The sequence below is a fragment of the Catharus ustulatus genome, chromosome 8 (genome assembly GCF_009819885.2).
Source record: "Catharus ustulatus isolate bCatUst1 chromosome 8, bCatUst1.pri.v2, whole genome shotgun sequence".
In the NCBI taxonomy this organism is placed as follows: Eukaryota; Metazoa; Chordata; class Aves; order Passeriformes; family Turdidae; genus Catharus; species Catharus ustulatus.
In genome coordinates this window covers 16,598,476-16,742,654 of record NC_046228.1, presented here as the reverse complement: position 1 = coordinate 16,742,654, position 144,179 = coordinate 16,598,476, and the positions used below count along the sequence as shown (strand labels likewise).

The following is a 144,179-nucleotide window of genomic DNA, read 5'->3' as shown; positions in this document are numbered from 1 at the left end:
AACTTCTTGCTTCTTGCTCTAAGCATGGATTAGTTTCCACAATCATCTCTTCCCATCTTGCAAGGACAGTTGTCTGTGAGATTTCTGCTGGGCTGAACTAGTGCAGAGTTCTCTTTGATCTTAGCGTACTTCCTCCCTCATTAAGATGGCTTGAGCACAAGTGATGAAAGGGAATAGCTCCTTACAGTATCTTTTAAGAATGACAGGATGTATTTATTAGTCATAATAGTGGTGAGAAAGAGGAGCCAGGTAACTGTCAGGAGCATCAGTCAGAAGTGGACAAACTCGGCTGCTGTGAGGAGCTGAACTTGGAGCTACAAACACACTTCTTGATCAGAGCAAGTGCAACACCACCTCCACAGCCTCTGGAGCTGCAGCTTCATGGAGCTCTCAGTCCAGGGAAAACATGAAGGGTCAGAAGTCTGCAGGGTTTTGGCTGAGGACTAAACCTCAGCAGCTGCTGACTCCCCCTTCTACTGTGTCTGCACAGGGAATGTAAGACCTTCACCCTAGAAATTATTCCCAGTTGCAGCTGCTAGATATTCATAACAAATGTCTAATGGCTAAAATTGTGTGCTGTGGACAGTGTCAGCTTTCATGTCATATGGGGACAATTGTGTATTCTCCACTGTGGCTGGGATGTGTCACCCTAACATCATCTGAAGCTGTGCTCCTCGACCAGGAGCTGCTGCCGCTGAGCAGTGAGTTCAGACCCCTGCTGATGCTTTCTTTGTATCGAGTTACTGTTTTCTAACACTGCAGATATAGCAGAACTGAGTAGCTGCCACTGTGTCTCACTGCAAGAGAGAAAGTGTAACTGTAGTTGCTCTATGAATTACATTTGAATCAGGTTCAATTCCAGGTTACAGCAGGACAAGGGACATGAGCATCCCTTCCAGAGGGCTTGGGAGTTTGTGTTTCCAAAGGCAATGTGGCTTTTGTGCTGATAGTGGGAGTCACCGGGAGAAAACGCAAGGAGGATTTATTCTGTTGGTGCATGGGGGCAGATGAACTGCTGCCGACCAACAGGAGGTTTCTGCTGGGTTGCTCTGAAGTGCCTTTCTTCAGAATCACAGAATCTCGGAATATTCTGAGGTGAAAGGGACCCACAAGGATCACTGAGTCCAGCTCTTACATGAATGGCACATGCAGGGACTGAACCATGACTTTGGCATTATTAGCACCCTGCTCCTACCAGCTGAGCTCCAAGTAATCCAGAGTCAGTCTTCTGGGATGAACATGCCTTTCTACTGGCTTACATTGTAGAACTAACCTGAAATAGTTTCCATGAATCAGCCAATTTTCCAACCCCCAGAATCTTGCAATCTCTTACAAAAATCTTCTTTTTATTAAGATGCAATGAGGTGCCACAAACAGCCTGAGGAGGTGGAAAGCACAGAGACATCACTGTGATGTGTAGGGGTGCAGCGCTGCCCAACAGCTCAGTGCTCCTCACCCATCAGAGCTGCAAGGACACACTGCACCAGCCCTGTGCAGGCTCCAGTGCCTTCAGGGCACCTTGCTCCTGACACAGCTGGTTATATGTCCTGTTCAGATACATCCTGGATATGCTGGACTTAGGGAAAATACCTGGAACAATTCTGTTGTGAGTACAACAACAGCTTGTCTGTGTTCAACAGCCAAATAACCAGAGGTTTCCTCTTGAGGTGGTAAGTTGAATATTGCCATCCTGAATCAGTAGAATGGGTGCATCTGATAATCACATGTGATTATCTGTCTTTTTCCAGCTCTAAATCTAGATTAGACAGAGATTTGAACTCAGGTCCAAAGGCTCAAACAGAAGAGAAGGAAACATCACTTGTTTTCTTTGCTTTGTAAGAGGAAAAAACCATTAGAGCCCAGTGCCTTTCCTGTAGAAGGACAGGACACATTTCATCAGATTCTATCATCCTTTAACAGGTCCTGGGATTATTTTTGAAATGACTAAAACAACCACATGAGTTCTTTCTTGTTTACAGGACAACAGCAACAAAGGGGAGTGGCAGGGAAAGATGTATTTGGTTTTTGGTTTCACTAATAGTCTAGTCAGATGAAAATATCCCCCCTATATCTGACCCTCAGGGTGTGTTGCTGGTCAAGTGAAGCCAGCTTGCATGATATTCAGCCAAGAGAGCACAAATCTCAGCCTGATGAGGTGCTGGGAATGAGATTTATTACACCCTATTTATTGTATAGAATCCATTTAAAGAAGCACTGCAGTATTTGCTATCACGTAGGTAGGTGGCCTCACCCTGAAATGCACTCAGATCTCTTGCCTGGTGCTGAGTCACTTCACTGCTGCAGGAGTTAATCACAGCTGGGAGCTTTGGATATCTTAGGGTTTGCCTCATACAGAGTGTGAGGTACAGGACCCTGCTGGCAAGCCCTCCTTCTCCCCTGCAGTTTAATTTTAGGATTTTGCACTGATGGGTATTTTGTGTCTTCTTTTGTCATCACACACATAAATTAGGGTGGAATTCTTACAGAGACATGAGGGGTAAAGTCCTTTTTTGAGTAGTTTTGTGTAGCTAAGAGAACTTTTTCTCCTGCAAAGCAGAAAAATAGTTTCTGTCCCAGGAAAACCAAAAGTTAGCAGAACTTTAAGTCAGTAACTCCTCTTCCCCTTTCTCTGTTGTGCATCCTCCCTCTTGACATGTACTAATTTAATCTTCCACTTCATAATGAAGCAATCCCTGAAAAAATTATAGTTTTTTAACATTTGCAAGAATCTTGTCTCTGAGTTTGACTTGGGTTTTGTTGAAGAAAATTATCTTAGAAAACTATTGGATTCAATCTATCACTTCATGGATCTGGATTTCTAAACTCACTTACATCTGTTACAGAGGAGGATCAAATATTTTAAGGAGCATTTTACTCAAATTCACACTCCAAGAAATAAACAGTTTACATGAAATGATGCAGCTGAGAAGGGAGAAATAACCCCAACGATTAGACAATTCAGGAACTTGTTCAGAATTTAAGTAGATAGGTTTTGGCTTTCATGTACATGAGAAGAATCCTTCCCAGTCCCTCTAACAGCATTGTGTCTGCACCTAGGAATGTCATAAACAGATCATATCAAAAAATCATTCAAAATCACATTTCTTAAAATTACAGTCACAATATGATTCACCATGAATGTCATTATACTAAAAATAAGAGACTGGTGATGAATTGTATTAAATGTATACTTTGCTGTTTCCTATATCTCTACTATTCCTTCAGTGTTTATTTTATACCCTTTCTAACAAGACAGTGAATCTCTAATTTATAACCTCTAATCTTGATACTATATTCTATCATATTGAGCTGTTCCTGAAATAAACCCCTCTAGTGTTTTTATGTCATTTGTATTCTCCAAATCCCACCCACGTAATTGGAAGCTTTTGAGGCATAGTATGTGTGTTCATATCACAACACAAAAGAGAGCTCTCTACAGGCTGCAGAATTGGGGGGGCATTAATCTACATAAGGTAGGAACTTATAAATCACAAGAGGCTTCTCTATGATAGTATGATTTAACATAATTTATTCACATTCGTACCATATCCTCTTAAAGCAGTTGGAAACACTTCTGTTTGCTTGTCATTGTATTTTTAGTAAATGGTTAAGAGTTTATTAGAATATTAGGAGGCATTGATCAAATAAGCTGTTTCTAACAGAAAAATGCCCATTACAGCTCACAGATAGTTAAAACTACAACAATATTTACAAAGAATCACTAACTGTGTTGTTTTAAATCCCAGCCACCCCTGTGCTCTGCTAGCAAGCTGTGCTGAACCAGGTGTTTCTGCTAAGGACCAGGGACCAGCTGACCTTCTGGCAGGTAGCTCATAAGAGAGGGGAGGAGAGCAGACCATCTCTCTTGAGAAGGCAAGTAGGAGCAGAGCAGCTCTAGGTGACAGCAGACTCCTTTTTAGCCCTGAAATGAGGTAAGTGCTACCTTTTTTTTGGGCTGCTGTTGAGGGAGATATGCTTGCTTTGTTTACACTGATTTGCTGCAGTCTGTTTACTGTGTTTAATTGTAATTTATAATGTGCCTCACAGGAATTGTGCTTTGAGATTATTGCCTTTGTGATCTGAGATGTTTTGTGGAAGTTCAGACTTCGGTCTGGGTGTTTGGACTCTGTTCTTTAACTAGCTGCCTTTCCCCAGGGTGACTGACAAAAGGAAAAGAATGGTGGTGTAAAAACTTTACCAACTTCTGTCATTCTGTAACTTAAGCTGTTTGCTTGGCTTCTAAGAGTTCCCTAGTGTTTAGGACAGAAGATAATTCAGAGGAGAGGTTGGGTATAGTACCTGTTTCCTGTAGAGCAGTGAGAAAGGAGGTAAGATGTGAATAGAAACCTGAAGTTTGTGTGATGGACCACTTGTTGTTCTTCTGCAGGAGCAATTTGTTCAGGTGGATGAAGGAAAAAAAATCCCATGTTTGCTTTTTTTGGATGGATCTGCTTTTGTCTGCTGTGTTCCTCAGTTGAAAGAAAAAAGCCTTGAATATTCAGATGGCCAATCTAACATTTGCCAAAAAGACCCTACCCTCTCCCCACTTAAAAACCTCCCATAAATGTGAGATCATTATACCCCTTGTTCCCTCTTTGTTCCCAGTTCCTCCCCTCAGGCTGCAGAAGAGATGAACTTAAAAACCACTGAGGCATAGGGGCTGCCCTGGGACCTCCTACTAGTTGCTATGTATCTATGAAAATTACTGCCAAGTATTCCGGGGAAAGAAAGGGGTGTGGGATGCTTTCTTGAAATGTTCCTAGCCTGCCACGTGCAGAGAGGTGTTTGCAGTGCTGGTGTTTGGCTGGAATGGGGCACAGAGGAGCTCTGCAGCTGCCCCCATGTGCCCTCTGCTCCAGGGCTGCATCTGCACTCGTGGTCAGGGGCTGAGTCCTGGAGGCTGCAGGTTCTTTGGGAGAGGCCAGCAGTTGTTTCTGAGAAGTGCCTGCTGGCATCAAGCTGTGTTTTGACTGGGAGCACTCCAATATCTGCCTTAATGCTTATTCATAGGTAGTCAGGAGCAGAAAACCATGTTTAGTCAAGTTGCTAAACACAGCATATGTGAGGAAGTTTAATTTTTGTGGATGTTTTTTCCTTTTGGTCTTGCTGCTTCACCAGAGTCAGAGGGCTCTGTGGCACTCCTCAGTCTGTGCCTCTCTGTAACCACCAGCAGATCTTTGCCAAAAACCTGATTTTATCATTGACTTTTCTGAGGGACCACAGGCCTACAGACAGGGCAAGGGACAGTGTGCCTTGTGGCTGTGATGGTGCATTGTGACTTACCTTCCCCCTGAAATGTTTATAAACAGCATGGATTGTTTTGTACCTCCTGTACCTGCATCCTGTGGCACCCAGAGCAGAGCAGCTGGATGGCTAAATCGTGTTTGGCTGCAGGCAACAGCCAGAGCCTTCCTGTGACTGTCCAGCAGTGCTAACTCCACAGCTACTGGCTAGAGGCACCCTCTGTGCAGACACTAATTGTTCCTTTGCTGTCCCCTGGCAGCAGCCAGGCTGCAGAGGAATAATGCACAGCAAATAGTTTGACTCATGCACACCTTTAGCCTCTGCTCAGCAATGAGACCTGCATTCGCACATCAGCTTACGGAGCAATGATTTCCATAGCAACAGCCAGGATATGTGGGATAGTATGAATGCTGCCTTGAGAGCATATAAAGCACCTTCTTAAGAAATAACTGACTATGCAGGCTCTGGAAAAAAAAAGCAAACCACTCACAGTTGGCTGTGTGGAAGGAGTGTTCTGTAATTTTTTTTGTCTTGCTTTTTATTGTTGTAAAAAAATTATATTCATGGGGTTTTTTAGATATCACTTTTAAAAGAAGACATTCTTGGGTAAAGAGAGTGGGTTAGTGGATGCAGAGAGTATGGAAAGATCTATGGTGGCTCTTCAGCAACAGAGAGCATTTAATACTCTGAGTGAAGAGCTGCTAGGCAAGCACCAAGGGGAAGGGAAGAATGACTGCTCTGTTGATTGAGGGGCAGGGAAGTAGGACCAGCTGCTTAAAGGTGTTCCCTTTAAGTAACAGGTTTTGTGGTTATTACTGTGGGACTGACTTTCTGCTACCACAAGACAGGGAGGCAGTGCTCTGGTACTTGGACATGCAGAGAAACAAGATGGGAAATATGCATGAAGGAATGAAAACCATTTAACTCTTGGTTGCTGCTGTTCTCCTGCTTCTTCTCCTCTTTGTTTTTAGGTTTTGTTTGTTTTGGGGGTGTTGTTGCACAGCTCTGTGTACCCACAAAGCAGCCCAGTGCCTGAGCACCCCCACCAGGCTCCTCTGTATTTTCTGTGTGGTCAGGTGTTGCTGCTGCAGGGGGTTTTGCCCCTTCCTTGGCCCTTTCACATCGGGGAGATGTGTCCCTGGGCATACATCTGCAGCCAGCTCTGTGGTGCCAGCTCTGGTTACCTGGATACAAACAGCTCTGTCTTTCCAAATGGCATGAGACTGGAAGGAATTGCTTCAGCTCATTATAGGTGGAATGAATAAAAGCAACAAGGCTGATTTCATCACTTCCTTAGTGAGGTGATATGTAATCAACGGTGTGTGCTGCGCTGCAGCACAAGTATCTTAAAAATAAATAGTTTTGGAAGGGGAAAGCTGCTTCACTTTTCAGAAGTTTAACAGATTAAACCAAATGTTGGAAACACCTGAAACCATTGGAAATCTTGAATCTTGCACTTTAGCTGGATGCTGCAGATAAGCTCCATGTGCTATTGAATTCCTGCCCCTTCCATGCATTAAGAGATCTGGATGAGTCTGCACAGCCCATCTACCTCTATTTTTAAATTTTTTTTAACCTCTTGCTAAATAATTGCTATTCCTAAAAGATTCTCTTGTTGATTTGTATAACCAGCTAATATTTTGTCTGCCTGGTACTTTTTAAGTGAGAAGGGCAGTGTGGGGAGAGTGACAACTGACTGTGGTTCTCTATTGGCCCTGTGTGCTGTAAAGCAGCACCCAAAGGATTAGCTGGACCCTCATATTTGCAATTTCCCTTTGCAGATATGTATGTTCTAGCTCTGGCACTTGTTTTGAGTAGGGATCCTAAATCTGTGTTTTCATATGGGAGCAAAGAGCAGGGCTATGGGATTTCTCCTAACAGTGGAGTGGGGAATGGCAAGCCTGCCTGCAGAGGTCAATTATGGGGGGTTATCCCACAGTGTCTGCTGCTGTGGGGTTTGGATCTCAGGAACAAAGCGAGCTATTTTCTTTTAATGAGTATCGTGTACTTCCAGCTTAGGCTTTAATAGGATTAAACAGTCTCGGCATGGCCTTGGCAAGGCTGCACTACCCTGGGGCAGGGGAGTCTAGACTCGCCCCTTTGATGCTGGCATGTGAGGAGTGTGGCTCTGTGGGCACCTTGGCAGGTGTGGTGTGGCTGAATCCAGCCCTAAAACACTCTGCCTCTGTCTGGCATAGCTTAATGCCCTGCATGGATTCTAAAAAAGCAAAAGATGAGCTGGAGTACTGCTGTACTGATGTAAACATTGTAGTGAGGGATGCACTTCTCTCTAAAGAGAGTTGGGCTGGAGCCTTTAGTAGATCAATGCCACCTCCTTCTGTAGGAGTCTTTGCCTCCTTCTGTCTTTTGTTCTCTCTTCTGTATATGACTTGGCCATATGGAGGCATTTAATGTCTAATCCAGTGTGACCATCTGTGAGTGTCCTTGTTTATAGGGCTCTTTATTTCAGGCTGGTTTCCAAAGGAGGATGAGAGTCTGGACCAGAGTGGGACGACAACCACAGTTGTTTCCCTCTAGGAGTAGGGATCTCATGGAACAAGAGCTGAGTGCCTTCTCCTCACTCCTTCTCAGCAAATAAAATAGAGCCTATTTTCATATACTTTCTTCTCCCATCACCAGCTACATCTCCTCTGCCCTCATGCCACCTCTCCTGGCATGTCTCACATATGAGAGTTGTGGACCCACATTTCGGTGCCTGGCCAGCCAATACAGTGGAGGAAGAGCATGTGCACTTGCAGGGTGGAGATCTCCTCTTGCTGGTTTCTCTGAAGGCAGCTCTGTGGAAGTGAGTTCCAAGTAAAATCAATAACTGCAGAAAACCCGTGCTGGAAGCTGCTTTTGTTTGATCCCATGCATCTGTTTTCTTCGTGGCAATGCAATGTGTCTGGGTCAAAGCTATAACATAAGACACCTCTTTTCCAGAAATTAATTGTGAATGTATCAGATGACATTGCTATTATGTTGAATGGAGAACAAAAAGGAAAGAGCAGCGTGTAATAAAATTCCTTTTATTGAAGCAGGAGAGGTCCCCATGATCTCCCACCTACCCTTTAAGAAAGTGTCTCAGCTTGCCAGCACTGGTAACAAGGATTGGATGGCTTTGGAGTTTTTTTAGAAGAAAAATACATTAAATATAACCTTGGATTTATCAGGTGTTAGCTCCTGAAATAAGTACAAGGACGAGAGTCTCCCTTTAATGCTCCAGGGCTCATGCTAATCATGTGCCTTGAAAAGAAATCCTTCTCTGCTGCTAAGTCTGCTCCTCTGCCATCTTTCTGTGGAGGGACAGGTAGGGTGGAGCTGAACAAGGAAATGCAGAGCCTTGCCAGAGGCTGCAGGGTGAGGCTGTGGCAGAAATGGGGAGATGGGGCTACACACAAATTGCATCCTGCATGGTGTTTTTGGTAGCTCCCTTGGCAGGAGCTCAGCTGCAGATCTGGGATCCTCGTGAGACTTCATTGAAACATGACACACATTCTGGACTTGCAGGTGAAGAAACTTCAGAGAAGCTTTTGTGCTCCATGTGAAATGTTATAGCCAGGAGCAGAGGAAGAGATGAAAGGGGATATGTTTTGCTTTTACTTCCTAAATAAACTTGCCCAGAGGCTCTAGAGAAGGGAACATCTATTGGTGCAACTGGTTGTACCCTTTGGAGGCTTGTAGGGTATTGGTGATTTCCTTCTGAAAAGGGTTTAGCTAAGGTGTTATGGGACTGAGTCTTACTGGGCTGTGTCTCATAAAAGTACCCAAATATTGACTGTGCCTATGAGATGTTCTCATTTCATGGCAACCAAGTGGTGGTATTCCTCCTCTTATTTCCCTACCAGAAACTAATTCTTTACTTTTTAAACAGTCTCCGAATCTATCTTCAGCTTTGACCACCGAGGGCATAAAACTGTTTTCATCCTTGACAGGGCCTACTGAGCTCTGGCTTTAAGCCAGGAAATTCTGCAGGTCCGTACTCAAACCCTTACAGTGCTGCTTGTACTTTAATTATCTGCTGCTGCAGGTTGTGCCTGCAGACATCTGGAGTTCAGATTCAATCATCTGTGAGAAGATGCCTTAAAGAGTATCTTAGAAATGCAGAGTTGGTGCCCTTTGGGGCTTCTGTGTAAAGCAGAAAAGCATCATGGATGGCTTTGGGAGGGAGAAACTAGATCACTTTAACTTGGAAACATTTCAAAATGAAAACTTCACTGCTCGGTGCAAGAGAAATGTGCTGAAAGTATTTTGTTGAGGAGCAAAATAGATTTTAGCTATTGTGCTGAAAGTCCTTGTGTCTCAACATGGTGGGGGGCAAAGTGTGATGGTATTAGCTTCCCAAGACAGAAAAACTGAAGTCCTACCCCTGCTAGGCTCTGCAGAACTTTTTGGGAGTAAAAAGCATGAGCAGGAAGGTCCAGCATCCCAGCCAGCTGTGAAACAGGGAGAGAAACTTCTGTTTAATAGTGTGCTAGAGAAAACGCCTCAGGTTTTCCCAGAGCAGCATTGAACTTTAACAGAGCTTGGTTAGCAGCCTCTGAGGGGAAGAAGTTATTCAACCTTGTCATCTGGTACAACAATGGGTGTTCTGTTGTGAACCAAATGCCTCGATGCACTGCAGAGAAGAGATCTCTCCTACATCAGCTCTTGGAGGGTAGGAGTGGTCCTCATGCCCCACCCACATTTTAAGTGCTGATGCTTCTGTAAGGTTCTGCAGATCCTCGTTTTTAACATGCAAAATCCTAGTAGCTCCTCCTCTGAGTGTCTGGGAATTTTGGGCGTCATGCCTTGTGTTGGGAACAGATGCAGATACCCGTATTTTCCTCTCAAAGGGTATATTTGTTTCATGCAGCAGTGCACAGCAAACTCCTCCACACACACTTGCTGACTGCTGTCTGCACTCATGTGGGGCAGTCTGGTGCAGCGTGAGCATTGCCCTGGGCTCCAGCAGCAGTGGAGCTGTGAGCAGGGCTGCAAGCAGCCCACTGGCTGCCCTGAGCACTGCCCCAGGTGGGTGTTTGTGTTGTGAAGCTCACCTGACTGTGTCTCAGCACTGGGGGCACCCAGAGCTGGCACAGAGTGACTTCCTGAGACACTGCCAAGAGCAGCTGTGCCAGCAGCACCTAGAGCAAAAGTAGCACTGGGCAGGGGTTTGTACTCTGTCTACAAAGTCCATCACTCTCAATTAATCTATTGCCCACTGCTCTACATTGTTATCCGGGTGAGCTGTCAGCCAAACCTGACATCTGTAAGTGCGCTTTCACATGCGAGCCTGGGAAGGAGATGAATCTTTCCTGGGACAGTCTTCAAGACAGTGAAACTTTCTCCTGCAAGCTAGAGATTGCTATAGCTTTCAACAAAAAAATATCCTAAGAGCAAGTCACACATGCTCCAACTTAAATCATACTATACATTTGTGCTATATGTTCTCAGGGTAAAAACTACCAAAGCAAGGGGAAAATGAGAGTGGAGGTGAGAGGGAGGAGCAGAGATTGGAACAAAGAGCAGGAGACAGACCTTGGCTGTGTTTTCTAATGCTGGCTGGAAGGTGCTCAGCTGATAACCTGGGTGTAGGAACCTAGCCAGAGCAATGCTGAAGAGGTTTCCATGGATCACTCTGCTGTGGTTACCAGGGCATTAAGCAGTCTACTACAGTCCTTTTAGAAATTTAATTTTCAGAGGGATGTAACAGTTGATCCAACTCTGAAAGCTAAATGAGATTTCTCAAGGTTGCCTTGATGTTTTTGGATGGACATGGAGAGGCTCTGGGTCAAGGGCATTAACTGTCCAAGGCACACCTCTAAGCGTTGCTTCAGGATAAGCAACGTGGTTTGCTATGTGGCACTGATTCCTGAAAGAATGCACTCATCCATGCTCTTCTTAAATGAGGCTTGAATGTGGTAAAAGAGAAAAAGGTAGAAGGAAAACTTGCCTGTGAAAACTATGGTGAGCAGATGTCTCAAATGGAAAGGAAGGGAAGAAGAGAGGAGGCAGAGTAGACATCAGTAAGGAAGCTGCTTCTTATGGTGCAAAAAATGTTTTTAGGCTCCCCTCAACCTGTAAGACTTACTGATCCATCTACATAAGAATGGGTTGTTTGAAGCAGTGCAAACTACTATGGAAATACTTACTTCAGAGTCTTCATCACAGATTTGGGCTGCCCATATTTCTTTAGTCACAACAATTTATCTTGTTCTTTTTTCATCTCATGGCATCACAGGAGTTTTGATAATCTCACATAGATGTGGTAGGAGAAATGGGAATGTCATTGAGGTACTCTCTGTAGGTGGTAGAGATACAGTAAGAAAGTGTTGAACTTGTTCCAACTGGCCCGTGAAGAATTGGGCATGTAAAAGGTATCCATTAAAATTTATTATAAGAAAACTTTAAGCAACTCTTAGGGATAAAACTTCCCATGCTGATATGTCTCTTGGGACAAACTTTCCTGGGCATTTCTCTCATTTTCAAGAGACAGGTTTCAGAGCTCAGAACCAAGGATTTCCACCATGGGAAACATTGTGGCAATGTTCTTAAGGAGAAGATATTTTGACATTATTTATCTTGCATCAGCATCGTTCTATAATAAACCATATCTGTGTTTTTATACTTGCTATACAATGAACAGATCAAAAGCAGATGTATTTTCCGTCATAAATCTGAACAAGTGTGATGCACACCTGCTAGTGCTCTGAGCGCTCACTCTTTCAGAGTGCAATCCTTCCTGTGGCATTGCTCCAGTCACTCTGGATGCCTTCAGTGTGATTCCAGGTTATGTTTTCTCAGCTTAGTAGTAAATATCCATTGGACAAACATCATTGCTTTGGCTTCAGCTCATGGTTTTGCAGAAGGCTGCACTGACATGGCAGCCTGCCTCCTTCAGTTCAGTGGAGGTTAATTGCAGCAGCCAACACCAGGCTTCAAGTGGACACTCCTGTGTGGATTATGGAGCCTCTGCTTTGACTCCAATAGTAATTGGTGATTTTGTATTAAAACTCCCTTGATACTGTTGTGTGAAAAGCTGTGGTAGTAAAATTGTGGTACTCATCACAGTGGTCATAAAAACTTTAATATTCTTGTCCCAAGTTGTCCTCTGAGTAAGACGGAATAAAATTTTTCCCTATCCATGTCTGAATCACTGCAGGACCAACCCCAGTATATCCTAATGCAGTAAAAGCCAGTCTTGTTTGTTTTCAGGTCAAGTTGAAAGTAATTTTCATGGTAATGACATGAGGTGATCAAACCCCAATTCAATGCAGCCAGGAGCTCAGGGACAGCCTTTAGTCTAAAGCAGAGTGAGAGGTCATGTGAGGGTTTAGGAAATCCACAGAATATGATCTGCAGGGCACTCTTATCAGGTTTTGATGATCTTTTTTCTTTAAGATAACTATCATGAATGTAAATATATAAGTGTTACTCCTTATAGAAGGGTATCCCTTCTCCATGGTTTTCTTGTTTAGTTCTTAAATATATCAGAAATGTTGCTGCAATTTCTCATTTTCTTTTGCTCTCATTTTAAAATCCTGATGATAAGACTCTAGTTTTCCAATTTTCCATAATTCCAAGTTCTCCCAACTTAAACTCATTTTCACCCTTGTACCTCTATTGCACTATTTTGGGTTCTGCTGCTGCACATGTGGCAGTTTCAGTTGGATTGCTTTCCATTTTCTCCTCTGCCTAGAGCAAATTTCATATAGCAGCCACCCAGTTATTCACCACTTTTTGATCCTTGCTCTGTTACAATAGTCTTAACATTACCTTCTCTCCACCCCTGCTTCTCAAACCTAAATTCAAACCACATAGTATCAAGTAACCTGGGTCTGTAAATAAAGAATGATGTGCTTTTGTGCTTCCAGTCCCTCAGATCTTAAAAATCCACTAAGACAAGTTCTTATTAGATATCTTGATTTCACACTGTTTTGTCATGGAGATCTTCCAAAGAAGTTTCCCTCTGGCTTGCTCCCACCACCATTTCTAAGTTGGACCCCAAAAGTCCCTGGGCCAACCTCAGGGGTTTTCTGCAAAGCAGGGACCTCCATCTGCAGGGAGGTGCAGGGTCCCTTGGGAAGTAGAGCCTCCCTCTGAACACCCTGGCCCCAAAGTCCTTTAGCATCTTTGGAAGCAGAAATTATAAAAGATTGGGGAGTTTGGGGTTTTTTTAATGTATCATCTTTCCAAGCAAAAACATTGATTCATTAAAACAGGCTCATCTTTTAATGAAGACTACTTCTTCCTTAAATTCTTGTGGCTATGAGAATGCAAAAGCAGAGCAGCAAATAGATAATGGTTAGGAGGTTTCCCCTGGGCAAAGAGAAAAACGTTCAAAACTCTTGTCAGAATAGGACATGGTAAAGTTGTGAACTCAGGTATGTGGTGTGTCAGATAAGTTCCTGAATCACTGAATTATTCCAAGATAGCACTTGGTAAAGAGGTATAAAAATTCTTTCTTCTGTTTCTTCACTCTTCAGGGATTTATGTAACAAAACAGTGGAATAATGTTTCCATAAAACTCTAACCTTATGCTTAGTTTCTGTTTTTGAATTGTATTGATTTGTCATGTGTGGAAGTTTGCTTAGGGAACTCTTGGTTGGTACTTGTTAAATCTGTTTGCAGATTACTAAATCCTATTGCATAAGAGCACATTCATATAGCCAGGGGCTACACAAATACCTAGATAAGTGTTCATGGGGCTAAATTGCTTCTAATAGCTTTCTTTTTATGTGCACATAACAGTTGTTTTCCTGCCAAGGAAAAGTATTGCAATAAACAAAAAATAAAAAACATGAATAATTGGAAATACTTCTATCAATTAAAAATACTTCTAAAGAGATAAGAAATGTAGAGCATTTAATAATATTTACATGTGATGTTTGGCATTCATTCTGTAGGTGTTGATACAAGATCCCAGCAAGAACAGATAAGTGTGAGGAAGGTAGTTTATTCTACTGATACATGCTTGGCTGTCTGATGAGGTGGTGTATTCCAAAGTGGTCCATTCTTAGGAAAGCAAGATGTTCCCAGCTGGGTGTATTCCTTCCATAAACTAAAACTAAATCTTTTTTTTTTTTTTTGTTGGTTTTACCCCATCCACCACGCTGAATGAACCCTGCATAAATGAGCAGAAAAATGAGTGATAAGCAGATGTTCCACTACTCATACTGTATGGACTTGTGGAGATGATCAAGCACAAATGAAAATGATCACAGTGGAAAATAAAAAGAAAATGGACAACTAAAAATTAGGTTTGACATAGTCTTGAAAATGAAATATTTTTCTATATCTTCTCCTGCTGTGACAGCACCATACATCTACTTCTTACTATTTTATATGCATTATGGAGATGACTGTAAACTAAAACAATCTAAAATGCCAGCTTTGCCAAGGTAATTAAACCTCATTTCAGTGCTGTGATGACTCCTGGACTCTGCCTTTTTCTCCCTGTAAATACCTTTTTCCTGTGTGATCTCTCAATCATCTGCTGTACCAGACCTTTAGTGCATCTGCACCCACACAGTCCAGGCTTTGAGCTCACTCTCACCTGAGCCTGAACACATAAAAACCAGACCTCTTTCACTGAGAAAAGCACTCAGCTGGCAGCTGGGTATGTCCCTCACATGAAGCCTTGGGCACTGCAACATGAATTCTTGGCTGAAACTTTCAGGTACCAAAGTAATGTAAATAAGTAACCACACATTATCATAGTGATCTGTGCATTATTTTAGAAGTCAGCCTTTTCAGTTAGTCAACAAGTGGAGAATAAACTATAGATGTAAACTTGTTCTAATGTGTTTGTGCTGATGGTCTGTTGCTTACTGTTCTTAGGCAGTTGTTTGGCCATTGCAAAAGATGAGAGGAAAGGGGAGTGATTGACTTCCAGGGCACAAAGGACAGTTATTGCAACAGTCTCAAAATAATGATGATGCAGCTACCTGCAGGTAACACAGCTCTTAAAGCAAGCAACAGGATTGTGTTATCATTACACACCCTGAATTCTAGTCACTCAGCTTATTCTGCCTTCTACCTGTGATGGTTGAATTGTAAAGGATGCCAGAAGTAAAGTGCTGATTTGTGCCAGGCTCTCCATGGTGGCATGGAGAAGTGTAGCAGTGCTAGTTTGTCATGGAGGGTCAGGAACTTTGCCTGGCTCCATCTGCACTGGCTGCTCTGGCAGTGTGAGCACTCAGTGTTTGCAGGGGCATGGCCCATGCTGACAGTACAGATGCAGAGTTTCTCTTCCAGTTCTGTGTAAGATAAAACTTCACACATGGCATCTGTAGCTATGTGAAGGAAAACAGTGCTGGAAAAAACAGCTGTTGCTTCTCCAGTGCTGTCTTTACAGAAAAAACTTGGTGTCCTTCAATGGCATTTTTACGCTTCATTCTGCTTTTTCATTCCAAAACTCTTCTGACTGCATCTGTTGTGACAGGTATGCAAACTCCTTATTGAATACTTCAGAACAGTTAGGTAGACCTCAAATTAATAAACAAGTTACAGGGTATAAAACAGAACACCAGATGGGACAGCAGAGAATTGGAACTGAAGCTCATAGCAGCCCCTTCTCTTAAATAAAGCAATCAAGACTGGCTGGAGTGGGGAATTAATTTAATACCCGACTGCAATTCCCTAAAAATATCGTGGCTGTAAAATCATTCTCAAGTTCATCACAGCATTGCAGGCTTGTGCTGACACCCTGTGAAAATGAAGCAAGGGGGAAGGTGCATTACAGACTATGTAACTGCTCATTTAATTTCTAAAACTTCCTATTGCAAAAACTCAGGTTTACATTCTATACTGTTCCTGGTTTTGTGTGGCTGTCCTTGCATCTAAGCTTAATGCTAGGAATGGTTACCAGCAGAGTGACTACTAAATAAATATTTAATAATCTGGTTAGAAAACAAATATTAAGGCTGTAATCATGAGGTCTTTGGGAAAGATGATGGCAAGTGTTAGTTGCTTGTGATAGTTCATCCGTTGGTAACACCTAATACAGAATATAGCTTGTGTTGTTATGTCTTCTATTTTTTAACATCATGTTTGAACCTGAGGCAAAAATAGTGAAAGGAGGCAATACTTCAGGTAACTTCTTAAATTAATTTACAGCAGCCAAAAATGTATCCACTTCCTCCTCCTCATTCCCCAAAGACAAAGGCTGCAGAGGAAAGGGGAGTGTCTTTTGCCAAGTCCTGCTAATTTCAGAACTTATCAGGAATAATGGCACCTCAAAATAACAGGTTTGCTCTCCCAAGCACCAGCTGATATAGCCAAAAGAGCTACAGGGCATAAGCCTGTGTGCAGTGAATTTCTGTGATAGGAGGGGGAAGATTTAAATAGCAAACTTCAGTCTTGGTCACTCAAGCTTTCTTTTAGATTTGCCAGCATTTATTCTTTTCTTTCAACCCCAAATTTCTTTCACTCTTTCACACAACCACACAATAAATGCACAAGTAAAAGTATTTTCTAAGAGGTAGAAATAGAAGCGTTGGTTTATCCAGTTCAAGGATGGGTTTTTATTTAAGAATTATCATATGGTTACTGCATTTAGTTTCTATTGAACCATGTACAAATATCATTGGCAGTAGAGGAATACCCAGTCTCCTGAAGTAGGTTCTGCAACTAGAATAATTTAAAGGTATTTCAAATTTACATATGTAAGCTGCACTTGGATGTATGGTTTTTCTCTAATTGATGCAGTTTCTCCTGTGATTGAGTCTCTGAAGCAATCCCATTGGCAATCAACACAAAACTCCTCCAAGCTGTGCTTCCAGACAGAAGCTGAGGAGTGGCTTGCAGTCAGAGCTGCCTGAATTAGGAGGGGCTTTTTGGTCAGTGGTTAAGCTGGAATATTCAAGAAAAACATTGGGCTGACACCAAATGAAATTGTCTTGGATTTGTTTTCTCAGTAAAATTCAAGATCTCCTTACCTGAGACTGTTTCACTTGTCCCCAAAGCAGTGCTTGTGCTGAGGCACAGCAGTGTTTGGTGTTTATGGAAGAGCACAGCCTTAGTCCCCAGCCTGCACATCTGTGCAACCCTTAAAGCAGTGCCAGCTCACTTGCTCTGTGCTTCTTGCACTGCTTCAGGACAACAGAGATGTGTGTGCAAGAGTTCAGCTCTTAGTCCTGAAAGGGTTGTTTGCCTTAATTAATGCTAACTTTTATTTAGCAGTAAGGCTTTAGCAATTCATTGGTGTGGCTGCCAACCTTGTAAACTGAGTGATTCAATATTTTTGTATTCTGATGATTACTGTGAGACAAGCTGATATGAAAAAACTACAGACTTCTTTAGACTTTGGACCATAAATGTGGAATACTTGATTTAATACATTTAATTCAAATACTCAGTTTTTAGCCTTGCCCATTCATGAGGAAGGTTAAAACCACACCTTGGGCTGGCACAGTATTTTAGTCAAGAATAAGACAAATTATACTGTCACATCAGAATGTTTCAGTACTTCTTAAAAAAAATTGCTAAAGCAGAAAGAGGAAGGTTTTGAACAGCTTTTCTTTTCTACAAAACCCAAAAGGAAAAGCTTTGCATGCAGGTGTCCTGTTTGCTTAAATTTATCCTTTAAAGTTCTAGATGCACTTAATATTATATGAAAGGCCACTCAGCAGTGTCTTGCATTGGTGTTAGAGGGAGGGTGAATGCTAAGCTGCCATATGGAACTGTTGCAAAGCAGTGTGGATAGAATCAAAGGAAATAATTTCACTCTCTTGGGTAATTTAAACTGACTTTATCAGCTGGGGTGATGATCCCTGTTCCCACAGTCTTCCTGATGCACCAAACCCAAAACACAGGAGCTTCCTTCAGTTTTGACCCCCCTTCTCCTTGGTTTATTTAGGTGGAAAGCACCTGAAATGCAAGTTTGGCCAAGCACTTTGGACCCTGCCAAACTGTGTAAGATCTTTAAAAATTGAGGACTCTGAGCAAGAAGCTTTAAAGCCCATGGTTTATCTTTCTAAACCCCTAGTAAAAATTTTATCCCTTGCTAGACCAGCCCTTAAATTACATGAAATAATAGTACCTGGGTTCCTCTTATTCACTAGCTGTGATGTAAATGATTGCCAACCAATCTATTTTCTTTTCTAATTGGCAATAGGAAAGAGACTTGAAGTTGCTTTGCCCTTTGAATGACAAGCTTGAGGATGACACAAGATGCATTCTCTGCTGTAGGCAACAGGAAAAAACTGTCTTTTTAGATTATTAAGGAGTTTTATGACCTCAAAGGAAAATAGTATGTGCCCTGAAACTATTAAATGTGAGGACAAGGGGAGGGTGGTTTTTTCAACTTTGTATTTAATAGTAGTGAGTAACCAGGTTTTCTTCTATCATGAACTACTTATTTCAGCAAAAGATGTGAGAATTGTAGTCCAAGTTCAGTGAAATGTTAGCCACTTCTTTGTCACCACAGAGGTATCTGGTGGTATTCAGTTCTTCCCAGGCAGGAGAAACAGATGACTAGTATCATAAAGATCAGACTGATAGCATCAGCTCCACTTTCCCTCTAGGAAGCTACAGAAGAAAGGTATGTTGGAGACAAGTTTATAACATCATCCTATAAAAATGTCTCCTGGACACTTGCTGCCCTGCTCAATAGGCATTTTATTTCATTGCTCTGACTGTGAAAGAGGAGGCAGAAATTGTGAAGAAACATGAAAAATGTGTTCCCCAAACTTAACCATTAACAAACCTATGTTAAATGGAAATACCATCTTGTGATTGCCAACCGACTGCATCAGGTTTTACTTAATTTGTGGCCTGACCTAGTAACACAACAGTAATTAAGACCCATTATCCTCATTAGAAGAAATGGAAGGTTTGTTGCACAAAAGACTAATTAGATAACTTAGAGCCTCAAGATTAAGAGCTTTTGAAATCAAACCAAATGCTATGTATAATTCCTGAGACTAGTTTGTAACACAGAAAACCACCACTGAATGAATTGTGTTGTACCTTTGAGGAGCATGCATCTTCTTTGTTATGGATTAAAGGAATAATTAGGTCTTGACAGTTAAAACCCGAAAAACTACTGAGATAGAAAGGATCACAGGGAATCTAGGCCATTTGTCCTCCACAAAGTGGGGAGACTCTGTGTTTTTAAGCCCTACTGATATGTTTGCAACTGCTCACACTCTCTCCCTCTCTCTTCCTTTCCTCTTGGAAACCCCCAGTGATGGATGTCCTGTGTGGTGTCTGCAAAGCCCTCTGCAGAGATTAACTAGAAGGAAGCTTTCTGCCCCCTTGGGCTGTAAGCTGCCTGTTTCTCTGGAGTGTTCTGACACTGATAAATCCTTTTCCATCTAGTATGCTCCCAGCATGGTGATCAGGCATAGCCTTGATGATGTTACCAGCACTCTGTAAGCAGCCCATACAGTATGGGTCTAGCTGGAAAAAAAAGTCATACCCAAACAGCAGAACCATGTAGTCAAGGTGTATATTAAGAAAAACACCCAAACCATTACCTTAGACTGTGTTCTGTTGAGACTGTGAAAAGTTTGCTTCGTGATTTTAATTGTGTGATTATAAAACTTGACTCAGCTTTTGAATTGTGCAGCAGCTCAGTCTGACAAAGCTAGAAGTATAGAGCTCATACCTTGAGTTTTCAGTGATGCAGAAGTTAATCACATGGAGGATATTTTCAGTCATGTAACTCTGTATCCGTTTTTGCCTCCAGGGAGTGAAATGAAGGAGTCGTAGTGATGCCAAAAGTAACTAATAATGTATTTTCTGATGACCTGAAGAAGCTCCGGGCCATATCTAACGCAACTACAGTATTTAAAGGCAATTGATTTGTGTCAGTCTATGTCAGTAGAGGACTTAATCCTCTGTTGGAAAAGCACTTGTAAGGAAGTGTTTTTGTTCTCTCTCCTCCTTACCCACTGTAAACAGCCATAAGAATGAAATGGCAGTGTTAGCTGGCTTACCTTACACCACAGCCCTGCCTCACAATTCAAGGTGCATAATGCTGCCTCAACTAATCCTGTGATGCACAGCTCTCATACTTGCCCACTCCATAGCCTGGCTAGTGAATATGTTCCTATTGAAATGCTCCTGCCCTTCTGGAGAGTGTGGTAACAAATGGTAGTGGGGATTGGGCTGAGAGCATTGCTGCAGGGAGCTGAGAGTTTGGGGACTCTTTAATATTTCACAGTCTAATTTTTGTCCACAAGGTAATCTTTGTGGATCGGTGTGATATGTTTAACAGCTTCCCAACTCTTTGTGAACACCCAGGCAGAGCCATGCAGGCTTCTGGGTCTGTTGTACAGGGAGATCAACACCATACAGCCTGGAGGGAGCTACTAGAGTCTGCCCAGGGACAGAGACAGAAACACTCCAGGGCACTGAGATACATCAGTGTTTTTGCCATTGCAGTGGAGAAAAGATGTGTCTGAGAGCTGTATGTGAATTGGAATTGGCTCTATTGTTACCCCAAACTCTTCAGGAGGAAAAAAAGTCTCGCTCCTGATTTCCTCAGTGCATGTCCTAGTTATGTAGGCTGTGTGCTAGGGGGTCGGGATTTGAGCCAGTGTTTGGCGACTCCAGAAATCAAAGACTTAGCACTTCAACTCATTTGCAAGTACCGTATAATGAGCTTTGAGAATTCCTCTTCAGTCTGAGTTTGCTTTCAGAAGAAGTTCTGTAGCCTATGTATATTAGGGCAGCATAAATGACAGATGACTCAAAGCCTTTTTCAGTCTCTTTTGAACCTGGAGAAGAATTATCAGACTTGACTGTCTGTGCTCTCCTGAAATTAATTAGAGCTTTACTTCCACTACTTTTAGTCTCAGTGAAAGATTTGTTTCCAACAGATATGACGACAGTGAAAAGCTACTTAATATTTATCAGCAAGTTCAGCACTTTCAAGTTCCCAAAAAAATTAAAAGGTGAGAGTGTAAATTTTTCCCCCCATTTTCAGATTCTAGGAAGGTAACTAAAATCTTGATGCTAGGAGAAAATTCTGTACAGAACTTGGACTCAGCCTCATTGCATGAAAAGGAGACCTATCCTAGCCTTTAGCTTAAGGTCCCAAAACCAAGCCAGATCATAACTGAAGTGTGCTTCAAGGTTCCCTGTGAGCCTTTCAGTTCCATCAAATGGAGACACTGCTATGGTTTTCCTTCATTTGCTTTAGTTTGAGAACTTTACTTTTAACTTTGAGGTGCATTTCAGACATTAGTTCTGAAAAGCATCTGTATTGGCCCAACTCCTGTTGAAGTCAGCAGAAGCTTCCAGTCATGAAGTCTCCATAAACCAAGCTCAGAGTCACTAGTTGTGATGAAAAAGAAAGAAGAATGGTCCTACTAGGGAATAAGGTGACTCCCTGGGACTTTTTTAAGCTTTGATAGCAGGCTACTAGTGTGATCTCAACCCATCACTTTTCCAGTGCTACAGTTACCCTTGCCCCATAGAGAGGATATTTCCTTACCCAGCAGGAAATTATCTGAAATACCTGGCAAATGAATGATTTCATGCATGGCAATTCTTACAACTGATTAAAGGCCATTCTTCTCTCTTGTGGAACTGTGACTGCAAGTCTCTGGAGTGGTAACATTTTCTGTCATTACCTTGAAATCCAGGCCAAAACTGCCACACTTCATATTTCAGGATGAAGCTTACAGAGAGGTTCTGGCACTGTAGCTGAGTCACATTTTGATACTCCTGCAGAGGGCAGTGGAACATATTCTGGATATGGGACGTGCCCAAAAATTATGCTGTTCTCTTTCTAAAAAAATTTTGAATTCCCAGGTCTTGCTGCCTTTCTTGCATTTCGGCTCTAGATCTTGCATGGATCATATGCCTGCCTGCCCAACATCAGCCAAAATAGTCCCTTCCTTAAGTCTCATTCAAAACAAAAAGCAGGAACGCTGATACGGACAGGGCAGTCTGAAAGGTAAAGGAGGAGTGAGAACCAAATCTGAGCAAGAGGGTTAGGGCAGTAAAATCCATTCTGCTTGTTCCTCTGCTGTTCTTCAGGGTTATCTAGCTCTTAGTAGTGAAGGAAGCCACGCAAATAAGAGCCTCTTCATGTCCAATTTCTTAAACAATTGACAAAGTAAAGACAAATGCAGGCTGCCTAAAGTTGGGCTGTTCATAAAGCTAAATGCCAGCTGTTCTCTTGTAGTATTTTTGATCAGGACAACCAAACAAGAGCAGAGGGGTGTTTTAATCACCTTTTTATATGTATATGTTTATATATGTGTTTATTTAATTTTTATATAGATAATTGTGTATGTACTGCTTTTGGGGCTATGTTTGGGCTTTAAATTGGACATGCCTTTTTTTAGATTTGAGTTTGGTCCCTGGGTGGATCTTTCCAAAGTGAGCCAACCACTTGTTGGCTCAGTTAGTGTGGTTAAAAAGCTCATCAATCCTGCCTGATGATGTCAGCATTTGGCACAGGCTGCAAGAAGTACCATTGACATCTTACCTGCTCTGTCTCTGGTTTAAAATACAATAAATAACTGACTGAAACATTGTCTTATTACAACTATAAGTTAGGCTCTGCTGTCCAAAAATAGTTGCATACCAGACTACTTTTGGTGATATACCCCTGCTAGTAATCACTTTAGCATGAAATAGAGGATTCAAAGCTAAAATGCTTATTAGAAGATCTATTCATTCAGAAATCTTCCTTTGCCCTTTAATTCTGTCTCTTGCATCTCAAGCATCCTCTTAGGTCCTTTCCAGGAAGCAGTAAAAGCTATACCTTCTTCCATGTTTCTTAAGATGTCTCTCATTGAAGACAGAATCAAGAAGTGTACTTGATGCAGGTAATACTGTGAGCTCTGCTGCTGTATAGTGATGAAAAAGAAATTGGTAAAGGATGGATTTGAATCCTGCCTCCTTACAGCTGAATGGAAACAGAAAACTGGGGGAAAACTTTCCAGAGTAGGATTTGAGCTAGAAATAAGTCCTCTGTATAGGAAGTATTTGAATGATAAATTATAAAGGAAGAAGCCTTTTTTATTATTTTTGGAAGGTGCGTGGATATGCATCCTGCCATATCAAAGGGGACCCAAGTGCCAAATCTGAATGTTTTATTATAGAATAATGGTAGGCAATTATTTGCATGTGTGATAAAGCCACAAGGGATGAGGTAGAGAGGTGGAAAATGCAGCATATCTCTCAAGTGTATTGTTTTCTAGCAAGAAAACAAGATGAGTTCTGAGCAGTTATATTAAATATCTAAAAAAAAAAAGCCGGGGCTGACTTCTAATTAGTGCACATCTGATTCCCCAAAGCTACACATGGCAAATAACTTTGCTTCATTTAGATCTTAAAAAAATCTCACCAGCAAAAATATCATTTTGATACATCTCTATCAAATTGAGTTTGTGCTACCATATTTGTCATTTTACAAACTTGGTGTGAAAATAGAAATATTAACATGTACTGATGCTTGTACTATCTAGCACACACAGAAGTTCAGGAGGTAGAGGCCACTGGCAAACTGCCATTTAGAGATGAGAAAACAATTCAAAAGTGATAAGATATTTACAAATGTTATGTGTATGAGAACATTAGAGTTCTTGTCTGCATTAATTCCTTGTTATTTCTGGGTTATTCAAAGTCCAGAGTGTGTGTGTTTGAAAAACATAGATGCTCAGTCGAATGAAAAACATTTGAGTTTTAAACCATGGTGTAATTGCCAGAGGTGGATTGAGCTCCTTGGTGGTGGGGAGGGATTGAAACAATTTCAGCTGCTCGGGTTTCAGAATTGTTTAGTTACTTCTGTAACTGATGCAAAACACAGATAATGGGCTGGGGCAAGGAAAGTAAAGGCTCTTAATAGATCAGACCTGAATGTGCATTTATTTCTGCTCTCAGAAATTGTAGCAGTCACTGCTGCTTGCTGGGGATTTTGTTGCCCTGGGAGAGGAGGCCATCAGAAAAACAACCACGTGGCAACGGGTACAGCTTGTCTGTAAAAAGACAAAGCATGATTGTCGTGAGAAAGGCTACCTCCATAACGAGCACTTAGGCTGCTCCTGGAACTTGGCACTTTGCTAACTTGTCTCTGTACACGAACTTCCCAACCAGCTATTTAGAGTACCTGAATAATTAGTAAGAAAAATTCTGCTGTTACCACACACCAGGAAAAAACGAGATTCCAAGTATGTTTGTTAGATGATGCCTGTATTTAAGCACAAGAAACACTAAGGTCTTGAATTTAACCAGCATATATTGCCAGGAGCAAATTTTGAGAATGAAAAAATAGTACTGAGACTGCAGCTACTTCTGAAGCAATTTTCTCCTTTGAGTGATGATAGATATCAGAAAATCTTTGGGTATATAGCCCCTTCTCATGGTATCAAATCTAATCTACCTACCAATCTAAGTATTCACAAAGACCTCCTCTAAGTACTAGAAATTAGCATTGCATCGGCACTCCTGAGCTGGGCTCCTGGAGCAGTGCTGCACAGGAGTGATGCTCCTGCAGTGATGTCACAGCTGCAGTGACAAAGTTGTAGAAGTTGTCATGGATGGGTTCCCCAGCTGAAGATTTGTTTATCTTGATCACCCCCCAAGCGCATTTCAGTGGAAACTCCAGCGAGCACTTTCTCTATCACCTGTGCAAATGTTTCTAGGACAACATAAGTTTGTCTTCTCTCATGGAGGAGAGGTCCATTTGGACTATTTGTCAGAAATAATTTCTTCTAAAATACAATCAAATTGTCAGTTCAAAGTAAGTTGTATCAGTATGCCCAGGGTGCTATAATTTCTGTGTCATTCATATGATAAAGCTGTTAGGAGAGAACCTCATCCATGACTTGTTTCTACTTCATTGCAAAGCTGGCACCCTCCAGGTTTGGTAACTTGCTATGACTAACACCTTGGTGGAAACACTGAAAATAGCTCATGGGGAGGGAAAACGAAACAAAGGAGACAATTTTCCAGAGCAGAACCAAGGAGGTGTTTTCTGAAAGTTTGCTTTGATCCTGTTTATAGTGAAAAGTACTGTGTAAAGCAAAACTGTATAGCTTACAGGATTTAAAAAAAAAATAAAATCTTTAAAGTGATTAAATCCTCATTCTCCTACTTATTTGAACAGAGGCTTGTACCTGACTTCTTGTCTATGGGAAAAAAAAAACCTAAGAAATTAATTATATTAATGTTTTTTGCTTTTACAGTAAGAAATGTCATTCACTAGGAAATATTTCTTTGATGTACTCTATTGCTTTATTGATATTAGGATGATGAAGCATGCATATTTTGGTAGTAGCTCAGTGAAGTTCAGTTGTGTTTACTGTAAGGAAAAGTAAAACTAATGTGGTAGATGAGTAAAACTAATGTGCCATTAAGATGTTTTTAATCTGTGAACAGTGTTTGCCTCAATAATTTTCTTTTAAGTGTGTGGACTTGCTGTGGACAGGAATAGGAAGTGCTTTTTAGGTATTGTCAATATATTGCTTAAATTGCTCTTTTCCTCCTTTGTGATTTCCTTTCTGTGGGTCTCAGAATTTCTCTTCTGATTTTCTAAGGAAACAGGCTTATGCAATCATGTGATTTGGATGTGGTCTTGCATCTCTGTACTGCTGTGGCAGCTTTTTAACTCACTAGTAAATTTTAACCAAATTGGAAAGCAGTAGCAGTCTCCAAACAATTTACCTTCTTATATATTTATGAAAATCAGGCCCTCGTTACCAAGGGGAGAAAGGTGCTTTAAGAGTGCCCCTAACAAGGGAGAGTGCCCCCACTAAGGATTCAGCTCGTAGAAGACACAAAAGGTTCCACATGAAGAACTGTCATGAGTATCCTAAATCCAGATAAAACTTCACTTAAAATGCACACCCAGTTTGCTCCCCATGAACGGAGCTCACAGATAAAATCTATAACAAATCAGGCTCCGTGAGCTCTCTGCACAGAACCGTTTGTTTCGTGTATGTGACCTTGGCCGAGGGTAAGCTAGATCCAAATTCTGCCTGTACATTACTATCCTTGTTTATTTAGACAGATCTGGATTAGGCATGAAGAAATAATCATAAAAATGCTGCATTTTATGATTCATTAAGCTTTTAGTTTGCACTTCATGACATAATAAATAGAAGTGCACGGAAAGCATTTCTAGGGCCCTTTATTAATTGCTGTATTTCTGGGAAATCTGCTTGGAAAGTGGTCTGTTAGTGCTGCCTCCTCCCCTCTCCTGTAACACCATGCAGTTCTTTCACCTCTAATGAAGTTTAATCAACACAGAGAAAGTGGTAGGCGTTCCAGGTCACAGGCATTGTGGTGATTCAAACATTGAGTGCTTTTGACAGACCAGAATGCACTTTGCAAACCTTCCATTATCCTTTTTGTAAGAACAAAGGTAAAAATACAGACTTCTTGCTGGATTCTCTGCAGTTTTGTCTTGGAGGTGATTTGTTATTCCATTTTTGCATCTATGAAATAGTGAACGAAATCATCCTTTTGCCACTTTACTGCTGTTTGAATTCTCATTCTGCTGTTTAGTATTTCAATAGTCCTCAGGAAAATTAACCCTGGTGATCCACCAGTTATTTTATGTAGAGCAACTGGGTTTTATTATCCTGAGATATTAAATGTATTTTCATTATATAAATCAAGGTGACAATTCTTATAAAAAGATGGTATTTATTATCAAAATTTTAAAATGTCATAGAGTATTACAGAGCTGATAATTGTGAAGTTTTCCTATTATTTTCTATACTCAAAAGTTAGTGTTTCTGCTATTATTTCCTTGTTGATGAAAAAAAGGGAAAACTGAGAACAGGCTCAGTTTTATAGTTACAGTATTTTATACCTGAAAGAAAAGTGCTGTACTCACCTACTGCTGTAAGAAAGGTCATACACAGAAAATGCTTCCCTTTCATGTTGCTCACTTCCCAGTTCCAGTACTGATGGAAGGCAAAAACCTCTAGCTAGGAGCTACTTGAATTTTTCTTGCTTTCTTTAGCAGGTGATGACTCTTTAAAGGTGTATCACCTTTTTCTTGCCTCACTAAAACCCAGGCAGGGATGGAAGTTGAGTTGAGACTGCTTTTTGTTCTGTGTAGTTACTTCATGTTCACAAAGGACTAGTGATGGTGCAGCTTGCATCCCTCTGACAATATTGCTGGTGTGCCAGAGGTGAATGGAGGCAAACCACTGAAGCTTTTCAGAGGTGCACTATTAGCTTTGTTACCAGCTGCAGACAACAATCAGGATTTGTGGCAAGTGACAGTCTGGAGGCTCCTTGCCTATGTAGCAATAATATTATTTCATCAGTGTTGTACTATTTCCAACCCCCTCCATGAGGACAGCTTTCTATTTTTTGCTGTTAGGGAAACCATACTGCCTGGAAAGATATCTATATTAAGATGACATATTATATAGTGTTGGGAAATAGATTTGTATTTGATTGGCTTATTCTTAGAAGATTAGTCTTGGAGACTAACCACACACAAAATTATTTCTTCAAATGTCATTTATGTTCAATGTACAACTTGAAAAGGAAGGTTCTGCTAAGAGCAAAAATACATAAAAACAGAGATTGAATGCAGGCAGGAAATGATTCCTGACCACCAAATACATTTATAAGGCCTAGTATCATGGGTAAAAGGATGCTCTTGGCTTCAATAGCTACTTCCCTTCTCTCCTTTTGCAATAACGTCTCCTGGCTGGGCTCAGAAGTGCTGGCTGCCAATGGGAAGCCTGTGCAACAGGAGGGGGAACAACTGGAAAGACCCACCAAGTTATCCTGCAACCCCAGAGATGTTCTTTAAGCAGTGAACGGAACCTCTGTTGTTTTGCCTTTCAAGTTTGCTGGGAAAACAGTTATCCTGTGACAGACAAAATAAGTGCAACCTCCTAAGAGGAAAGGATACGAATAGGTTTGCACTGCCATCTTCAGCCCTAGGAAAAAATGGAGTCTTTCATGTAGTAGGCAGAACATGTGGCTGAATAGGGACTCCCACAGCCTGCCTACAACAGATAGGGCAGAAACCTGGGCACAGGGATGCCAGAGATCCTCATAGGAAAGGTGCTTCTGCTCCTCTTCATCCATTTGCCAATGACATAGGAAGAGATGGAGAGATCTCCTCCATGCAGCCACATGCAGGAGGTGCAACAAAATGTGTATAACCCCTCCAAGGTATGGCAAGGGGATAGAAATACAAGGAGAAAGGAATTGACAGTGTTGGGGAGAGAGAAATCTGAAAAAAAAAAAAATGGGGCTGCTTAGAGTTCAAAAGGGGAAAATGAAGAGAGGGAGCAGAGGGAGAAGCTGGGAAGAAAAAAGGAAATTTGGGACAATGTATCTCCAAGTCTGTATTTTGAGTTTGAAAAATTGGTTGCAGTTTTCCTGTTTAATACAAACTCCTCTCCCTTTAAACAAAACAGCTTCACTAGTGGTCAGAAGATATATGGTCTAGTAAGGAAATGCTTAAACAAGCACTTAAGACTTTTCCATTAGGTAGAAATGTATATTCAAGAGAGAAACATGTAATGATTGATTGAATTTGCTCTGATGCTTTTGGTATCTTCAAAAATTTTTTACTGGTTTCTTGGAGAACATGGAACATGAAGTACTCTGCTGAGGTTAGTGGGATATTTCCATTGACTCCTCTCACAATGTCTGAAACATATGTCACAGTAGTTAACAAAGGATTCTACTCAAAATCCAAAAGTGTCTTAAAAATACATTAATACTACTTTACATAAAACCACACATCTCTGGGAATGTAGCTGCAGAGTGAACCATCACATTACTACAAAGCTGAATAGCTTTAAATGCAAAATGCTGAATTTCCAAAAGCTGCTCGCAGTAGCCTCTCTGTTTTATGCACTATTAAACTGGTGTGCAACAGGCTGTCACTGAACATTTGTTCCACATTTTGCTGAATGAAGAATGAATGCAAGGCAGCTGAGGTACCTTCCCTGCAGAGAGCAAAGATGAACAAATCGGAAGCTGCTGCAGGGGTGGAAAAGGAGAGGTGTGTGCTACCAGCAGTGATACTTATTCAGAGATTGAGAGAAGGAAGATGCTGTGTCTTACTGAAATTGCTGGAGCTATTATATAAACCATTAAAACAAAAAGGGGAAAAAACTCAACCCAAAAAAAAAACCCTAAAAAAAACCAAACAAAAAAACCCCAATACCCCAGCCCTCAAAAAACCAATTCTAAGCTGTTATCTGTATGACATTTTACAGCTAAATGTAAAAAAGCCCTTATTTGGTGCCTCACAATTGGAAAATGTTTGGCAGTGGATGGATGTTTTCATAACAACTACTAGGAGTTACTACTGGCTTTGAGTCTGGCTAGGCACTAAGAACACACGCACTGCATTACCTAATCCCACTAGTTGGGAATCTGAATAATTTAACTTTAATAATTTAATCTTTAATCTAGGACTTGCATCCAATCTGTTGGGTAAAGGAATGTGATCTCTTGCTTCCTCACCCTCCACACCCCTAGGAGCCCTGTGGTAAAAGCTGTTGAGAAAAGATGGGTGAAATTTTCTGAAAAAAAAAATGGCATTAAAGTAGGCATGCTATGCTGTCAGCAGGATTAAACTTGGGCTGATAAAATGTGCCTAAAATCTGTTCTGAAGACAGAAGTTTTCTATCTATCAGGCAGGCTTAGCATAGCTAATGCCAGTATAAGTGGATCCTGTCACCCCAGCATGCTGCTTCCTTCAGCTCAGAGAGGGAGGCACATCTGGTAATGCGCAAGGACACCCTAGCTCCAGTTGTCCCTCTTCAGTGGCTTTGCTGTCCAGCCAACTTCCTGAGTCAAAGTGATAATAAACAGAAAATCAGCACTTGTTCTTACAAGGGAGAAGGAAAGGGAGATTTTGCATTCAAAATCTCCCAGGTTCTCCCTGTCTCTCGATGTGTTGTGGCTGGGGCCACACTGGAGGCATCTGTACATCACTGAGGGGCTCCATCTAAGGGTTTAAGAACTCTTGTTCCAAATGAAATAAGTATCAGGGGTCTCAGGCTAGCCTTACTCAGGTTTCTGAGGCTTAGTAAAGACTATCATCGCCTAGGATGTGCTCTCATTTAGACAGATTACCTTTCATTTTTCATTTCAGCAAATGCTTGTTTTTGAGCCTGGTACCTGACAACTGAAAGAATAAATCTCAAACAGAAGCTAAAATTTACCTGCATCATACAAGATTTTAATTTTGAATGCCCAGCAAGTTATATCTTGTCTTTTAAGACCCAAAGCTCAAAGTCCTGCAGACACAGCAAAATTAAACAGACTCAGCTCTGTCAAAACAAATCTTAAAATATTTGTAAAACTATTTGAAACTGAAAATAATTCACTATTTATTAGAAACACTCAAATATCTGTGTTTTGACATTTATCTTTTTGAAAATCAATTTTATTGTTTTTATTTGTGCATAATACACAGATGGAGTTGATAAAGTTTTACCTGTGTGTCAGTTACCAAACCAGGTCTGACCAGCTTATTTTGTGTGGTGGAACAGGATTATAAAAATTTAGTTCTGAGTAAGAAATAAATTCTGTCAGGAAGCAGACATTTCCTAACTTAAATCTACTGTGCGAAGAATTAAGTTTCAAAGGGTTTTTACTAAGTTCTCTTTGATTTTAGGAAAATACCTAGATGTAACACAGTCTTTTAAACAAAGAATGCCCTTTGTGAATTATGATTTATACTTGACTGGTGCCACTGATGCTTTTTCTTCTTGCCATTCCTAAATGCATCCTTGAATCACAGCCTCACAACAGAGTTATGAGATTGTAAATGAGGACATCATCCCAGGTAGACAAAATCTATCCATATCTGTGTGATTCACCAGCTGGATTGTGCATCCATGTTTTTATTTGCTCTTCTGCTATAAGATCTACACTAAGCAATTGTGGAATCTTCTGTTCCCCTTTGGCCTACACAAGTCTCTAATGCATTTACTTAGTGTATTTAAAATTAGTGACTTCTATCAGTAACGAAGTATACGTGGGCTGGGTGGGTTGTAGTGGAGAAAATATAAGCTGAGAGAGGAAGAACAAATTGCAGTGATCCAGCCTGGCATGTCATTTAACATAATTGACATATTTCATTCACGTGGTCTTGTGGGCAATAAGAGACAGGGGAAAAGTGGCGTTGCTTCTTTACTTCCCCCTGCAGATTTTGTGGATGAAAACCTCTATGAAGGTGCAAAAGCCCGACACTGCTATGGTACCTGCAATTATCCTCTGGGCAGAGCAGCTGGCAACTTATACAGACACCTGAGTGAAACCTCTTTCTATGGCTTTTATTTTTCCAGTCTGTTTCCTCATGTTCTCCTGTACTTTCCCATTTCATCTCGTCAACTATAAATGAGTCTTTATCAAATATGCTATATGCCAGTGAAGAAGTAACACCTTAAATTCAAAATTCAAATTAACTCTGTAGCAGTGCATATGGATCCTGAATTTGGCAGGAATTTAGATGAGATATTGAAAGTTTTATTACATAAAATTTGGGGGCGTAAATTTTTTTTTTTAGTTCCACCAATTCATCTTGTAGATTCTTTCTATTTACAGCTTTGGCTGTGTGAAAACAGATTAAATGTTAAGCTTAAATGTTCACCTGCTTCCATTGATTTGTCACTAAGGTTGTCTGTAAATTTGGTTGCTTAAAGCTCTTTCCCAAAACCTTGACTTTCAGCTATATCCACCAGCTATGTTTATCAGCCTAAAGGAAACATAGTTTGAACTTCTAACCAGCGTTAAGTGAAATTTTTTGGTTAGTATTAAGTTTCTGAAGTCTAAAGCTAACTGGATTTCAGCTGGGTTTTTGAAGGAAGTAAGATCCATAGTCCTACAGTTTGTCCATTTTCTGGCTTCTCTTCCCTAATGATGTTTCAGCTTACTGACAAGTTGCAGTTGTATTTTGAGAGAGAGACTTGGAGGACATGATGCTCCTGGAAAAGTACAGTGTCATTTACAGTGAGGGATTAAACCTGCCTGCTCTATCTAAACATACCCCTGGTACTGAGGTATTTTTAATCAGGATCATGGGTGGTAGATGTTTCAAACCAAATCCTGACATGTGTAGATTTGGGTAAAACACAAATTTTACCCAAAAAGATGAAACCCCTTTCATATGGGGGTTTTTAGGGGCCGTATTAAGACCCTCTACACATTTCTGTCTACACATACAGTACCAAGCTGTATGTCACAAGCTTCCGTTTGTAGCCTAGAATGTGAGTTGTGTTTTGGTTGTTGTTTGCTACCAGCCTTGCTGGGACAGAAGCAAATGGATTTATCCTTTCTGTTTCATCCTATTTTGTCTTCAGCACAAGGGTTTGTCCCACTAAAGTTCTACTGCCTGAGGAATCGGAGCATCATGCAGAATCATTATATTATCATCTATTATTCTCCCTGGCCTTAGTCATGGCTGCACATACCCAAAATAAAATCCAGAGTGATTATGTTTTCCTCTGGGATTAAGACACCATAAAAATTGAGAAGAGAGGGGATCTTCAGTGATTTGTTCATTTAAAAACAGCAAATCAGAAGAGAGGGCTGAGCAGAGGGAGGAGCCAGAAAGGAATAATCAGGCTGTATGACCAGGAAGGGAGAGAGCACAGTTAGCACATGGTCAGACATAGGAAGGGGTCATGGGCCATATTTACATATCTATGCACAAAATTAGCACTATGACAAATCAGATTATGAAAGAACTATATTTCTTTTGTATGGATTTGCAGCTCTTGACTCTACATGTTTTATTTTAAAATTCTCACATAATAGTAGAATTTTCATGCATTCGATAAACAAAAATATCTCAGTAACTGTTCTGATTAGAAGTATAAAGAACAGCCTGTCAAATTCTCCTTCCTTATCTCTTGGTTCGAAATCTTCTCAATGTTTGCCAAGAAAATATACTACTACACTAATACCTGATAAGTAAATCATTCACTGACTCGCTTTCAAAAAAAAAAATATTGCCTGATGATAATTTAAGGTCTCAATAGCTGTTCAGACTGCTAACGTGTGCTTTTACAGTAGTTTTACAAATCATTCAGGATTTAAAACTGCTGGATCACTGCTGTCTGCAAGGAAGTTTATGAGGAAGATTACTGTCTTGTCAGTGATGGTGGCATCAGGTACATGCAGAGGGGATAAAAAAAATGTATAAAATATGTTAATGCCATGGGGCAGAAAAAAGCCCCAGATTTATACTGTGCATTTTATTATGTGCTAGAAAGAGAAATTTTTTTTAATGTGTGCATGCTGTGTTATCAAGTATTTGGTAGTGGACAGGTTGATCCTTGAAGATTAGAAAAGCTCCCTCTTACATAGGAACTCTTCAATCCATCGGTGCTCTATTGTGTCTTGTCTGCTTCCTTTTAAAGAAATTCAAGGAAGATCTCTGAACTGTGGGATGGATTTCTCACACAAATCTTTCTCTTCCCTCTTCTCTGTATAAAGTTGCATCCCATCATAAAGAGAAAACTCTGGTATCTACAGCTCTAGTTATCTACATCCAGACCTAGCCACATTGCCCTAAATATATAAACCCCTTAAAAACTGTTTGTTTTCAACAACCAGGGACTAGACTGAAAATAAATGCTGTGTAAGAGGAACTTTTTCCCCCCTCTACCTTTTAAAAATCTTTAGTCATACATTCTAGTTGATACACAAATACAAACTTAGAAATACATTTGCCCTTTAAGTACTAAGGTGTTCAGATGCCCCAGCAAGGACTGTGACAAAGTATAACAGATGAAACACTTGTCACCTTAAGGACTCTGAATTCTAATTTAGAAATTGGTATAATACAAGAACTCGACTGGTTATACTTTATTCTAATTGTTTGAGTTGCCAGCAAGAACTACTGCAGGTATTTTAGTTGGCATGGTAGAAATTTAGAAAAATCCTGATTTCTAGGGGTCTTAAAAAAATAAAGTGTCATTCTACCTTCTTTCACTTCAACAGTGGCTCAAATCAACACCAGCAAAAGGAAATAGATTCAATTCAGGAAATATTTTCCTTTAGAATTATCTAAAAATGTTTACATGGTAGGGTATACATGGTATCTAAATTTGGTATCTAGGTTCACCTCCTCCTGAGCTGCTTCTTCTCTCAATTGCCTTGTGAGCTGTTTTGCACACCACAGGCTACAAAAAGGTAGTGCAGAAGACTAGTCATGTCCTCATCTGTAAACAAAGAGGAGAAGTGTCTCTGGAGACTTTGCTATTCCATCCTGCTTTCCTGCATTCATTCCATTTGGCAGTGTGAAAGTGATTGTCTAGTGTGGTCTCTGGGCTGTGAAAAGATACCATTCAGTAATTATGCTCTGAATTCCCTGGTAAGGGATTGTTTCCTCACTGGCACGAGGGAGACTTGCTCAGAAACAGCTGCTGTAATTACTGAGCACAGGTATCAGTTTTGCCCTGCCATCCCACTCAAAGTGTTAGTGGTGAGTCTTAAAATCTACTCTGGTAACTCTCTTTGAGCAGAACTCCCCAATGTGAAATAGAGCTCATTCCTATGAGACCACCTCTCTGTGCCCTCCTCCATGTCGGAGGGAGATTGCCCATAGTCATTGGCAGGTATTTTACCCTGCCTATGAAATGAATTTTGTAATATATTACAAGATATTAGTCTTAGCAATATATTACTCTTATATAGAGTTATTATACCCTAGTTCATATTTCATAAAGTGATGAAAGTCAAATGGGGAAACACCTTTCTCTGATATCATAACCAAAATACTTCATAATCTACTATGAGGGTCTAACCCAGATGCTTCTGTAGCTCTGCTCCAAAGCAGAAAATATTGTCTTTTATGTACTTATTTATAATGCACCAGTAAATGATTAAATGTGCTCTTTACCCAAGGATCTCAACAGCTTGTGTCACGAGGAGAAAGTAAACTTAGATTTTCATGTGTTAGGCTCTATACTGACTTTGTAAATAGGCAGCTATTCTAGCTGGTTATCTGGCAATTCTTACTCCTGCTGGAGCTGAATCCAGGCTGAGCAGGTGTTTCACAGCTCTTCCCCTCTGCAACTGAATGAAAACCCCCAGTCTAGTCCAAAGGCAAGAGAGCACCTCTTTTCTGCTGCATAATTCATATGTTAAGGTGCTTCAGTATTTATAGAATAGAAATAAAACAATGCTCAAGTTGAAAATATCCACCAAAAAGCAGAATTCACAATTTGGTCTCCCTGTTGGTATGAGACACTCTGTAATTATAGCAACATTAAGCTGTGCTCAGTAAAATCCAAGGGTGCCTTTTGCTGACCAGTAAGCAGTTGATAACCTTGCTTGGAGAGCAAGTTAATTAGCAGCATAAATGGAATGAAAAATCATAGTGTAAAATAGTATTTCAAATAGCATCATGGTTCTAAATAGGGAGTTAGGAGTGATGATACCCTCTTTTCAAATTGAAGTAGCTTTAGAGTACCCTAGTGCTCTGCTAAAGTAGTCAAATTCTGGATGAAAGGGAGAGAGGGATTTATCACTCACTGGCAAGAAGTCATAAGAAAGCTGCATAATTAATGCTAGACATTTTAAAGCCATAATTTTCAATTTCTATGTAGTCTTTGGAAAAGGACAAATGTACCTTGGCGGTATTTCTGAGGAGGTAGGGAGGGCACCCACTGAGACTTACGTATATTAGGTCAGAAATCGAGAACCAGGGATCCTAAAGATCCCTGATATACCAAAAGGTTGTGGATTGCCCTTCACTGGAAATTTTTTGAGCTTATTTGACAGGCAAAATCTACTAATGAATTGCAAGTTAACTCAAAACCCTACATGTAGCAACTAATGAAAACCAATTAAACAATTTAACTTTGCTTATTTCTTAGTCTTAGAAAAGATTTCTCAACCACGTATTTTACACTTGAGTACAACTTTCATGCCAGATCTCTAAAGATGCATTAGCAGAAGAGGACTTTCGGATGTGGCCATTTCTCTAATCACAATTATGAAAGCCATCATCTTAAGGAAGCATCTACATTATACAAAGCTTGGGATGAAGAGGAAAGCCTCAGGGAGTAGTTTATGGCTTCTCACTCTACTAGAAATAAAATCATCAGAGGAAGTGAAAGAAAGACAATCAGAGAAGTGAGTGTTGAACCAGGCAAACAATTTTTTCCTATATGGAAAATCTACCGTGAAACTGCAAAAACTGTTTACACTATAAATTCAGTATCATGTAATATATAAAAACAGAGTCTATAGTTCAGGTTTTCACAGCCACTTCAGGGATTTAGCTCTTTAGACCTTTACATTGCTACACACAAAATGAGTAGTGCCAACTCTTGTGCTTCTATTATTAGTCTCTCACTATTTGCGGTCTCCTAGGAGCCAAGAAAACACGTGAGCAGATAAATTTTCATCCAAATTTACAGTTACTTATGTATGTACTTATATTTAAATATATGGCCCTCTTGGCTGTGAAGAAACCCCTGGACAGGGAAATCTCTATCCATCATTTAGGTAGACTCAGAACATTTGGTGAGAGACTGGTCAGTACTGAAGTATGTTTTGCACTGGGGGCTTTATGTGCCATCCTTGCTCTCTTAGTGAAGAAAGTTAATCTGCTCTGAGCTCTGTCCTGCCATGCCTAGACCATCACTGGTAGCTACATTCCCACCTTGTAACAATACCTTGAATAATTTTATCTTCTAGTATGGGTTTTTTTCTGTGAATTTAGTGTTGGCATCAGTTATTCCAGTAACATCAATGACTGCTCAAGTACAGGAATTTGTTCTCTTTCTGACCTTTCTTTGCAGATAAAGAACTACTGTCTCTCTCCCTGGAACTGTTCTTTCATGATTCAGAATCTCTTTTTTAACAAATAAGAACTTATGGTCACAAGTTTTACTTACCAACAGCCCCTCCCACCACCAAAACCAAAATCCTACAAGAGGCAACAAGACTTGTAATGATAGGACCCAGGTCTCAGTTTTCTGTGAGCCTGATATGATAGTTTGAAGTGTACAGGCAGTCTAGTTTCTTTTCAGTGAAGGTTTATTTTAATCTCTAAAAATACTCTGCATTGTGTGAGACCTATTGACTATAAACTCTATAGAGTTAAATGCATTGCTCTGATAAAACCAAATCTGGCTCATTATCAAAAACACAATTATAACCAACAGCTGACCTGACAGTCAAGATCAACACTAGGCTGACCAGCAAAGCCTCAGAATATCTGCTTACTGACAGGGTTCACTGCTGTCTAAATAAATGTGATGCTGTGACCTGATTCAGATGATGTTAAAGCATCTTTAATTCAGATATCCTGGTAATTTGTCCCATGAAGTGACTAAAGGGGAAAAGTTCTAAGTAAGCAGACACAAGATAACTCTTCTCTAGTTTTATTTTTTTTTTTTACTTGAAAAGAATCATGGATATGTTACAATTGATCTTTCAAAACTACATTCCTACTTTCCGTCTAAGAATGAAAGTTGCAGGTGAATGCTTGGCTCTAAGTTAGTATCAGCAGTCCTGACTCTGTGTGACTGGCCCGCCACGCTGCTGGCTTGCAAGAGAATGGCTCTAGCCAGGGCCTTCATCCCAAACTTTGTGCAAGAAGCAACACGGAACAGGTTACGGGGACTATTGATTCTATCGTCAGTATGAGGAAGTTGAGTGCTTTACCATCAAATGCCAGGAAAACTTGATTGAGAAGCTTACTCATCTGAAATGAGTCAGGGAAGTTCCAGTGGTGTGTACTGAGAGCGCATAGTGGGGATTCCTATTGCAAAGGGCTCTCATGGCTTATATTTCGGTATTACATTTATTGTCACTGCTGGCTGTGGGGTGGGAGTAAAATGAACACATTAAGGAGCTGCTTAATTAAAATTAATAAGTACATGAGTAATGTCATACAATTGTTATGCTCTGATTATTTCCTTGTTTAAAACTGTTTCTTTCAATGGAAATTACCAAGGATAAGATATGAGTCACACCCACCCCAGCAGAAATAAACTGAGGCGAAAATCCCCAGTGCGGGGCTGCCCTTGTGCCTGCAGCGAGGAGCAGCGCGGTGTTTCTGTGCGGCCGCTGCTCAGGCGCAGCGACCCGCCACGCGCGGGGCCCGCGCACTGCCCAAACTTTTGAAGTTTTCGGGATGCGATACGCTAAGAGCGGGGGCTGAAGGGTTTGACTGGCGGTGTGCTCTTGATGGGGCCGCACCTGTCCCGGGAAGGGGCGGGAAAGTGCAGCGGCCGCCGCCGCTACTCGGCGGGGCCCGTTCCTGGGGCAAAGGCAGCGCATCCCCCTCCGTGCTCGGCAAACGCAGCCCCAGGAGCGCCGAGGGGCAGCCCCTTCTCCCCGGGCGCTACCGCTGACAGGGGCGGTGGCGCGGGGCCGCCACAGACAGCCGCGGTTACATAACCAGCGCCTGTGGGGGCGGCTCCGCCGGTCCCGCCCCGCCAGAGGCCGGCGGACAGCGCGGAGCGCCCCGGCCGCGCTGGCACCGAGCGGGCAGCGGCTCCGCGCCGGCCCCGCCGCCTCAGCGGGCACGCGCAGGGCGCATGCGCGCCCCGGGCCCGCCGGCGCGCCGGGCATGCGCGGGGGCGGCGGCCGGGCAGCGTCTGAGGGCGGGCGGGCGGCGGTGCCGGTGGAGCCCGCGGGGCACCGGTGGTCCCGAGCCCCGCAGCCCGGCGGGGGCTTCACCGGCGGCCGACCGACGCCGGGGCCCCCCGGGGCGGCAGCGCCCGAGCCGGGCTGTGCCCCAGTTTGTGTCCAATCAGAGAGTGCAGCGCCTGCACCGGGCGCGCGGCAATGCGTAAACAAGCCCCGGGAACTCCTCCGCCCCCCGCGCTCCCCTCCGCGCCGCTCCCCGCGCCGCCCCGCAGCCGCCCCCGCCCGCCGACAAGTCCGGCGAGGCGCGTTCCCGCCGCTCCGCCGCCCTCCCCTCCCCCGCCCGCCCGCCCAGCCGGCGCCGCCCGCGCTGCCACACGCACCCACTCCCGCACACGCCCGCGGGTGCCCGTGGCCTCTGCAGGGGAAGGTAAGGGGCCCGCCGGGGGCCGCCGAGCTGCGGATGCGTGCAGGGGGGATCATGTGTCATAACAAGTTGTTGAACGTGACATTGCTCTTGAACTGCGGCGGCGGCGGACGCCGGGCCGCCGCCGAGTAACTTTCTCCTCCAATTCTGCGCTGAGGAGGGAGCCGGCGGCGGCCGGGCAGGGCGGCGGGGCTGGAGCCGGCGGGGCTGGGAGCGCTCGGGAGAGGCTGGTGCCGTTCGCGGCGCTTGCGGCTTCCTGGGGAGACGGCGCGCAGCGCGGCGGGGGACGAGCGAGGGCTCCGCGTCTGGCGGCTGCTGCGGGAGCCGCTGCCGCCCCGGCGAGGATTTTTCTAGCAAGGCGCCAGGGCGGGCAGCGAGCGAGGAGCGGGTCCGAGCATCTCCTGCCGCGGGTAGTTATCCCCGCTGATGCTCCGCGGCGGTTTGGCTCGCTTCCGGCGTGATTAGCTCCGCTTATTATGTAAGATGTCACCGGAGGAGGAGAGGCACAAGCCCTCGGTGTGGCGGAGGGGGACGCACCGTCCGCCGCGCCTTGCCCGCTCCAGGTACCGGGGCAGAGGGAGCAGCCCCGGCCCGGAGCGGCCGGGAGGGAACCGGAGCTCTCCTCCCCTCGCCGTCCGCCGCTGGAACACGGCTGCTCGTTTTACACGTGGGTTGGGTGTGTTCCCCAAACCTTGCCGTTGAGCAGAAACCTAACCTGTCCTGCTTCGTCTCCCATGTTTGATTGCTTCTATTCTCTCTCAAAGAAAAAAAAAATAAACATTTGAGCATAAAAAAGTTTAAAAACTTGATTTCTGCTTCCTTTATGTGCATATTTAGTCCATTAACATGATGTGGAGACGATTGAATGAATCATCAGTTCTCTGAAATAAAAGCACGTGAATCATCTCACATACATGCAGCACTGTGAGGGAGCATGGTTGGTACCGTGGCTAGTGAAAGGTTGGTGTCAGTGTCTGACACGCAGTGGGATGTCAGACCTACAGACAATGCTCACAAACCCAGCGGGTTTCCTGCGGCTGGTTTGTGAACTGTGAAAGTTTTGCACCATTCAATTGCAGTTTTTCTGGCTCAGTGGTTAAATGGTAACCTCTTTCAGTTAGCAACTTGTTACCCATTATTTTAGCCAAAGTCAGAAGAGAGATGCAAATGGTAAGAATTAAGTAACTTTGTTCAAAGTGTGTTAATTTGAAGTAATAAAATTGAAACAGTTATACCTAAAAAGTAGCATCACACTATGTCCATACCCTGAAACCAGAGACAGATCCTCGATGCTTTTAATCTGGGTTTTGTTAAGCAGAAATAGTCTCTGTTGAAGTAAAAAACCCCATGAATATGTGTTTTTGAAAGTTAAGCCAGCTGATTTCATAAATGTGTTGGAGTTGTACCTAGATGGACTTCTGTTCCTGGTTGTTTTGCCTGTTGGTGTTTTAAATGAGATGGAGTCTGGATCCTAAATACAGTTGTCCTTTCAATTCCAACTTGCTTCCAAAGTGGAGTTTTCACCATCCATGGTTTTGGGACACATTCTTCTTTTCCTGTACAGAGGCAGAACTATGAATTTTACAAGATTACTTTTTCTTCCTTGGCTTACCTGCCGCTGTGAAGAATCAAAGTCAGTGTTTCTAGCAGGTAGTGCTTCACACATACAACCACGTGGTTTTGCAGTATAAAGTAAGTGAAGGTCTTTGAATATCTTGCTAGTAAACTATTCTGTTTTATGTGGCATCAGGTATCCCTTATCACACTGCCTGTGTTTTGTACCTCTTGTCGTTCTCCACATGGGAACAGAAAGGATTGATTTGGGTGTTTGTCACTGTTTTTGTTTGTCTGGAACTGTGCACTGGCCCCTCATAGTATTAATTAGAGGGTTGGAGCAGCTAAGTGTGGGAAAACTGTCTGACTTCAGGGTTCATTGCCTGGCTTTTAACATCTCCCTATCAGAAATTCTGAAGTTAACCAAATAAAGACTGCGCATGACAGTGAAAGCACTGTAATAGAGAATCTCTTAGGTTGTCAAATTAACAAAAAAGGGAAATACTGATTTATTTGTGAATTTCATTCAACAATCAAATAGCATTCATCCTTATTTATTGAATTTCCTTAAAAAGAAGATAAAAAAATTACAGTGTGTGGCTCAGACCTCAGCTGAAAGCAGTAAAGGAAGTAATACTGAAAGTGGACTTACCTCTCTGCTCTAGCTTGCTTTCCTTGCTCCGTGAACACTCTAGGATTTAGAGTGGAAATGAAAAATTCTAAGTTTCACTTCTAAGCCTGCAGAATATGCAAAATAAAGTGAGATAAAATGTATTGGTTTAGAGTTGCTCCTGTGCAGCTCCGTTTTTAGGACTGATAAGCAAATTACTGTGGGATGCACAGAAGAACTTAGAAAAGTTAATGCGGTGAAATTTATCTGCATTGCCTAGAGAAAAGCAATGCAGATAAAAGTGAAGTGTCTGAACTTTGTATCTTGATTTTTGCCATGTAGGGGACGCATAGGAATTGTTCTTTGCATGAACTACTGATGTATATATATATATCAACATTTACACTGCCTTTTATTAAAAAAAAAAGTCAAGTTATAATCTTTATGTGCTTTGGAAGACTGGTGCCAACAGCATCTTCATATGTTCTCTAGCTATCTAAATTAGAACATCCCAGTGAGGAAAAAAAATTAATCAAACAAAAGATTAGTTTCTTTTTGCAGTTCTGGCTGTAAAGACCCTTTTTAGATATGTGCTAGAGTCCCAAGCAAAGTTCGGACCTTTTCCTGTAGAAAGACATACTGCTGGTGGTGAAAAGAGGAGTCCTTTCTTCAACTGTTGAAAACTTTGTACTACGTACACCTTAGCTTGGGGTTGTTTGTTCCCCAAATCCTCAGTTAAAACACATTTGCTGTAGTTGTCTGGGAAAAAAGTTTTATCTCTATTATTAGACTCAATATTTGAACGATTAAGAAACAAAGTTGATTCTATATCAGTGTTGTGGCTGTTTTGAGTGGTGGTGGGTAGTGCCTTAGGTATTTCTTACAATGAAGCTTATTTTCCTGATTATTGTGTTTTTGCCTTTAAATTTTTCCAGTAGGTGTAGGTGCTGTGAAAAGTAACAGCTTGACAGGCTTTGAGACTGAAGCTCATCATGAGCAGAGCAGGTGTAGCAGTGGCAGCCAGTTCCACTGGGCTGTGACAAGGCAGTGTCTGTCTCAATGTGTGTCCATGGGAAATACAAGTGTTGCTGTCCTTGATTACTGCTTATAAAACAAAAATTGTTCACTGTCAAGTGTGGGCCACTTCTGGAATGAAAGATATGTGGTGTTACTTGAGCGCTATGGTCTCAATAGCTGTCACTATTTGTTCTTACCTGTGAAACAAATAATTTTGACGGGTTACCTAAAGCTGAAATAATTTGTTCAATTATTAATAGTGAAATTCATGCATATGTCAGTAGCTTTCCTAACAACTGACCAAATTTACTTACTACTGTGCACTAGTTATTTCTTTCCTGTAATGGAATAATTTTGTTTGCCATTGGCTTATGTATGTTTTGAGATTTGAAAGGAATTAAGAAAGTAGTCCGCTAATTTGCTATAATACTCCTATTTTCATAAAAGATCTGACCAGGAAAAGAGAAGAAAACTTATTTTCTTAGAAGAGGTTAAAGATGAGAATAGCAGTTATTGGGAGGATCTTCACTTCTTTGAGATACTCCTGTTACTGACTGGTGCATCACAGAGAGCTTCAAGCTGCAGTCTGTAATGGTTCAAGAAGTGCCTTCCCACACTGAGTCTTCACTGGCAGTTGAGTTGGTCCTCATTGTTTCAGAGGGCACACATGGAGATGGAGCAATGAGGAACAGGTATCCACACTGCAAACAGGTGACCCTTTTGCTCAGCTTTGGTACCAGTTCTTCCATAAGGAGGAAAACCACTTTGTGTTCACAGTAATTCTTATAAAGGACCCTTCCCACAGACAACATACCAGTGGAGATGTAGTAAAGAATAGCAGTGAGACCTAAATGGTGAACAGTGATATTTTCCTGATTCATGGCTATGATCCTCATTACATGAGTGATATTGATGGCAGTGTTACAGAATTGTATTCTGTCAGCTGAATCTGTGAGTACAATCTGATACCAGCAGGGAGAGTCCTAGTTCGTAATTGCTGTAAAATTGCTCACATCCAATTTGTCATTCCCATCTTTCAAACTCCACCCTACACACTTGTTTTGCTCACCTGTTGTTGCAGCTTAGTGTTTGAAATGCAAGCTCTTTGGACCCCCTTGTATTTCAGTCTGACTTTTTGCATTGTGTTACATCTATTAAAGTCTTTGTGTATAAACAAAGCACCTTAAAGTAAGGGAGTTCAAAATTTAAATATTCTGGTGGTAGATTTTAGTGCTGGTTACTACTTTTCAGATCAGACAGAGAGAGAAATTCTCTCTGCCACATAGAAGTAGTTGCTCTTGAGATAAAAGTCTTGAATGATTCTTAGAGAAGTGTCACCACTGATTAAAGTAAATGTAATTACATTTATTTCATTCCTTAAGAAGAAGAATGGAATATGTAAGAAACCAGACTCTTGATTATTTCATAATGAAAAGACAGTTCTTCTTTCAGATGAAAGATCATCTCTTAAATAGCCAATATGTGTATTGAATGAAGTTAAAGATGTTTCTTTCTTTCATGGTTTTATAAAATTGTTGTTTACTTTTTTGAAGAATCATCAGTACTAGTTGCAGAGACAAAAGATCCTTTATGTTATATAAATGATATTTTGAGTAAGTATTCTTGGTTGATTCTGGCTGTAGAATTTTCCTGCATACAAAGTGATTTTGAAGAGCTGCTTAATCAAACCAATATTTTTCAGCTTTCCATCTTAACTCTTTTGATATATCATAAATAAAGTAAATTTTTATGCTTTCATCCCAAATGCATATTTACCAAAAGTGCAAGTGGGTGTTTTTGTTTTTGTTTTTTTTTTTTAGTGGATTGTGATCAGAGAATGCAAATATGTTTACAGTAATTTCACAAATACAAGCCGCACCATTTTGACCAAAATTTTGGTGGAAACCCGGAAGTGCGGCTAGTACTCCAGGCCGGCTAATATATTAACAAAAATGTGATATCTGCCCTTACCTGGTACCGTGCTGGTCCTGTCCCTAGCAAAAATGGTTTGAAATCCGTGGTTTCCCGGTGTTCCGATGATGAGCCAATCAGAGAACATCTTATTGCCTGTTTGTGGATGGCAGCATTACTGAGAGGCAGGGGGTGTTATCGGGGTGAGTTCCCTTGGCGCGTTCTCTCGGCAGTTTGATAAAAGTGTGTGATATTTCTCTGTACTTTTTTAAGTGTTTTCAGTCTTGTGCGGCTGTGCGGCTGGCCATGCTTGCGTGGATCAGGGGAGGGGCCGGGCCGGGCCATGCCCGCGCGACTGAGCTGCTGTTTAAAGGCAACGCGGATCCATTGGGAATGCTCACAAAATGACCACATTATTGTTCCTGTCTTTTTCGGCTTGTAAATAAAGGGTATACTGCCACAGCTATGGTCTGTGTCTTTTTTCACTTGGAAATAATGTTTCCGAGGTCGGCAGTAAGCCAGTAAGCCCCGGTGAGCCGCGATTCTGTTACTAAATGACGACTTTGTGAAAGTTCACCGTGAATGAAAGTGCGGCTAATATTTGGGTGCGGCTTTTTTATTGACAAAGACATCAATGTTGCTGACACACCATGCGGCTTATACTCCGTGCGGCTTGTATTCGTGAAATTACTGTACTTGAAATAATGTACTCAGTGACAGTTAGTGCCTCACACAGGCTAGTGTTTAAAATCTACTATCAATGTGTAACTTTTGTGTATTCATTGCTGAAAATTTAAAATGTAAATTTACATGGGATTAGCCTGCGGTTCAAAATTGCCACTAATTGCAGAGAAGCTCTTTGAGCTTATTCATTGTGAAACCAGTGAGACTTAGAGGAGCTTTACTTTCACATCTGGCTTCTCAAGGTGTAATAGCTCTTAGTACATCCACTGGTGCAATAGGGAGAACCACACAAACAGTTGGGCATACAAACCCTCCTTCAAGTTTTGAACAATAGCAGCAAACAATGAACTCTAGGTAGGGCTGCAGTTCCAGAAGACATCTACAGCCACTGCTTAGAACAAAGGAAGTGCTGCTACTATGGCCAGTGCTCTCTGGTCCCTGGCAGTCATTAAACTCCCAAATAAATTAGGTTTAATTAAGCCAGCAAGAAACTAGGAAGAAGTTTTCTGCTACTCTAGAGTATTAAATGGACTTACAGATGGATAAACAAGCTCCAGAATGGTGCTTTCCTTCTTTTTGGTACAACAGGTCTGTTAGATCAAATCTGTTCATCTAACTGTAGGTTTAGGCCAAATTTGGAAGAACTAATGTAAGTTTATTTCAGTTATGGCAATTAAATAGCTAATTTGATGAAAGGTGTGGTTGTCACCTATAAAACAATGATGGTATTAGTATGGGTAGAAATTCCAAGGTAGTACTCTGTCCTGGGCAGAAGGAAAGCACATCATTCCCACTGGAACACTGGGGGCTTTAGCTGGAGACATGCTAGAGACAGTATCTCCAGTTAAGTCTATTATTCTTGATATCCAGAAGATCTGTGAACCCTCATTTCTACATTTGACTTGGTGATCAGGATTGAGAAGTGGGGGATGCATTCTGGCAGTGGAAGTCTTGCTTATATGTGTGTAACATTGACAGAATACCATAAATAGAATGCATACATGTAGAAAACAGTTCTCTAATATTTACTGAAGGTAATCTCCTCTCTTCTTTTCTTGGATGCATGCTAGGCTATTAACTCTCTGTTTAGGTCACATGGGCTAGAGTTGCCGCAGCAAGTTTGGTTTTCTGTGGTTCTGGACTGTGAGATACAAACTCTGCATCTGACTTCTTTCTTGACAGAAAAGAACCCTCCCCACTCCTCTCATCTAACTGGCTAGATTTCTCAAGGATATATCATATGTAAAGAATATTTGCAAACATCTGCTAAACATTGGAGTTTTGTATTTACAGTTTCCATCTTTTGGAGTGGGTGGGTAATACAAGATAACACTGCTGACTGAAATTTGTTACAAGGGATGATAGCTACTTACCCTGTAATTTTTACTGTATGTTTTCAAAGAAAGTGTCTTGACTCTCATGAATCAAAAGAGGAACCCATAAAAATACAAATAGTTTGAAACATTAGCTTTAGCTGGTGAAATCTGCTGTAACTTAAGCTGCAGTTTATCCACTTGACTTAATGCCAGTATTGAATATGCCTGTAGAATGAGTAACCACAAATACTCCTTGTACTTACTTTAGCTAAGTTACCATAGACTTGAATTGCTTATAAAATTGTCAGTTATTAAATAATTCCAAGAACAAGATTAAGGAGAAGTTGTAATCTTGCCTGGTGTAAAAATGTTTTTGATAACCTTTTCATTGAGCCAGGACCTCAAATTTGATTTAATTATTGCCCTTGTATTATATATGCATTTTTTTCCTGTTCTTGTGAAAATAGAAGTGTTTGATCTAAGTATAGGCTTTTGAAAAAAGTAATCTAAGTTTATACATGTTCTTAGGTGAGGCTGGTTAGAGTTTGCCTGTGACATTTTCCAAAGACAGTATCTGCAGCCAAGTCATTGAGTAGAACTTTCCCTTTCGTTGTTCCTCCTTGAACAGCAGAGAGAACAAGCAAAGAACCTCTCTTCACTTCAGTGCTTTCTGGCTTGATATCGACTCTGTTTATTCACAAAGGTGAAGTCTGTTTGACAGGTGCAGAAGTCGAACTGCTGACAACTTAGACTGCATGGAGCCATAGTAACTCAGCAGTAGAATTCCTGTATTTTGGGAATGGTTAAGTATAAAAATTAAACTGTTCTGATATAGCTAAAGGGCCAAAATGTTAGGAAATTTCTCTTTTTAGGTTGTTGGTGTGACCATAATTTATCCATTGTAGTGGTCCTCACTTCTGTTCTTAAAAGGTTTTCTCCCCAACACCCCCTTATCACCTGCAGTGTAGAATGGGCACAGAGGAATGCTACAGGAAGACAAAGGATAGTCAGCACTGGGAAGTTGAATACTGCCTTGGAGGGCTAGTATCTGCCTATCTTGGATACTGAATCAGTGTTTTTTGCTGGCTAGGTAATGTAGGTCAGGGCTTCACAGATGGCCTTTCATTTTTTCATTTGTAAAACACATGTAGCCAAATTTGCTCTTGTTTTGACATCACCAGTACAATCAAAATCATGTGAAACAGAGCTGTTTGCTGAGTTCTGAGTGTCCTGAAAAGTTGAACCTTTGAACATCAGGGGTGTGGAAATAAAGAGTACTTGAAACAGTTGGGACTTAGACTTCTATATTTCCCTTTTCTGTATCTGTAAATTATGGCTTACAGTGTTATCTTGTTGAATAGGCTGTGGAGAAGATTCTTTTATTACTGTCTTGGGAGCGCTGAAATACTGGAGAATGAGTGGGTATAACTGTGTGTGTTATCAAACACCTGGGAGTAAAATACTAAAAAATGGCATAACTGTCTATACTAATTTGTTTGGTAGTGAACATAATATTAAAACCAGTGCTGCAGTTCACATATGTGCAAAGGGACAGATTTTTTCTCTGCAATTGTTTTGAAGTCTGTAATTTTTACTGAAGTTATAATGATCTCAGCGGGCCCCGTTTAGGTATGGAATTCTGTTGAGTTCGACTTCATGGAGATGTATAGGAGATTGGTTTGTCTAAAGGTTGAGTATTTAAACAAAGGAATATAATGGACAAATTGAGTTCAGGGAGAGACATTAGTCATACAGGTATATTTTTCTCTAACGTGCTTGGGTGTCCTGCTTGGAAGTACAAAGGTGCTATTTTATTTCTTAAAGGAATTATGCATTGAGGTGCATCTGTGTAATTTTTAATCAGATGTAAACTCTTGCTACCCAAGCTTGGAGAAACTAGGAAGATACCTGGTAATGTTTAGTGTAATATAAAGACAGAGCGTATTAGCTGTGGCTCAGTGCCATGGTAACACCATTAGGTGTTACCCTGAACAGAGCTCTGACTAGAGTATGGCTTAGAGTCAGCTTCCAACAGACACATCTTGATGCTAGTACAACCATCTTGCAACTCTCCTTGTCATTAAAACAAGATTCATTAAAAATTCTTTATTAAAACAAAGAAAGTGTTCATTAGGGAGTTGTGATAGTGATCCTATGGATGAGTTCTGAATATGGAATTTGCATGAAGAAAGGCAGAGTTTAGGGAAGAACTAGTGCAAGTTTAGGACAATAGAAAGAAGCTCACAATGCTTGAACCTGGACAGTGCAGAGCCTTCTCTTATACAGCAGTGATTGGGATGTTATTGCTTGTGCTTAGGTGAAATTTATATTGTTCACAGCAATAAACCCTCACATTCCTTCAAAGTGGCAATTGACAGTTAAATGTTGATTCCTGTACTTTCCTATCAGCATAAACATTACTCAGCATCCTGTATTGAGCGAAGCCCCAGAAGTTTATTTTGCAGGAGCACTTTTTAGGTTGGAGTAGATCAGATAACTCAGTGTAGTGTGTAAGAGTGGTAGAACACTGGCATTAATGATTGTGGCCATTCATTCAGCTACTGGACAGCGGTGTTAGATGAAGTGTTATGTTGGTGTTACAAGTGTTACATCTCACAGGCTAATTGAACTCCTAATCTATAGTCACTTCTTTCTGACCACATTTTTCCTAAGTGTTTTGTGAGCTGCACAGGTTTTAAATAGTGATTAAAAAACCGATGCTCCATTATTACTCATTTTATTATGTTCCTGTGAGCATCATTCTTTTGGAAGTCACCAGCTCTGTAGGTCTCAGTCTCTAGACCTATACCAAATACAAGGAAAGCAGTGATTCCATTTAAGTTAAACAGGGCATGGAAATCTGACTGCTGACTGTGCAGTTGCTGCTCTTGGCTCACTATCTTGTCTCTTGTACCAAAATTAATCAGTGTAATATGACCAGGAACTCCAGAACTTTTTTGAGTGGTCCTAGCATAGGAAAAAAAACCTTTGAAAAAGCCTCTTTGACAACTTGTGCTTTTATTTGTTCAGAACATGCACAGGTGCAGGAGGAGATGTTCAGGCTGTATTCCTTCTCTGGAGGAAAGGCAGTAGATCAGATCTTTGCAGGACTTAATCACTGAGAGTCTTCTTCAGAATTGTATTCCTGTAAGCAGATAGGTGCTAAATATTTTCATTTGTGGGGAGGAGCAGGGGCTGGAGTTGTATCTGTGTAAACATATGCTTACTGTCATTACATTGTTTTTTAGGTCTCATGCTTGTGCTTTTCTCTGCAATGCTTCTGAGTTAGCAAGACTTCATATTCAGAGGTCTATTTTTTTCATTGTCTCTTTTTTTTTTCCTTTGCATGTTCCTTCTTCTTTCACAAACACAAGGAGTTGATTGAAATCCAAGTAGAAGATAAATTTTGGAATAAGAAGAAGCCTGTGTATGCTGAAAAAAATTACAGAAGGATTGTTGGAAGAATCTAGAGTTCAAGTTCTGGTATGAAATTCTAAATATTTTCCTTGGAATTCAGGTCACTGTCTACTCTGGAAGACAAACCTCACTTAGCATAGATGATAACATGTAAAATAGTTCCATTGAGTCTGTGCAGGCTGGGCAAAGATTACTTTTTACTAGAAAAACTATGTTTAAATGGGTTCTGACTAGCATAGCTCCTACTCTGTTGTACATAGTACCTGCTAAGATATGTTTAATCCTTTAATCAAATGAAGTGTCTTATATATATGAGAAAACTTATGTAAGAAAACTTTTTTTTAATATGGAAACTAGCCCAAAAGTCAGGTCAACTTTCTAGTGCTAGGTTTTTTACCACTGTTAAAAATGTTTTGAGTATGATATTTTTTTCTTCCTTGGTATGTAGGACAGAAAACCATTTTAAATACTTCTTGAGATAAATTCTTCAATCACTACAATATAAAAACAAAAGAAAATTCATTTTTTTAAACTCTAAAAGGTTGAAATATTGCACACATTTAAACAATGCTTTATCATTATTCACCTAGAAAATACCTTGGCTATTTCTGACTCTATTTTCACTGAAGGCACTAGCAAGCATTCCTGCTAATTTAAGGGCCCACAATTTGAATCCTTTATATTTATTGCAGAAGTTCTAAGTTTAAACCTGAAAATTTGCACAAAGCAAGAAAAAGGGTCTTTCGTTTAAAATCAGATTGGTTAAAACCCAGTAAATTTTATTTAAATTTAGAAAACCTTAATTGCTCTTTTTCACTTCCATAGTACTAAAATGACATATATTTTTTTTTACTCTTTATTATCTCCAGGATTGTGCTATGTAATGACTTGTCATGCCAAAAGTTTACTGACTATAATCAATCACCTAATCCTAAAGAAATGGCTTGATTATTTTTGATCTTATGTAGGTGAACTTTCTGGTACAATTTCACAACCTTTGTCTTTGAAATTGCAAGACAGAAGACTGGAAGATCTCTATGCGTGTTTTCCAGGCCCATATCCCAGGTGCTCTTTCATAAAAACACCTGTTCAGTATCCACTGCACTGCAATTCAAGACATGATCTCACTGTTTCTAAGTGCCAAAGTCAGCTGATGTGAAGTGCTGCTACCAGGAGTGGTTAGTTCTGTGTTCAGGGCAGCCAGAAGAAAGAGCAGGGAGAGGAGAAACTCATTAGTTTAACAAGATGACACAAACTAAAATTAGTTTAAACTAAAAAATTAGCTTAACAAGATGGCACAAACCCTTGAGTAACGACAAACGCTTTGGTAAAAATGAAATGGAGACATAATCTGGCAATTTTATTACAGTAAAATAATCATGATTTCTCTACAATAGACATTTGATTCAAATGTTAGAGTCAGCTTAATTATGAATCAAAAAGCAGGTAGAAGCAAAACAATGTAAATGGGGAAGACTAAACATCATGTCCTACCAACTCCTTCCACACTTAAAACTTCAGAAATAAGTCTGCAGTGTTCAGTAGTTCATGAGGGAAACAGCAGGAAATATCACATAGAAGTAATTCTAACATTGATACATTGAATATAAACTTAATTAAGCTCCTTGACATTAGAAGAGTTCAGATAGAAGTGTCAGACTCTTCCATGTGCATATTCCAGAGCTAAGACCTAAGATAATAAAATAGAAGAATAGGCTAGATAGCAAAAGAGAAATCACTCACTACGTAGAAACTATTTGTAGGTTCTATTTACAGAGTGCCTCATTCTTCCCTCACAAAGCCCAGACTTCTAAAGGAGTTTTGAGGGGTCATGGTATAATCAGCTGCCAGTGTCAAGGGGAGACAAAAGAACGAAGGTAGTCTTAGATGAATGGGCAAGGGGAATATCAAGCAGTTGATGAATTACATTGATTGAGTGGTTGTTAATGCTGTGATCACCACTCAGTCTGAACTTGATTCTGGCAATTGCATGTCAAGAAGGATGCATAAAACTTGGAATTTGTACAGAGAAAATCTAAAAGAATGATAGAGTTCTTGGCACACATGCTTTATCATGAATGGCTGGGGGCACAGCTTAGTAAAAATAAAGCTAAGGTGGCACTTCCAGATAGCAATCAAGCCATCTCTTGATACTGTCTTTCATGAACTAAATGGAAACATTTGAGACATAAAGTATTCAAAACCAGATTATTCTGTCTAGCCAATTAAAAGAAAATCAAATTACTCTATCTTAGAAAATGAGTTAATAAAAACAGACTAATTCAGACTAATATTAAGTATTTTTAATTTTTTTAACATTTGAAACTAGTAATGGTTTTTGTAGACCACTCTTTACAATAGAAAATGAAGAAAGATGCTTTAGTCAAAATAATCTGTGGAACTTCAGAGAAAAATTAATATTTTTAGTGCAATTCAGATTAGATGATTGGCCTTTTTTTACTTGGTATGCATTGCAGTAAATGTCCTGCAGTCAATCTTTGCTGTAACTTTCTGAAATTTAATTGCACACAGTCCTGGCAGAGAGTTCTTTGTGCAATTACCTGAAATTCTCCAGAATTCAGATTGCTAATTCAGAAAATGCAGAACAGAGGGACATCTATAACAAAAAGACAGCAGGATGGCATTAATCAGGTGAGACATTTTCAAGTACAGCACATTTAGTGTGGTTTGTCAGCACTTTATAAAGGCATGATAGGATCCCTTGTAAAATACCTGACTATTTAAAATTTAAAAGTTCTTTTTACTCCTTGAAAAAGAAGATGTATTCAAAAAGTATGTGGAAAGTAAAGCAACAGCTAGTCCTGCAAAAGATAGCCCTGGGGTACAAGGGGAGCTGTGTACTGTATTTGCATAACACGTTGGTCTCAAAGTAGGTTAGACATCTGCTTAGCCATTAAGTTTTCTGTAAAAATACTGTTCCCTGCTTGTTCTGTATTAAACCCTTCTCCATTTATATTTTTATGTTCTTTAAAAATAAACCTAGAAAAGATGTGTTGTTTTAACCATTAATGAAAACAAACTAGCTAAGGTGCAGAATGGTCCAAGATCAGCGTTTCAGAATTCTTTCAGAAGGAAGAAAGTCAGACTCGATTGAATGGCTCATATTTATTTTTAAAATAAGGTTAGAGAAAATAAATATTGCGTGCAATTGTATGCCCAGCTTCCCTAAAGTATCACAGGGGTGTATGTAGTGTAAATAAAACTAATATATGCTTAGGAACCATAAGAAGTCAGGATTCCTATCTTTCAGTCTCCTTCTCTTCGTTGTGGCAATTTTTTTCATACCACTGACAGAAAATAAATATTTTGTCATGCTCAATAAATATCCCTGTTAATAACCACATTCTTTAAGCCATCTTTGTACAATATTTCAGTGGTAGGAAAGATAGAGCTTTGCTTCAGATGTGCAGTAATCTTTAAACCACTTTAGAAGATTCTCAGTTTGCTCTAAGAAGTAGATTAAACTAGTTCTTCACTATTCATAATATTTTTCATATGTGACAGTGATGCAGTGTTTATTTTAAGAGACAAAAAACACAGTTCAAATCCCCTTAAAGTCAATAGGGAAAATTTCTTGCAATGGCTTCTAACTTAGACTCTGTATATTTGATTTCTATTTTACCCATAAAATTTATGTATGAAAATTTAATGCTAAGTGTTTGTTTTTGATGTAATACAGCTTTTTAATGCTCAGTGAGAGGACATTAAGAATATTCAGTAATGCAACTGGTACCTTCCTATGAATGCAGTAAAAGTGACAAGTATTTAGTGGGACAACTAAAATACTATCATTTGTATCTAGTATATTCCCTGTCTTAAAAATATTTAATAACCTGTTATAAATATCTGTCTGACATTATGCCATAAATCTGTATGATTTCTTGTAATGAATATTCATATACCATACAAATGAAACATCTTCCAAAAGCGTAGAAAACAATATCCCTAACATCTGTCACAATCTTCTCACATATCCTCTCTCCCAGGTGAGAAGCATGTGTAGTACATGGCTGTGTTTTGGTAGAATTTTTGTGTTTAGTTTGGGGCAAGTGTGTTGAAAGCATTTATGCTGACAGTTTATAATCTATGTATAGTGTTACACAAAATTATTCTAATTATGCTAACTGACCTATAGGCAAACTAGAAACTGAGCTGTATGCTGCCTGGGTAAGTACTTCATCTGGCACCCAGCCCACTCCTGCATTCTTTCCATCCCTCAGAGATGTTGGTCATGTTGTACCATGCACATCTGCATCTGGCCATGGAGAAATGGGGCAGCCTATATCTGCTTGTAACACAAATACAGGCTTAGTCACAAGTGTGAATAAACCCCCAGTACCTACTCATACATCACTGGGCAGCACAACAGGAAGGTGGAAAATCACTAATTTTGTTTATCATGGTTTTTTTGTGGGTTAAACCCAGTGGGCAGCTAAGCACCACAAATTGCTCACTTCCCTCTTCATGAGGGAAGAGAAAAAGTAAGAAAATTTGGGAGTTGAGAGTAAAAAAAATTCCAAGTTTTTAAAGTGAAGGATAGGTGAAAGATGAGAGAAAGGAAAGAAAACAAGTGGGGCAAAGGCAATCACTGTCCACAGTTGTCCCACAGGAAGACTGATGAACAGCCAGTTCCAAGGAAATGGCAGCTAACATCCCTAAGCCTCCCTGTTATTCCTTGTCATGACTGAATGTGGTGTTACATGGCATGGTGTATCTCCTTGGTTAGTTCAGATGATGTGCCTGGTTGCATCCTCTCCCAGTTTATTGCACGCCCGCAATCTTCACTGTGGTGGGAGTGAGAAAGAGAGAAAGCCTTGCTGCTGGCCAAGCACTACTCAGCAATAGGTAGAGCCTTAGTGTGCTGTCAGCACTGTTTGGGGCAGGTAACTAAAAGGCTATGTGAGCTGCTGAGAAGAAAGTCAATTCTGTCCTAGCCAGGCCCAGTACAGCTATTTAGCAGGAGGATTTAAGCATTTGAGACTTAAGCTATAAAAAGCCATAGAGAGCATCTGAGTAACAAAACATTTTTCAGGAAAGAGGAGCACAGTATTTTACAGATAACCTTGGTGCTTTTGAACACATTTTGTAGGTCACGTGGTGCAGGAGATGAATATTTCTAACTCGGACTGAGAAGGAAATCCACACATAAAAGATATTCAAGGTATGTATTTGTGTGTCCCATTGAAGTTGCTCAAGAATTGAAAAATAAGAATGTGTGTTTTTCTTGGACAGAAGTTTGTATTTAGGTCAGTAAGTACTCTGTTTCATTCCTTTCACTGCAGAAAACAGACTACTTATACAGTTGTGTGCATTACATAATCCTCAACTTTCTCTAACTAGAGTATCAGTTTTCTTGTGCAGGAGCCTTTTGGATGTTTTGACTAAATGTCTTTTCTGCCTACTCCCATCTAACATAATGCATTCCTTTTTTAGAGAAATGAGATCTGAAAGATCATATTTGGCATTAGTCTCTGGTGGAACAGAATTTTTTGCTGGAATTTACTGAGTTTTGCAGGTTTACTCTCAGTGCTGTTGTGGGAATAGAGAGAAAAAAGGCTACTGTTATTTTTGTTGACACAGAGTCCGTAGGGATGTAAGCAGTCTAGTGTTCCTCATGTGAGTAGTTTTCTTTACCTAACATTGTTTGAATATTGTGTGAAAACTTTATTCTTTCCTCATCTCTTCTCACATGCTAGTGGAGTCACTGACTCCACTGTGAAGTAGAGAGTTTGCTTGAGTGCTTATGAAGTATTGGAAATACTTTATGCAGAGTAGAAGGTACTTACAGTGTCTAACCATCCTGGGAGGTGTGAGGAAGGGACTAGAAAAAGAACAGAAATTTGACAGTCTCAAATGAGCAGTTTCTGCCTGTGCAGTGATCACAACCTAAGCAAACATAACAAAACTCCCTTGGGACTATAATGCCATCTTTGTGGCTTTAGGACTGAGAGGTGCAACACAGCAGTAGACCAGAGGATCACTTCAGTTCTGAATAGTCCACAGGCTTCCAGCACACTTGTATTAGATAATGCACTGGAATTTTCTCACATAAGAATTACAGGAGTTAAAAGGAGTGACACTTTGTTCTCCCAGTTATCATGCACTGTGGACTATATCCTTTATTTGATGTCTTCACCCCTGGTTATTGGGAGATTGTGGTACTTGTGCATGTGTGGAATGGGAGTAGTTTAGAAGCACATTTCTAACCACGATGCAAACAGTGCAATGATGGAGATATATTTAAACCTCACTGCAGAGTGAATCTGTAGCAGCATTCTTCTATTTCCAACCAAAAATACTTTCAGTTAATTGCAAACATAAGATGAGACAGTATTTCTGTCTTAGTGATTGTTAATATTAACTGCTGCTTTGTAAATGAGCGTAACTTGGCATTTTTATTTCCTTTTTAATAAGTCATGTAGAGCTGTAAGACACTGTATCAGCTCTAGATGTGTATTAACAATCTCTCCATCGCAGCAGAGGTAAAAGTACATTTAAATACATCACAGAGACATAAAAATAACTTGTTTCAGGAAGTCATGATGGTATTGTGTGGGATTAGACTGTGTAAACAGCAATATTCATGTTCATGAGATGTTTGTTAACATGAAAAAGAAAGATGAGTTGATGGGTCTGAATCTTTGCCATCTTAAGTGATCATTTGCTCTTGCTTAAAACCAAATTCAAAAATGCAATTAAAACACAAAGCTCTGTTTCAGTCACAAGCGTATAAAATTTTGTATCTATAAATACATGGACACATACTATATAAGGCATGAAGTTCTGAAGAATCCAGCTTTTTATCTTCAAATATTTTATCTTGCAAAATGTTTTACTTGCCTCCATATGCTGAAAATTTGAGAGTTAACTGTTAATTTTTTTACCAATCCTGTTCTAAAACTATCTGCCAATATCTTGACTATTTTCAGGAGCTGGTATCAATAGCAGTATGAGGCAAAATGTAGGCTATGTGTTCAATATGGCTATTTTTTAAAAATAAAATCTCTCACCTCAGAGATTAGCTGTCTGGTTTAAAGCATGTCAAATTAACATTCAGATGAAGACTAATGTTGTGATTAACACATTGTATTGGAATTTGAGAGTTGGAGGTTTAATTCCTAGGCAGTCATGTCTTCCTGTGTTGCTGATACCAAAAATTTATTAGGAAACAGCTAGAAATATTTTAGTCTTTATGTAAAACAGGCTCAGTAATGCATCCTTTTCTTAACACAGTTTATGTTGGAGACATTTTAGAGCAGATGGACTCTCAAAAGGATATGTTTCCACTGCAGCTGAAGGTATTAGCTAAATGGATATATTTGGCTATATTTGCCCTAAATGTAATCTAGCCAGTTTTGTTAAATACCAATAAAAATACTGTCAGGTGTTTCAGTAAATGGGACCCAGCTTGCCCTGGACCTTGTGTGGCTATATGATGCTGATATATCTGTTCACTTACATTATTAATGGGGTTAGCTAGTTCAAAGGATGGATCTGCTTTTCCCTTTCAAAAGACAAATTGTTTTCTTTTTAACAGCTTTTGTCTTATTCCTTTACTAAATACTGTAGTCAACCTTTAGATTTTCTTCTGATTTATTTTCTTCTAGAGGCAACAATTTTCCATCCTCTGTCTTCCCTTGGCCCTCTCTGTCCCAAAATACACAGACCCTTCCTTTATGCACTGAAAACTAAAAGGCACACCTTTGAGGCTGTTTTGCTCAACAGAACTTTTACTGGGGAATGCTAGTTGACAGTTGCCCCAGAATTCCCAAGGTGTATGGTTTCCTTGGTGCTTTCAGAAGAGCAAAAAATAAACATAATTAAAGCTTGAGTCCATAGAGTTTTGCCAAGATTTCCCTAGAGTTATGATAATACATAGCTTGGACCATAGATTTGACTACCCTTGTTCTCATCCTGAAGCACACCTAACAGGGAGCCTGTTTCCAGCCTGAATTGCTAACTTCTGAAATGGCATTCTCCTTTAGGACAATTGGGTTGTAAAGTCAAGTAGTGAACTGAATATAAAACTTAGTTGATTGAGTAGAGTTCTGTACTGTGAAAGGACATCTTCTTCAATCTGAGATTGTTGAGTTTTCCTCTTTGAGAAGGATTTAGATTCCTATTACATAAATAACATGGAATAACATCTCTACCCCAAAGCTATACTGTTTTGAAAACACAATTATTTCTTTGAAAGCTAAATTTGTTCATCAAATTTTGAGTTAAAATCTAGTGCCTCTAAGAAATGTAGCAACCCACAGAAGCAAGGGAATGCAGAAGAGAGATAGGAAATATAAAAACTAGAATGAAGGGAATAATGAAGGAAATTGGGCCGTGCAAAGCAACCATTAACCCAGTTTAACAGGACTGTGTATTTTGCTGTTATGCACTGTTCCAGGAAGCTTACTGTCCTTAAATCTATAAATAGTATCTTTTTCATAATTTAAATTTTTAGACATGTCATGGAGCAAATGAGAATGGACACAAAGCTGCTGTGCAATCTAGTACCAATCTGTACTGATTTTTAGGAGAACTCAGTGGCTTCTGTTCGACTGGTATTATGATGCTCAGCATAATGAATCACAGAGGGTAATGTGGACAAGGAGGTGACAGAGCCAGTGCAGGCTTGGTTGTATCCCTAGTAACCATTGCTCTCAGGAGAGACCAATGTCATGGTGTGAGACCAGACCCCAGCACCCACCATGGAATTCACCTCTGATACAGGTCAGACTCAGCTGGGGTGGTTAACACTTTATACACTTTCTGTAGGTAGCCTGAACTGCATGAAGTGAACATATTCCTGACCTGTTGAGTATTTCTAGCTAGTATTTCACAGAATTCCTGAATCACTGAAGTTGAAAAAACCTCTGGAGCTCATCTATTCCACCTCCTCTGCTTGAAGTGGGATCAATAGAGGAGATTGCTCATGACCTTATCCAGTTTGGTTTTTAAAGTCTTCAGTGATGGAGGCTCCACTGGGCAATTCCAGTGCTCCAACAACCTCATAGTAAAAATCACCTATTTCTGATGTGTGAGTGGAATTTCCCATGTTTCAATATGTGTCCATTGCCTCTTGTCCTTTCACTGGCCACTAAGATTCTCTCACAGTCTTTTTTATTCCTTTCTCCATCAAGAATTTACAGATGCTAAGGTCTCTCCTGACCCTTCTTTCCTGCAGGCTGAACACTCCCAACTCTCTCTCTGTCCTTATACAGGTGGATTCTAAATTGGTTCACTCTCTCAGTAGATTTTTTTCCCTAATGTTTAGATGGAGTTTCCTATGTTTCAGTTTGTGTCCATTGCCTCTTGTCCTGTCACTGGAAAATACTAAGAAGTCTCTTGCTCCCTCTTATTTAATTCCCCCATCAAGTGTTTATACACATTGCTAAGAACCTGCTCTGAGCAAGGCTAAACAACCTCAGTTCTCTCAGCCTCTTCTCAAATGACAGAAGCTCCAATCCTTTAATCACCTTAGTGACTGTTCAAGCACTTTGTATGATAAAAACATAAACAGACGGGAGAAAATTATGTGCTAAGAGTACCATGTACCTTTCACTTTTTAATAGCAAATATTTGCATCTTCTCTGACTAATGTTTCTGTGTTCTGCTGTTTTGTAAAAAGACACTTATCAAAGAAGCAGGGCTCTCTATCACATTTTGTCTATGCTAAATAAATTACATTATTCCTGTAAGTGGTTGCAAGTTTATTGTTCTTTGACCACGAAGTGTCATTTAAATTGACTCCTGTTTACATCAGGGACAGTGGTTTGAACAATAACACCATTGAGAGGTCATGTTCATAGCAAGGATGTTTGCTCTAACAAACATAGTAAAATTGACATTTTTACTGACTAAAAATTGTATGTAAAGATTTGGACAGGTGTTGCTAAAATCCAGACAAACTATGGAGTTACTTTTTCCTTCTTCAAAAAAGTGACTGGATGCAATCTATCTACCACAAACCAGTATGCTTTCCATTTCTCTTCTTTATGGCTATCTTTGTTATGTGGTTTTGTTAGCACCACATTAAGTGTACCAAAAACATTAGTTTTCAGGAGTGTTATTGAGTCTACTGAAATTCATTAGCTTGTCTTTATTGACTGAAGGACATTAACATTAAATAGGAATTATAATAAAGCAGTTTCAGTACCTCATCTTGACAGTTTTCAACAGTTCTTGAAGTTTTTTTACTATTCACTGATATATAAAGAAAAGGGCAGGGGAAAGGTTTTGCTTCACTGGTACAAATGTTAAGAAAAACAGATGCAATGAAGAAAATTGTACAATAGATTTTAAATATATCAAGTAAAACTGTGAATTGCTGGTCTGTGTTTGAAATTACTTGTTTTAGATATATTTTGTAGCAATGGTTTCTGTCATGGATTTGCTAAGTCGATGCATAATGGTAGACACAGCCCCCAAATACATGCTTTAGTTCCCGACTGAGAGAGTTATGATGGCACCAGTGTTTCTGACAAGTTTAAAAGACACAGGATAAAACACTAGACAGAATTCCAGATTTCTCAGCAGGAAAAATGTAAATCGCCTTAATTTTATTCCTACTGAGCTGTGGCAACTGAGGCCTTGTATTTAAATATGAATTATTAAATAGACAGCATGATGATGATAGGAGCAGACTATGTGTTACATGTATCAACAAGTTCTCATAAGCCAAATTCCTTGTCAAAATTTCATATTCCCATCTATGCATTTGTCATAAAGGGAAATAATTTTAAGAGTATTATGCCTTTTATTCTTAGAAGCTTCCCAAGGATATAAGATTAGGGAATGGAGTGAGATTTGCCATGTGAATTGATAGGTAAAACCTTCTAGCTTTATGCCTCTAGAACCTGAAGTTTTTACAGCACTGAAGATAATTATATCTAAAAAAACTTAGTAAAATGCATACAGATTGTAGTAATGTAGAAAGGTCAGAAATTGGATATCTTTAGCATATTTTATAATTTGCTTTAGAAAACCACTCTTGAAATGTATTTAGCATCTATGGGAGCTCAGTTCATTACAAAATATGAAGATTTTGCAAGTAAAAATGTTTAGAGTATGTTTGTGCTTTTTCAAGTGTGTTGATACAGTGAAAAGGCAGCTGGCAATCTGAAGCTGAGCTATTATATCTGTGATAAATCTCATCTCATAGAATCTCTTAGTGTTTGACTGTCACTAAAGAATTTGGGACTCTTGCAATGCAGATCAGAAATAGCAGTGAGATATGAAACAATAGTAAAGAATGATGCATGCTCTCTGCTGATTCTACACGCCTTTGTAAGATGTATGTAGCACTCACCTCCTGATGTCTTTACATTCCTGCATGGACTTCCAGACTAAAGCTTGATGAAAGCTGATAGTCACAATTTTAATGAGGACTGTAGGCTTGCATGGACTATGAGCATGCATAGTGAAGTAAGATAGTAATGTTTATACAAACCAGGCCTAAAGATGTAACATAAATATGGTTATCCTGCCATTTAAGTGTAGATATCCCTGCAGGGGAATGTAGTAGTTTTAGCAAGATTGTGATTCTTTGTAAGGAGGAAATGAAGATCTCTTTTTCTATATACAAAACAAGATTCTTGATACAATGATCCAGTTTGTACATTTGTTAGATGCTTTCATTAAGTGTCATTATATATTTAAGTATCAGAACAGGTATTTTGTTGTATTCGAGTATCTTGATCTCTAGAAGGGCTTGGCCTGTATTGGGGGTATTATTAATTTTAGACTCACAAGCGTGTAATCTCCTGAAGTATTAGCTACATCAACACTTACTTCCTAAAGTATTTTGTAGCAAAGCAGTCCACAATGATGTCTAGTTGATAAGACTGGACAAATTTGAAATGTGAAAATGAGCTTCAGCAGGCAGTACAATTTTGTAAAAGCAGGATTGTGTATGTTCTTTGTATTCTGAAAAACACTCAGCCCTGCTCTGTCAAGAACCCTAAAAACAGAGAGTCCAAACTGCCACAGCCTACTCAGCTAAAAGGCACATGATCTCATTCACACTGTGCTGAATCCAGACTTCCAAGTACTACAAGAGGAAGTTCAAGATGAAGGGATGGTAGACGAGGTCTCAGTTTTTGGTTGATTTTGTGTCCATTCTGATTAAATGCATGTAAACCAAGTATATGCTGTTTATATGCAGGCAGTCTGAAAGCCAGAATTTTGTAATTGCAAAAACACTATCAAGCTTATTTTACTTACTTGAGAATTATTTTATACATCTTTTCTTTAGAAAACTCAGTGATGATAATGTCAGGCACTGACACCAACTTTTTTTTTGTTTCATGCAGTCATGTAACTAGGGTTGGGCAAACCAGCAACTTCCTAAACTAATGTCACTGCAGAACTGGCAGATGTTGCCAAGTTAAGGACTGATTGCTCACTTGAGAATAGGTTCTGGCTAGAATCCTGAGTGTGTCTCTCCTCAAAACTAGCACATTATTCACATGAAGAATCAACTAAATATATCGGTTTTGCTTAATTATTGCCATTAGTATGATGGATAAAAATTATCAGAATTTTAAGATAATGCTTTCAGTGAAATATTATATGCAGTGACACTCATTTTTTAATGCAAACAGTTAAACATCTGAAGTACCTGAAGAGCTTTCATTTTTGCTTTTTCTTATGGAAAGTTTTTTATCTAACTCAGTAGGCCAAATTCCATGGTGACTGTAGTCATATGGTTGGATGGACAGGATCACATGGAACATGATTCTGCACAGACCTTGACTCTCTATGTACATATATACGTTAAATTGCTGTCAAAAAAGATCATAGGAGGATGTGATGCTTGGTGTCTTGGTCTGTCCCCTATTTTCTCTTAGTTTATCCAGAAGAAACATTCTCTGTTTTCACAGATATCTTTGTTAGGTTTTCTCAGATGAAGCTGACTCTTGTAATGGGCTGACAAAGTGACAGTTCTCATGAATGAGTCCCATGCAGTTCAAATGAAATGGAGTCCACCCAACATTGTGTTATGGAGTTAAAGGTTTTATTCTTGAGAGAGAGGGAAACAGAACTCCTGTTGAAAATCGGTTGCAGTAGAGTTGTTAACTCCCAAAGACATTGTGAATGTCATTAATTTGTCTTGTAAAAGATGAGGCAGTGTGGTTGCTACTTTTCTTTTGCCTTTCAAGCCTCTGTTTTCTGGTTCTGCCATCATAACAGACATGAGTAGATTTGCTGAGGATTGGTTTTGCTGAGCTTATTGATGTTTTAAATTTGTTTTGACTTAAGATCTAGTAGCAAGTCTTGTTTTTAATTGCAGTGCAAGTTGATTGCATAATTGTGAAGCTGTTTGACATGTGTGATACAATTTGATTTGCATTCCTGCCAGTTTTCAACTGTAAGAAACAAAATCTGTTAGTAACAATTTTAGTAGGAGTCACTGGAGGTTTCTTACAGTTTGTTTCCATTGTTTTCATTTATCTTTTGATTTCATGGAAATTGAGAGATGAAACTATATATACAGTAATTTCACGAATACAAGCCGCACCAATTTGACTAAGATTTTGCTCCTAAACCGGAAATGCGGCTAATTATCAGGAGCGGCTAATACAACCTCAGAAGTGCCTGCCAGAGTGCTGAGCCGAGCAGCTGCAAAGTCGGCATTTTGCGATTGTTACAAATCGCTACTCTGTTGCACCGCGGGTGGAGCCTGGCTCCGTCTCCGCCCGCCGCCGCTGCCGTAGGAGCGGGGGAAGCTCCGTCCCTGCCTGCCACCGCGGGGCAGCGCCGACCCGGGGTGACCGAGCCCAGTGGCAGCGCCGGCCGGCCCCGAGCAGCAGCACCGTGCTGGGCCACCTGGCCCCGTCAGCGGCCCCTAGCGGGCTGAGCCTGCACAGCCTTAGCTCAGCCAGTAAACCCCGCCCTCCCGCGGTTCTGTTACTAATTGCACGCGGGTCCTCGCTGCGAACGACAAAGCGGCTTATATTCGGGTGCGGCTTATCTATGGACAAAAACCGAAATGTTTGCCAACACCCAGTGATGCGGCTTATATTCAGTGCGGCTTGTATTCGTGAATTTACTGTAACTATTTGAAGACTTCAGGTTATTGTTTAGCTGAGCCATATATGTTGATGTAAGTGGCTTTGATAATTTAGGGAGAAAAGAGAGTGGAAAAAATATTATCTATAATGGGTATTTTTACATAATATATGTGTACAATGCAGTATAGAATGGAAGAGGATATATATTACTGACAGAAACAAGGATTTTTTAAAAAGTAATAGAATTATAGTAAGTAGCCATTAAGATGTCTTCTGAAAAAGCATAGACTACATTGTGACTTGATGAGCAAGCTTGAAACCCATGTTCATACTGTTATAGAAATACTTTTCCCCTGGAAAGATACATGCATCAAATTGGCCAGGTGTTTGCTCTCTGACCTACAGATCCTGGAAATCTATGGAGGAGACATAGTCTTGCCCATGCAGACAACAACTGTATCAGGTGCTCTGTGCATGAGTACACCACTGGAATTTTTCTGATAATGTAGCTCTGAGTATCACTGATTGATTTATTTTTTTCCATTGTGGAGTAGCAGGGAGACTTGAAGCAGTTATTAATTGCAGAGCAGATTTTCTTTGGAGAAGCCTCAGAATAAGCAGGTGATACTATTGTAGAGAGCAGTGTAAAAGGAAACTGAGCTGGCAGAAGCATATAATCAGATAGCAATAGGTAAAATAGTGAAGAGGTATTGGAGATTATATAATAGAAACACAAGTGGGATTTCCATTAATTCAGAGACAGCAGAAGTGAAGTAAATGGCTGAGATCAAAAATGTAATTCTGATGATGCAAGATGCTCGTGGTGCAGGGAGAACACCTGATTAAGAACCGAGGTAATTTTTCAAATTATTCATCTTCTTTAAGATCTTACCAAAGCATGCCACTATTACTTGCTCTACTTACACAGACTTGCTAGATTTTGCACTTACACAGTATTGCTAGAAATTTATATAAAGTATAGGACTGTAAAAGACTACTTTGGTCATGCCCTGTGGTTCTCCACGATCAGGCAACTCTGAAATAATGCCTGCTCCATTGCAGCCTACAGAACATACTAAGAACCACAAAACATTTTTTTCCAAAACCTATAAAAAGATGAAGGAGATGTAGCACAGCAGACCAAAGTGCATGGAAGTTATTGTGCCAGGAGATAAAAACCATGAGGCTGAGGATACCACCAGGATTTTAGTTGCCCAGCGATCCTAACTCCCCCACAGAGCACTGGTTTTTAACGAAGCACACAGGTAAATGGAGGCACAGAAGCCTTGGTTTTATTTCTTGTAAACCTCCTGCAATTGTGTCACTCCCTGCGAGCAATCTCTGGTGCTTCAAAGGCTAACCTCACTTCATCAAAAACCAGTTACCTATGGAAACAAAAAAACAGTACAAGATTTTATACTATAACAAAAAAATCTTTGCCTTTAAAGCCAAAATAATGTCAGTTAGGTTATTTGCACATGAAGAATCAGCTACATGGCTGTCTATACCTGTACTGTGCTTTAAAAACCCAAACAAACCAGAAAGCAACAGCTGATCACAATTCACACATTGGTCACTGGGGTAACCGAACAGACAATTTGGTTTGTAAAATTTTCTAAGTTTGTCTCACTTCCTCTGGGAAGTTTCTGAATATATTTGTGTCTGATACATGTAATCGTGCCTATTCAAACTATTCTTCAAAATAAAAATTCAGTATAGTAGCAAAATAATCAAGGAAACAGAAGGAAAATACCTTTTTAAAATATACCCATCACACTTAATTCTTAAATCTACAGCTGCTTTTAGCTGAAAAGTTTGGATTTTTCTGAGATTGTTGTTTTTAAACTTGCAATACTTCTGAAGACTATAATCACAGTTCTTAAATTTGCTGTTTTCAGGGAGGTATGTCAAACTGGTCAGAAGATCTTCACTCAGGATGTTTAATGGTCAGCTAATAATATGTTCTAAAACAGTTTTTTTTCCTTTTAACCTCTGCATACAAGTGACTAAAGTTAAATTGTCTCCTTCGTGCTTGTGACAATTTCTAGTCAATTTTGTTTCAGAGTTATGATTTTTTTCTTCCTTGCAGTGGCAATCTCCCTCTCCCACTGCTATGACCTTGTTTCTTGTTTTGTTTCCCAAGCTGGGAAGAGACAGTGTGTGCTATGGCTGACCAGTATTTTAGAGTATTTTAGTGTTTTAGTGTTTAGCTAAGGAAATGTTTAACAATACAGATCTGCTCATCTTTCCCTTGCTGGAGTCACTTACATGATTCTCTTTTCCTTACTAACAGCCAATTATTATAAAGTCTGTAGGAACTTACTTTACAATTTCTCTTACTTTTTAAAAGTTCCTGGAATTTAGTTCAACACAGTTGGAACACTCTGAGACACAATTTTACCTTTCTCTTTATGTGCTCCTTGAATGCATTTTTCTTGTTTACGTATTTGTCAATGGCCTAATAATACAGATGTTGGCATTTTGCAACCTGCTTTGCCACTTTACTTTAGGCTATAAAAGAAGAGTAAGCATTAAGAAATGCTATATATATCCCAGAAGTGCTATTATGTGCTAATATATGGCTTCTTATAGTGAGCTCAGTAAGGATGAAGAAAAACCCTCGTGGTAGAAATGCAAACCCTCTTTGCTGATCATTTTCATGAGTAATTGATGGGGATAAGAATAGCCTCCTATCAAATCAAAGGCAGTTTTCACTCTGAGGACACTTATGATTTTTCATACAATACACAATGTTACTACTCTTTGCCTAAAAAGCAAAGAAATATGTCACATGATCCCAAGATTATGACAAAGATTTGCTGCTAGTAAATTATTTCTATGTATGAGAAAGTATACAAGATGGAGCAAGGAAAATTCCAATTGGACCTAAATAAATTAATTGACAATGAGGATAGTCAGGGGTTGAGACAAGTTGCCTAGAGAGGTTGTATAATTGCCATCTTTACATATACTCAGACTTTGTTTGGATGAAGACCTGAGCAACCTGAATTAACTTTAACATTAGACCTGCTTTGAGCAATGGCATTAGACCAGATGGTGTCCAAAGGTCCTGACAACCCAATTAATGTTCTATTCTAGATGATGTTCTACTTGATTGGGAATTTAACACATGGGGAAATAATTGACCCCATGTGATCTTTCTACCTGAGTAAATATGCAGTAATTTTAGGTAAGTTGTCTGCAGTTTGAGGGAGGCTGATCTTCCTCTCTATGGTGCAGAACTGATGAGGTGACATGTGGAGTGCTGTGTCCATTCTCAGAAGAAAAAGGACATGAAACAAATCTCAAGGCTCCAAAGATGTTTAAGGTATTGGAGCATTGTTCAAATAAGGAGAGGTTGAGAGTTTGGGGACTGCCCAACTGGCGGGGAAAAAAAAGTCTCAAGGGGAACTTTTCAGCACATATAATTCCTTGATGGGAGGGAATGAAGATGAAGAAGTCAAACTGTTCTCAGTAGCACCCACTGACAGAAAAAGAGGTAATGGGTACAAATTGAAACACATTAAATTCTATCTGATGACAAGAAAACTTTTTTTTTTCACTATGAAGTTGATCAAAACTAGAACCAATTCAGATGTGCCCCAGTAATTCTTCCATCTACAAAATACAAGTAACTCTTAGGATAACTGGAGGGTAGTTGGAGAATTGCCTAGAAACGACTGCAGAGTGGCTTGATAAGGATGTAACATTGTACCAGTGTGGATCTTCTTGCGAAGTTAGAATTATTCACTCATATAAAAGTTTGCTGAAAATTTGGTTTTATTGACCAATATTTATTTTGCCTCTGAAATTTATTTGGGAGCTGACATCAAACATTTCAAAAAGTATTAGAACTGCTTTAATGAAATCCTTGGAGTTCACAAGTTCTTGTGTGTCCTAGCTGTTCCTGTAAAAAGATACATTTTATTCTTATTTAATGTTAGTAATTACTCTGTTTCACATCAGGATGATACAGTAGTTCTTTAGAGATTTCAAGAAACTACTCCTCGAGGATGATAATGCTTAGAAAGCAGCGTTTATTTTCTGTGTGTTAGGAAAACTCATATAAAAGGTGAAAAAGGACATGGCCTTTTTAAAAAGGACTTGGCCTTTTTAAAAAGTAAGCACTGTGTTAGAGGATACTGAGGGCTACTGAGTACAAGTTAGCTGATGAGAAAGTCAAAAGTTTAAGAAACACAGAAAAATGAGAGCAGCTGTATTTTTGTCACTCATTTGAGGGCTATAATCACCATCTCTGTCATACCATGTGTCCTAGGGTGACTTGTGGTACTGTATTGTGCCCCCACCATCTGCTTGTGCTGGATATTGAGTTCTGTGCCTTTTAGACTAGATCCAAGAGCGAAGGGAGGCAGAAGCAATGGTGCTCAGTTTTATCTGCAGAATCTTCACTTCTCCCCAGGATTCCTTTCACTTGGTGAGTTGTCTGCAGCATGGATAGAGAGAGGACGACTTTCCTTTGCATTATAAGCTAGTTTCTAGTCCGTAAGCTGAGTCAAGAAAGTTTTTCCTGGGAAGTGGCTTTTTTCTGGAGCTGCTCAGCTTTTCTCCAGTCTGGAAGTCCAGGACAATGGCAGCTGCACTGCAGCCTGAACACTGGGCCTGAGCCCTGGGGAGACTGAGCGAGACCTGAGCCCCACTCACACAGCACTCTCTGAATTTGCCATCTCTTCAGAACAGCCAGAGGCTTTATTGTTTAGCATCATTCATTTTTCCATGCTTGTTAAATAAACAAGTTTTTTCCATTTTCTCCAAGGAGATTTCTTTCCAAACCAGTTGGAATCTGCCTTTTCAAAGGAGACACCTTTCAGACGTTTCCTCCCAATTTTGTCTCAAACCAGGACCAATATTTTGGCACCCAATGTGGGGCTCAAGAAAATGGAAAAAAACCTGTATTGCATTTTGGTTTTACTTACTCTGTGTTGGGATAAAGCAGTCAGTAGCCATGCTACTTGAATTCATGATATCTCTCTGGCTTGAGGCACTGATATCTCCCCGGTGCATAGGCCTGTTTGAAGTAAAAATAGTTTTCTGGTCCCTAGACTTGTTTTCTTACCCACAGATAGCTCCAATTTTGTCCCTAATATGTACCTTTTACAGAAGAAGGGCACGGATTAGGATTGCTATTTTGCTGGACATGGTGATTATGATTTATTATTTATTAACAAAGGTACTGGGGTTTGTTCAAAATGTGAATGGTCCGTTGTTTATCCATCCTAATCTCCATCCTAGCTTCTGTAGCCTGTTTTGGGGGTTTATTAGTGACTGCAACCAGTTTGTTAGAGGAGGAACAGGGGATGAGGCTTCCCAGCCTTTCCTCTCCTTCTTTAAATGTTATGTCATCTTTTGAGAATGTTCAGTTATCCCTGAATGTTAAAGAGAGCACTTGCCTGGTATTTTATCTGGTAAGCTTCCTCTATATGGTCTGCAGCTGTCTAGAGTGAGGGCTGAGCTGTCCAGAGAGGTTGAGGAGATATCTGACCTGGACATGGACCCAGGCATTGAAAATCCTGAGTGGTGTGGGAAATGGGAGAAAGTGGGCCAGACCCTAAAGGAATTTTCTGGCCCAATAGCCTTGGACTTTCCCAGTGAACAAATTCAGAACCCAGAAAAAGTAGGGAAATATTTGCAAGACAACCAGAACACTGTGTTTCCTGTAACATATTATACATACTTACTCTGATGAGCTCAGTTCATTTCTTAATTCTGTTTCTTTCATAATATGAAATGACTGCCTTGTTTGATTCAAAAACACTATTCTTGTTACCTTTGAATGGCTATAAGTAGATCAAAATGCTCACATCAATTGTATGGGCCTGTATTTTTAAATAAACCTGTTGCATGCAATGCTAGGAGTTAACTATCTTTGAATTTTTAATTAATTCATGAGCATTTATTAACATAATTTGCTTCCTGATGATATGAAGCATAAGTATTTTAGGATCTACTTTCCTCTGATAATGAAATGAGAGCTTCTTCTGTGCTGCTTCTCGTTTGCTCTTTATGTTGTGGTCTGGAAAGGTGCTGAAAGGCTCAGCTTTCATCGCCTTCAGTCAGCATCTCATAAATACAACTTGGTACCAGCAGGACTGAGTTCCTGCATTGTGGAGAGATGGGGCAAGAATTTGTCATGTACACTATCACTTACCTGGCAAGGGACTGCTTGTCCTTAAAAGAGGGACTTCAGTATGACTTATGGGAATCAATACCAGTTGTGTATGTTTGCAAGTATCCCAACTGCTGTGTGTGCATTACTGCATGGCCTGCACAGTATAAGCGACACAACTGAGTTTTTAATGTGCTTGAATAGAATACTGTGCATCCATTACTGTGTAAGCATGAGCCTAGCTGATTAATTCATTTAGAAAATGTTGGGGAGAGGGGGTTTTGAATGGGACACTTGATAAACTATGTCATGAAATCTCACTTAGAATACAGTTTAGTTTTTTAAAAAGTCTTACCAGATGCAGAGGTTTATAAACAGCCAGGAGAGGCATCAGCTCTCCTTGTTTTAAATGCAAGTTTATAAGTTAAAATAAGTGTATCAAACTACATTTGAGCAGAGCCACTCCTATACACATTCTGAAATAAGTCAACTTCTACTAAGTTGACTGAATGTGACTAATGAAAATATTCCCATGAGATGTATACAGTTTTTGTTGTCTATTTAGTGTTCTTTAGCCTGTGACTTAGTGTGTGCTTTGTGGTATAAAACTGCAAACAATGGTTAACAGTAGAAGATTTAAACCATCAAAACAGAACTCTCTTAAGCTGTACTGAATCCTGGGGTGCATCAGGCACAGCATCACCTGCCAGTCAGGGCAGGTGGCTGCTGTCCTGCTCTGCTCTGCACTGGTGCAGCCTCGCCTTGAGTGCTGGGGCACTTCTGGCCACCTCAGTGTAAGAAAGATCTCAAGCTGTTAGTGAGTGTCCAGAGGAGGGCTGTGGAGATGGTGGGGGCCTAGAGGGGAAGCATTATGAGGACCGGGTGGGTCAGGTCACTTGGGAGACTGAGGGGAGACTTCATAAAGTCTGCAGCTTCCTCATGAGGGGAAGCAGGGAGGCAGACACTGATCTCTTCTCTGTGGTCACCTAAGGAAATGGCCTAAAGCTGAGTCAGGGGAAGTTTAGGATGGATTATAGGAAAATGTTCTTCACCAAGAGAGTGGTTGGGCACTACAACAGGGCCCCCAGGGAAGTGGTCACAGCACCAAGCTTGGCAGAGTTGAAGAAGCTGTTAGTGTGACTCAGGGATGTTTCTGTGCAGGGACAGGAGTTGGACTTCGATGATCCTTCTGGGTTCTTTCCAGCTCAGGATACTCTATGATTCTATGCTGCTTCAAAAGATTTTTAGCTATATAAACTTTTGTTCATGTTGTGGAGAAATAACCTCATACAAGATGAACATTTTATCAGGAAAAATCATTCAAAAAAATCAATTCTGTTGAATTGCTTTGGGTCTGATTTATCATGCATTCATCACTGTACCGTAACTTTAATTGTAACAGTTTTTTGATGCACCTGACTCAGACTAGCCATTGAATTGATGTAAATGGAGATCTATTGCCTGGTAAATATTACAGCAGTAGGACTAGATGGCAGAAACAGGCCAAAGTTATTAAAGCCTTCTGCTGTTGCAGCACTTACACGAGGATGAAAGGGAAGAGTGCACTGGAGGGCCACTGCAAAATAAGCATTTATTTCAAAATGCAGAACAGAAAAGCAAAGACCAAAACCAGTCGCAGGTAATGTGGTGGCATTGCAGCTAATACAGGAAATGTCTCCTTATGTTTCTGTCATTATTGTGAAAAGCAATATAAAAGAAATTTTCTAGAAATTGTACAATTGGAAAATTAAGGCTGCGTTAGCTTTATGGATAATTACCTGGTAATATGATGGATTTCTGTGACTGGGGGAGAGGGGGCAAAAAGCAGATGCACTGAGCCACGGAGACAGCTTTTACTCGTGCTGAAGCCCTTGCCTAGTTTGGTCCCGGTTCTAGGAAAGCACACGTATTTTCATGGGATTTGGGCTAACTTAGTGCAGTGTTTAGTGTTTGCGCTTGCGGGCTGGAGAAATGGGTTTAACTTCCAGCTTTCCACGGGCAGAAGCTGAAGTTATTTTTAAGAAGGGCGCCGGTGCCCCAGCGGGTGTGCGCCGTGCCGAGCCGAGCCGGGCGCCGCCGCTGCTGCTCTTACCTGGGGCGGGCAGCGCCGCCGCCCCGCTCCGGCCGGGCCGCGGAGCGCGGGCAGCCCGCGGTGCGGGGCCGCGCAGGGCTCCGGCCGCTGCCGCCCCGAGCGGCGCTGCGGGCTGTGGCGCAGCGGGGCTCGGCCGGGAGCAGCGCCTGCGCGCCCGTCCCGCCCGCCCCGGGACCGGCCGCGGCAGCCCGGCGGGGAGGAGGGAGCGCTCCGAGCGGGGGAGGCGCACGGCGTTTCCCTTTCTCTTTCGCCGGGCGCCCGCCCGAGGCCGCGGGGCTGCGCCAGGTACGGCCGGGGCCGCGGCGGGGGCGGGAGGCGCCGCAGGTGCGGGAGGGGAGGGACGGGAGTCGGGCGAGCGGGGGCAGAGCCGGGCGGCCGCCGCCCTCTCCGGCCGCGGTCCCGCGGGGCCGGGGCGGCGCGGGGGCTGCTCCCCGCGGGGCCCGGCGCGGCCTGCGGGCCCGGCCCGGCGGGGCGGGCTGTGCCGGGCGGGCCGTGGCTCCTGCACCTGTCACCGCGACCCCGAGCCCGTCCCGCCGGCGGCCGCAGCCCGGCGGGGCGGGGGCGCGGCCTCGGAGCTCGGCTGCCGGCGCACGGCGGCTGCTGTTATGTAAATTACAGCCCCGTGCCGCTGCCAAGTTCATGGCGACGCTGGTCCTGCGGGGCATCGCCGCTGTCCGGCCGGGCTCACACAGCTCTCTTTTCCCACGTGTGTTACAGGTAGGAAAATGACTCGCCCGGCACAGGAGCAGGAGTTATGAGCCATGTCTCAGTGAGACCTGCGGAATTAAGATCAAATGCCTGGAGAAGTCCAGTTGCACAGAGCAGTGCTGCGGCTCTTGTGAACTCTGGACATCGACGCCTCTCAGACTTGCTTCTCTGGCCCCAAGCACTCTGCCAGCGTTTCCTGCTCCACGAATGGCTACTCAGAGGAAGCACTTGGTGAAAGATTTCAATCCTCATATCACCTGCTATATCTGTAAAGGCTATCTCATCAAGCCAACTACAGTAACGGAGTGCCTCCATACCTGTAAGTAGTACTTTGCAAAATAGTCCCTCCTTTGTAACTTATATTTTTTGAAGTCTTAATATGCTTAATATGACCACTATGCTTGTTCTTGTTTACTGAATTTTTTACGTATTCTGAATTAATCCACTCTCTTCTGGAGTTTCCTAAACACTGGTCTGTGGTCTCAGGCATCTTGCTCTCTAGACAGTTCTGTGCTCCACAGTACAAGAGAGATACAGAGCTCCTGGAGCAGATTCACCAGAGTACTAAGCTGGTAAAGGATCTGGAGGACCTCTCTTGCAAGGAAAGGTTGAGGGAGCTGGGCCTGTTTGGGCTCAAAAAGGGGTGCTGAGAGAGGTCCTCATTAAGGTGTGTGAATATCTAAAGTGGGTGTCAAGAGGATGGAGCCAGGCTCTGCTTGGTGGTGCCAGCCAATAGAACAAGAGGCAGTGGGAAGAAACTAATGCATAGGAAGTTCCATCTGAACATGATGAAGAACTTCTTTACTTTATGGGTGACTGGAGCAGATTGCCCAGAGAGGGGTGTGGAGGTTCCCTCATTGGAGATACTCAAGAGCAGTCTGGATGTAATTCTGTGCCATGTGCTCTGGAATTACCCTGCTTGAGCAAAGAGGTTGGACCAGATGACCCATTGGGATCCCTTCCAACCTGATCCAGTGAGGGTATGTCAGCTCTGCTGGACGCCTGGCAGAGCAGAGACCCTTTTGTTTGCCCTAGGCTAGTGGTGATTGTGCTGGCTCTAACACCAAACTTATATCACTGTTGCCTGTCTGATCACAGGTGAGATCATTAGGTCAGGTGTGCTGTTTTGATAATATAGCCATGCTTGAAACTTAAACGAATGTATCTGTCGGCATTATGTATGATGGATACACTAGTTTGGTCAGTACTGGCTCATGTGTCTCTAGTGTGTTCCATGGTACAATGCAGAGAAATACTTGAAAGGTGGTAAAATATTTACTTAGGGAGTAGATCTCTTTCAATGGAATTGTCTCAGAAAAAGACAGTTTTTTAAGTTGTCTTCTGCTCCTACTACATCTAAACCATTGTCATGTATGAATCATAAATGTGTATGAATGGTCCTGTGAAACTCTGTCATCTTACTTTCACAAGCTTATTTATATGCTTGCTTTTTTTTACATTTATTTCTGAATAGGCAGTAGTTTCACTGTACCTCGTTAGAATTTGACATCTTTGCAAATAACATTTGAAGTCTTCTAAAGGAAGAGTAAGGGGAATTGTATGTTTCTAGTAGATTTCCCATTTTTAAACCTTTAATATGTATCAGTTAGAAGTCTTGTCTTGGCATTTCCTGTCATTTCTGTGCAGTGTTATTCTTAGAGTTGTTGCTGTCTTCATTGTTAATTTTTACAATTTCGAGTTACATCCCTACTACATGAAGCACACAGAGAATTAAAACAATGGAAGCCACTGTGCAGCAGGAAAACTATGACACAGAGTCCATCACAGAAACATGGTGGGATAACTCACAAGTGGAGAGATGCAGTGGATGGCTGTAAAACTCTTCAGAAGGGGTAGGAGAACTGGTGGGGTAGCAGGTGTGTTAGGGAGTGTTTTGAGTGTCTAGAATTCAGTGATGGTGATGATAGAGTGTTCATGGGTAAGAACTGGGGGCATGGCCAACAGGGCAGGTACCATGGTGGGAGTCTGTCACAGATCACCTAACCACAGTGAAGAGGCAGATGAAACATTCAAGAAGCAGCTGAGGGAAGTCTCACAGTCATTAGCACTTGTTCTAGAGGAATACTTCAATTTACCAGATGCCTGCTGGAAATAGGAGAGAGAAGACAGTCTAGGAGGTTCCTGGAGTGGGTGAAGGGTGACTTCTTGACATAGTGGGTGAATGAGGCCCTGCTGGACCTGCTGTTTGTGAACAGAGAAGGACTGGGTGATGTGACAGTCAGAGCAGGTCTTTGGGCACAGCAGTCACAAAAAGATAGTTTTCAGTTCTTGAACAAGTAAGGAGGGCATTTAGCAGAACCACTTCCTTGAGCTTCTGGAGGGCAGATTTTGGAGCCTGGCTGACTGAGTCCCTTGGCAGGCAGTCCTGAAGGGCAGAAGAGCCCAGGAAGGCTGTATGTGCTTTAAGAAGGAAATCCTAAAGGCACGGGAGCAGGTTGTCCCCATGTGCAGAAAGATGAGCTGGCAGGGAAGGGGACTAGCCTGCCTGTACAGAAAGCCTTGTCTGGAACTAGTAAGAAAAGTAGGGTTTATAAATTTTGGAAGAAGGGGCAGTCAACCTGGAGGGACTGCAATGATACCATGAAGTTATAAAGAGAAAGAATTAGAAGGACCAAAGCCCAACCAGAACTTACTCTGGCTACTGCCATAAGAGACAATTAAAAATGTTTCTGTAAGAGCATGATTAAGAAAAGCAGTGCTAAGGAGGATCTTCATTCTTTATTGCATGCAAAGGGAAGGTAGTGACAAAGAATCAGGAAAAGACTGAAGTATTTAACAGGCCTAAATTTATTAGAGAGAGGTAAATATATTATTATATTCTCTTTGCCTTTAAAGAAACTGGAAGATTTCCAGTATTATCTAATTTTTTATGGTTGAAGTTTAATGAACATTAGTTATTTTTAAAAGGTTGGGGTTAGGGGAAAATAGTTACAACAGAAATCAGATTTAAGAAAAAATGTTTTTATTGTGGAATCTTTTTGTTTATACAATTTATTTGTTTATTTACTTTTGCTCCCATTACAAAACAATAATGGCAGAAGGAGCATTCTCTTCTCAGCAGCATCTGCTGCTTTTGTTCTTTTGTAGTTTGTGAGCTCTCCACTGAGCCAGCTCTGTTACTGCCTAGTTCCCGGGTTAGAGCACGGGAATTTTACTGGCCTGCCATGTAGTTGCTCAGGTGTCCTCGCTGAAAAACTGCCACGTTTGGGTTATTAAGCAGAAATGCAGGAAAGAAGGTGGTGTTTCTTTAAAGCAAAGTCTTGTTACAGTTGCCAAAATACAAAAATACAAAATGTGCAAATCTTATGTCTGCAAAGGAAAAGGTAATGGCAGAATTCAAGAAGGTACTCTGCTAAGTTATCTTGTAGAAGGTATTTAATCTTTTTTAATTCTTTGGTTTGTTTTTTTTTTTCAAATGCAGGTATGGTACCATACAGGTATGATTCTTCAGTATTGTCCAAAAAGATACCACAGAATACAATGATTTTAACTGTCCTTTGGTATTTGTCTTGTACTTACTAATTGCCATAACTGAAAACAGTGTTGTACAAATGATCAAAATCTGAAGATATTAATGGTTGAAGAAGCAGCTTAAATTCATTAGATACTGGGAGTACAGTGTATTACTCTGGACAAGATGAAAAGCATGTATTGACATAGATGTTCTCCAGTGATCATAGGGGAACTAATGTGATCAGTAGTAACTAAAGCAGGGAATTAGCAGTTAATTCACATGTTGTGTATCACTGGAAAATAAGTGAAGTTCTACTCTGAGAAATGAGTGCCTTTTCAATAACAGATGTTCCTGATGGTGCTTTTGAAAATGTTGGACAGATAACTCCTCTATTCCCTGGGAAACCTAAACGCAACTTGGGTACCAGAAGTGAAATTTTTCCTGTCTGTTGAAAGGAAATGGTTGTGTTACTGCGAAATTACTTATTCTGTAAATTCAGTACTTAATTTTTTTTTGCTACTTCAAACAGAATGGTTTTGTCTTATGGAATGAGACCTTTTTTTCTAGTCTATTACACAGTTGTCAAGGATGTTTAAGAATTACTGATGGAAGCAGACTGGATGTGAGCTAAAGGGCATATCCCATCATCTGTCTCCTGAGTCACTCTGTTGTTTAGTACAGTGTGCACTTAGAAAATTTGCAAAATAAACTTTCCTCAAGAACATTCTTCAGTATCTTAAAAAATAACAGGCTGTTTACACAATCATAGAAATGTTGGTTGAAAACATCTGGAGGTTGTCTAGGCCAACTTCATGCAGGAGGCAGGTTAGTTGCCAACACTATAACAGGGCAAACCATGTCTCTGTGTAGTTGGCATTTGAATTTCTAAGCATGGAGTCTCCACGACCTCTCTTAATAACCATATCCAGTGCTACAGTCTTTATCTAGTTTTTCTGAATGTCCTGCCAAATGTTAATATGTGACACTATTTGCCACTCCCAAGAAGATGGGCTCCATCATGCCTGTAACTGCTGTTCAAATTGTAAAAGCTATTATTACATCACCTGCCAGCCTATGGCATGATTTGCTTTTGGCAAATTGCTATTGCCACTTCCTGATTACATTTTTGTCCCTCACATAGCTGGAAATTGACTCCAAGGGACATGATGTAATCTCCATCTTCCCAGTGAGCTAGAGGAGGCTGGTTAGCTGTACTTCCCTGGGTCATCCTTCCCCTCTTTATTAAAGGTGGGCATAACACACTACCCTTTTCTAGTCATCAGGTAGCTCTCATAATCACCCTGGTTATGATGATAAGCTTTCATCTTAGTGAATCCTATCTGGCATGTAGATTTAAATACATCCTGTCTTTCTCAGTAGACTTTAACCTGCTGCTCCTTGACTGTTGATCATCCCTCTCCTTCCCAAGTCCAGCTGGGTATGCAGGGAGATCTGGGATCAAGTGCTGCCTGTGAAGATCAAGGCAAAAAGATACTGAGGAATTCAAACCACTCTGTATAAACTATTCCTGAGATTTTTCCCTCATTCATTAACAGGCATATTTTGTCTGTTTCCTTCAGCTACTAGCATACTTAAACAATTCCCTTATGTCTCTCTTCAGTTCTTGCTATGGCTGGGCCTTGGCTTTCCTGCTTTTGTCTCTAATGCCAGAGTAGTGATTTTATGTCTGTTTGTTTCCCATTCTTGTTTCCACTTTTAATATGCTCTACTTTTGCATATTAATTAGGAACCATGTGCACTAAGCAATTACTGAGCACTAAGCAGTTCTTCTGACAAAGTTCCCTGTACAGTGGACTGTATAGCTCAGCCGGCTCTCCTAAGTCTCTTTTCCAGTGATAGTCTCCTTGGGAAATCTGGTGAGTGGTTGCTAAAGTCCCATCTGCTGAAGTTCAGAGTCCTGACTGTACTGTTTAAGTGTGTATTCTTCCTCAAGATCCTCAACTCAAGGAAAGCTGCTGTCTGTGGCTGTATTCATCACCAACTTTTCCCTGTTATGAACAGGAGATCAAAAGGTGCATTTCTCCTAGTTGGTCTCTCTAATATTTGTGTTAAGAAATTGCCAACCAAGGCAGTCTAGAAACTTTCAGAAATGTCCTTCTCTGCAAGAACTTTACCAGAGATGTAATTTTCAATATCAAATAATCTTTCAACTAGAGTGGTTTTCAGATTTTGCTAAAAAACCTGTGCTGTCAACAGAAGATCCCAAAAAAACTTCACTGCAGCAAAATTTCTCACCCTCAGAGAGAAGCTGCCTTCAGAAGCTGAGCTGCCTTCAGACTCCTTCTCCTGCAGAAACTTCAGTCAATGGCGTGTAGCAGGGCCTAAATGTTATTTTTAAATTGTTTTCAACACAAAAAGTCTTTCTTGGTTGTCATATACTGAAATTCTCTCTCAGCAGAAGAGAATCCAGTGTGACTATGTCTGGTAATTGTAATTAAGAGTGGAGTAGTCCCACTTGTATAGTTTCTGAAAAGGGTGGTTAAGTGAATTGAAGTTTTCTGTCCTGTTTTCAAGCAAACACTTTCCCTAAAAGTAAGTGCTTCTAAAGCCAGACTTGAGGTAGATAATTAAATACTTCAGTAAACATACCAAATGACTTGTTACACCTCTGTGCCATCAGTGAGGTGGGTTTGATGTTCCACTAGCTTTACGTATCCTGTGCCCTTTCTTTGTCCTTGGCTCACTGAATCAGAGTGATTAACTTTGAGAGAGGAGATCTTTGGAAGAATTCAAAGGATGAGTTCTGACAAAAAATTTGTACCGCAATTAACTAATTAAACTTTATCTTGTAGAATACTTTATTTTAAAAGTTCAATGTGAAGTTTTATTTAGGTACCTCATTAATCAGCATTTAAACAGTAACCTAGAGGGATATATATGTATGTAGATATTCATAAGATATGTACCTTTTTTATTTGTTTGTGACATACAGCACAGAGTTGCCACTTGTTTCTGTTGTTTTTGTTTGATTACAAAGATCTGAAGGAATGTGTGAACCAGATATCTCTGTATTGGAAAATAGCATTGTTAGGATTGCCAGTCAATTAGCATATGTCACACAAGTACTTTTATCAACCATAGAAAGTCATCTTATGTGAGTTTAACTTTTATTGTGTCTCATCTGAAATGTCATCATACAAGTATGAAATTCAGGTTCTCATTTCACTGGCACATGTAGCATATACTTCAAAATTCTGCAAACTGTACATAGCTCTACATGAGAAAAAGCAAAAGTTCTTTTGGATTGCTTCAGTATTGATTTACAGTTTCAAGGGGGTTTTTATTGTATTGAGCTGGTTGTGCAAACACATGATCCAGATCTGTGTGTTTATTGGCATAAGAGAAACATCCATACAGGGCTGGAATAAGGTTCTTGGTTCCTTATGATGTCTTCTCTGTGTATGTTCTACTCAAAGACCTTTCCTACACTGGGAATGAAGCTCTTCATTAATCATTAGGTTCTTTCTTGGACCATGCATGGCTTCCAAGGGTGTCATCTCCTTTCAAAAACAAAAGGTATAAATAGAGCATGAAAATATATTCAGACTAAGGAATTCAATTCCTTTCCATGGAATGGTTTATATTATGAATATTTCTTCAAGTTAAATTATTGTGGATATTAGCATGCTTTTTGTTTAGCGGCGTTTAGTGTTTGGAGGTTTCATGGAGTCAGTTATCTGACTTAAATAAGTGTATTAGTTATTGATCCCATGGCATGGAGTTCTTCTGAATAGCAATAATTTCAGATTTCTTCTAGATGTAAATGAAAGCTATAGGTCACATAGGCCCTATTTGTCTTTAGTTTGGCAAGCAAACAAAAAACCTAGGAAGCACAAATGTGAAATATCTTTACAAGACAAATCAGTGCAGTAAGAACAATGTCATCTCATCACAGACTTCAAAAACTTCTGTGGTGTGTGTGGAGCAAAAATCCTGAGAACGAGTGAAGGGAATTAAATTCTCTTAAGAATTTCAGAAAGTTTTCCTAAAATGAAAGGAAACTCTTTGAGAAGGAGGCTAATTCTATTGCTAACAAAAAAGAAACCAAATTACTTTGGTATTGATACTAAGCCTCTTCTCCTTTTGAAGAATTTTTCTAATTCTCTGAGTGTGTTGCAAAAAAAAAATCATAGAATGCTTTGGGCTGGAAAAGACCCTTGGTTCTGACACTCCTCCCATGGGAAGGGACACCTTCCACTAGTTCAGGTTGCTCATTTTAACTTGGTGTTAGGCTAGGAAGATTCCACCGAGATGTTGCTGTTTATACTAGACAGAAGACTTACCAAAAAACAAAGACTAACTCCTTTTTTTTATAGGAGTTAGCAGACAAAAATCCATTGAAAAAGGGTTCTCTTTAGCTCAGTTTCTATGAAGTCAAGTTAGAAGAGGTCTAGAGTAAGCCAAAACTTTCTGTTACTTACCTCAGTGACTTTCAGCTGAATTTCCAAATGACAGTAATTTACATCTGTGTCAGACTTCACCGTTTCATTATCGTACTTGCTCCTCAGACTTTTTCCCCTCACACTCTTTGAACTGAGGTTTCCAGCTAATGGCATTTCTGAGACAGTCAGTGACTCTTAACCTGGTGCTTCCTCAGTATTGTCATTACCCACCACTAACCCACACACTTTCTCCTTCCTGACAGAAGCAGTGTATTCAGCACCATATAGATACCAGGATTATGAGCTAGGACTAGCTCTAGCTAGCACTATCAGGTGCTGCACCTGAAAAGCTCAACTGACAAGAGTTATTTTACAATTTCTTGAGAAACTTGGTCCGTGAAGTTAATGTCTTGAACTTAGTAATTGAAAGCAGTTGGAAGAAACACCTATGTGGAGGTTTAATATGTGTGCGTTATCAGCATCAGCTGATATGATATAACCCTTCTAAGGCAAAGACAAATACAGGCTTTGTTTGTCAAAGGAAGTTCAAGATTCCTGGAGTTGTATTATAATTAGGATTTACCAACTTGCTTAGAGATGTTCATACTTCTTTAAGTAATTGATGAAAAGAAATACAATGTTTCAGCAGAAAGCATATTGCAATCACAGCGGTCCATTTATTTTTTCAGCCCATTTACTGATGAATTTGCAGTTCTTATTTCAGTGTAGGTGAATTAATAATAAGAAGAGGATAGAGTTTTTCTCCATCCAGAACATTGTTGTGCAGTAATAATAGCAAGCATATTTGTTCTCATCAGCTTGGCTTCCATTATTAATGACATTAAAATCTACAGTCTGTAATGAATCATTTGGAAGCAACAGTTGTGTAGCACCTTATTTAGTTTACTTTCAGTTGATTGGTTTTTAAATTCATGTTGTTGTTGCTTTATGTTTATTGGTTTAATATGGTCCTGATCCTGATTTTTCAAGTTCAAATATTAAATGTTGAGTGTACATTCTGTCATTGCTTTGGAAAGCACTGTGTCAAAAGGGAAACATTTTCAACCTGTGTTCAATTTCTGTGACTTTTTCTCTTACAATAAGTGTTTAAACCACTATTTTCAGCTGCAGGCAGCACCATTGGAACAGAAGTTATGTGTGTAAGTCGTTTGCAGCTGAGGTGATGGTGGGCTCTGCTGGCTGAAGTTCTCCAGCACACACCTGAGAATCTGTCCTTTAAGGTGCTGCAGGCTTTGTGTGTTATGATTCTGGGAGAATTCTAAGTAGCAAAAATACGTGATAATTTAAAACAGTGTTTGTCCAACCTGTGCTGCTGACCTTGGTGCCTCAGCAGAGCGAAACTAACTGGTTTTGAGGAACAAGAAGGGGATAAGATACAGTGTAATTATTTACTTTAAGACAATACTCTTTTATTTCTGATGCATGAAGTAGCTACCAGCTATCATTAGGTCTTACTTGACCAATATTTTTTAGATTTTGTCTAAGTGGGTTTTTTCTTTTTTTTCTTGCCTTCTTTGTCTTAGTTTGTAAGACTTGCATTGTTCAACACTTTGAAGACAGCAATGACTGTCCCAGGTGTGGCAACCAAGTGCATGAGACCAATCCACTAGAAATGTTAAGGTAAGAATCCATTTCACAACATTTTCTGAAATGGAACAACAACGACAAAAATATCTTAACAGCTTTATCCTAAAAGGGAAATAATTGTTTTGCTTATTTGTATAATGCATATACTAACTGTTCTACGCCTTATAGGTTGTCATTTTCTCAGCTTCCACTACATCCTAAATTGGTTTTTTTCAGATATAGCAAAAGGAGGAAATATAAGGGAAAGACACAGAAATAGTGCTTATATTGTACAAGTTTTTTTTTAAAAAAATCTTATTAAACAAATAAATGAACCAGATATCTTTTTTTCTTTACATGAAATCAAATTCTAGAGGATTGTTTTTGCAAATTATTTAGGGCATTCCAAACCTCACAGCAATTTTTTGTTTTTAGAACAACATATAGAAAATGAATCATGTGAAAAACAATATTTTTCAGGACATAGGTCTACCAATCTGAATTGAAATCTGCTGTAAGATTAATGAAAAGATACTCATGAAAAAGGTTTTACATTAAAAATACCCTTTTTTGAGATTTTTTAATATTATATTAACACACCTTTTTAAAAACAATTATTTTTCATTAAATTCTGGATTCACTTTAAGTGATGTTAGGTTGAAACAAAGATGATAGACATCCAATAAGATAGAAAAAAATCAAGAAGTGTCATCATAAGGAAGAACCTAATATTTTCCTAGAATTATGAAGGCACTCCCTGCCCTCACTCTCAACACACTACCTCCACCCCACCCTCCAGTATTATTATTTTTAATATTGTTCTGAACTTAGGAAGACTTATTCTTACATCAATGTAAAAATATAAATTTACATCTGGAATTTACTAGACTTGGTATAATTTCCTGATGTCATTGGTTTTGTTACAATTTGTCATACGTTGTTTTGATTTTGACTGATCTATGTGTGCACAACCATTCCCATACTTCAGTTATGTACCAAGAGGATAAGTGAGAGAGATTGAATTCAGCAATTTAAAGGGTGTTATTGGCCTAAGTCTTTCTCATCTGAACATTTTTTGGAAGGGTGGGGCTGAGCATGTTTATGTAGATGGTTTTTCTGATTTCCTGTCACTTTCTGAGGTGCTGAGTCATAATAGAATATGCTATAGGCTACTAGTAAACTGAAAATAAAAACATTTAGAAATATTTCTTTCATTCTGATAGGACCAGTTCATATGAGATGAAAAATGCATTTTTTGAAACATGTAGTAGGTGTTTAGTAAACAAGTACTGTCCTTTGAGCAGAAAATTATAGATGTGTGAGAAAAGTTGAGAGCACAGGTCAGAAATGTGGGAAGAGCTATTTTCTATCCAACTATTTCCTGAAATTTCTTTTAGAGTAATTTGGTCTCTTTGCCAAGAAACTGCATATAGTTAGTAGTTTCCTGGCTGTATTTTATGAACCAACTTTAAACATTTGCTAAACTAATAATCAGAAGAGCACGTGAGCTATGCCGTGGAATGATTTTTCCTGGATGTTGCCTGCATAACTTAATACAAGTCTTGCACTCTGACCATGGAGATCAGCCTATCATTGCTGAGGAATGCAGTCATTTTCTGAGAAATGGTGTTGAACACCACTTGGTACTTTTAACTAAGGTCTCTCAGATAAGCGTTATAAAATACTTCTAAACTCAGTTCTGAGTAACTTCATAACTATGTGAGCTTTCTACATGTATCTTAGTTGGCAGCACTTAGGGTCTGTTGTAACTACGAGACTAAATCTGAAATTCAATATTGGGCTCTGAAATGAAAATGTAGGAAGAGTGTTAAATTTTAAGAATTCCCTTTCCCTGATTCAGCAGAATTCTGCATCACCAATAGGGTCTGTGTTAGTGATGCCATGAAGGCAGACTTCTTTTTCTCTTGCTAGCATCCTCCTGTGCATGCAAGTTTTCCTGAGCAATAGTTTGGTTCATATTTGCTGATAATTATCAGAGAGTATTGATCTTGTAACTCATTCAGTATTATAGAAATGGTGAAATAAGGAACTATACTAAGCTGACAGAAATGCTTGGTTCTTCTTTCTGTATGTTCTGGTTTGGACGTTTGGAAGATGTGAGAATAGAAGGAGTTGTCTCAATCAATGTTCTTGTTTCAGCATTATCGGGAAGTATCATAGTAAATGACTGAGACCAGCTTTTTCAAGCAGTTTCATTTTGGAATGGGTTTGATGTGAGTGTCAGAGAGCTTCCTTGTGTGCCTTATGGGAACACTGAAAGATGCATCTGAAATTGAGAATCTTGTAATGATTTCGTTTTTCCCTAATTTTTTAGTTTCCCTGCATTTAAAGATCAGATAGGACTTTTTTTTTCTTCCCCTTGTCAAAGTATTGATTAGTATTTATCCTCTGTAAAGAAAAAGGTTTATTTGTTTAGTTTTTGGAAGAAAATTAAGTCATTGATTAGAATGGGAAGCCACTTCTTGCTTCCAGCATTGTGAATTTGCAAAATATATAGGATTTTTTTGCTATTTTAGCAGTACCGGTGACTTTTGTTTTGGGACATTGAAAGTAAATTAGTAAGTGCGAAATGGGAATTTTCAAAAATAAATGAAAGAAAACCAGCGTCTATTATACCATCCTGAAGAACAGAGGGATTTTTAATTAAGGTAGTGATGTTCTCTTTTGAAGTCCTTATTGCATTTCTTTTAATGAGTGAATTATGAAGGTTGGAGCTTTCTTACAGTGTGAAATGAATTCCATTTCTAAGTCATGCTCCCAAGTTGCCAGTGCTCTGCTGCAGGGACTTCCCAGAAAGCAGTACCATGTAGTTACCTTACTGGCAGAGGAGGTACACGATTCACAAAGGTAGATCCTACATTGTCATCTATCAGAAGTCAAGCACTCAGACATCCTACAATTTTAATTTCCTTCCTGTCTGTGAGAATGTGCTCTCTGTGCTGCTTTGTTTCATGGGAGATATGTTTCACTTGCTGAATTGCTGTTGTTGTTGTTGATATCCCCTTAAGAAGAAGCAATTAAAAATGGATTGTGGTTGTAGCTGAAATGTGAATATTCCTGTGGTAGGACTGTATCTACTGATGGATACCACAGGGATCTTGTCTCAGGACTTGATGGTTGGGTAATGGGTCTAATTGTAAACTTTGAAGTACAAGTACAGATTCTGTAAGGAGAACCTTGAATACTCATCTGTTTATTTTAATACAATTGTTATCAATTTATATGGATTGTAGGCATTTCTCAACAATAAAAACATTCAGTCTTACTCCTACTTTGCAATTGTCAGTGAATAAATGACAGAACATCTGTAGTTTTTTTAACAGGCCTATAGTGTATTATTAATACCATGTACACACATGTATTTGCAAATATATATGCAAAGAAATATATCATTATTGGGATGAAAAAATAAGGCAATTTAAAATATGCCAGATTCTGAATGTCAAGGTACTTAGTTTCTCGATATTACCTAGTATTTTATTTTGTCATGAGTTTTTGTTTAGCCTGTGGGCAATGGGAGTTTCTGTTGACTAGAGAGAGCCTTAACGGCAAAGGAGAGGAAGGAAAAGGAAATGGAATGAAAGCCAGAGGAAACTGAAGGGTAAGAGACCAGGAGAGGAAGTAGAACTAGAAAGCAGATGATAAACTAAATGGATAGAAGAGTTAGTTAAATTCAGAGAATAGGAAAGAAGAATATTTTGGCTTCAGCAACAAGGATAACTGTGGTGTGTACACTGGAAAGGACCATAATAACTAGTTTTGGACTAATATCAGGGTATCAGAGGACATGCCTGTGCTGTGTACTCTCTTCTGGTGTGCAACACATGGCACATTTAAATAGTTCAAATTAATTATGCTGGGTACTGAGAACTGTCAAGTCAGAGCAGCATGGATGCACTGTGGTCTTCTTTATCCTGCCAAGACTGGTTTGTCTGTGATGTGGTAAGTAGGGAATAGTCTCTTCAGTTTTTCATAACAGGCTTATTGCTAAAGCACTTCAAGACTTAATATGATAATGGAGTTTATAATTTTCATGCTTACTGTAATAGAGTTTATCATTTTCATGCTTACTACTCATGTGCTGGACCTTAAAATTGGATACTACTTTTCCAGTAGTTCCTTCTAATAACACTATTACTTGCATGTAATACAAATTTTAAAAATAATTGTTTTTCTCTTTTGTTTGATTCTAATCTTTATACATTAAAAATAAATTCCTTAGTTTTTTCTATGATAAATCTATTTAGGAGGTGGTTGAGATAAACTTTGATGCATGTTGTCTCCTAAGCTAAAATCAGTTGGCTTTGATAGGATGTATTATTTACCAGAAAAATACAGCTCATTACTCAGAAGTTATTTAAACACAAAAAATACTAAAAATGCTAGTTTCCATTTAATGTGAAATTTATTTTTTCCCTCTGAAAGGCTGGATAACACCTTAGAGGAAATTATATTTAAGTTGGTGCCTGGACTTCGAGAACGTAAGTTTCTCATTTGGTTTTGGGAACTGTTTGGGTTGGTGGAAGGAATATGGCTATTTCTAATTATATCCCTGGTGTTGATTTAAAAATTCACATTACTGTTCTTTGATGTTAACCAGAGGAACTGCAGCGAGAGATTGAATTTTGGAAGAAAAACAAACCTCAAGAAAATGGACAAGGTGATGATTTTTTCCCCTCTCTCATCTGTATGTTAAATGACATGACTTGTTAAGACCAGTTTCTTCACTCACACAAGTACATTTTGTTTCCACTGAATTCAAAGATACTACAGAAACTTGTAGGGAATCTGTGAATGTATGGGCCTTCACACACTATTCCTTATCTATCAATCAGCTGGTTAACAAACTCTAGCTGTTTTACCATTATTTTTATTTGCGTTACCCCAGGCTCTCACAATTGTCCAGCTGAATTCTTGATTTTCTTAATAGAGCAAGACACAGAATTTTTTTACAGAGTTTTTACAAATTACTTTCTGTTACCAAATTTGACCATCTGTTAAGTAGGAGGTTGTCAAGAATTAGTTATGACAAGTAGTAAAACAGTTTTCCACACATGATAAATAATTGTTTTATATAGATTCCACAATGCTCTTTTGTTTCTTTCTTTCTTTTTGTTGCGTTTTTTGTTTGTATTTTTTGCTTTGTTTTGTTTCATTTTTATAGTAGATCCATTTGAAACTCAGTATTGAGGTACTAAGTGAGGACTACATACAGCTGGTTTTATGCCCCTTTAATTTGACTTCAAGTTTTTAATACCATAGCTTATTTGATTTGATTTTAAAGAACTTTTGAAAGACTCTGCTAAGTTAAAAAATAGCTATTTTCAGTAAAGGGTATCTGTCAAGTAAACATCTTACAATATTCTTATGCATTCATTTCTTTATAATGACTTCTTTTCAACTTCGTAACATTTCATTTTCTTTCTCAAGTTTTGTTGATTTGCATTTGGCATCCATTATTAGGGAAAATGTTATAGTCTCTTAATTAAGAACTGCAGAACAGTTTAGATGAAATTATATTTGTTTACTACAGTGTGCTATGTACAGATTTAAAAATACTTAGGAAATATTTTTGTGAGATATAGACACTTCTTGACTGTTTAGAAAATGGTCTTCTGCTATGTACATAGAAAGAATCAAAAGATAATTTGTAAATGTAGAATGTGACTTACTTTTGACCAACTTACTCTTCTGGTTCTTACCTTCCTCTCCTAATTGCATGATAAACTTAGTGGAGATGAGTTAATAACTGTGGTGAGAGCTTGGATTGTTTTGTGAATGAGAAGAAGCCTCTAACTCACAAATTATTCTTTGAAGTAGCTACAGATGTATGCAACTCCATTAGTGACCGTATCCTGGGGCTATGGAACTTTGTCTCTACAAACCATTTGAAAGTCATGACAACTCATTGAGACAAATTATAGCACTTCAGCTATTTTCTGTCATAAACAAGCTTTTAGAATCTTGCCAGGGAAGAAATTGTTTGCTGAGAATAATTTCATTTAGAGGAGACTGTTTCAGTTGTCAATACCATGCCCTGCAATCAGATTGTCACTGTAGTTTAAGAGCCTGTCAGTTGTGTCCTCTGCCACAGGTCGCAGCACAGTTCCTAACCTAAGCATCTAAGAGCTGTAAAAAAATCCCAGGACTTAAAATTTTCACGTACCAGAAGGAAAAAGCCCCAAGCAATAAAGCATATCTCAGGCATTGGTGACTCCTGTAGGAGAGTGATTACCAGAAAGAATTGATGAATGATGAAATACCATAGTACAGAGAGAAAATATTTATTGGTACTTTCCTGCCTGAAGTGAACAGATGCTTGTGACAAATGGACTGCACCTGCTCAATTCATAGAGTTTGCTTCCTAGACCTTCAGAGAAAAAAAAAAAAAATCTGTAGTTTGATACTGTAAATTCTGCTCATAGGAAGATGATAGGGGCAAAATGTATGTATGATACACATTCAGCTGAATGTGTCAATAGCTAATAGGGACTTGGGGATAAATCTTTCATAATTACTGAAAACTTAAAAATTGTAAGAGAGAAAAGTAATGACTATAGCTTAAAACTCATCTTGAATATGTAAACTGAACAAAGGCAACTAATTACTGTGCCAAGAAACTTAGTCATGGCTTGGTGTTTATTAAAGTTTAAATTCTATTTTCTCATCTGAACTCTTCTAAATTCCTTTAGAAGTCTGGTAAGTGTATGTTTTTTAAAAGGTTTTTAAAAACATGATTTGAAAGTTTTTTAAAAAAACATGAAAGCAGCTTATTTAAGTTAATTGTGACAATGTTTTATTCCAACAGAGAGCAACCTTTGTTTTAAATCAAAATAAGTAAGTTGGGCATACAGAAAAAAACCAAACAAATGTATACAATAAGATTATTGTATACTATACTCTAAATCTGTAAAACTTACTCCATTTTATGGTTATTTACATACATTGCAGCCTTATTTAGATGTACTGCTAGTCTTAGCATTTGAGTGCTAAACCTTACTACACTGTACAAGATGTATATGTACCTCTTCCAAAGAGTTAGAATTTTAAACCAGGAACCAATAGAACATGTTAACAGCAGAGTGAAAGGGCATAACTTGTTGCATGTGATTATGTAGTTTGTATAATCTCTGCTAAAAATACACAAACTTTTCCTCTTTTTTATATTTTTTGTTTTTAAAGGGTAATAAGTAAATATATGGCTATTTATTGTAAAATCCTTCTGGAGAGAAACATCTGGAATTCTTACAGTGACTTACTTAGATCTGGGCAAAAGTGGATGAAATCTAAGGTTTAGTTTACCTTGTGATTACATTACAGGAACTTGTCTTCACTGGATTATTGTGACAGTTAATATATATTGATTTAGCCATGTTACCTTGATATATAAGTGTTGGCATAAGTTATTCCACTGTTGATTTTAAAACATTATTTTTGTTATGGAACTGCCACACTATACTATGTTTACATGTCTGAGTGATTGTGATACATGTGCAGTTTTAATTTTTGGACCTATCAGAAGTAGACAGCCATACTCAATATAGTCCATCAACTAATTATTTTCTGTTTCATAAAAATCTGGGGCTTGCATATTGCATTGAAATTTCAGTAGCAAAAATTTGTTTCCAGAGATTTTTAAATTGGTCAGTTTAAGAAGGCACTGAATTAAAATTGTGTAAAGTTCATGTGAAGAAAAATTATGGCTCATAAAAAAGCCTAATTTCCTTAAATATGTGATTTTTAATTACTTTATGCTTCAATAATATGATCTTCATATTTTACAGATGAAAGTCCAAAAGCTGATAAACCCAAAGTAGATGAGGAGTGTGATGAAAATGAAGAAGATAAAGACTATCACAGGAGTGACCCACAGATTGCAATCTGCCTCGACTGCTTACGCAACAATGGGCAGTCAGGAGATAATGTTGTCAAAGTGAGTAGCGAACATGCTGTGCTGTTGTTATTGATGACAGAATAGCATCTTACAGGAACCAAATCATTTCATAATCATTAAAAATAAACCTTAATGCAGTGACCTGTTCCAACTTCCACGCTTATTTACTCCTTCCCTTTGAGGCATTTCGGTGCATCTCTGGAATTCTGTGGAAAAACACAGTTCTATACAGAAAGCCATCTGTGACAGTGGAATTTTTGTTTGTGTGTGGATTATAGTTTTGTAGTCTACAGCCTTTATGGTATATAACTGCATTACACAACAGATTACAGCACACCACAGAGGTATTTATAAAGCTAACTGTAGGTGAGCTGCCTCATACCTTCAGGATTACTGTTTTAACGTGCTGGAATGAACCTGATAATCAAATATGTGGCACCCTGAATGATTGGGATCCAGATCTTCTGAGCTGTAAACCTGATTCTGACTCTGATGTTTTGTGTGTGGACTTGGGGAGATCACTTTGGTCTGCAAAATTTGTGGAGTAATACCTGCCAGTTGCTGCTTTAAGAATTAGGGATATTTGGTTTCTATTCCTGAAGGGGATTACCTAACATAATGAGTCTTGAAGAAAGTCTTTAGAAATCACCTTAGATTTTAACAATGTTTTATTAAATTACAAATAGAAGAATAAAGAGAAAAATATAATTAAGAACTTCCCTAATAAAACTACTTACATTTTCTGTATGTTATGTTACATGTATAACTTTGTTGGTTCTTAACACTTCCTAAAAATGTAACATTTGTTTGACCCCTAGCGCTACTAACCCAAACACATAGATTACAGTAGTTTCACGAATACAAGCCGCACGGACTATAAGCCGCACCCCCGGTGCCTCGACAATGTTGCTGTCTTTGTCAATAGATAAGCCGCACCCCGAATATTAGCCGCACTTTCGTTCGTAGCGAGAATCCGTGCGCAGCTTTCACAAATTGGCCAATTAGTAACAGGATCGCGGCATAGCGGGCTTTACTGGCTCGGGGCGGGGCCAGGCAGGCTCGGCCCGCTCATGGTTGCCGACGGGGCCGGCCGGGTGGTGCTGCAGCTGCCGCAGGGCTCACTGGCCCCCCTCTCCCGTCAGCACCGCCTCGCTGCCGCGTTTGCTCGTCCTGCCGGCGGGCCAGCCGCTGCCGCCGCTGCGAGGCACGCCGGCCGCCCCGCTGCTGCGTTTACTCGCCCTGCTGGCGGGCCAGCCGCCGCCGCCAGGCTCGCCGGCCGCCCCCTCCCGTCTGCACCACCGCCGCGTTTGCTCGCCCTGGCCGGCACTGCAGGCCCCCGCACCGCCGGGCTCCCCCACGCTGCTGGCCCCGATTATGCTGGGCTTCCCCCGCTGCCAGGCAGCCCCACCCGCCGGCCTTACTGCTTCTGCCATGCTCCCCTGCACTGCTAGCCCCAGTTCTCCCGGGCTCCCCCGCCCTGCTGGCCCGGGCTCTGCCGCCCTCCCTGCCCCGCCCTGCTGGCTCAGGCTCAGCCGCCCGCCCCCCGCACTGCTGGCCCCGCCTCTGCCAGGCTTTCCCACCTCTGCCGGCGCCGGCTGGGCTCCAGCTTGGCTTGGGGCTGCCGCGGGCTCTCACTTCCGTGTTGGCAGATTTTAGAATTTTGTCCATGCATTAGCCGCCCTCGAATATTAGCCGCACTTCCGGGTTTCCACCAAAATTTTGGTCAAATTGGTGCGGCTTGTATTCGTGAAATTACTGTACTTAAGTTCTTCTGGGGGTTTTAATAGTTTTGGTGGTAGCTGGGTTTTGGTTTTTTTCTTTCCTCCCTTCTGTATCTTTTAGAAGTATCTTGAGGACCAGAGATGGGTCAAATGAAGTTGTTTGTCATCTTTTACATTTTGAAAACAAGTGAACAAAAATGAACCAATGATGTCATTTTGAATTAGAAGAGGGTGCAGTAATATTGGTTACTGATTGAAAAAATTATCAGTTCCAGCTGTTCTTGCACTAAAGATTGCTCACATTTTCCAGAATTTCTAACATGTTTTTCTCTGATTTGTTGCTGTTGCTTTAGGGCTTAATGAAGAAATTTATCCGCTGTTCTACTCGAGTGACCGTGGGAACTATCAAAAAGTTTCTCAGCTTAAAATTAAAACTTCCAAGTTCCTATGAGGTACATTTGAAAGAAAGATGTTTGTATTTTTATTTCCCTACAATATAATGCATTTCTATGAAATTTAATCATGTTTGAACCTGCTTTCCCTCTTTCCAAGGATACCAGAGTTTAGACTGAAGCACAGACTGTTTCTTCAGCCTGTTCTCTTGCAGGAGCCAAAGGCTCTATGAAGGGCAGGCTGCCTTTAGCACCAGCAGCAACCTCCCAGCTGTGGTCAGGGGTAGGGCTGAGTTAGGTTTGGTGCACAGGCTGTAACTGTACACAGGAGTTTTTCATGGTGTCATGACATGCTGACCAGCCTTTTTGGTACCTTAATGGCTTGTGTTATAAAGAATCTGCTTACTTCAAAATGTTGACTATTTTTTAGTCTAAAACCCAGAAATCATTATAGCTCTAGTAATGAAAACACTGTCTAACATTTGCGGTGGCAGGCAGCAGTAAGATGCTATAATACAGTTTAAACTAGACATTTTTCACATGGAGATCATTGTTTTTCTTGTCTTTTGCTTTCAGTTAAGTGATGTCTGTATACTTTGAAGTGCATTTTTCTTGTAATTTATGGTTATTTTTGAACTAATTTTTACAATTTTCTTTACAATGTATTTTAATAATTAAAATTACTGTACTTCTGGTTTATATCTTTGGGTTTGAAATAGCACCGGCATAGCAAGGTAGCCTTCAAAATACAGCACAAGGCTTCCTCTTCAAACACGTACTGTGTATTGCAGCTAAATATAGGAAATGTTTGTCTACTGGTGACTTCATATCTCAGTAGCAGACTTCTTTCTGTCTACTACTTCAAATGAAAACACAAAAGTGAAAAAATACCATTTGAATACCAGTGTAACAAATAGCATATTGTCAGCATGCAGTATTCATCCAGGTTTGATATACATGTCTGATGGAATTGTTGTATAATGATAGGAGTGAAGGGATTAACTCTGGGATTCACTTAGCAGTTCATTTAGACATTAAAATTCAGCATCCCTTTGTCTTACTTTTTGTTCTGTTATATTTTAAGCTGGATGTACTATGCAACGGAGAAATCATGGGGAAGGATCATACTATGGAATTCATCTATATGACAAGATGGAGACTAAGAGGCGAAAACGTAAATGCTGTTACATTATTGATAAATGATGTTTTGGTACATTTATTATAGAGCCTATACATGCTTTCACATCTTGGCCCCAAATGTAATCTATAACCCTTCCAAAAACCCCTATTTAAGAATGCCTTCTGCATGTTTTCTCAGTTCCTTATGTAGAACCCTATGGGTGAAAACCTGCAGTACATACTTTGTGTAGATTCTGAAACTTCAAAATAGCAGATGTATGATGTGTACATGCAAGTTCTGCTCAGAGTTTTAAGTAACTAAAAACTCAAGCCCTTGTCCTTTTACAGCAAATTTGCGTTTGGTGACCTTTTGAGTTACAGTAGTTGGGGAATCTGCATCCAGCAGTTCTTCAGTAAGAGCCTATTTTATTCAGTCAATAAACTGAAAGTGACACTGAAAAATTACTGGTGAAATCCAATTATTTTATTACTGTTTCTGTTAATACTACATCTATTCTTTTTGGATATGCTCTGTAACAATAACATTCAGATAACAGCCGGATGGGTTTTCCTTGTTGCATATGTAGATTTTAGAATTGCAGTATTTAACTTTTAAAAATACTTTTTTTCAGGGCTGATATTCACGTTGGTTTAATACTGACTTGTATATATAATTTTTTTGGTTAGAAGTCATATCCCTTTTTCTTCTCTTTCTTTTATGCATTTATTTTTGTGTGCCTGTTGATTGGTCGTCACACTTTGTAGTATATGCAAGTTTGTCTTTCATGACTAGTGGAGGCTAAATTGGAATGCAACTGAGGTTAAGCATTTAACATACTTAAATGTACTGATCTGAAGAAAATTCCAAACTTCTTCTCTTCTTTTTTTTTGTTTTAAGCTTCCTAGTGCTTAGAATAAAAAGCACTGGGGCATGGACAGAGAAGCCAGAGGATCAATTATTCTGTAGAGTTAACAATTCACAAGCTTCCTAAAGTTTTACCTTAATCTGAAGCTGGAGGGGAAAGGATAGATTTTGATAGGAATTAGGGAGGTCAATGTATATAGGCAAGTATTCAAAGTATTAGAGAAATTTGAAAGTAATATTGCACTGAAATTTGGTGATTGTTGAAACCCCAATATTGCACAAGGAAGGGAGCTTTAACTAGAATTTTTTCCAATACTGCCTTGAAACCAGTGGACATTTGTTTGGTTTGCCATCTTGTATTTTTGTTAGCATTGGCTGTCCTTCTAGGAAATGTTGAGGCAACAAGTGCAGTGATTTTCATGGCATTTCATCCTGCAGCCCTTGCCTACAAATGGACTTTTGGCAGCTACATGAAATTGGAGGCGACAGTAACTATGATCTTGATAAAAATTTCCAAAAATCTCAGAACTATAGTTTTTAACAGTTAGTGAATGCAAGAGTTGACAACTCCTGGTTAAGTTTGTAAGTGTATTTGTATACACGCAGCATAGCCAGGCATGTGTTCATCTTCTCTTTCATGTAGTTTTAAATCACTCCCCCGAAGTCAAAGAATATTAAAATCTCTAAAACTTTCATTGTGCTGGTAATGAATCAAGTAATATCTAGGCTTGTATGATTTTGTTTTCCTCAATGAAGTTGCAATGGTAACTAATTAACAATCTTTTCTTTGAATGAAGATCAAGTGACTCGATTGTCTTCATCTCTGGTACTATGGACCATGAGCTTTTACTGGCATAGCTGTGGACCTTACATGAGGTAGACAAGAAAAGGGAAAAATGTCCATTTATTCATTAAACAAGTCATTCTTGTTTTCAATAAGTAAATTGATTGTAACCTTTACATTTAAAAATTAAAAAAACCAAAAAAATCAATAGATGGTAAATGTGTATGTCCAGCTGTGGATGCCTCTTATCTGATCAGAAAATCATCTCCTTCGCAGTTTCGGTGTCAGAACTGCTCATCTTCGCAAGTCTGCTCACAGGATGGCACTTTCTATCAGGTAAGAGGCACTCACGACTGTACATACTACAGTCATTTAGGTCCTGTCAGCACCTCCATTGTAATTCCACTTGTGGAGTTTTTATAATTCCTCACGACAAAGCCCTAAAACTCTGTGAGCGAGGCCTGAGCATTTTCATTCCTTTAGCACAAACTTTATTCAAAGGATTTAGGAATTTGTCTAACTTTGCCTTAGGTCAGTTTTTGTTTGTGATTTTTTTGAGATATCATTTTGTAGGTAGATATCCATATCAACCTCAAAGGATTATCTACCTCTTCCTATCTCATTCCTCTAAGCAGCATTGGGCAGTCACTGGCAAGGGATCAAAAATGAAGAGTGTGAATTAAAAGACTACACTGGTTTCATCTCTTATGGGAATTCATATGTCCTTTTTGATGGAGTAAAAAAATGTTAGATTTTTCTAAACTCTGTTCCTTTCATAGTTTTAAAATTAGAAATGGAATAATCTCTAGAAGCAAAACCTCCAGAACCTGCAAACTGAAGCTGATTTCTAAGTTTCAGTGACCAGTCTGGTTTCCAATACTGTTTGAAAGAGCATTTCAGTTTCCTTATTGAGAATTTTGATTTGAACTGATTTCTAAAAGTTACTTTGCAACTTTGGAATACTATTTTGTCTTGAGTGAAAAACTAGAGCTAGTGGTAGAGGGTCACTCCCCAGTAGTGATGGAAGTGAACTACTGCACTCATGCCTCCTTCAATAATTAGAATTGTCCCAGCATAGTGCCTTTGATATGTACAGTTTTGTGATTTTGTTTGCTAAAACACTGAGCCTCACTGGTTTATCTGGCAATTTCAGTGTGGTGACTGCTCTGTCTCTGCCTGTGTGCACTTCCGATGGGATCTGCACACTTTTAGAGAAAATTTATATACTCAAAGTCAAAACAGTGTGAAACAGCATTTAAATAATATGGTAGTCATGTCCTGTGCAAAGAAAGAATTAATCAGAGACCAAGTAATTTATGATACCACAGATAAATGTTTGTTAATTGCACATGCAGAATACACATGGTACTCCCTGTCTTCTCTCCTAAATACTCCTGGTACTGTTAATACCTCTGGGTTTACCTTGTGATTTTTTTGAACTTTTCTGTAAATCCCCTGCAAGTGTGACCAATTTAGTTCTGGAGATATTTCACTACCATGGCGTGGAAGTTTATTAATCTTGTAGTTCTTTGAAGCTGTATCTTTGTTTCTTTGTCTCTGTTGCATTTGAAGAGTGAAGCAAAATGTTTAATGATAGCTCCTGTAATAATTCTTTATATTTGCAAATTTGGGATTTAAAAACTTAAATTAGCTTTGTTTCTCTGTTGTATGGCAGAGAGGTATTTAAGGCCATACAGCTGCTGAGACAATGAGGTTTGCCAGGGTTTTATGCTATAGAAAATATCCAGGATGCTGATGAAGAGGAAAACTTGAGACAAATGAATGCTGACAGACTGAAAAATAAGAGGTTGAATGAAACAACAGTTTGAGCAGCTAGTGCCCAGATATTCTACAGCCCTTCTGGGAAATCCATCCACTCTTGCCTTCCATTCCATGAGTTCTATTCAATTTAGGGATCCAAGAAGCTGATTTGCTTATTTTTTTGTTTCCCTCGGTAGGAATTAATGAAAATTTATCACTAGATCTGAGATTAAGGAGTTTGGATTTGGGGGAGAAGGTCATCTCAGAAAACCAGCTGACAGCAAATTGACCTTTTTTTATGGTTTAGCTAGGGAACCTCTGTATATATATATAGATAAATTTCAAAGTATATTACCTATATAAAATATACTTTGGTTTAGCAAGTATAAAATGTTGAGATTTGCTTTTTATCAAACACAGCAACACAGAAATAAGACTTGTTTGAGCACTCACATGTATAAATGTAATAAAACATAAATATTGAAATATATAAAAGTAGATACAGAAACTGTATATAAGTGACAAATAACTAATAGATTTGAAGTACAGGATGGATTTAACTGTTGAAATGTGTAGAATTATTTCATATAAATTGTCATATACATGTGTCTTAGAGATAAGGTCTGGCAATTCTTAAGGTAGTCTTTAATTGCATTTTCTTTGTATTGTTTATGAATCATGTCTTCATGCTTTCTTGTCTGTTTTTGTTGTTGTTTTTCCCTTGCTTGTTTTCAGTCTTACCCTATGGTACTTCAGTATCGACCTAGAATTGACTTCGGTTAGACCAAAGGGCCAGATCCCACTGAGATGAATCCTGCACTATTTGTTTACCCATCGACAGATTGCACAATGAATGGATGTGCCTGGATTGGGGGGACACAGCCAGAATTTCAGCATGCAAATAAGGACATTGTCTTTCTTAAAATTGTCGGTTGCATCTCTGTTGTTTCTATTAGAGCAAGCCAAGTGCCATTCTGCTACTGAAATGTGCATAAGATATTTGTGTATCTTAAGAGTGTGCTGCAAATCATAGCCAAAATCATGAAGTGTACAGTCAAGACTCCAAACCTATGGAATATTTTTGCTTGCGTGTTAGAAAATTTTTCTGGTCCTAATATTGATTACACTAGCAAAATGGCAAAGTGCTCATTCATGTGGTGTTGCAGTGTCACACACTTACTATTTTACTGAATATTGTTGTTTAAATCATAGAGTACTGTAAAAATAACTAAGGATTATACCTTGACAATATTTTGTATAGAAAATATATTTAGAAGAGAAGTGGTGATTGGGCCACTACCTTTTCCTTGATAAGGTTCTCATGGGTCCAGGTATAGCTCACTCATGAGTGTGCAACAGTCCTTTTGCAGTGAATGAAGATTAATTACACTGAACAAGAGATGTAGAACATGATAATTCAAAATAGTCATTTCAAATCTTCTAAATTGCTAATATTGCTTAAAAGCATTGCAGCCTTTGTGATTGCACTTTCCAATGGTTTCCCTGAGGTCTGGATTTTGGAATACTAGCTATTTTTAGAAAAATGGCTTCTGGTCAGATTACATTTCTTCTAATAAAGCCTCCACAAAAATGAAGGTAAAATAATATAAATGTCTATGGAACAACTAAATTCCACTACAAAATTATGACCAAGGCAAAATTTTTCATAGTTACTACTTTTCACAATAAACATTTCCTTTTAAGATTGAATAGAGGTCTATAATATGCTAAGACAAAAATAATAGATAGCTTTAATTACATACTGTATCTCTTGTGACTATCTGGAGTTTAGAATTCATTACAGAAATTTTCATTAGTTAAAATCACATCATAAAACTATTTCCATAAATTAGAAGTAATGCAATACTGAAGATTAGCAGTCTGACCAAAATAATTGTTCAGGTCATCTTTTTTTTTCCTAAGACCTGTAGTGCTGGATAAAAAGTGATTGTTGCCTTAGGTATTGCAAGCATAATGGTTCTAGTATGGGATGTTTCTTGGGTTTTTTGGTAGTGTTGCAGGGAGCATAGTAATGTGTATGTTTTCTGTCTTCCATTGTTTTTGCTTAAAAGTCAGTTGAGTTTTCCTGATCAGCGTCTCTGGAGATACTTATAATTCAGTCACGTTATATAATTTCTACTTAGTACATGCCTGCTAGTGTTGTAGATAGCTGTTTACTTTCTTTATACCTTTTGCATACAGCAAAAAGGAACCAAATCAATTTTTCACAAGCTACTGTAGAGTGAACTGATCAGTTTTAGATAGACAAAGTGAAAATTTTTTCTTGGGATCAAATACAAACGATAGGTCTAATACTGTAATTCCTTGGTAAGTTTATGTTCATGTATAGTTGTATGTTCTGTAGGAGAAACAAGCATGTTGTGGATTAAATCTGGCCCCTTTAATGTTCTTAGGAGTTCTAACATTGATGACTTGAGGAATCACATGTAGTTGGGTTGAATCCTACCTACCATTGCACTCCAAAGCCCATATGTCATGCAGAAATCATGATGCTCTTGGTAGCAGTCTGTTAAAGAACCCTGCCATTACAGGTCAAGGTTGCACATATTGTGCAGATGCCAGTAGAACTGGGGAAGGAAAATGTCTAGGAAAAAGCTTCTGCCCCTTTCTTCAGTGTGCTGGCAAATACAGGCGCTGCTTTGCCCAAAACCAAGCAGGGGTGCATGTGCTGGCTGCAGGGAGCAGACATCCCTTTGCCCACCCAGTCTGTGATGTGCTACTTGAGAGAAAGAAGATACTCCTTGTAGGGAAGGCCCTTCTCTGCAGAGTCTCTAGGGAAAAAGATTCTTTTTATATATAGAAGTCCACCTCATGGAGCAGCTTGGAAGAGCAGAGCATGCTTTCTGATTGAAAATCATTCTTCTCTTTAGTATATACAGTTGTTTTGTACAGTAGAAATAGGATATTGTTTGTAAATATTTACATGCACATACAAATTACACCTTATAGTTTTGATATATTTCATGTGGTTTTGTACCAGAATTTTCACTGTAGATTTGCTTGACATGAAACAGCTATTTCAGTTTATCACAAAACTAATGCTACGATGCTTAAGCATAATTTCTGCTTGGTTCAGGGTACAATTTTTTTCTCAACAATTGTGTGTGCTGTTTTGAAAAAATTTGAAGAGACTTGTTTTTAAAAGACAGGAACATGTAAGTTTTAATCCATCCACCTAACAGGACCCTTGGAATAGCACTCTTTTGCCTTGGCTTTGGAGTGGCAACTAATAGAAGCTTTCTTTGACTTTTTGGTAACTTCCTGTATTCATAATTCAGAGAACCATGAATTTTCTCAATCAGAGTTGGACATTGGTTTTGATTTCTGGTATTTTCTTGATGTAAGTTAAAGCTAGATTAGAGAAGGCAAATCTTCATTTTAAACATGAAAAATACTGACAGATCTGAATCGACGTTCCCAGCTGCGAATGGTGGCATTAAATGCATATGAACTAACTACCTACGCTTTTTGCATTTCTGATTTGATGGCATGGTGCCTGAGTGCTGCTGTAGTTTAATAGTTTTTGTAAAAGTAAAGTGCCAGTGAAGTACATATCTTAACTGGGCAGCTTGTGCAACACAGGCATTGCCTTCTTTACAGGAAATTTTCACTCGTATAGTACCTATGTGCCATGTCTCTACAGATATGCAGATTTAATTCATTTGTGCCAATTAAGAGTGTCTGAGCACCATAGGAATATAAGAATGCAGATTCCTGTGTGCCAAAGATGGGGTAAAGTGAAATGAGTACCTAGGCATTCCCTTCAGACTGCACCATATGTCATGCTAAAGTAGATGCCTGGATAAAGTCACACTTTCTGAGCATTTCCATGACAAAGTGTCACCACTGCATCCTTGTAAAGCATAGGAATGTAAAATAAGTGTTGCTGCCACTATGTATCTATGATATTAGCAGTATCTAACTGCAGAGGGACCTAAAAAATTCCACACTACTACCTAACCTTGCTGTCCCTTATTTAGAGCATTTGGTGCTGCTTGGGTTTTTTCCCCTAGAAGTGAAAAACTCATTAATGGAAATCATAAACAACTTTGTTGTGCATGGCTGGTTGCTGCATTTATCTCAGAACAAGCCGTAAGCTAGAATTTAGAAACAAGATCCTGTAATATCTCAAACAATATGGAATTAGATGATTGATCAAGACGTGTATCTTCCATGATGCATTACTACGCTCCTGGTAGCTAAGGGCCTAGTCCTATGAGGGAATTTTTTAAAATGAAATACCAAATAAGACTGCTACAATAACTGAAGTGACTCATCACTATAGTAGGTATTGTTCACATCAAAGCTTTGGGGATTTGGGTCCTAGGAGTATGCAGGGTAAGGAGTATATTGTGCATACTCAGCTAGCTTGCAGTTATGCAAAAAGAAATTATAAAAGTATTATCTTTACTGAAAATGTTACACAAAGTGAAGTGCCTGATTACTAATACAGAATACCTTTTAAGCCCATTATTTTCATTTGACAGGGTAGTATTTGCTTCTGAATTTTATCTATAGTCTTAATACTTTCAGCAAGAATATATCATAAACACAGTGTATAGAGAAGCTTTCATGGGAAAAAAAGGATAAAAAGAAATGTGTTCTTTCAGATAATTTAAATTAAAACTGCCCTATCTCAGTAGACATTATATTAAAATAAGTACTTTCATGTTGAAAATATTCCAATTTCTGCATGAGGAGCACTTTATTCTGGATCTTGGTCTTTTTTTTTCCATAGGTTTCAGCAATTTGACTTGACTTCTCTGCTCTTATCACAAACAGTTCTAGTGTATCTTGCAGGAGAAAAGAGATTGATCCCATTCTGTTTAGATATCAGCTGGGCTCTTACTGCAGACAAAATAAATAATGATCCAGAGTTTCATCTCATCTCTCCCATGAATAACTGTTATATGTGACTTCGTGAGAGAAGTAACAATTTTTCCTTCTCTGCTGTTTAAAAAACATAGGCTGTGGCTTAGTCCTTTAATTGAACCAATCACTGAGTTGTCTTGTTACATTAATCTTCATATAACTGAACACAAGAGGTATTTATTCACTCCCCAGAAAAAATAATTCTTGACAGAACTTGCAACAAAAGGCATAGCGTCCAGCTCAGCCAGATACTATGTCTGGTAGAAATACTAGAGAACAGGTAGCTGTTCAAAACCAGTCTTCAGTCTCAAAATAAATAGATTGAGCTTTGTTTATAGAGGGGGCTACATAAAGTACTGGTTAATTCACTGATGAGACTTATTTTTGTCCTGAAAAAGTGCAAAGACAATTAAGACTTACATTCTTATCCAGGAGTTTGGTCCAGTTTCTTCACTTAATCTGGCAGATTTAAGACATCTCTTTGCTTCCTACAAAAACGGAAATATTGTGCTGCATATTCCCCTCTCATTTTACTTTATGCTTTGTTGATTTAATATTTTTCTCAGTTGAAATGTTTAAACAGGCACCCTCTCTCTTGTAATTAATTCTAGGTTCTTAGACATCTTTTGGCCATTCCCATACCCCACCCAATTTCTTACCCAAAAGTCAAAACATGAAGGACTTAAAAAGGTGAAGCTATGTGAGGTGTCAGCTCACAGGTTTCATTGATCAGGCAGCTCTCATGGATTTCAGCAAAGTTTTCACAGTTCTGCATTTTCAATCCTTTAGAGCCAGTTTGAGCAAGGTCATGCTTCCACAAGGGTTTCAGCTAAAAAACTTGTTTGAGGAGGGATTGTAGTCTACTGGAGTGGGCTCTAGGATGAGTTCCAACACACAGGGGGATTGATTAACCTGAAGGAAATGTGTAAACTTCCAACTGCACGTTTACCTCTAATTTTGTTATGTAGGGGTTGTCTGACCTTCAGACCTCAGCTGAAGCATGTCCTTCAAAAGATGATCTTGCAATTTTTAAGTATTTTTCTTCATAAACAGATCTACCTAGTGATTTCCTTTTCTACCTTCTGTTTACATTGTCTGTAGGTCAGATTAAAACCTTAGGTTCCAGAATAGCAAATTATTAATTAATTAATTCCCAACAGATTTTTCCATCCAAGGTATGGGCCATAAAATCTTTTGCATTAAGGTTTCCCTACAGCTGAGTAAGGGTATTGTTTCATTCTCTAATGAGAGATTTGTTCATAATTCTCTAAAGCAATTTAGTTCTCTGTGGTCCTGGAGTGTGGCAGTGGAGGAGCTCTGTACATGGGTAGAAATGTCCAGGCTATCTTTTGTATTTGCAGAAGGAGACAAAGTTCTGTAAGCCCAGGATGGAGGAAAAATTCTGGAATGAAAGAAGTCTGTAAACAGTAGCTTTTGCTGTTACATTAATTTTAACCAAAGATAGGGATTGATTTGACTTTGCTTGTTTTTCTGAATCATTAGGTACTTTTCTTTGAAGTAACTTTTACGTGTATTTTTAGGAAATGCTTCTAACATGGTTGATAGGATGAGGTGAACAGTAGTAGCTGCTGTGCATTTTCCTTTTTCCTCATGACAGTGTAAAGCAAAGAGTTGAGAGAAGGTTACTATACAATTGCAAAATGGCTGCACAGTAAAATGGTTTTGCTGCTAGTTAACATACTGAGGGTTTTATTACAAATGAAGTTGTAATGAAGATGTTTATTGTCAAAGTGCAAGGCACATATTTTATAATGGTATTCTACTCTTAAAATTCAGTTTTGTATTATATTGAGTATGATAGATATTGTTCCTGTTGTCTCCTGAATTTTGATGTGGTAAAATGAAACATGCTCCATTTTTACTGAAAGAATATCACATACTTATTGATTTAAAATTAGTCTTTGTTGACAGATACTTAGTTTGTTCTTAAAGCTAGGGTTTTTTAAAAATAAACTATTTTTATGGATAATCTGATTGCCTGATAGTTTTAAGGGACCTATTTAATACCAAAGGTAACGCCACCCAGAAATGGACTTGGAATATGACATTGACACTTTGCTGGAGTGCCTGAATGGTCAAGAGGTACCTGGAGCCAAGCAAGCAGAACTGAACCAGTGGTAGGTGTCTGTGTCACCAAGCTGAAGGGTTAGGCACACCTAGCAGTTTTCAAAACAAGTTAGAAAAGGAAAGAAACAACAGGAATAGCATTGAGGTTGAGTCAACAGACATAGAGTAGCTCTGAGTCCTAGCTCATGTTCCTGAAGAAAAGCACAAAGGCTTGCATTTACTGATGTGTCTGCTATACCTGGCCTGTGAATTAACAAAAAACTCAGTGTGCTGTCAATCCTGTAAACCTTCCAAAGCACAAAATAGTCACCAAGCTACTTTTGGGGTTTATAGTCATAGTTCAGTGATTTTTGGAGGGTGGAAAGGACAGATTTGGAGGATAATGAGAAGATACTAAATATGTTTTACAGATTTTTATAGCTATTTTTTTAGCAAATGGCATTGCTGTCCTTGACATGAGACCATTGATTAGTAAGAGGTGATTATTTTACTTGTGCAGTATAAAACAGAGAGAATTTTAAAAATCCAAATTATCTTGATTTCCTTTTCCAGGGTAGTGGTTAACTAAACTGGAAAGTAGTAGGTCAATATAATTATCTAGTTGGCTGAAAGATTTCATTCTAAATACTTACTGATCATAATTTTCTTTTCTCAAATAGAAGCTTCTTAGCATAAACATGAAGCAATGCATCATTTTTTCCCTTATTGCAGACTTAACTCTTGAAAGGAAAGTATTTTGCATTTTTTTAAATTAATGCAAAGCCTGAATTGTCGGATGTTCCAGGCTACTGAATAGATGATATAGAGTTACTCTCAATGGATTTTTTGGGGGTGGGGGCCTAAGTGTCCTTATATAAGCTGTGATCCAAGTTAAAAGAAAGGAGCCTATGGTGAGCAGTAATAATGTTCTAATGCTTCCTTGCATTTGATCAGTAGTAACCAGTTTTTAATAAAGCAGCCCTCACAGTACTTAGGAGCTCATAGAACATATTGTGATCTTAAGTTGCTAATTTGTTTTAAAATATAAAATGTTTTAAGCTTTTTGTCAAAAGTGATAACATCCTATTACAAATAAACCTTTTTGTGGTTGTAAAATTTAGCTTATAAATCATTCAAATTGAAGTGAAAAAAACACAGGTCATTGTTAATGACAGTCTATCCTACTATTAAGAATATATGTATTTTTGTAAAGGAAAAGCACTTGTAGATATTTAATCAGTCCAATATCTATGTATGTTAATGTTTTGGAAAAAAAAAGAAAACAAAATGCTGCTTAGAGAATCACTTACTTTTTTTTTTTTGTGCTTAAATGCATTTTCTGTTGGTTTATGGAATGTTTATTCTGTGTGAAGCTGTATAGTTAGTACAGCTGGGCTAAATGCATTTCTCACTTTAATCAATTGTATCTGACTATGATAATATATTTTGTGTCCAATCAGAAAGCAATTGCAAAACACAGGCTTGTGGTGCTGTTTTTCATCTTTGATATTAGCTTCATCCTGCCTTATAACTTTTCTACTTCTTAATAAGTATAAAAAATGCTAACCATTTTTTGTGATGCATATGTTTCAATGGGCATTTCAGGGTATATCTGATTGTTTAGTTGAATCTTACTATGCTTACTAAGCATTTTTACAAGATAACAGAATTTTACATACAGTATTTAATAAACAGCCCCCTGGATGGAAAAGTATGCAAGATTAGTCAAGTTTAATACTTACCTTCCTTCAAAGGAAACTGCTGCTGGGTACATGCATGGAACTTGAGTGTGTCACTAAAGATTCTGAGAATTTGTACAAATACTATTTTTTAAATTCAGAATAATTCACTTCTTGTAATATTTTGCAGCCATTTGAACCCTCACCTTCCACTGTATTTTGATTCGGCATAATGCATTAACACAGTTTCAGGGAAGAAAAAATACAGTAAAGAATTTTATTAAAGTACAGTAAAGACTGGCCACCATGTTTGTTTGTGTACAGATTAGTGCACAATCAAAAATCTCTTTGCTTATTTCTGTGAGATTCTACAGGGATCTACTTCATGGGTCTCATGTTTAGTTAAGTTCTTCAGCTTGACCTCAGTGGAGTGACTTTCTCTAATTATCCTTGTAGCTGAGACTTTAAATGAGCCAGACTTCTGCTTCCTCACTTCATTTCCTTTCATGGGTGACTAATATTGCTTAAATTTACTCTTATTATATTAACCTTCTCATAAGTAAGTTTTGCAATAATGAGTGTGTACATTAGCAGTAGAATTCATTGGTAGGAACTGAACTGAGTAAATACTTGTGTCCTTGACAAACTGGGGGAGAATTTGACTCAGATTATGAGCACTTGAGATGGCATTCTCTCATTTATGTTCATGCTTCACAATGATCTGCAGTTGATCAGGATTTAATGTATTATATGAACATTGTTCATTTTTACAATTTTTGTTAAGAGCTATTTTCTGTAGTCATTCATTAGGCTCAACATCTCAGGGTCCACTAAGTAGCAGTTTAAAATCCATTTGATCTGAGTGCAATACCAGTACTGCAGGCTTTTATCTTTTGAAGAACCAAATATGTTGTGTTTTGAAGTACTTTAAAAAGCACTGTAAATTTCACCTCAGTTCTACCAAAGGAATGTGAGGAGATTTTTAATCTGGAATCTGAGTGTGGCCCTAGAAAAAATGAGATACTTATAACTGAGTCAGCACTAGTGATCAATTTTCCATTTAGGGACGGGAAGTGCTGGTACTTGGGGGGTTTTGGCAAAACCCTGTGGTCGTGCCTCTTGATGTAGAGTGAAGCCTGTTCAAATCTGCATCAACATATATAAGCAAGATTTATTTTGAAACTACAGCTCATACAAACCCTGTGAAATGGGCCTCTAGAATCCTGTGTATAGATGTATCGGGTGTGTAATGATATCTCTAATAGTGAACTACCTGTATGGCTCAGTACTGGTGATGTTTGATTGGTGTTTCATGCTAATGTCAGGAAGGTTTACAGCACCTTTATAATGGTTGATAACAAATAACAATTTGGCCTGACCTGTATGCTGCAAGATGCCTCTAGCCCAGTTGGATTAATTTTATGAAAAATCTAGATGAGCAAGAAGTATAACTAATCTGCTTACTAGCACTGAATTGCTCCTTTCTCAAAGCAATAAATATATTCATGTTGTAACATCTGTTGTGCAGCCTACAATACGAGTTGTTTTGTTGCATTGTTTCTATATAATTTATTTTGTGCAATAAAAAAATCTCTGGTTTTATCTGACTTCTTTCTAGTTTGTAATAACATTTGAATTAAAACATTTGCTGGCTTTATATCTTAATCATGCAAGCATACTCTCAACTCACAGAAGTGCAAGTAGAAAACAGAATGCAGTAATGTTATTCATCATAGAAAAAACAGAAGGTACTCACATGGCCTGATTGCGTTCTAGTTAATGTCATAGAGTGCTATCATTAATTTTCACAGGTGCAGAGTTCTGCCTAACATTAAAGTTGTCTGGACTTGGTACCCCATTTGTAAAATATAACCATGTGGGTTACAGTGTAACTGTGTGCTTGAAGCTTTTTTTTTCCTTTTTTTTTTTTTTTTTAAACAATCCCATAGAGCTTCTGCAACTTTTTCTTAACCTGATTTCACTGCTTTTTGTTCTCTCCCTTTTTGATGTTTTTCTGAGTCAATGTGGTTTCAGAAGGATTTATTATTCTGTGCACTTACCTTTTTTATGTCATTGTTTTAACTCTAAGGTAGTATAAAATAAACGTGCATGCAAATTGGAAGGTAGAGGATACCCTCACAAGTGGGCCCTTGGTGTGAAGTAACATTATTCACACTACATACTTTTACTGCAATTATTACAATGAATTACTGCAAAGAAAAACAATGAAGGGAGCCCTGTTATTCAAGAGGACTTGTACGTTTTGTCTGATGCTCCTACAAAACCTGCAATACCACCACAAGAGCTCTGAGATGTGGCTCAGATTTGGAAATAATAGAAAGGATTGCTGATTGAACTAAAATGATCTGAGACAAAGTACATTTTGTGTCTGGTTATAAAATCCTTCTATATGTTAGCAGAAAACAAAGCCAATTGCTTGTGAACATAAAATGTGAAGGTATGTGTAGCACATTGCAATACATACATATGATTAAATAGGATTTGTTAGTTATGTTGCAATTGGCTGTTAACAGGCTCAGGGCAGCTGTGGCACCATGGCTGCTCTGTAACCTGTGCAGATGAAGCAGTGCAGCCTCAATGGTTTTCTTTGGACCTTTTTCACGTGGGATATTTGACCTCCAGGTTTGTCAAAGGTCATAAACTAATACTTTCCCTTCTTCTAAAAGTGTTCTTGAAACTTAAGGTCACTCTGTGAAAAAAGCCCCAAACTTTACATAATGCTTCCACATAATGTCATTACATTATTTGTTAAACAGAAATTGAATTGTATATAAGTGCAAAATTTTGCTTCTCAATAAGGAACTTTTCCTCAAGCAAGGTTTCAGTTTAAAATGCAGTGATTAAATTATTCTAAATAATTACTTTGTTTCAGGTAGCTAAAAAGAGAATCCTTGTGGGGAAAAAACCCCATGCATAAGAATAGTAACAAATGCCTGATCAGTCATCAAGCTGGATTATGTTTTATAGAAGGAGGAAGGTAGGTGGTATACAAACAGCTGTTGATATCAGGGGTGTAGCACATGAATTTCCCTGCTGGAACTGTGATTCGCATTACTTTCTACCCTAATTATTTTTTCCTCTTTTATTCTAGAGGAGAATGTGCATTGCAAAGTCATTATAGGCAAGAGTAATGTTTTGCAGAAGAAAAGTGCTTTCATAATTTAGGTTTCATTAAAGCAACAGAAATTTGCTGGCAGTATGTAATATGAGCACCTTGTTCCAGTGGCACACTTCCAACATCTTCATTTGGAAAGAAGACTGCTACATTCACAATTCATAAAAGCATTGGCATTTATCCCATTAAACTCACACAGGAAAATAAAACATTCTTATATTCAAAGCCACCATATTTTTTCTAAACTATTTATAGGTAATGGTCTGTCCTTTCCTGTAGTACACAAATAATGACAGTAAGTGCACTTCTAGATATGGAGGAACTTAAGAAAAGCTGTACTTAAAACCAATTTTGCAGACAATTTAAATGCCTTGGCTTTAATGTCATCCTTTTATGCATGTATGTGTCCCATGCCCCCAAAGACTTCCAGTCCTGCTGCTCACAGGCAACCTCTACAAATTTGTGTCCCAGTACATCTCCAGAACCAGCAAAACTTGTTACTAGGCACTATTCCTCCTTTAATTTCTCTGTCCATGTCCTTCTCAAAGTAGTATGATTTTATCTTGACTAGTTTCTAAAACATGTTTTATTCCCATGCTCCTCCCTACAGCCTTCTAGGAGTGGTGCAGATGTGGAGAGAGTGCTCTGTGAGCTCTTCATGTCCTTGTGCTACACCCAACATCAGTTCTGAACATCTAAAATAGTGAGCTCAGGAAAGTTCACTGCTCCTCCCATGCTTTGCTAGTTTGTGATGTTGGATTTGTAAAACACCTCAGTACTCACAAAGAACTTGTGGAGTGTATTTGATGCTATTAACAGGGAAAGAGAAAGGGATATACTCCCAATAGATAGCCCTTGGAAGCAAACAGCATCCAGAATAGAACCTGGACTTCTCTGAGCACTGCCCTCATCTCCAGTGTGGATTGCTTTATAAAGCTAAACAGCAATTACTTCTTCCAGATCCCTTCTCCAGGTGTTCAGCTCAGATTGTTATTCCCTGGTAATCAAAATCCCTGGAACAAGAGACAAAAAAGGCATGGATCTGTACTGCTGAATAGTTCTGTAACTTGCAGCAGTCAGCCTACCCCTCTTTCCCTCTTATGCTGATTGCCAGAATCTTTCTTAGACTGAAAAGGTGCTTCCGGAGTACCTTATAAATAAGCAAAAGAAAAATTACTACACTGCTTGAGGTAAGCAATATGCAACTTGTTTTTTAATCATTATTTGGAAAAATTACTATAAAAGAGCTCTCTGGCTAATACTTTGAGTGGATGAATGTGCATGTTCAGAGCACTACCCATATAATTTTACTTTTTTTAAAAATTATTCAGAGACATAAATCAAAAATGTTTGCAAGTCAAAAAATTTGTTTATATAAAAATAAATACATACATTATGCTAATATAGCTTATTTAGAGAAGTGATACTATGAAGGAAAAAATCTGCACTTTTGTTTGCCACCCAGGGCTGCTATGGTTTAATTTTCTATACTTGCTATAAAAACAAGGTGTTAATGTCAAGTCATAATAACAGCATGAAACCAAACATATGTTATGTAGGTGTCTCATCCTATAAAGGCTTGTGCTGAAAAAATACTTACATGTGTAACATGCAAGATGTGTACATAGGTTTTTAGTGTTGTGGAAATGCAACTTGGCCTGCTGGTAGCATGTTCTCCATTTGTTTCACAGGTTGTATTTAGAACAAGAAAATCGTTTGGAAAATAGATGTCTACCATTTCAAAGGAACCCAAAGTGCTTTGTAGGTTATGTATTTAAAACATACACATGCAGGAGTGACTTTTCCATGGCAACATGGCCATAGGTAGAAGTAGAATAGAGCAACTCATCCCCAGAAAGTAATTCAAGTGCAAGAGAAGTGTTCAAGGTAACAGCAATGTGAAATCAGAATTCACACCTAAATGTATTCAGGTCTGTTCTCTGACTTTGGAGAAAAATGCCAGTAAACCTCTTCAGTGACTGCACAGTGAGCTGCCTACCATCTGCATTCAGCCTCAAAACAATGATTTCTGCCTGCAGCTCCTATTCTTTGGCAAACAAATTCTCGGGTAAAAAAAAAAAAAAAAGTAAAATGCTTTATCCCTATGAGCCTTAATATAGTCTTAATTCCCAGCATGGGGAAGCTCCAATAATCACTGCTTAAAGAAGCTGACAAGAAGCTAAATTATTCCTTGTAATATCTTTCAGATTTTGAGGAGGTGGATGTTATAGAAGAGCCCATTTGTTTTTCTAAGGGAAAGGGCTGTACACTAATTTTCTTTACCCTGATGTCATCTACTGCTAGTCACATAGGAGACTGGCTAAAACCAGATTTGAATAGCCTGTAAGAAATTCAGTCTTCAGCACTGGTAGTTCTTGCTCTCAATTGCACAACAGTAGGTGAGGACAAGAATTGCCAGGGCTGTAACATCACAGAGAGCACCATGTGAAGGAAATTGCTCAGCACACCAAAACAGGGGTGTGCCAGGCAGCCACAGAGCAGTACTGAGCCAACCAGATGGGCACAAGCTCCCCAGCTGCATTGGTGCAGGACTGTTTGAGTTATTTGCAGCTCTGTGCAAGGAAACTGGCAGCACAGAGGCAGTGGCTTTGGGCCTTGAACCCTTGTAGAGCTCAGGTCACTGCCAGCCAGACTGCCTGTACACCACACTTCACCGTGGACAAGGTGTCTGTCCATGGGTTATATAGAAAATACTATATTTGTGTATTTGTACCAATACTATGTATGTGACCTTTCACCAATAAACATCTTTAATATCTCCCATATTCTTAACTGCTGCCAGGTCAAAGTACATAGGCAGCAGATAAGCTGTGTTTTCTAAACATCCTTACATTTTGCTACTAGGAAGTGTAGACTTCATTTGCAACCTGACATTAAGACTTAGCAAAGAGCCTGACCTTGGCAAACAGTAGAAGAGCATCCTTGAGCCTTTCTATGGGGCTGCAGGCAGAAGTTCTGGCAGAAAATAGGATACTTGTTGGTGTGGCCATCAGCTTGAGACCAAGGCTGTGAAACCCAGTGCCTGAGCCTGTGGATTCACAGTTTTCTTTAGGGAGCGTAGGTCATGGGGAGGGAAAAACATCTGTTGTGCAGCAGCTGTATCATCTGCTCTGCTTTTATTTGCCCACAATAAACTACTGGAATAAGAATAGTGGTAAGGAATATACTGTGGTAAGGAGTGCACAGTTGTTCATACCATTAATAGCTTCTAAGAAAAGATAAAATGTCCCAAAAGCAAAAGCATCATGGGTTGTGACCTGCTGCTCAGAGAACTCATCCAAATGTGGTCCTCCCAGATGATTATTTCCATTGACTCTGTAAGTCAGATGTGTTTTCTTCCACTTCAGCACAGGATCAGTTATTGTCATTTCTAAAAGCCTACAGGTACAAGCACCTCAGTGCAGCAGACCACAAGGCACATAGACATTTTTAATTTGAGAAGCCAAAGTTGAACTGAGTCCCTATATCTCCATGCATCAGAAATGTTGAGAATGATGATCAATGCATTAAGAATGCTCGCTGATCCCTTCCAAGCAACGCTTTAAAGAGGCTCCACTTCTCTACAAGACTCACAAAGGGAGGTGGTTAGATGTTCTCTGACTTCCATAAGCAAGACAGTAACACCCAGGTGCTGAAGCAATTCTGAGTAAGAATGGGGAGCAGCAACCCAGCACACAGCAGCTTGCTCTCAGCACAGCCATGTGGATGTATGCAAGACCCAGGTTCCAGGGTGGGACACAAAGCCAGCACAGGTCCAAAGTCCATCCCGATGAATGGGAGAAGTTCCTCAGGTGTTCTTCAGAATCAGGTGGATCATGGCTTGTTTGGCTTTGACCCACACCCAGATCTTTGGCAAGGGTGGAATGCATGTGGAGTTTGTGCTTTGCGTTCAAAGAAAAATTACCTTTTGACAATTTTCAAAAAGCCCCTGGCATTTTATTTTTCTAAATGTAATGATAAAGCCCAATTCTGGAAGACCAAAAGGCAAAGCTACCCCACTTACACTGTGAGAACTTCAGTGGCCTGGAGAGACTAAAAATATGGCAAATACAACTACAGAAAAAGAAAGAGGGTTCTGTGAATGGAAAATGTCTTATTAAATAGAAAAAAAACACAGAATATATATTTTTTTAAATAGCTTATTTTTAAAATATCAAAGTAAAAGCCAAGGAAATAAGTTTAAAAAAGGGGAAAAAGCAAAAGCTTGAGAATGTACTCCATGTTCATTTGTATCTAGCCTTTTTCCTGTTGAACCCTAAGTAGTTGGTATATAATTTACTGCTGTTAATTATCAGTGCAGAGCAGCCTTCCCCTGGGCTCAGATGTGTCCAAGTCGAGATTTTGAACTGTAAATATAACCACCTTTATAGTGCTTTGGTAAAAACTGAGCTTAAATGCAGGAGACAGCTGCTGCAGATCAGATGTGATTGCTGGGGAGGAGGTGTAGAGAGTTATCTTAAGGTCTGGAAACTCCATCTGTGTGCAGTCTGTCATCAGCCCTGATTTTTAGGAGCTTGGTGTTGGTAAAACAGTGAGTCCATGCCCAGGCAGGATGACACACCAAACACCGCTCTGCAGCTGTAGCCTCTTATGTAGCATTTCTAGCAATATCCTTAATCTTTGTTCTTTTCAATATGTGACACAGCTGCAGCTGGACTCTTCTGATAGCATTTATAGCAGGTAGTTACGTAGAAGAACAAGGGTAAGTTGACCTGGTGCTCTGCTGCCCAGCAATAAATAGAAGAGTTACTCATATTCTGGAGCTGTAGGCATGAATCTGCTGGACCTCCACATTTTAGGTTTATTATATACGATACACGTCACAGATGTCTGTTTAAATCACACAGAGATTTTGCCCACCATCTTGTAGTAGCAATTCAGTTGAAGCAGCCCATGGGCTTGTGAAGGCATCAGCTTTTACCATTGATTTTACCAGTAGCACTGGCTGTTCTGCTTGCTCTCCACACCAGAAGCCCCGTGTAGGAAGCCAGCTGCATTGTGTTAACCCACTTGCATCCCTTCAGGTTGGATGTCCTATCAAATCAGGTACTGACTTATCAGATTTTCTTAGAGGACTTCCCTCTGTTTGTCATCAACCTGTCTTTGTCCTTTTAACAGCAACAGTTCTGCTTGAAATTACAGTGGTTAATTTCTGTGTAACCAGCTCTCCCAGTGGCTGTTGTGTCAGCAGGATGGAAATTGCTGCTAAACCAGCAGCCACAGGTACGTGCAGTTGCTAAGGTCTGAATGCAAAGCTCTCTTAGCACTCAACCCCTTCCTTACTAGCACAACATCAAAGCATGGGACATTGTCCCCCAGTAGCCCATACTGTGGAAATTTGCCATCCCACCTGCATGTCATGGCACAAACTCACAGGAAGGCTCCTGGGACACCTGCAGCATCCCTCACCAGCCCTACACTGGATCACAGGGCAAGTTGATTTGCCTTCCCCTCTGCCTTTCTGCTCAGAAGATTCCTGGGACATAAACTCTGGGAGATGGGCTAATTCTGTCTCTTAACTGCTGCCATTTGTAACATAAACAGTGCTGTGCTGGTCCCATGGTAGTGGGACCCTTGATGTTGCGCAGATAATCTGGTTGTACTGGGTGTGTAAGTAGATCTGTTCTGTAAGTGTCCTGAGTGGCAGTACTCAGATAAAAATGCATTATATTAATCTAAAATCCTTTTAAATTCTGAGTAAGAATGGGGAGCAGCAACCCAGCGCACAGCTGTTTGCTCTCAGCAAAGCAAAGGTAGTTAAATCAGTTTTTCCTTTCACTCTCTCTGTAATAATTATTCAGAGTGTTTCTCTCTTGGTTTTGGTTCCTATCATGGACTTAGATTTGATAGTCCCAGTTCCTCCACACCTTTCATGGGTTATGATTTACATACTGCAAGGAGAAATGCTCTATGTTAACATTGCGTTTCTGAGTAGTTTCTGATGCATGTTTCACCCATTAAATCCTCTTCTCCTTAAATGTGTGCTTTTTTTTTTTCTTTTTCTCCCTGAGCCTTCTGTCTCTGTGGAGACCTGCTGCTAGTAAGTTGTCTTGATATTATTCCTGAGAACAGTTAAATTTTTTAGTTATTTCTTAAACGTTAAATTGTAACCTTCATTCTTCTGTTTTCTTCTAAACTTTATCCAAGACCAGCTAATGCACTCACTAAATCTGTGCCCCTTCTACCCAACTGTGATTGGCACTGAAATTTAAACTGGGGCCAGCTTCTGTGCTGCCTTTGCCACATCAGGGAGATTGCACATCCTTGTGTACAAGAACCCAATTCTGAACTTTCTCAGTTTAAGTCTGGACTTTCTCTGTGAACATCAGGTTCATGTAAAGCAGAGTAGATTTGATTCCAAGGTCCCTTTTTTAGTATATGCAATGCTGAAATTTGTTTTTCTTATTCAAAACAGAAGAGAAGCAAAGTGGGTGCTGTTGTGTATTTCATTCCTGTGATCAATGCTATTGTTTATTCCCACAGATTTGCAAAACCAGACCCTACCCAAGTGGTTTTGAGGGTCTCCCCAGGATTATCCATATGCTGCAGGGTTTCCTCAGGCTCTCCAGGTGAGTTTCTTCTTCATTTCCAGTGCAGACCTTGTCCTAGGATGAAACCAGGCAGTGGGACTGGTTCCTTCTGTCCCACTGGGACAGTTTTAGAATGGTGGGAATCTGCACATCACTGGGCTTTATGAACTTCATGTCAACTTTGAATTTGTTTCTACATGAAAATGGTATTTACAATAGAAGTGGGTTGAGTCTAAACACAGCAAGAATGGACCAGAGCTTATCACTGCTCTTTATTAATCTTTCAGTCAGCTAATTTAAGAATCAGAACATGGTCTTGCTCTTTGCATTGCTTCCTAGTATAGATAAAGTATTAATTTCAGCCTTAGCTACAGGAGGACATTGGCAAGAGATGTTTGGATCTGAGTAGGTTTCCAGTTTTGTTTTAGTCTGTTTCTTAACATCTGCTGAGGTGGGTGGCTGCTTCAGGGGGGAGAGAAAATTAACTTTATTGATTGAGTAATTTCCTTTATGAAGGCTCTGAAGGGGATGGCTGCCTGCAGAAACAATATTTGTTAAATGGCCATATTTGGAAAATGAGTCAGTGAGAAAATAGCATGCAAATCCCCCTGCTTATCTCCAGCAGGGAAAGAACAGAAATGTGCTAAGAAAGGAAGATAGATGCTGTCTTGGAGATGACAAGATAAAATGACCCTAATAGGATTTTTTTTTTTTTAAATTATTAACTAAAAAGATACATAAAGAAAATTTTGGAACTGGCCATTCCAAGTACTAAAACTTTTTTAATGAGAAAATTTGCACAGAAATAATTGCCCACTTCTAAAATATATTCACATTAATGCTGTGTGTGCAGGGTTTTGCAGCTCTATCCTTTACCTACCTTCACCTGCTTTAAAAAAAATTAAAAAAAACCCAAAAAACGAAAAGAGGACACAATGATGTATTCAAGATATTAACAATAAAAGAAAGGGAAAAGAAACATCTTTTTGTTGTATGAACTACTTCAGCATGCTATGCGAGGATGGCAAGACCCTAAAAACATAAAATACCTGCCAGGCCAATCCTTAGGTTTGAGAGACACAGGCAGCAGCCCATCTAATTAGCTGCAGTTACTGTCTCTTTGTCACTGCTGACCTCTCTCATTTACTGTGAGATTTTTTAAGAGAACATTTTCCACAGTCTTTTGTCCTGGCAGCTTACTCTTTAAACCCAGGAGCAGACTGAAATAGTTTCTACTTTCTACCAGTTCATGGGTGTCTTGGGTCTCACTTGCTCCCGTGTTCCTGAAGAGATGTCTCGGCCTCACTTGGCCTTTATGATGCTGTGGGCTTGGAGTGCCTGCTAAGAAAATGGTAATGCTTGTTATTTGGGAATCTTGGGGAAGGGGAAAGGAGAGCAGCAGCAAACTGGTGTGAGGTTAAATTAATGCTTTAGTCCTTAGCCTTGAGACTGGGATGGGAAGTGGTAGATGAAACAAGATGAGATCTGATATTTACTAAGTAAGCTTTTAAAACTCACGCATTAGCCTGGGAGGCTGCCCGTGGAACAGAATAACTCTGCACTGATGCAACTGAAATGCTGCGTGCCAGAGCAAAGCCCAAAGCAGCGGGGCAGTGCCGGGGCGATGCTGGGGGCGAGAGGAGCAGTGATTGGCGATGCTGGGGGGCGAGCGGGACAGTGCTGGGGCGGTGCCGGGCGATGCTGGGGCAGTGCCGGGGGCGAGCGGGGCAGTGCCGGGGGGTGAGCGGGGCCGGGCCGGGGCGATGCTGGGGCAGTGCCGGGGGGCGATGCTGGGGCAGTGCCGGGGGGCGATGCTGGGGCAGTGCCGGGGGGCGATGCTGGGGCAGTGCCGGGGGGCGATACTGGGGCGGTGCCGGGCGATGCCGGGGCAGTGCTGGGGCAGTGCCGGGGGGCGAGCGGGGCAGTGCCGGGGGGCGATGCTGGGGCAGTGCCGGGGGGCGATGCTGGGGCAGTGCTGGGGCGATGCTGGGGCAGTGCTGGGGCGGTGCCGGGCGATGCTGGGGCGGTGCCGGGGGGCGATGCTGGGGCAGTGCTGGGGCAGTGCCGGGGGGCGATGCTGGGGCAGTGCCGGGGGGCGATGCTGGGGCAGTGCCGGGGGGCGATGCTGGGGCAGTGCCGGGGGGCGATGCTGGGGCAGTGCCGGGGGGCGATGCTGGGGCAGTGCTGGGGCAGTGCCGGGGGGCGATGCTGGGGCAGTGCTGGGGGGCGATGCTGGGGCAGTGCCGGGGGGCGATGCTGGGGCGGTGCCGGGCGATGCCGGGGCAGTGCTGGGGGGCGATGCTGGGGCAGTGCCGGGGGGCGATGCTGGGGCAGTGCTGGGGGACGATGCTGGGGCAGTGCTGGGGCAGTGCCGTGGGGCGAGAGGCCGCTCCGGGAGCGCTGCGCTCGGACTGACACATCGCGCAGCCCCGAGGGGACACCAGCGGCTGGGAAAGGCTCTGGGGCCTTGGGCTGGAAGGGATAAAGGGCTCAGAGCAGTGGTTCCCGTTGTCGCTGCCAACCCCTCCCCATCCCCTCTGTAACACGGGTCGTGAAGAGCGCAGCAGGGAAGGCCGGCCCTGAGTGCCCGGGGCTTTGCAGAGCGGACACAGCCCCGGCGGGGACTGCGGGTTCGGCAGAGCCCGATGGCATCGCCTGTCCTGCCCTGCCCACCTCTCCTGACGGGCACTGCCTTCTGCCTGTGCTCCTCCCCATGAAATTCTCAAGTCTCATCACGGAGTGTCTTCTGACCCACCTGAAAATTCTTCTCTCTGGAGTGGTTTCCTATGATTTTTGAGAGACAAAAGTTCCTGTACTCTGCACCTCAAATCCTGTATTCAGTTTTGGGCCCCCCTGCAAGAAAGACTTTGAGGTGCTGGAGTGTGTCCAAAGAAGTGCAACAGAGCTGGTGAGGGGTCTGGAGCAGCTGAGAGAGCTGGGGTGGAGAAAAGGAGGCTCAGGGGAGACCTCACTGCTCTCTACAGCTGCTTGAAAGGAGATTATGGCAGGATGGGGAGCAGCCTCTTCTCCCAGGCAACTAGTGATAGGATTCAAGTTACTCCAGGGGATGCTTAGACTGGATATTAGGAAACATTTCTCCTTGGAAAGCGTTGTCAACATTGGGACAGACTGACCAGGGAAGCATTTGAATCACTGTCCCTGGAGGTATTTCAGAAGTGTAAATGTGGCACTTGGGGACCTAGTTTAGTGTGGACTTGGCAGTGTTAGGGTAACTGCTGGATTTGATGATCCTAAAGGTTTTTCCAAAGTAAACAATTCCATGATTCTGGTTCCAAATGTTCTTACAGGAATCAGTTGATCAGAGCAGTACTGAAATGCAGTGCTGTAAATACAAGCAACAAAGGGAGAGTGCAAGGTGTGAAACAAGCACAGAATGAGCAATAAGACCAAAATGAGGTGTGTGATGGCCCTTCCTAAGGTTATCACAAAGTTGAAACATTTTACAAAATACAACTTACTACAAGCCAGAAGGCACCAGATCTGGCCAATAAGCATTTTGGCAATTCTTTAAAAGATAATCCTTCTAAGAATATTATTTAAATCCTCTATTTAGAGTGAGGGTTGTTTTCTTGCCCTGGACTGTGGAGTGGTTTTATCCTTATTCTGTTTGCTTTAATAAAGATGGATGTATCGTTCTCATGTCCCAGAGAAATATTAATCAGGTTATTTCCTTCTGACTGAAGTTTTCTCTGTATCTTAATTGGATGTACTCTAAATTGCCCTGTGAGGTTGGGGAAGAGGAACATTCTGTGCAGAAAATCCTGCCCAGTCCAGGTCACACAGGAGGTCTAATGAATGACCTGCTGAGTTTGCTCCATCAGCTCCTTTGATCTACCCCAGAGCCTCCACCAGCTTGCAGAAGAGAAAATAATGAAGCAATGCAACAGAAGTTTTCATGAAGGTCTGCACTACTGAATGTAGTGTAACTCAGTTGTTTAAATGGGGCAACATATCCTAGTCTTCCACTGACTTTTTTTCCAGAGGCAGCATATTCAGAATTGTTGCTAGTGCCCTTTTCATGCCAGCCACATTACCTTGAGCTGCACCCTTTCCACTAAACTCTAGTTATGTGTTAGGGAACCCTTCCACTGGAAGTGTCTCAGGGAAGTCCACAAGTGTCAGTTCTGATCTCCACACCAAAATGGCAAACACTGATCTGCTTTGTGTTGGATTTGGTGTAAAGGATCAGCTCAGTTACACCTGTTTGAAGCACAACATCAAACAATGCTGGATTTGCTGCATTTTCTGTGGTAGATTTCTTCCAGCTCTCTCTGCCCTTCAACAGGGGCACAAATGCCTCTTGTGGAGTGCAACACAACTGATTCCATAGGCAAGAAGCAAAATCCCATTTAAAAAAAAAAATACCACAAGACTTTAATGTCTTTCATCTGCATTCTGGTATATTTGGGCTTACTCCCAGTAGGCAGACTGGGATACACATATATTAAGATATATATATTATTAATATTATTATATATTATAATGTTAATTTTAATATGTATTTCTTCTTAATCAAGTGTTGTTATTGAAAAATATATTAATTCAGTGGTGAGCCACTAAAGTGAGGGTCTGAGGAGGATGCTGAGCATATGACAGAGGCAAAGGAGGATGGGTTTGTTTGTCCTGAGGCAGAACAGATTGGGAGGATCCAGTGCATTCTAATGCTATCAAAAAGGGTGTTAGAGAGTTAGAAGGTAATTTCAGTAAACAGAAACGTTATTAAATAGTAAAATGCTTTGTAGGCAGAAGAACAGGGACTGCCACTGAGGTTACACTGAGCATTAGGATATGCTCTGTACTGGTAATACCTGTTCATTGCTAGAAGCAAGCCAGATTAAGCAATGTTCCTTATGTATTCCCTTCTCAGAATTTTGGGGGGTTTAAATGCTCTTGTGATTTCTGAAGGTGTACTGTGCACTTGGAGTTGCTGTCCTGACAGTGGTGGGGAGAAATGAAAAGCCTCAAGTTAGAAGCCCGAGTTTCATGAGCATTGTAAATGTCTCAATGAATTTCAGTGGTTCTTTAAGCAAGCAAAATGAGAAACTGCTCCAATGGCTCTGTGTAACCAGTTTCAACATTTATGACTCAGACTATGAAACATGCAGTGCTGAATTATTCACTCTGGGCCAAGAAGGAAAAATAAGACAGCATCTCTTACTACACTATGAAACATTATTACAGGGCAGCAGTGGTATGTTGAACTCCTAAAAATCCTCTTAGTGTAAACTAACTGAAAGTAGCAAAACATAAGAGTCTTGGCTTTTGGACATATACAGCTATATTTCATAGTCTTTTGGGGTTTGTTTTCAGAACTGCACTTTTCTTTAGGCACAGGGAAAAGCTGAAAGGAAAAAACACGCATTTGTTTATTGGAACAGCATGATGTAACATGATAATTGTTATTTCTGTTGCCTTTGATCTTCGGCACACAAGACAGAACGGCTTAAAGGTTGGGCAGGGTCACAGTCTCTCTGGCCCCTGGGCCCTGGCTGTGGATGCCTGAAGTGGTCTTCATTTGACACCTCCACAGTAGCCTAAATACTCAGCAAGGGATCTGTGTCCAGCTTCTGAATCTCTTGGCATTTTTTCAGAAAGCTCCTGCCCTGACACAACCTTTTTGCAAATTGACTAGCTGTAAGTAATCCAGACCTAATGCTAACATTGCTTGAAAAGAAGCTATGGGGGAAAGCACTTTTCAGGAAAACAAACAAACAAACAAAAACAACTAAATCAGGTATAAGATCGTTTTATTTGAACTTGTACCTGCTGGCTCAATCCAGAAAGCCTCATTATTACCCTACTGATTTTTAGGCAAAATGACTTTTTTTTTTTCTTCTTGACATATTAGATTAGCAGTCAGAAAGCCTGAGGAAAGAATCATGCAAAGTCTATATGCTCAGCAAGAACTTGTTTGGATGATTACCTGAGTAAAATGTCCTGCTACAGCTTCAGGGAAAAGCCTTCCTGCAGGAGCCTGGTCCTGGCTCTGTCCTGAGGACACTTCCATGGTCCATTTCCTCAAGGAGTGGGCTACAGCTTGCTGCATGTCTCAGGTGTGCACCTTCCCCATGGCACTGGGTGCTTACTGCCCTTGCAGGTAAAGCTTTACATTTGGTTCTCTTCTCAACCTGAGAGAATCAAATCCACATGTCCTATTTCCAAGGCAACCACTCATCCTGGAAGAACACCCTTCTCTCCTTTTGAAAGGGCTCTTCCAAACCAAAATTAATTACATGGAGAGAAAGCGTCAATACAAAGAAAGAGAAGGCTGCAGGGCTCTGGGCTACAGCTTAGGGCAGTCATGATGAAGGGGGGAGTTGTGAGCTGTGGTTCCTGCTCCCAAGATGAGTTGTGTTTGGCACTTGAAAAGCAATATATGCTGCACTTCTGGCAGCAGGGAGAGAAACCAGAGCTCCCTGCTCGCCCTGGGGTGCCCTGAGCATGGTGAGTGCTTCCCTGAACTGTAGCATGGTTTCAGCTGGTGACATGAGCAGTGTTGCCTCATGGAGGATGGAGTTATCCCCCAGTGACAAAGGCATGCTGCTCAGAATCACAGCTTTCTTGCCCACAGGCAGAAGCAGACAAGCATCAGATTAGGTAATTGAGAGAGCCCCACCTCCTTCTCTGTTCTACAGGAAGACAGGAGGTGCAATGGCATCTAGCTGCATCTCTGAGACTTGGAAACCTACTGCCCCATGGTTGTTTCCTGCCACCAGACTGAACTAAAGCCCTGCTTCTGGCTGTAGAGCAGGTTGAAGCAGAAGGAATGCTGAGCATCTCTGCTTACCCTCAGCTGAGGCAGTTCTGGATGTATAAAGTGGTGCAGCTCATGGAACCTGGATGGGGAACTGGAAGAAGTAGGTATCTGTCAAACTGAGTTTTCTCCAGTGCTAGGAGGCAATCAGGAAAAGAGAGTCTGGGATTGGGTATTGAGTCCTGCACATCTCTTTTGTGAAGGCTTGTGTGCTTTTTTTGTCTCACTCTCTCTCACACTTTTAATTATCCCAGGTCTGTCAGTCTGAATTCCCTCATTTTAGAAGCCCTAACAAATCTCTGAAAGGATAAGAATGTAAAGGGATTAGGTACTCCTAGTGCAACTAAACATAAAGAAGGGTCCTCCAGTATATGGAAAAGCTAGTCTAAAACCTGCTTCCAGTTCCTTCATTTAAACTAATGGTTGTCTGCTCAAGAAGCTTGTGAGGAGTCCTGTTTGTACCAGTGCTTAGTGATACAAAGCAATACTGCTTTTGGGGATGTGCAAATTTGGCTGTAATGATGTTTTAGCCTGGACATGCTTAGCCAGGACATGTTACAGGAAGAGGGATCAGCATTGGCTCCCTCCTGCTGCACTGGCATGCACTCCCTGTCACTGGTGTCTCTTTGCTGTTGGAACCAGGGAGAGGAGGCTGAAATGAAAGTTAGGATAGGCAAGGAAAGAGTGACTTGTAAAATCATGAATCTCAGCATTCTAATCATAACCATGGTTATAATTAGTGATATAGCAAAGATAAAATATGCAACATGCCTGAGGGACCTATATATTCACTGCTCCTGGATTGCTATCTGACAAGCTTATTAACCACAACAATGTTGAAATGCATACTCAGAATGGTTGCTTGGGACTGGACTGACGATTCTTTCACTATAGTGACATGGAGAGAGCAAAGAGAAACTTGAGTAAAGGAAGTAGTGAAATGAAGGACCCATTTTCTCAGTCAGAATGAAGGAGTTCAGGCTAGCAAACCTGCATTACAACTGATGTGGGAGATGAGTGATCTCCCTCTCTTGGACAGAGTTCTTTTCTTGTGCTTACATTTTGGAGTGTCTTCCATTTTCTTTTGCCCAAGAGTGGGCACTTGTAAGTCACCAGGCTTTCTGCGGATGCAGAACAAGAGCACAAGCAGTGGAATGACGATGGAGCATTTCTTTCAGGGTAAGCTGAATGAGGCTCCAAATTTGGCTTACTAAATTAACAGCTTTTTCAGCTGTAGGTGCTTGTAGGTGCTCAGTGTAGGTTACTCACATAGTGCTGAGTAACTACTCTTAAATACGTCATTCCTGTTTGATGTGTGCTGACAAATTCTGGTGCAGAGGGAAGAAATCCTTCATCTAAAGGAGAAAAATGCAGAGGTGGCCATAGATGACAATTTCTCTCTCCTGTGAAATGCTGGTGCATTAGCATGTGTTATTGTCCTACCTGCTTGGGACAGAGAGGTGAGGTAATTTACATTTTTTTGGTTTTGACCTGTAATAGATGTCAGTTATGTGGAAAGATGGGTTTCTACACTGGCTACACCTACAATGGCTTGGCAGGGCTCCCTGACAATCCTTTGGTGGCATTGCCTCAGACTTGCTCACACTTTTGGTCTCTTTGCTGGGGGTATTCCAATCCTCTCCTCTGTTGCTCCTACAGAATGACAGTTCCAAGGTCTATGAATTCAAGTCACTTGTTCTGTCTCTTTAGTCAAATGTGGCATTTTGAAGTGGAAGCCATAGCCATGTGCAGGGAAGTTGCACACTCTTGAAACCTTATGTCTAGAAATTTGAAACTATTAAAGAATTGCAAGTGAAACAGGAAACTTGTAAGTGAATTGTAGATCTCTAGTCAGACCCAGTTTCACTCTTTTCACAGGTGGGGTCTGCCATGGCAGAGAACAGACGTGTCTGAAGGAGATGGCACATGAAGGAGTCACAATTTTCATTGGTGATGTGTATGTACAGGCATTAGAAGGGCTTTTGGGGGTACCTTTCAAATTTTCAACTTCTTTTCTGCATTGTTGGCAGAAAATTATAGAAGTGTGTTTGTGCTTGCTCTGATGCACCTCTCGAGTACCTTATGCTTTTGCAGAAGTTGGCTGTTAAAGGAGCTGCTTACAGGGACTGGGAGGTTTGTGGTGGAAGCTTCTCTCTGTGTGTGAATGTTAGGGTTACTTTCATTTCCTGAGTAATTGATGAGCAAATGAGAACACCTCCTCTGAGCTGAAAATTAATGGTAGTTGAAGTTTAGGGAGCATCAGTGATGATTAAACAAACCCAAACTATCTCATAAATTGAGAGCTGAATAAGTTGTTCTGCTCAGAGATAAACGTCTGTGTTTGAACAAAGTCTTTTCAATTGCACTGTTTATTCAGCCAGGAGCACCTCAGCACATTGTCCATCCCTCACCACAATTTCTTGCTCTCTTATTAGCCTCTAATACCCCACTGTAGTACAAAGCCTGGAAGCAGAATGTGGAGGGGGATTAAGAGGCCAGTAGAGCCATACTTGATTATTGCAAGTGATAAGAAAAGGTCCCCACTTGCTTAAATTTTTCTGCTTTGCAAAAGTATGAAAGTATGAAATGTCAGCATGCCACCATATTTTGGGTCAATATTTAAAGTTAATCAAGCAAATATCAAGCAACTACATTAATAATTTTTTTACTTTATATACTTACTCTCTTCTTTGTAAATGACTTGTTTCTTATTTGTGCTTATAATGCTAAATCTCATTCTTTCTGCACAGCCACAGAGCTTGCTTTAAAGTCCGAAAATTATTATTGGCCTGTTTTCAGCTGATTCTCCTGATATCAGTAGGGAGATCTGCCTCTCCCTGGAATGCATTAGTGGATGGGAATGTTGTAAATACATCAAGAAATAAAGACATTTCTTCAAAATAAGTGAGCAGCAGCTCCTACCTCAGCAGACACCTTGCCACCTTCACTCAGCAGTAGGCAGAGACATGGCTGTTTGCACAGAGCAAAAAGCTTCTGAGCTGTTGCCTTCCATTTTAAATCCATTATTTCTAAGGAATTCAGTCATACTGAGTTAAATCTAAACTAAGGAAGGACTTGACAAGTCAAACAAAAAAGCAGTATAATTTTACAGAGTAAAAAAAAATAAATAAAATGCTTGATATAGTTTTATATCCCCTGTGCAGAAAAAACGCTTGCTAGTCAGTCATGCTGACTGTTTTCCCTGAGCTTTCACATTGGAGGCGATGCAGAGGGTAACCTGGGACATTGGTAAGTGGCTTTTCTTGTAACATGAGATTTTCCTGCAGCACACAAGTGAACCCAGCATTTGTGTGGAACTCAGCACAAGTAATGCTGCAGAGGTGAGCACTCTGTGTTATTGATGGAAAGATGACAGGCTCCTCGATGGCTTGCATTAGGTCATGGGGAAGGCATCCAGGCTATGTCACTGCCAGACAGCTCTGCCTTTTTAGGACAGGCGCTTTTCTTCTGAGCCTGCGCCTCTCTGGCTTGCTCCGAGCCTGATGAATGGGTGGGTACCAAACTCTCTCTTTTTCATGCCAAACTGGTTATCCTGTTTTAACATAAACTAAGACCCCTTTCTTTAAGCTGTATGTTGGCATTTCTTGGAGCCTAAATCTGTGATCTTCTATCTTGGGAAGGCACAGACTGTGTTCATCGCCATCTGTGGGTGAAAGCTGTATTCCTCATGTGTTGAGGTTCACAGCACATCCTATAGTGCTGGTGCAGAAGAGAGACTTTCTACCTGAACCTCTTCCCTTCTCTATCTGTCAGCAGTGTTTTTTTTAATGTGGAAACTTCCTGAGGGACTACTTTAATATTAAAAAGCAATTATTATTAAGACTACTTGGACCAGGGCTTGAATGGTGCTGTGAAGTAAACACAGATATAAAGCATGGGCACTGACATTTGTCATTATTTGGTGATTAGGAGGATGACTGGTTTTTTATACCAATAAATTCTTTGCTTTAAAAAGCTGCTGCAGCAGGGAAAAAATCTGTTTCAAGGAGGTAAAATTATTCACCCATTTCCCTTAAGAATCCCAGGATGCTAAATATGCTTTTTTTCAACACTGAACAGAACCTGTGCTTTATGTAAGTGAAGGCATTGGTCTCCATTTGCAGACACAAAGCTGCAATTTAACATGTGTTTCTTCAGGGCAGCTGGGCACTTCTGCAGGTCTGTGGGTGAAAGTGCTGGAATCTGGCAATGGGGTGGCTCAGCAAGGAGTTAGTTTGTTTCTGGGAGTGGATGGGCAATGGGCATTGTTGAACTTGGCTCTAATTTCCACCATTTGATGTGCCCAAAATGTTCAGGCAGCAAGGTATCCTGATATTTGCCTCTGGCTTCAAATAGATACTTTTGCTGGAGCTGACAATTTGCTTTTGTTTGTTCTCTGCTCTTATTTTGCAAACAAATCAGGACTTTCTGAGTACTCAGAAAACAACTGACAGTGTTGCTCCAGGATAGACTTAATGAGGGTAACTTCTGCTTTTAGGGAAAGTCAGGCACACGACTCCTTTGAACATTTTCTGAGACCAGCTTTGTCAGTAATGGCTTTTTCCAGTAGTAGGTGTAGGCTTTTACAGCACCACCTTAGAAGCAGTTCTGAGGTCAGTGGTGAAGAGGACAGGATTTGGAGTCCCACTGCATTGAGTCCAACTCATTTTATATAAATCACAAAATGCTGACAAGTTCCCCAAGTCATTTAGAATCTTTTTATGTCTAAATTCCTGTTACAGCCATAACTAACAAAATAGCATAATAAAAAAAAATTCCTCTCATTTCTTCTCCAAGTGAGAAGTGCCAGTGATCACTCTGGGGGAATGTCTTATTGCTATAGCATTTCATTTATTTTCTGCAATAAACTGTGAATTCCAAGAGGAAGATATTACTCTTCTAGACTCTTAGTCCAATAGGATATTCATTTTTTCCTAAAGATTTCTATAATTTCTCTTATCTAAATTTCCCACTTAGTTTAGAGCTGTTGTTTCTGTAAATTTTGCCAGGGCCATCCCACAACACTTCCTGCTCTAGACTTTGAGCAAAGCAAAGAGTGCAGCAGCTACACCCATAACTTCCTTAGACAGATTCCTGAGAGAATGCATCATCTCCCTCTTCTTGGCTTGCTGTAACTTGCTTAACTTTTATAGGCACTAGACCTTTTAACACTTTCTAAATTTATGCTAGCAAAGACATGAGCAGGGTAGAGCCCTGAGCTGCATCCATCACATTGCTCCGTGTTAAATTTACCTGAGAACGCAATGCCTCTGGCCTCTCAGAGATTCTGCTTTGTATCAAAGACTCGTACTCTTAATTAACAAAAGCTGAAAGAAGGCCTCCAGCAAAGATGTTCTGTAAATCATTACATTCTCAGGGTCTCAATCTGCAGGAAAAAAAGACGTGTTAACCTATTACACTTGTGCAGAGCATGACTACCTCCTCTTCAAGGATTATAGATTTTGGGGAGGAAGAAGCATGCAGGAGGTGTGAAAAAAAGGAAAACAGAGGTGAAACATAGTGCTGACCTGGATAATGCACCATTTCTTTAAATATATATGTTTTTATTAGCCACAAAAAGCTTATTTCTTCATTGTAAAATATTTACAGTAGCAGCTTTATTAGCGTAACAGAATTCTACTTCTAGTTACACTTGTATCACCAACAAAAGCTCTTTACAACTGCTTTTAAATGATACCTGCCTAGCTAGGATAAGCTTGAAAACTCTCTAATATTTCATCCTTCTTAAAGATCGTTCCTTGACTATTCATTATACTTGCTTCCCCCCTCCTGTTTTCTTGGACGTTCTGTATAAAAGCAGCATATTGTTTTTCAGTTACTTGTGAGTTTTCCCTTAACTCTGTATGGGAGAAAGGCTTTTGGGGTTTTTTTTTAATCCTTTTTGATGTTGATTAGAAGAACATTTTGATTTGAGAATTCTCATGTTTGCTCTGTAAAGAACAGACTATAGTCAGAGAACCAGAAGATCTCTCAAACTGCTGCCTGAGTGTGAATGATTTAGAGTAGATCCACTATAAGGTGTCTTCCATCTGATACTTGCCTTCTTTGGCCTCACACAGGGATTAATGCACTCTCTTGTGGTTCCCATGGAGCTGGGCATGAGCTGCATCAGAGAAAGTGCTTTATAAATTACAAGTTTTGAGGTTTGTTTGGGTCAGTTGGCTTTGCTTTAAATGTGTTTGCATCTAATCTTGTTTCCATTTGTTTTATTGAAAGTAACGGCTGCTAGTTGACTATTAGAGGTATAATTTCTGCCAGAATGGAAGTCAAGCATTAGAAAATATAAAAATTAAAATCTAAGGGTCCCTGAATAATATAGAGAGGCATCTAGCATAGGACAGATTTATGATTCTATCTGTTCATTTTTGTACCAGGCATTCAAACTCTAAATTTTATTTTAGGTAACCTTATTGTCACCTGAAAACATAGCTGTTTTCCCTAAACAATCACTTTAAAAATTGGAAGCACCTCCAGAATGGCAGTTAAAAACAGTTTTGATGGTGCTCATCTCTGATGTGATTTCCACATCATCAGACAGCTGGCTTCATAGCTTTGCAGATTTTATGTCTGAGAGAAAGGGACAGATTTACTGGTGATAGTAACTTTCTTACTGTATGAAGCACAGACTTAATACCTTCTAGGCAGTAAGATGAGTGTTTCTCTCCTTCCACTGCTGCAGTTCTTAGCATGGGCATCACTGTGATGGAGGGTTTGTCTCAAGAGCAGCTCCCCAGATCTCCATCACTGATTTGTAACAGTTTGGTTGCTTGTCTGGTCCCATCTAGACTGTACAGTAGGTGGGGGCTGGATCCAGCTGCCAAAGCCCCTCTGAGTGCCCTGTGGCTGCAGAGTGACAGAGCTGCTCTGCAAAGCCTGGGTGTACAATGCAGTCTGATCTCTGCTGGGGCCGTGGGACACCGTGGTTCAGCTCCCCACGTGCCAGAGCCGCTGCCTGGGCTTGCTGTGAGACCTTAGTCCAGGGCTGTCCACCTAATCCTCTGCAGGTGGCTGATAAAGCCTTGAGCTGGCTTGTGGCTTAGCTTGGCACACAGCAAAGATGGGACATGAAAGCAGAGACAGCCAGGTCAGCCCTTTGGTGCGGTGGTACCACTGTCCCCACCCCGTGCATCTCTGCTCCAGCACGTCCGTGGCAGCAGTAAAGGCATAGCAGCAATAGTGCTACTGCTGGCTGCCAACACCAGAAATCCACTGACAGCCTCTGCTCACCTCTGCCTCCAACACGTGAACTGGGCTGCTAATGGAAAACAATTTACAAGGCAGTAATTTCTGACTGCTGTCACCAGTCAGTGGCCGCAAACACAGAGGCAGAGCGGAAATGCTTCTGTCATCCTTCCAAAAAACTGAATGCCTCATCCATTTATTTGGCCTTACAGTCAAAAAAAAAAAAAAAAAAAGAGCCTGTTAAAAGGAATTATCTGAAATTTTCTGCTTCTCTGAACAGCTAGCTCATATAAAAAGATCAATGCTGTCTAACAAAGCAGGGCAGCACTGGATTTTATTTTATAATTTCCAGAAAACAATAAAACAATCTTTGGCCTTGTATAATGAAATGAAACACAGAGAGGTGGGGATACTGACTTTGCTGAGTCCTTTGCCCCGTGCCTTCTGATCCCTCCTTAACTGATTACTTTGCTATTTAATGTGGTCATTTTGGTGGGGGTGGATGGTATCTTTCTCTTCCAACTGCATTTTTAAGACCCTTTAAAGAGTTTTCAGAACATGCTTTCTTCTCATGTGATTTAAACAGAATTTTTTCTAAATAAGATTCACAAAGTTCTTGATTTTAGTTCTTCCTTTTTTCATGGCTTTTAAGAGTGACATTAGAATCAGCACCAAACCCAAAAATAATTGGAGGGTTTTTGTAACATAAGACAGGGAGAAAAGGCTTTCCATGTTACAGGCCTGCTCAAGGCAGCTGAAGACTTGTATGGCATCCTGATGTAATTTTATCCCAGGCTTTGTTTGAAAATTGAGGTCTTGCAACACCCTCAGTGAAGCCTGAAGTTAACATGAAGTTAATCCATCACCTGCCCATCTTTGTATCTGACGTGCTGGCAGGAGGGACAGAACTGACATAGCTCCTTCACTGGGGGAATCCTTCATACCTGTAAAGGTGCTAAGTTTTGATTAAAGTAAATAATGCTTGAACTGTGGCACTTCTGTACCTGGGGGGTTGCTGTCTAAGAGCCCCAGCTGAAGCCAGGGCTCCTTTATCTTCTAAACTTGACATTTTAAGTTCTCATCTTTCCAAGTCATATTACAGTAATTTCACGACTATAAGGCGCACCCTTTTGACTAAAATTTTCCCTCGAACCCGGAAGTGCGCCTTATAGTCCGGTGCGCCTTATCTGATGTACAAAGCAGCGAAATTTGACAAACCAGAAGTGTGAGCTGAGAGCCATGGGGGGAGACGGAAGTGCCACAGCAGCCGGCTGGGGGCGGGCCCGGAGGCCCGCGGCACTGCCCCTACCGGGTGGAGGCGGGCCAGGGGGCCCGAGGCACCGCACCTCTCCGGTCCAGGCAGTCCTGGGGCCCCATGGCTGCCGGGTGAATGTGGGCTAGGGAGGCCGCGGCACCCGCCTTCCCGGGTCCAGGCAGTCCCGGGGGCCCATGGCTGCCGGGTGAATGTGGGCTAGGGGGCCCGCGGCACCCCCCTTCCTGGGTGGAAGCAGTCCCGGGGGCCCATGGCTGCCGGATGAATGTGGGCTAGGGGCCCCGCGGCACCCCCACTCCTGGGTCCAGGCAGTCATGGGGGCCCGTGGCTCCCGCGTGAATGTAGGCTAGGGAGCCCGCGGTACCCCCGCTCCTGGGTCCAGGCAGTCCCGGGGAGCCACGGCTGCCGCGTGAATGTGGGCTAGGGGGGCCGCGGCACTCCTGCTCCTGGGGCCAGGCAGAACCGGGAGCCCACGGCTGCCGGATGAAGGTGGGCTAGGGGGCCGGCGGCACCCCCGCTCCTGGATCCAGGCAGTCCCGGGGGCCCATGGCCGCCGGGTCCAGGGTGGCCCGGTGGCTCGTGGCACCGCCCCTACCGGGTGGAGGCGGGCCCGGGGGCCAATGGCTGCCAGGTTGAGGCAGGGCCTCAACCAGCAACCACACGGGGTGAGCTGGGGGCGGGGCCTCGCTGCAAAAAAAAAGTGCGCCTTATAGACCGGTGAGCCTTATCTGATCTACAAAGTTGCGAATTTTGCCGAATCCGGGGGGTGCGCCTTATAGTCCGGTGCGCCTTATGATCATGAAATTACTGTACTGTGAGCTACCAATAATAGTGTCAATTAGATAAGGAGATTGCTTTGTGCTGTTGTTCATATCTATTGCAATACTTCACTGGTTTTCTAGGCTGCATGACAGGAAGGAGAGGTTAGGTCTGTCTCTCAGACCTGTGCCTTACCTATCCCAGGATGGGACTAACAGCACCCAAGTCTAAAAATGTCTGCAAAACACTTTGTCATAATTTCTTGGACATGTTGGAAATTATAATAGGATTGAAGAAGAGATTTTGGGGCTGGGTTTCCTCTTCTTATCCCTACAGCTGTTGCACAAAATTCTTGTATCTCTTGTGAGAGATTCATCTCTAATCTCTGCAGACATGCTCCTACTTGCTGTGTATGTCCTTCTAATGTCAGAGCCCAGTATTGGATTTATGCCAGGGCTAACATTAACATGTATTTCCTTAACATGGAGAAGTGGGACAGCATGTGAATATTATTTTTGAAATGCCCCTGGCAGGTTTTGCCAGCCATCTGTCCAAACTGTGCAACAACAATCATTTATTTAGACTGAATATGGTGCTCTGGTTTAGATCTGTATCACTTTCCATGTGATCTAACTTGCCTCTCTCCACTGTAATCAGTGCATCCCAGCACAGAGCTCTCTCAAGATACGTGGGGTGCTTAAATCATGGTTTTTGGTGTGTCAGAGGAGTCTCACTCAGAGAGACTTGCTCCAGAATGGCCAGCAGCCCAGTGCTCAGGGCTTATGCACTTAGCCAAGCAGCAGAGCCAGGGCAAAACAAGGACTCCACCTGATAGGGAACAAGAACTTGGCTTGGACATGCCATGAGTGCCTTGAATGCCAGGCTGCAGGGTTTCTATCTTTATTTTTATCAAGAAGAGAAGCTTTTTCTTTCAAAGCTACACTAAGAAAAAAAAAAACGATAAAAAGACAGTCTATCTTTCTTTGGAAACTACTACCTAAGAGTCTAGCATATTAAGTTCCCCTCATACCTGTATGAAGTAGGGAAGGTCTGTTTTGCCACATTTTACAAACTAGGACATGAGAACAACCTGCAATGTAAAATAACCCTGGTAAAACAAAGCACTGACACAGTTCTTCTACTTGAACCAGGCAATGCCTCTCTCGGTGTCATACCCTGAGTGACACAGGCTGTAGGCAAACACAGCAGCCACTGGAACATTTACACCCTGTCCCCCTCAGTGGGACATGCCAGCTGGCTGGAAGACCTTCCTAACTTCCACCTCAGCCCATGTAACTGAGCAATCTGGATCTCCCTCTCATGTCTGAACATGGATTCAGAAATCAGGCTTGTATATACATTTTGAAAAGTTACTTCTCAGAATCTTCTAGTAAGGCAAGCTAAAAAAGCTATGATTTCCACAGGAAAAAATACATTATGTGTTTTTCCCAGTACGTTTTTCAAAGACCTAACTAGAATGAAGTGTGATAATTGCCAACATGTGCATCTTATTTCCAAACTCTAATCCAGCCAATCTCCAGTTAATAAACTGGATTGTGTATTTTCTTAAAGTGTTCTTTGTTGAAAAGAGAAGTCCCATTAATAATAATCTCATACACATGGAAGTAATTTTTTTCATGTCTTATCAGTTGATCATGCTTTTAGCATAGTCTTTATTCCAGTTGCACTAAAGCAAGGAATATTTCAGTTAAATCTGATTAAAGAAAAACTAGTGAAACGTGTTTGCTAAGCACTGCAAAGTGAGAATTCTTTGTTTTCTGTTGTACGATACTGATATATTCTGAGCCTGCCCAAAAACTCTTCCACATGTCAGATAAGGCCAATATCACCTTATTTTCCTCTTTTATTCCAGTCTTTCCCACACTGAGCACACATTTCAGACATTTACCAGATGGAAATGCTGCTGTCAGCCAGCACAATCTTGCAAACAATGCCTTTCAAATGCTGCTCTCCATATTGTCCAGATTGAGTAATTCCCAGACAAACTAAGCCAAATTAATGACTTTTTCAAGTCCCCACTCCAAAAGAGTAGAAAGCCTGGACATGGGATGTTAAAGGAGCACGGACTTGCTGACAAAACCTGTGGTGACCTTAGCAGCACATTCACTTGTTTTTAACAGTTGCAAAACAGATTATTTGCATTTCACTTTTGCATTGGATTTAGACTAAGCTATGATTGTATTAACAGAGAGAAGTAAATAGTGATGGAGTTTTTGCTGGAATATAAATTTTTTCATCATTGTGCTTCAGCTTTTATGTGTGGAATCTTTTTCATTGGCCTAGTTTTTGTTGAATTTATATATTTATGTTCCCTATTTTCCTGTATTTTGCAATCCTAAAACAAACATTATACCATACAAAAGGGCTTTTTAATATTTGTTCCTGGTTTTGGTCCCCTTACTTTCATACTCCTAGCAAGCAGATCAGCTGAGAGACACCCACATTCCCTCTGAGCAGTGTCCTGCTTCCCAAAGAGCTTCCTGGACATCAGTGGATGTCCTTGTTATGTCTGGCAGCAGCTACCAAACTGTGATTTACCAGCCCAGTGAGATTCTGGCAGTTCCAACAGGGCGACTGGCCTGACAGAAATACAATTGTTCATTTAATTTATATGGTTACAAGCCCAACAGAAGCAGGATAAAGTGAAGGAAAATTTGGGAAGGGAATCTAGGGTAAAAGCTAAATAGCTGTGAACACAAATACCACAATCTGGCTCTTGATCATAAACAGCGTGTTGAATGCTGTAGGACTGTTGCAGATGTTTTGTGATCCAAAAGAGAGAGGCAATCCTTGGCATTTGAACATCACCTGCACATGCCAGGATGCTTCATGCATAAAAACATTAACTTTGCACCCCAATCACCATCTGCAGATACCATTTCAGCACTGTTGCAGAAATTGTGCCAGTAGCTTGTCTGGACAAATGGAAATTATTATGCCTTGGCTTAATTCATCTACGATGTCATGCAGGATTTTCTTTATAAGACTTCATCCTACTTATACCATGTGTGCCCAAATCATCTTACTTGTTTGGCTGTTTCAAAAGAACCACTTTGCAAGCTTGTTATCCTTTTGGTTGCTAAATGATACAATAAAAACGCAATTCAAATGCAGAACTAATTCCACAACATTTCTTTTCATCTAGTTTATTGTTTCATCATGTTTATTAAATGTTTAAGAGGTCAGAGTCTTGTAATACCCAAAGAATGGAAGTTAGTTAAGATCCACATCTAAAATGAATAAATTTGTCAAAACCTATAGGGTCTGACAATAAACATCAGGTTCTTTTGTGATAATAACTCCATCTTTACAGAAATCTGCACTTCATAAAACTGGAATTGCACTGTTAGATTCATGCATGTGATTACTGTGAACAAGGATGCTGGGCACGCAGGAGACTGGCTGTGGGAATGGGCATGCAAAGCCACCTCTCTCTATCAGAAAACCTAGTGTGGGTGACAAAAGGCCATATGGAGGTATTAAGGGAAAAGCTGCCCAGAGTATTTAGAGCAGTGAAGTGCCACACTTGTGAATACCAATTTTAGGAAGTCAAATTTTCCAGGTCATTCAGTTAGGAAGTTGGAAGATGAGAAGTCTGAGACTTTGGTTCTTTCCTCCTTTGAGGTGTTTCCCCGCCTTTGGGCTGCTCAATGACATAGAGTATCTGGAGAAATTATTGCCACGTGCTCAAAGCATTCACTCTCTGGCTGCACTGATCTTGCTTTATGGGTATTGCTTCATTGCTCTGGTGCCCTTGCCTGGGGGATTTCAGCAGCGAGGGGCAGGCAGAAGCCACCGTGAGCCCCTGTGCTGATCTCCTGTAGGCCATTCCCACTGGCCTTTGTTATCTGAGTTCTCAGTGTCAGTGAGGCTCCACCTGGATGCTTAGCCAGACTTCAGGAGTCAGGCAGAAGCCAGGACAGAGGAAGACTCTCGTTATAAATTGCACCCTAGGAGAGATGGGCTGCTGAAGGTGGAGTACGAGTGAAGGAACAGGAGGGAACTTCAAAGGGTGAAAAGCCTGGACGTGCAGGTTGTTTCCCTCAGTGTGGCTGTTGCATGAAAGAACTGTGGTAAGAGCCTTTGCAAGCACATCTGAAATGCTCACACCCCAGTCAGCAGGTTGTACACAGAGTTGTCCTGACCTTGGATAAGGGACATGGAAAAGATTTTCAGCTTTGTACTGTCCTTCCATTTGATCAAGTAACATAATTTTGTGCTTTTGGAGGTTATCTTGTTTGTGCCCATCAGAATGCATAAAGAATGCAGATAGAAGGTTGATTTATTTTGGGTTTGTTTTTGTTTGTTTGTTTGGGGTTTTTGTTTTATTTTGTTTTTTACTACAAGAGAAGTGAGGTGTAGTGGAAACTATTTACTCCGAAGTGGAACCTCTTGGAATTTCTTAGCTCCAAACATATAGGTGCCTAAGTATACCTTGTTTCCTTGCTCAGGCATTGACACTATGTCAAGCTGACCTGGAGGATTAAACAGTGCTGTGCTTAGGAGTACTGCTCTGAGAATTACCAGTATGGAAATTGGAGGTGGCTTTGGCTTGAAGAGAAAGAAAACTAAGGATTAAGTGTTAGCAGGTTTGCATCTTTTGTACTAATGAGGATATAATAGGTTGACTGCAGGGTTAACCCCATGACCAAACTGTGTCACTTTCTGTGGGAGACACTAAAAAAATAAAGATGATGAAATACAGAAATGAGTACTTTAACTGTCAAATGAAGATAATTTTATAATGTTAATGCAGGCAATATTTAAAAATGGCCTTTGCCTTTCATATAGGTCCTGTTGAAATAATTGGCTCTAAAGAGATGAAGCTTTGGAGAGTCCTGTAATGTCATGAAATATTCATTTCTAGTAAGTCATTTAAATTAGAAGCATTGAAAAGAGAAATTATTGCAAGACTTCTCATAAAGTCTGTTTAAACTGTTAGATAGGAATAAGGAGGGGGTATGGGGAAGGGAAAGTTGTTTTGTTTTCTGTTTTTAACTCAAAGCCTGAGCTGTAGTTTACCACTATTATTGATGAATCCCTTGCTATTTCACTCACGTAGTCACATGATGCTGGCCAAAACTAGGAAGGAAATGTTTGAAATGTGTACCTAAGCCCCTTCTCCTGTTTCAGCAATTTGTAATGTGGGATCTAAAGTAGTATCAACTGGAAAAACTGCCCAAGGTGTTGGTTAACACTTTGTGAAAGATTTATTACCATCCAAAACATGAGAAATTCTTCTCAGTTGGCTGGCACTATAGTAGTGAGATCTCAATAGAAAAGAAAAAAAAAAGCCACATACTGTGGCAATGTTTGAAATTCCCATTGTAGTACTATGTTGCCATCCAATGTCATCCACATCTGCTTGATAGTAAAAAGATTTTCAGCATTTCTTACTAAAGTGAAACATTTTACATATATATATATATATATAATTTTAAATCAAATCCTGTACGTTTAGTTCTGCTTTGAAAAGGAAAACAAAGTTCACACCACTTATAGTTTGGCTTCACTTCCTATCATTCAGTTCTCTCTTTTCTCAATCATCTTTAGGCAGAAACTCCCCTATGCCAACCAGTTGTAAGCAGGATGCCTTGGATTAAATGGGCCCAAGCTTATGCAGCAGAGAGTAAAGGGCACAGTGCTACAGCTTTAAAGGAAATGCCATCAGAGGAGTTTCACTCAGACTGGGAGTCTGGAGTCTGACTTACCATGTGAGCTGAGCTCACGTGAACCCCCAGTTCATCACAGTGCTTTGCCCATGAGAATACAAGAAGCCAGGAGAACAGTCAGGTGGTCACTTTGCATCACGAGCAAATGGAAAACTACTGAGGCAGGGACATCTTCTGTCCTTGACCTGTGTTTCCAGCTGTCTGTTACCATTAATAAGTCCTACTTGTTTGGGTTGGGACTGTGTTATCCTTGGTGCAGTACAAAGAGTCAAGTGATTTTTTTTTTTTCCGCTTGAAATGTGTTTGCCATGACCCGTGGACACTGGCAGCATCTTGGTCTCTGTTTTACTCTCTTGATAAATCTACATGAAAGCCAGAGGTGCTGGATTTCTGTCTGCAGAGCATCACTGCAATGCTGAACTCTGGTGGGACCAGTTTCAACGATAGGACAGATCACTAAAGTTAAGGGGATCTTCGTTAATCCAGAGGTCAACTTTGTAGCCATCCAGCAAGGTTCCACAATCATTCATCAAAAATGCTCAAAGTGTAAGAGGAAATACTTCAAACTCACTAGATACCCATCAGTGTTAAGATGAATCTTCAAATAGACTGGAAAAAGACACTGAACAGTCCTTCTATTTGGAAACAACATTTTTTTCTAGAAAACAGTAAGTTTTTATCTTCTTTCACCTTCTTTGCATACCAATTCTTCAAAAGGCTGAGGAGCCCAGTTATGAGTTATTTCCCTATTTCCATCTATTAGCACTCATTGATCTGCTGTATCACACACAGATTACCAGCCTGTCTTTCTATTCCAGTTCTGACCAGCTCTGAGCATGACAGATTCAGGGGCTTCAGAAACAGGGATGAATAATGTCTGTACAAAACTCCACTAGCTTCTGAAGTGTAGCTCTTGGAAGTGTGGATAAAAATCCAAATTCATATCTTTTACCTCCATTTTCCCCATACACAGGGGCAGTAAAATGAAAACTCTCCCTCCAGAGTTTTTGCAGTGCCGAACCAGTTATGCTCCTGAGAAGAATGGGCACAAAGTGAGCCTTTTGGGGTGTCACTTCTCATGGGCAGAATAAAAAAACTGCCAAGAGATTCCTAAATGTACCATTGCTCAGGAAAAGGATGGTAGCAACAGTTCCATGCAAAAGTCTGCCAGTTTGTTTTTGCAGACTAAGTATTTTACAACTGCATATTAAACCTCATGATTCTCCTGAATAGCCTTAAGTACTTAATGAATAATATAAAAGAGCAAACAATGCTTTTTAAGCAATCTTGGTGCTGTCACCCCTTTTTCCTCATAGTATACAGTCATTATAAACATAAAAATGTGACAAAGGAAAAAGTATTTTAAAACCCCTAACAGATGTCAGTACTTCATTAAAATTGAAGTATAAGAAAATGGAGAACAACTTTTTCAAATTAATTATAAAGGTGATGAAACCTTTATCTTCATACAGGTTTTGGATTGTTAATTTTGGGAGTGCACCTTTTAGATGCAATTATAAGGCACATCTGTTTTTATAGCAAATAAATGATTAGTGTGGGCAAATCTAACCCCAGTGGTGTTTGCATGGTGTTATGTTCCGCTGGACACGCAGTTCTGTGCACCCAGCAGCCCTCCTGCACATATCAGATGTTGTAAACATTTTGGCATGGAATTCACTCAGTGCCACTTTCTGGATCCGTGCTCAGAGCCCCGAGGTGCCACATTGCTGCTGTGGGCAGAGGGAGCAGACAGTTGCATCATCCTGCTCTTGCACCTGTTCTGGAGGTTTTTATTTTCCTCTGCCTCTTCTGTGGCTATATTGATGCCCAGACAGAAAAGGGAGATGGAGTGGTTTAACAGTAATGCAAGTGTTTTACAACCTGTGAGTATAAAAGAACCATTTTCATGAGTTCATCTGAAATTATTAAACTGCATAGCAGTGGAGAAACAAAAGAACAAGTTATTTATTTTTATTATAACTGGCAATTTACTAAGAAGCAGATTGTTGTTAATGAAACTACTCATATGGGTAAAATGGGCAGGACTAGTCTCTACAGCTCTCTGAAATGCAATCACTTTGGTTAATTTGTTATTTATCCAGAACATTTTGTTTATTATCTTCCTGTCCCTCACAAGTAGCTTAGTGTATGTCTCTGCTCCCCCAATTTTGGATTTATGATTATAGAACCTGAAGGTATCCATTTAAATAATTCAGCAGATGCTGCTCTCTGTAACCATAATTTCAGACAGGATCTTAGATACTTTTTCTAAAAAGATTGTCAGAACAAGTCTTCTCTCCTGGATGCTCTCTTAAACCACAGTCATGGTGTGCCACCCAGAGTTGGGATAGCAGAGCCTGGGCACCAAGTGGTTTTGGAGAGAAGATGAGGTCCTTTACTGTATCCCCTCCACATTTCCCTAGAGATGAGTGGCTTTAAATACAGCTTAAAAGTAAATGCATCTTCCCATTAAAAAAACACAGAGAAGAAAACAACGTCTCCAGTAGCTACATAGATACAATGTGTGATGGAAAATTGATGCCTAATATGGTGCAAATGATTACCTATGCATGTTTTATTTAGCTATGACTCACTTCTAAACAGATCATTCCTCATCCTGCAAGGGACAGAGTGGAGAGAGGGATAAAGAATATCAACCCAGCCTCAGCTTATCTTGCTGGCAACACAAGAAGGCTTCCTTAAAATGTCCATTTTCCCTCTTCTGTGGTGACTTCTACTGGGGTTGACATTCCATGTCCTACTCTGCATGAGATAACAGTCTGCATTTCCGTGTGCCAAACAGTATTTTTAGCACATATTACAATTCCCTAGATGGAAAGCAAAACGCCAATGTTGTATCTCAGTCCAATGGTATCACTTCAGGCCACAGCCATGAGCTGGTACTTAAGTCATACATCCTGAATTATATCAGATACATAGTGGGATCACATTCTGTGCCCTGGAAGGTTGCTGTGGTATGTCATGTGTCAAATCACACCACAAGCAAAAAATATTCACTGTACCTTTTTTGGGCAGTTCTTGCAAAATATAGCCTATGTGCACATTCCCCTTGTGTGCACGTGTAGGCAGACAGGCACCAGAAGTGAACTTGGGCTCTGAATCCCAGGGGTTGATTTAGTCACCCTTTCCTGCACAGCACCTACACCAGTGTGATGAGTTCCACACTTGGAGCTGGTGCCTGACCTTCAGGTACTGCACTGAGCCACTGCTGAGCCCAGACCCTGCTCCTGGCCCTCACCATCTTCTCAAGGGTGAAAATATGTTTTCTGAGTTTTTCCATGACTTAAGCACAACCAGAGCTCCACATGACCACACAAAGTGCTCCTGCAAACACAGTGGAAGGTAGGATGACAGCAGGTAGCTGTAGGGTGGCAGAGGGTGGACAGGTTCTTCCTTGCAAAACCAGAACTGAACACACCAGGACTGAAAGCATTCATGAAACTACAGACACTGCTGACTATCAACAGCATGAGCTACCTACCAAAAGTACCCACCTTGTACTTGTCTCACTTGAAGACAGGTACAGATGAAACTCTTGGGAGATAGAAATCTCTGGCATAAACCGTATTTCCTGAGGGAAAATATTGCAATGAGACCTGATGTTCATGGAGGCTTAAAAGAGACACAAAAAGCATCTAGACAAGGGGTGTTCCTTGCATACATTCTTCTGGGATGTCTCATTTTTATGTTCACTAGAGAAAAATACAATCTCTTTTTTTTTTGTTTTTTTCAAAACCAAAGGATTGATAAAGAATAATCCCTTGTGGCTTTGGGGCTTTTTATTTTTTTATCTGTAAAATTATTTTAACATTTTGAAATTATTTTAAAAATTCAGAATTGTACCACACTGGGATTTTTAACAAACAAGGTTTTGTTTAACCTCCATGCTTTTAGAATTTAGAAAATGGACCCTGACTTTTCTGTAAATAACCTTTTGGAGAAATGATTCACAGAGCACACAGTGACCAGAAAACATGTTTGCTATTTCACAGGGACAGCTGTAGCAGGAAGGGAAGAGACTTCTGACCAGGTACCATCAAATGATGACATGAGATACCTGACCTTCCTAATGGAATTCTGGAGCATCTGTTGAAGAGTAAGCTCCTGCTGGCATGATTTCAAACCCTAACCAGAAATTAGTTCTCATCCATGGCTGTCTAAAGCCCAAATAAATTAGCTCAGGTTTTTCACATTGCTTCATTCTGACAGGAAAGACTAAAATGTTTGCATGTCATGAGTATTGCAGGTGTGCAAATCATGGCCACTAAACAGAGCTTGATATTGTCTTGTGTATTATTTTGATACAGCTGAACATTTTTTGGAGTAGATTTTAGAAGAGAAATTACTGCTGAAGACCTCCAAAAAGAGGTACAGCCAGTGAGGGTTGAAATTCTACCATTCCTCAGAGAATATAAAATTATTGAGCATTGAATATGTATTACGTATGAGCAAATGCTTCAAGCTTATCATCTTGTGACTTTTGTGGTCTTTGGTATTTATTCTTATTTGGATCTAGTTTGATTCAGTAGAATGAAAGTGTCTAAACTTAAAAATATTTTTTCTGCAATCATTGTGACAACTTTTCTTTGTTTTTTAACAGATGGGGGATGCCACCCTAAGAAGAGTAGAATAAAGAAGTCATGCACACTAACTTGGACTGGCACAAATGCTTTTATGCAGAGTAAATTGCTCACTGGAAAAAAAATACAGCTATGAATTTGAAAGTTATGTCAAATTACTATGTTCATTTGAAACCTGATCACAGTCCTTGCAACCTGTAAGTATTCTTAAAACTGACAAAATTAACAGAAACCTAAATATCATTTATTTATATATCAACATGACTGCAAAAAATTAGATATTGCCTCCACTTGTTACAAATGGAAACTGGAGCTGCAGACATATCTCTGGCTAGGCAGGCCCTCCCTGGTTTACCTTCCCCATCCTGTATTTCAGGGCTCTTAGAAAGGAAAGAGGACAGGGTGTATGTCATGTTTACATTGACCTGCCTTCTCTTGTAGCTGTTAGCGGGACATTCTGCAAGGAACCTCCTGTGGTTTACAATCTCCTAGTTTTGTTTTCTAGTCTACCAGAGCTTGGGTCTTTGGCTGCACAAAATACAGCAAAGGGGTCCACTTGTGGTTATAAATATTTGGGTTGATTTGTTCTATGAGGGGCAGTTTGTTACCACTCAAACTGTGCTGTGGATCACTGGACGGAAGCGATCCATACCACTACAAGTTTTCTGAGTCATTATGCCTTAGACTTTAATACACATACTCAGTAAATACCATGGTGGAGGTAGAGCTGTACCCTGCAATGATTCCTGGAGGAGGAGGAGGTTTCAGTGATCCCTGAAAGGTCCTTCCTTGTCTAAATGGGAATGTTAAGAAACCTTCACAGTCCTAGGGATTTTGCCTGTCCTTTCACAGTGCTATCGAGCAACATATTAACATTTTGGGTAACATTTCAGATGTCTTCTCAATTACTTTTGTTTATAGTGACTTTGTGAAGGTAGTTTTATTTCACAAAAAATTACCATTATTTACATCTGTTTCCAGGGCACGCCATCCTTGGATTATCACTCTAGTGTGATCACTTATCTTCTTATTTCTCATTGCTCAGGACTGTAATGCTGGAGAATGGAGTAATGCTGGAGGAAGGTTACAGAATAAGCTTCTGTATAGTTGAAAGAGACAGAAGACTAAAGTATCTGCAACCACTGCATAAATAAGCCACTTGACACCTTTAAAAGCTTCAACTTACTCTATTTTTGGAATAAAACTAGCATCTGTGCTGACAGCTTACATGCCAAGTTTCAGCTTGATGCAAATTTGAGAAATCCTGAATAAAAACTGCTAAATCTCAGGAGCACATAAACACTACCTGATCCTAACTGACATTCAAAACAGACAGTAGCTAAGCTGCAGTATTTATATAGTACACTACTTCATACTCTGAAAGATAGAAACTAATCTTCTTTAGACATGCTTTACCAAGTGTACAATTGGGTCACCTGAAAGGTTATTATAAATAGAACTACTTGGATAAATACAAATGACATAATTTGGCATCACTGTCTTGGGAAGGAGCCTGTACTCCTGCAATGCTCTCCAGCAAATCAGGCATCTTTATATTCAATAACAGTAAATTCTGCAATATCAGCTGAAAATGTGGGAGACTGTGTGTATTGGGTTGAACCTGGCTGGACACCAGATACCCACCAAAGCCTCTCTGTCAATCCCCTCCACAGCTGGACAGGGAAAAGAAAATAAAACAAAAGGTTCATGGGCAGAGGATAAGGACAGAGAGAGATCACTCATCCAATGCCCACATGGGCAAAACAGATGCAAATTAGAGATATTAATTTAATTTATTACTAACAGAATCACAGCAGGATAATGAGAAATAAAACAAGACCTTCAAAACACACTCCCCACCCCTCCCTCCTTCCCTGCTCCACCCCTTCTCCAGCAGACGAGCAGGGGAATCAGGGAATGGGAGTGACAGTCAGTTCATCACACATTATTTCTGCTGCTTCTCAGAGAGAGGAGACTTTCCCCTGCTCCAGCATATTTTCAATAAGTATTATAATTTATACAGGGAGAGCTGTTTATTATCTCTTATTTATATTTGAATAGTGCTTTGTAATTCCAAGATTCTCTACTGCCTTACTCTGTGTGCTCAGGAACTCCACTGAAGGTGAAGACTTTTGCAAAAAATATCAAAATATTTATGTTTTAAGGAGAATAAGTGCAGGAAAATTTTAAAGGGAAAATATTTATTGAATGATAATTGAGGAGAAAGTCAGATATGTGAGCCCTATTATCTAGACCAATTCTTTGCTTTTATAATGTTTCTGCCCCTACAGTCAAGCACTGTGGTGGAGTTTTCTTAATACAGGGATATTGTGTGGGGTAATGACAGAGGATGGATTATTAACCACTTCACATTTCCTGTGAAGATGAGAGAAGCAAAACAGCAAAACAGCATTATTTGTTAATTTATTAGACAAATTTAGTAACCATTATATTAGCTGTGTTTGCATTGCTCCTTTTATCCCACACAAACCATGGAGAATTTTTTGTGCTTTTTGGTGGACAAGGAGATTTTACTAGAACAGATGCTGGTTAGGAAGGAAAAAGCTTTGAGTGAGTGCAAATATTTATGTAAAAGAAGCCAGACAGTATCCATAAAACACATCTTGATCTTATTTACTTACATTTGTGGTTTTTTAAAAGGCCTTTGGTGAATACACTTACACAACATGCACTGAGTGCTGCCGGTGCCAGTGGTGCAGGGTGTTTGAGTGGCATCCACATCACAATGTACAGGGATGGCCTTGGCACCCATCTGTAAGCACTTCTGGTGCTTCTGGGAGACCTTGAGTTGTGCCACTTGCTGCCTCTTGCTGGTGTCTGAGCCCACACTGACTGAAGAAATGTCCTGAAGCTGCTGCTTCCTCGCAAATCTGCTGTGAA

At 40.2% G+C, this 144,179-nt stretch overlaps 1 protein-coding gene across 3 annotated transcripts; it reads left to right on the top strand.

Annotated features, from left to right (window-relative positions):
- The first annotated feature begins 39,083 nt into the window (after positions 1 to 39,083).
- On the top strand, positions 39,084 to 106,894 carry PCGF5 (polycomb group ring finger 5). Of its 3 annotated transcripts, XM_033065762.1 has the most exons (12): positions 39,084 to 39,169; positions 49,633 to 49,741; positions 54,786 to 54,857; positions 72,636 to 72,945; positions 82,049 to 82,145; positions 86,538 to 86,593; positions 86,713 to 86,772; positions 89,897 to 90,045; positions 92,081 to 92,179; positions 93,204 to 93,293; positions 95,164 to 95,223; positions 97,384 to 106,894. In XM_033065762.1, exons 4-12 carry the CDS (start codon positions 72,834 to 72,836, stop codon positions 97,429 to 97,431), a joined length of 771 nt encoding a protein of 256 aa, XP_032921653.1. In that variant the 5' UTR covers positions 39,084 to 39,169; positions 49,633 to 49,741; positions 54,786 to 54,857; positions 72,636 to 72,833; the 3' UTR covers positions 97,432 to 106,894. The 3 variants fall into 3 exon arrangements, with proteins under 3 accessions (XP_032921653.1, XP_032921654.1, XP_032921655.1); XM_033065763.1 differs by lacking the exons at positions 39,084 to 39,169; positions 49,633 to 49,741; positions 54,786 to 54,857 and adding an exon at positions 72,094 to 72,203; XM_033065764.2 differs by lacking the exons at positions 39,084 to 39,169; positions 49,633 to 49,741; positions 54,786 to 54,857; positions 95,164 to 95,223 and having other exon boundaries at positions 72,740 to 72,945.
- The last annotated feature ends 37,285 nt before the right edge of the window (positions 106,895 to 144,179 follow it).

Excerpts from the sequence above, each read along its gene's own strand:
- PCGF5 (XM_033065762.1), top strand. The coding sequence starts at position 72,834 with ATGGCTACTCAGAGGAAGCACTTGGTGAAAGATTTCAATCCTCATATC. Across the intron at positions 90,046-92,080 it reads CAGGAGATAATGTTGTCAAA|GGCTTAATGAAGAAATTTAT; the intron begins GTGAGTAGCGAA and ends CTGTTGCTTTAG. Across the intron at positions 95,224-97,383 it reads AGGATGGCACTTTCTATCAG|TCTTACCCTATGGTACTTCA; the intron begins GTAAGAGGCACT and ends GCTTGTTTTCAG.